General features: G+C 46.8%; 2 protein-coding genes across 4 annotated transcripts; both read left to right on the top strand.

The window, feature by feature from the left end:
• Positions 1–22,020: 22,020 nt before the first annotated feature.
• On the top strand, positions 22,021–80,600 carry UTP6 (UTP6 small subunit processome component). Of its 2 annotated transcripts, none has more exons than XM_029600708.1 (19): positions 22,021–22,239; positions 31,776–31,860; positions 38,347–38,388; positions 38,497–38,589; positions 40,396–40,443; positions 40,978–41,041; positions 42,193–42,311; positions 50,156–50,233; positions 52,978–53,059; positions 53,517–53,598; positions 68,713–68,894; positions 69,593–69,672; positions 71,406–71,483; positions 71,591–71,758; positions 75,458–75,538; positions 76,122–76,231; positions 76,816–76,882; positions 77,009–77,081; positions 80,195–80,600. In XM_029600708.1, the coding sequence occupies exons 1-19, from the start codon at positions 22,148–22,150 to the stop codon at positions 80,350–80,352; spliced, it is 1,782 nt and encodes a 593-aa protein (XP_029456568.1). In that variant the 5' UTR covers positions 22,021–22,147; the 3' UTR covers positions 80,353–80,600. The 2 variants fall into 2 exon arrangements, with proteins under 2 accessions (XP_029456568.1, XP_029456567.1); XM_029600707.1 differs by having other exon boundaries at positions 22,022–22,239; positions 71,591–71,770.
• Positions 80,601–99,147: 18,547 nt separating this feature from the next.
• On the top strand, positions 99,148–129,791 carry COPRS (coordinator of PRMT5 and differentiation stimulator). Of its 2 annotated transcripts, XM_029600705.1 has the most exons (5): positions 99,148–103,608; positions 104,700–104,790; positions 107,045–107,347; positions 119,223–119,285; positions 127,895–129,791. In XM_029600705.1, exons 1-5 carry the CDS (start codon positions 103,501–103,503, stop codon positions 128,059–128,061), a joined length of 732 nt encoding a protein of 243 aa, XP_029456565.1. In that variant the 5' UTR covers positions 99,148–103,500; the 3' UTR covers positions 128,062–129,791. The 2 variants fall into 2 exon arrangements, with proteins under 2 accessions (XP_029456565.1, XP_029456566.1); XM_029600706.1 differs by lacking the exon at positions 119,223–119,285 and having other exon boundaries at positions 99,154–103,608.
• Positions 129,792–139,663: the final 9,872 nt, after the last annotated feature.

Raw genomic sequence — 139,663 nt, 5'->3', positions numbered from 1 at the left:
TCCCTCAGGTAAGCCCATGATTCTGATATTATTCCTTCTGCTTTTGATCTCCATATCAAACTGTTTTTCCCCAAATTGCTTGGTTATTTTTTTCCGGCTGTCTAATCTCTGAATAGTGGAGGTAGCTGTCATTTCCATTTCTTACATGCGCTCTTGCAAATTTTCTATTGTCTGTTACTGTGGCTAGTAAGTTTGTGATCTGCTCCACCACTGATTCCAGTTTAGACTCGAGGCTGTTTGGCATTGGAGCCCCAGTCTTGTTCATAACTTCGGGGATCGTACTGACCATGTCCCCAGAATGGTCTACTTCCCTACTGAATCCTTATCTGATCCAGCCTCTACAGGCATCGTTGGTTTATATGTAGCTGGTTTTCTAGGAGTTTGTTTAGGTTGGGCTCTCTGGTCCCCCATAGCATTGGCAGCGAACACTTAGAGGTATCTTTAGCCATATTTTGATTGCAGAGAGCAGGATTTAGCAGATATTTTAGAACGAGAAGTCAGGAGCCTCTGCTGGTCTAGCTGCCACACTGCCATCTTGAGTCCTCCATCAGAAAAGATATAATTTTTGTGCATCATGAATTCCTTTCAGGTATTTGAAAGTTTAGTCTGTATCATGTCTCCCCTGACTCTTTGAGGGTATATACATTAAGATCATAAGTACATAAGAACATGAGATTTGCCATACTGGGTCAGACCAAAGGTCCATCAAACCCAGAATCCTGTTTCTAACAGTGGCCAGTCTATCTCACAAGTATCTGGGAGGATCCCAAGCAGTGGATTTCTGTAACTCCACCTTAATGGTTTATACACATTTCCTCCAGGAACTTATCCAAACCTTTTTTAAATGCAGCTACTCTAATAAGTTTTACCACATCCTCAAGCAACAAATTCTAGAAAGTAATTATGCATTGAGTACAAAAATATTTTCTCTTATTAATTTTAAATGTATCACCTAGTAACTTAATTTTGTGTCCCCTAGTCTTTGTACTTTTTGAAAGAGAAAACTAACATTTACTTGTTCCATTCCACTTATTATTTTGTAGCCTTCAAGTTAAAGAATCCTAACCTCTTTAGCCTTTCCTCATAGGGGAATTGTTCCATCCCCTTTAACTTTAAGATAGCTGGCTATATTCAATAGCGCCCCTGGGGCACTCCACTAGTTCCTTTCTCCACTGGGAAAATGTATTCTTTAGCCCTACTCTCTGAAATCTATATTCAGATACAGTCTGGATAGAACAAATCCGGCTAACTTTGGAGGCATATTCAACAGTGCAGTCACAATATTGAATTTAACCAGCTATCTTAATTAGTTAGCCTGCTAAATATAGCCGTCTTTTTAGGACAGCTCTTTGACTTGACCAGACTTAGCCAGCTAAATCATCCACCTAACGCTGAATATTGAAGTTAGCCAGTTAACTTAGCCGGCTAACTCAAGTCCTCCCAGTTATGACCCTGAACCGCCCCTAATTAATCTGGCTAAATTCTAGCCTCCTAATTTATTAGCTGGATAGAATTTAGCCAGATAAAGGCTGAATATAGCAGGGTAAGTCATTTAGATGGATAACTATTGAACATGGACCTCTCTGCTTTCTATCTTTTAATTAGTTTGCAATCTACAATAGGGCACTGTCTCCTTGCCCATGACTTATTAATTTCCTAAGACGTCTTTCATGGAGGACTTTGTCAAATGTTTTCTGGAAATCCAGATACAATATATAAACTGGCTCACCTTTATCCACGTGTTTATTTATGCCCTCAAAAAAATGTAGCAGAATGGGAGACAAATTTCCCTTGGCTAAATCCATGTTGGCTTTGTCCCATTAAACTATGCCTTTCTATATGTTCAGCAATTTTGTGTAGCCTTATCCTGGAGCAGTGGAGAATGGCTCCCTGGTAGGGACCAGGAAGCACATGCCCCCAGGGGCGGAGCACAGGAGGAGACAGAGGCTGGGATGAGCTTCACCTCTGGAAGCCCGAGGTCCCCCCTGGGGTGGAGCCCGTAGGGACCCAGGCTGCTTGGTCTTAGGTGGGCCTCGCAGGGTCTCCCGGAGAGGTAGTAGAGAAGCATGCCAACGATCAACAAGGGAGCTCGGTCGGACTTCATGCTGTTGGCCTGGAAAGGTAAGGAATGCCCAATAGCGTAGGCGATGACAAGGCAAGGGACAGAACCAGAATCAGGAGACATGGTCAATGGTAGCCGAGGTCAGAATCCGAGGATCAGTCCGAGGAGTAGTCAACAAGGCAGAGGTCAGGTTCCGGAGGTCAGACGAGGTCACAAGGCAGGCAGAGATCAGGATGCAGGCAGCAGACAGGATGGTCAAGGAACAGGCCAAGGTCAGTACCAGAGAGACAGTCCAAAGGTACTACCTGGGGAGACGTAGATAGACAGACGGACGTTGGAACAGAAGGACGCTGGAACATCAAGGGAACCTGAGGCAACAAGGAGAAAACCTGTTGCAAAGGCAAGCTCTGACAGTCAGAGCTTGCCTGTGGCCAGCCATCGCAACATTTTGTTCTTTATGATAGTTTCCACCATTTTGCCTGGCACAGACGTCAGACTCACTGGTCTGTAGTTTCCTGGCTGGATCATTCCTTAATCCCTTTTTAAAAATTGGTGCTACATTGGCAACCCTCCAGTCTTCAGGTACTATAGACAATTTTAATAATAGTTTACAAATTACTAATAGCAGGTCCGCAATTTCATTTTTCATTTCTTTCAGCACTCAGGGATGTATACCATCTGGTCCAGGTAAACAGATTTATTTCAGTAGTGCTGAATCATCACTTTAAATATAATTTCTGGGATGGGTGTTGAGCTGGAGGTGGACCCTTAGTCTGGTGCAGGATTGGTATGGCCCTCTGGTTGGACCCAGAGAACGCCTGTCACCAGGAGGTGGAGCACATGAGGAGACAAAGACTAGCTGGAGCTTTGCCAATAACAGTCCGGGGTTTCCGCAGGTTGAGCCCTTGGGTACCCGGACTACCTGGACTTAGGTGGGCCTCAGAGGGTCTCCCAGAGAGGTAGCGGAGAGGTGTGCCCACAACGAGCAAGGGTGTGCAGCTGACGCAGAGAGGATGGACCAGACCTGAACTGGAGACTCCGGAGACCTCAGGAAGGTAACAGTTCAGGAAGGCTTTCTGGGTGGAACAGGCAGTGCCTGTGGGTCTAATCAGAGGAAGGCTGCGGTCAGAGTCCAAGCAGATCGGTCTGGTGGTCACAGAAGGCAGGAAGAGGGTGTCCGAGTGCAGTGCAAGGGTCAGAGCCAGGGTATCCGTCCAGAAGTAGTCAGCCAAAGCAAGGGTCAAATTCAAGGTCTGTCCAAGCGTAGACAAGGCAAGCGAAGTCAACATGGCCAGGCAGGCAGAGATCAGTTCCAGGCAGCGTTCAGTTGTAGTCAGGCAAGCAGGGGTCAGTATCAAGAATCAGTCCGAAGGGTACTTCCAGGGAACATGGCGCAGAAACAAGACAGACGCTGAAGACATGGAGGACCACGGGAACACTGGGACATGGAGATGCTGGAACAAGGAGACCCTGGAACACAGGATCAAGGAACGGCAAACTAGAAACACAGAGGTGTTGACCCGATTGCCAAGGCAAGGTTCTGGGGACAGAGCCTCACCTTATATACTGAGGCTGTGTGATGTCATCGGGATGTGTCCGAGCCAGGTTTTCTGCGCTTGGCCCTTTAAAGTCAGCGACGTCAGCCACTCGCACACCTAGGGGTGGGGCCGAGGAGATGGAGGACGCGGAGCCCCTACGGGAGCTCCGCTGAGAGGCCTGTGGCGTGGAAGAGGCCAAGGACGCCTGGGGAGAGCGTCGGGAAATTGGGAGCTGGCGTCCGCGGCAGGGCCGGAACTTGTGGAGGGCAGGCCCGACTGCAGCACCAATGCGGCCGGGACGCGCAACAATGGGTATCTCTCCTACATTTTCCAAAGCAAAGAATTAATTTACTCTCTCTGCTATGGCTTTGTCATCCCTAAGTGCCCCTTTTACCCCTCAATTATTGAGTGGTCCAATTGACTCCCTCGTAGGCTTTTTACTTTGAATGTACCTGAAAATGTTTTATTATGAGTTTTTGCTTCCACAGCAAGCTTGTTAGGATTTGTGGGTTCGTGGGCCCTTGGCCCAAGGTGAGGGTTGGTACCACCAGTGGGGAGTAGCCCCACAGGTCCCCACCGTCGGGAGGTGAGGTCAGCTGTGGTAGGAGATTCAGTAGTGTAGAGGAATGGAGCGTCCTGCGTCACAGCCACGTGATCTTAGGTGCAGTAAATGGAGTACTGTGGGGTATCCCGAGGAGCGGGGTGAGAGACACAGTTCAGGGAGAACCCACAGTATACTCGCTGAACTGGAGAAGCACGTATCAGAGCAGGAACCTCCGAGAGAGAGAAGCGCTGGGCAGGCCCCGAGGAGCAGGGAGTGCGAGACAGGAACTTCTGGAGGTCCGCAACGGAGAGTAACCTGAGGGGCAAGGCTGCGCAGCAAGAGAGGCTCTGGCGTGGTGACATAGACCAACTGGTGGAGCGGGGAAGCCCGGTGAATCTCTGTAGTAGTGACGGAAGAACCCCGGGGAGCGGGGCTGCGCACGATGGAATCTCTGGCAGAGAAACAAGAGCACTACCCCGAGGAACGGAGGTGCTGAGTAGAGTCACTGAAACAGAACTGAAGTGCTGCCCCGAGGAGTGGGGAAGCGCAGGCACAGTCTCTGTGTAGATCACAGGCGCTAATCGAGGAGCAGGGAAGTTCAGGAACAGTCTCTGTTGTAGAATATAGGCACTGCCCCGAGGAGCGGGGAAGCGCGGGTCCACACTCCAAGCAGAAGGTGGTTCCAAGGGGCAACCCTGGGGAGCAGAGAGGCCAGTAGGCAGGAGCTCTGGGAGGTGCAGGGCTAGCCTGAGAAGCGGGGGAAGTCAGGAGACGGAGTCTCACACAAGAGCACAGCAGGGCCCCCGAGGAGCGGGTACCCGAGCAGAGTCCAGAGGCAGGTAGAACCGATACAGGAACCATGGGTTTGAGAAGCCAGGAGCAAGTATCAGTAGCGAAGGAACTCATTGCCAAGTTGCTAGCAAGGGGCGAAGGCGGTGCTTAAGAATCCTGGCCTGGTGATGTCATCAGCCAGGGAAGCCCCTGAGGTTCCCGCCATTGGGTCTTCAAAAGAGAGGCTGGTGGCGTGCACGTGCGCCTAGAAAGGTCTGGAGTCGGCGTGGGTGGTAGCGGCGTCCCAGACGCCATGAAGAGTCCAGGGGAACCCGGAGGAATGCGGTGGTAGCCCGCGAGTACGCCCAGAGACGAGAGCAGAGCAGTACATTAAGTGAGTTGCATCGGTCGCAGCCTCCACACGGCCGCTGTGCGGGGGGATCGCATGCCGGCCCTTCTGAGATAATGGTACAGGTTGGGTTTTTTTTTCGGGCTGGGGGGTGGGACAGGTAGGGGAAGGGAGGGGGAAGGTGGGGGGGAATGGGGAAAGCCAGCTGGTCTCCCCGAGGGCTCGGGGCGCACAAGGTACACTAGTGTGCACCCCCTTGCGCATGCCGACCCGATTTTATAACAAGCATGTGGCTGCTCGCGCATGTTATAAAATCGGGCGTACATTTGTGTGCGCCGGGTAGCGCGCACAAATGTACGCCGCGCGCGCACCTTTTAAAATCTGCCCCATAATATATAACCACTCAGCTTACTTTTCACATTTGGCGCTCACGTGCAGGATATTATATGTTACGTCAATGTTACATTTTATTGGGGATGGGATTAATGGCTGTTTAGTTTTCTAGTGTGTTAGATATATTCAGAAAGGGACAAAAAGAATATGTGGCAGATTTTAAAACATACGTGCGGGCGTGCATTTGTGCGCAAACCGGCATTAGGACAAAATTCTGAATTTCTGAGATTGTTACCTGTCTTTTCCAGCGAAGGTTGGCAAATATCAGGAACTGTTTGGAATTGGGTCTTGTGCTTTTGTCTGATTGCCATTATGGTTTTGATTATCATTGCAGTGAAGAACTGCTGTCTGCCCAATTCCCGGAGCAAGGATACAGCTCCAGATCCAGGAATCACAGCCCAGTCTCAATTTACACTTGTAGTATACTTGCACAATTGTGTAAGTATTCAGAATTGGTTCATGGGGGAACACCGGGGCTCCTCTATAGGGTATATTGATGATTTGATTGCTGTAGAAGCAATTACTAGTGATAAAGTTTTAGAACTTGAAAGAACACAAGGAGTTAAGGTGTTAACAGCAGAGAGAAAGGAGGTGAATGGGGGATGCAGGAAAGTGTTTTTCATTCACTAATACAAACAGGGGAAAACTCATTTAAATGAATTTATTTTTCAGTTTAAAAGTTATGAATAGACTGAGAGGGAATTAAAGATGTGGAGAAATGAGATTTTTGCAGAAAATGAATTTAATTTAGTAGATTGTTTAAGAAGGTTTAGTTTTGTTTGCAGTGAAGTGCGATTTGCAACTTGTCAAAGTGACTGTGTTAGGCGTGCCGGCCGCGCCTACACGCGGCAGTCTCCCCTCACCTCTTCCGCTGATGCCGAGCCCTCCGCCGGGACCCGCGCAGCTGCCACACACGCCAGGTTCCAGCTGTCTTTGCGGTTCCCGCCTCCAAACCCTCGCCGCCTCCCACGGCGGGGGAGACTGCTGTCGATCTCGTCCTTGCGGCACAGGGCCACAAGCCGACGCCTCCGACAGCCCTCTCCAGGCTGGGTCCTCCCTAGGCACACGGCCTCGCCTCCTGCAAACTTTTAAAGGGCCAGCCACACGATCTTCAGTCCAACCCCAAGGATGACGTCTGGAGCGCAAAACTATTTCAAGGGACCTCCTCTTCCTGTTCTTCGACTTGGCAATGAGTCTGCTTCACCTTGTGGAGTCTTCTGAGCTGCTTGGCTGTCTTGAGTCCTGTTCCTGCTCCCATCCTTGGTCCTGATGGACGGATCTTCTGGCTTCGACCTCGGACTGGCTATCGGTGACTCTCTGGCTTCTGACTCTGGACTGGCTATCGATGATCTTCTGGCTTCTGATCCTGGACTGACTTCGGATGACTCTCCCGACTGTGTATCCACCTAAGACCAGCCGGCCCTACGCACCTAAAGGCAACTCGCGGGGAACGGGGCTGGTATTGGTGAAGCTCCAGCCGGCCCCTGCGTCAGCTCGGCCTCGCTTCCAAACTGAGGGGACCTGCAAGGGTTTGCCCTCTCAGGTAGGACCAACTCCTCCTCGGGCAAAGGGTCCACATCCTCGTCCATCATCACAACAAATTGCCAAGTCCATGGGCCCGGTGGAGGTCTCGGCCCTCCAGACCATCCCTGGCCTGATGCAGCGCATCCTGGAACAACAGAAATTATTGGAAACCCTATCAGCAACTCTTGATAACCTGACTACCCGCTTGGATGCCACTTCGTTATCTGCCAAGTTTAAGTCCCTCTACCTCTGCTTCCGAGCACTGCCCTATAGTGCCATTGCCCGCACCTCCTCAGTTTTCTAGAGATCCCCTATGTGCAGGGGTTTTTTAAATTTGTGCAATATGCATTTTTTTTCTTCAACCTGCCTACTTCCCAGATGTGGTTACCAAGATCACTTACATCCTCTCTTTGTTAGATGGGAAAGCCTTGGCTTGGGCATCGCCCATATGGGAAAGGGCTGATCCCATCCTATGTGACTTGCCAGGGTTCTTAAACCTGTTCCGATCAGTCTTCAACGACCCGGGTCGAAGGGCCATATCTGGATCTTCTCTATTGCACCTCCAGCAGGGTTCAAGAACCTTGTTTGACTATGTCATCGAGTTCAAAACCGCCTCTGAGCTCCAATGGGACTTTAGGTGCTTCCGGGCCATCTTCCTAGAGGGTCTTAGCCCAAGAATCAAGGATGATCTCGCAGCCCAGGAATTACCCGAGTCCCTGAACTCTTTAATTGACCTCACAGGATGCATTGACTGTCATCTGCGAGAATGCTCTGTAGAGGTTAAAACAGCCCAGAGAACCACGCCCGGTCCAATTCAGACCCACCACACGTCTTCTCCAAAGCTTGCCAGCACCCCATGCTATGCCAATGTGTTCAGTCAGTCCGGGAAACTTCCAGGTCTAGGGTCTGCAGGAGGTCTCCTCCTAGGCCTGACCTCACCCGCTCCTCCAGTGACTCTGCCCGTCGCCATCAAGGTAAACAACCAAGAGTTTCATACCCTGGCCCTTGTGGGCTCCGGGGCCGGGGGAAATTTTATCCTGAGACAACTGGTAGAACACCTCTGAATACCCACTGTCTGTTCTCCAGTTCCTCTCCTCCTCTCCTCTATACAGGGAGAACCACTGCCTGGGAGAGTCGCGTTTTCCACGACCCCCTATTCAACTCAGCACTGGGTCGCTCCATGTCGAAACCCTACCCTTCTTGGTTCTGGACAAAGCCATTCACCCGGTGGTCCTAGGTCTGCCATGGCTTCAGCAGCACTCCCCACAATTCGATTGGGCCAAGCTACAACTTTCCTGCTGGGGTCTTTCCTGCCATCACAAGTGCCTGGAGTCCGTCACACCAATACACTGTTTTTCCGCTATGGTATCCTTGCCAGCCCTTCCTCTGCAATACTCCTCATTTGCAGACGTCTTCTTGAAGAAGGCTGCAGACGTTTTGCCTCCTCATCACTCATACGAGTGAGCGATCAATTTGTTACCCAATTCGGAACCTCCCCAGGGCCGGGTTTATCCATTGTCCGTCTCAGAAACCTGAGCCATGACAGACTACATCCAGGAGAACCTGGCTAAAGGCTTCATCCGGCCTTCTAAGTCACCCGCCGGTGCAGTTTTTTTTTTGTAGGCAAGAAAGACGGTTCTCTCCGGCCATGCATCGACTATCATGGTCTAAACGACATCACCATCAAAGATCGCTACCCGCTACCTCTAATTTCTGAACTTTTCGATAGACTCCAAGGGGCAAGGATATTTACTGTTGCATGGTATTGGAGAGCTTTCCATTAAGCATTTGCCATGACAATCTGGACCCCAACATGAAAGCTCCAAAGTGGTCCAGTTGCCGCCTTGCTCCTCCGTCCTAAGTGGCAGGACGCCGCCGCTTCAGCGTCGGGGCCTGCACGGCCCAGCTTCTGCCCTGGCTCCTCCTTAACGACGGCATCTGCAGGGCCGCTGTCCAGGGTCCTGCAGACTTCCTATTCCTGCCCTACTAGGGGCGGGCCTGCGTCTCTCCTCTGGAGTTAAAGGGCCAGGAGGGAGTGGTCCCTCTGGATCCACCTGCAAGCTCCTCCCTGGGTGTTTCCTGCTTCAGCCTACAAAAGGCTTCCTCCGTCATTCCAGCTTTGCCTTTGCAAGGAGTATGTCCTCCTTAGGACTCCACGTCTTCCAGCTTCTCTAAGGCGCTCTGTTCCATGTGGGATCCTGAGTCTTCGTCTAGATGTTCTTCGTTCCTTGGTCGCTCGTCTTCGTCCTTGTTCCAGATGTTCTCGATGTTTTGTCCAGTCCAGATGTCTTCTGTATCAAGTTTTGTTCCAGTCCAGAGGTTCCTGAGGTTCCATCTTCCCGTCCCTCGTGGTCCACGACCGGCCTGGCTGGACTGGTAGGGCACGTAGTAGCCCAGAGGTCTGCGAGCACCCCGGCTGGGGTGTGTAGGGCGCTGGTGGGATTCCTCCATCTCACGGACAGAAGATTCTCATCTTCCTCATCATCCATCTGTGGAGCTCCTTCTCTGTGGCAGTTCAAGCAGCTGGGAACCCCGGTTCCTATTCTCCCTGCACTGGGTCTCTACTCAGTGTTCCTACACCGGGTTTCGTCTCTGTGTCCCTGGCTCCGAGTTTCATCCTTCTTCTCATATCCTGCCTGGGTCTTCGGAGTACTTGTAACTACTTCTACCTCAATCCATCTGAGTTGTGCCTCAGATCTTCACCCTTGATCCATCTGAATTGTGCCTCGGATCTTCATCTTCAACCCATCTGAGTTTCGCCTCGGATCTTCATCCTCAACCCATCTGAGTGTCGCCTCGGATCTTCATCCTCAACCCATCTGAGTTTCATCTCGGATCTTCACCCTCACATCTTGAACTCTAATGTAATTGAGTCAATGTCAGCTTTGCTGCTTCGCCTCCAACGTGGTCTGCGACGTTCCCGACTGGGGTGTGTAGAATGCGTGGCGTCACAGCACTCCTTTCAAGTTTTCCTTCAAGCCTGAGTCTTCGTCTACCTCCAAGCCTGAGTCTTCGTCTTCCTATGTCTGAGTCTTGTCCTGTGTCAGATTTCTTCGTCTGCCCTTGTCCTCTGTCCAGCCTGCCGCCCTTGCTGTTATCTAGCGGCAGTCTGAAAGGGCTTGGAACGGTCGGAGGACTGTTCAAGAGACCATCATTGTGTTGATGGTCTCACCTGGGCATGCAGGTTCGGTAGAGGCCCTCCGTTCCCAGTTCCCAGACTTGGACCGTCTCGCCGCAGGGGTACACATCTTTTGTCCCGTGCTGAGGAGCGCCCCCTGGCGCTCCCTTCCATCCGCAGCGCAACAAAAAATATAGATATATTACATATAATTTAAGTACAAAGATTGTAAAGGCATGAAACTATCACTGGCTTTGTTTCTCCTTCATTCCTGAGACTCCCTGGCACCAATAAGCTGATAATGAGTTAAGATAACCTCAAAAGACATCTGGTGTCTCTTAACAACTGTTTTGATAAGAAATAAGGGTAGGGAAGATCAGCGATTAGTACTGAATATCTTCCTAATGAGCTGGTTGTAAATCTTTTGTTATAGTACAAACAGAAATATAGAAATGATGGCAGAAATGGTCCATCCAGTCTGCCCAGCAAGCTTATGGTAGCATCTGCCGTGTCATAGAGGTCACCCCCATACTTAGTTTCCCAGACTGTCAAAGTCATGGTCCTTGGTTGCTGTCTGAATCCAATTCCCGATTACCTCTTGCTGTTGAAACAGAGAGTAATGTTGGAGTTGCATCAAAAGATCAGGCTTATTGGCTAAGGGTAGTAACCACCGCATTAGTAAGTTATCCCCATGCTTATTTGTTTTCCTAGACCATAAAATTCAATGTCATTTTTGGGTGCTATCTGAATCTAATTCCACTTTTCCTTCTGCCATTAAAGCAGAGAGCAATAATGGAGTTGCATTAACAGTATAAAGGCTTATTGGTTAAGGGTAGTAACCACCACACCAGCAAGTTACCCCCTGCACTCTTTTCTTCATTTCCATTCTCTAGCCTTTATGGATCCACAGTGTTTATCCCATGCCATTTGAAATCTTTCACTGTTTTTGTCTTCACCACCTCCTCTGGAAGGGCATTCCAGGCATCCACCACCTCTCCATGAAGAAATATTTCCTGATGTTGGTTCTGAGTCATCCTTCCTGGAGTTTCATTACATGACCCCTTGTTCTACTGATTTCTTTCCAATGGAAAAGGTTTGTCAATTGTGCATCATTAAAACCTTTCAGGTATCTGAAGGTCTGTATCATATCTCCCCTGCACTTCCTCTCCTCCAGGGTATACATATTTAGGTCCTTTCAACCTCTCCTCATAAGTCATTTGACGGAGACCCCCCACCATTTTTGTTGCCTTTCTCTGGACCGCCTCCATCATGTCTCTGATCCCTTTTGAGATATGATCTCCAGAACTGAACACAGTACTCCAGGTGAGGCTTCACCAAGGACCTGTACAAGGGGATTATTGCCTTCTTTTTCTTACTGGTTATTCCTTTCTCTATGCAGCCCAGCATTCTTCTGGCTTTAGCTATCGCCTTGTCACATTGCTTCGCTGTCTTCAGATCACTAGACACTATCACCCCAAGGTCCCTCTCTTGCTCCGTACACAACAGCCCTTCACTCCACATTACATACAACTCTTTTGGATTACCGCACCCCAGATTTATGACTCTGCACTTCTTGGCATTGAATCCCAACATCTAACTTGCAGACACTGGACTAAAGTCAGAGAAAATAAGATTATATGCAACAGTGAGTCGAATGAGCCATGAACAAAAGAGCGAATAGCTTCTATATGTGGAGTTCACAGTGTCAGATAGTCCTTCATTTTGAGAATCACAATTTCATAGCAGGGAGGACCTATGAGGAGAGTATTCTTTGCATAATACCTTTTCTTTATTCTTATCTCTGTGATTGCAATCTTATTTACTCGATTAATCTACATAATGTCTACTATGATCTTGTGTGCTTGTACTGATATTCATTATGATATTGTTTCTCTTTACTGATTTCATGACATATTTACAACATTTAATAAACTAAGTTTTGCTTTACCAGATTGTGTAGAGTGTTATATGATGTAATATATAACCACTCAGCCTACTTTTCACAGGTCTAAAATAGTTTCCTCTCTTGTTAATTCTTATGCCAGCTGCTCCATGAAGCAGTCATTTACTTCATCTAGGAACTTTACCTCTTTAGCTTGTCCTGATGTGACATTCACCCTGTCAATACAAGGGTAATTGAAATCACCTATTATTACTGTGCTGCTGATTTTGTTAGCTTCCCTAATTTCTTTCAGCATTTCATTTGTCTGTTTGTTCATTTAAAGGAAACCCAGATTGTCAGAAGTGTCAGATCCTTTAGGCTCATCTCAGATGCCACACCATTTTGGTTGCCTTTCTCTGGACATAACTTATACATAACTATACTCTTAATTTTAGTTCAAGTTTATCAGAAAGTACCCAATTTTAATTTTTTTTATTATTATAGAAAGTATTAGATTGTCATAATAGAGATGGACAGGAAAGAAGAATTATATTCTAACAAAACTTTAGGATAGGAAAATAATTCTGTTTTTTTATGAATTATGCAACTGTCATAAAATTAGCAAGGCACTAGCATCAAATTAACCTTAACTTGCAATTTAGTAGGTGAATTGGTCTAATCTGGATTCCACTAGTAAGAGCTTTAAATGAAATAGCCCAAAGTAGGGCCATGGCAGAGTTATATTTTCTGCCAGAGAACGCCTTGGATCTTCTTAAGTAGCAAAGTTAGATGCTTGGTGTTATACTCTGGTGGTTTAGTGTGCCCAAGGGCCTCAGCCCGACCCAGACCTTCAGGGCCGAGCCAAGGGTTGACGGTGGCTCCGCATGGCTGACTGTCGTACCCTCTGCCAGGCCTGCAAGCTCCCAAGGCCAACATCCGAGGATGTTGGAAGTTGAATGGTCCTCCGACCATTCTGAGCCCTTTCGGACCTGCTGCCAGCAGCATGGAGCAGCAGGCCTGGCCTGAGGTTGAGGGCAGACGGATCTTGACACGAAGACGAGACTATGAAGATTGATGCAACGGCATCACATGGCATGAAGACTTGGGTTGATGCGACGGCATCACATGGCATGAAGACTTGGGATGAAGACATGACACCAGGATCGATGCAACGGCATCGCAGATGAAGACTTGACACCAAGACTGATGTGAAGACATCACAGACCAGTGGTCGATGCAACGACATCAGAGACATGACGCTAAAGTGCAGACATAACGAGGAACTTGGAATCCTAGACGAGACAAGAAGCAAGGAAGACGGACATTGGCACTGACTCTCAGGGCGCCCTACTCAGGCCACCCACGGGACTGAGTCGCGGACCACCCTGTCCCACTGCGCGCCCTACACAGCCCTTGCAGACTGGTCACGGACCACGAGGAGAATGGGACAGCGCAGGAAAGATCCAGGACATGACGGCTCAAGAGCACAGGACACCTGTCCACCTGCAGGCCACTCCAACCCGGGAAAGACGTCGTCCGAGGGAGTCCGGCCCACAGGACCAGAAGGCTCAGGAGCGTTGAAGACGAGACGTAGGAATGAACATCCAAGAAGGCAGGAACACCAGGACAAAGATCATGAAGACACCAGGACACCTGGACGAGGACCTCAGGCACGAAGACTTGACAAGATACAACGGACAAGATGAGGAGCTCCACGAAGAGTAGAAGACCTTACACAGACTCTGGCAGGCAGGAGCCTCCAGAGCGAAGCCACCACGATGCAAGGGAAAGAACGGATTCACAGAGCAGCCCTTTATAGGGCTGGTACAGGAAACAATCACAGAGGTGGGGCCAGGACACTTCCTGTGTCTGGCCCTTTAAATGTTGAAGAGAGGCGTGCGCCGGCGCCTAAGGAGAGAGCAGGAAGCTGTGCAGGACCACGGACAGCGGCCTGCACCGACACACATCAGAAGAGGCAGGGCTGGCCTGGGATGTAGGCCCGACGTGAGCGGCGGCTCCAGCTGCTGCAGGAGGCCCCGGGGGCGGCTCCAGCCGCTACTCCAGCCCCAGCCGCTACTCCAGCCCGGGGCTTTTGCGGCCTCCAGCCGCGAAGATGGAATCAGCGTCGGGGGTGGTCCCAGCCCCGAAGAAGACCGCGGCTCCGACCGCGGAGGACAGGGGAAGCACGGGCGGCCTCCGGGCCGCAAGAGGAACTTCAAGCCGCGGCTCCGGCCGCGTGGGAAGGCCGACAGCGGTGTCCTGCTGCGTCGGCGAAGAAAGCAGCATGGGGTGAGTGTGCCTGCTCGCGGGGAAACCCGCGGGCAGTGTTCATAACACTTGGTATGTGCTGTTAGCAGAAAAACCACTATTCCAGTGGAAGACTGCGTAGCACCTAAGTATGCTCAGAATCAGAAGAAGGAACTTCATCTCAAAATGATCTGTGAGGTTTCAGCACTCGTGTTTTAGGCTGCGGTGTGCAGTAGTTTCATGGCTAGAGCCTGCTTGCATGGGGTGCAGCACATTCCAGTGATAGTGCATCTTTAGAATCTTTCTCAAAAGGAGGAATAACATCTGGAAGCCAGTTTAGCTTTTATAGCTGATGCCCTGTATTATTTGATTCTTACATGGTGTCAGTGAGGAGGCTGCTTTGGTTGTGTAACTCGGAGAGGAAGGGACGTCATTCTAGCTGATGGCTGCACAGCTTCTGAGCTCCCTCCAACCCGACTTTATTTACGATAAAAACTAAGCTTCAACGGCTGAAATTTCTTCATTACTGCTGAGAGGCTGAGATTCACTTCCATTATGGCAGGAAAGAAAAAATCTATCAATTTTCAGCATTTCTCATACCATAAACAGGACCAGTCGGGCCTGCCAGGCAACGCGGGCATAGCCGACATGGACCAAGCCGCAGAGCAGGCTGAGCGCGATGAAACTGTTAATATTAATGCCGAGGAGGCTCCGACCAGATCGGAATTCCACAATTGGTTCTGCGATCTAAGACAGGATCTAAAGAATTACAAAAAAGAAATATATGCCATGATGGATGACTTCCGTGAAGAGATAACTACGGTCGGCCACAGAATAGATGAAATAGATACTCGGCTAGAAGGACAAGAAAAATTAACCAAACAAATGCAAAATATATGCAGTGACCTGCAGGAGGAAAATATGGCTATAAAAACTAAAATTGGCCGATTTGGAAAACAGAGCATGGAGGGGCAATCTTAGATTCCGGGGCCTACATGAGAATGCAGACAACGCTGACTGTGAGCAGGCTATATGCCGCTTCTGCACCTTCTTACTAAATAATGACAGAGCGGCTGAAACTGCTTTTAACAGTGAAATTAAAATAGATAGAGCACACAGAGCTTTGAGAGCATCTGGCCCCAATGCCCCAAGGGACATAATTGTGTGCTTTCACAATTTCTCACAAAAAGGCAAAATTGCTAATGCTGCCAGAAAACAAGATTGGTGGAAGTGGGAACAGCAAGAGATATCAATTTATGCTGACCTTTCGCAAGCGACGCTTCAAAACTGTATTGATCTCCGTGAGGTAACCCAATTCTTCCACAAAGAAAATGTGAAATATCTCTGGCTACACCCGTTCGGGCTCTCCTACACGTGGGAAGGAGTAACATCGCAGATAAGATCGGTGCACGAGGCGGCGGCCAATTTGCAAGCACATGGCTTCAAACCAACATTCTCAGCAGGACTGGGACTCAGGAAGCCTTTCTCCAGAGAGCAACATCCAAAGTGGCAGCGGGTCGGCGCGTGTAATAGCCGCCTGAAAAGAAACTCACGAGAGCTAAAGGAAATGCCATCTGACTTTTCAGCTCCTTTCTGAGTGAGCTAACAAACAGCATGCTTCTGCTGATATTTTATGCTTATTATATCTTGCATGTTATGTATAATATTGCCTTTGACAGCTTATATCAAAGTTAATTTGAGTATAAATTACCGAATGTATGTTAACATAGGATGAAGCTTTTAGAACCCTATTTCAGTCGGGTACAAGGGGGACACAATGAATGCTATAATCTTCCTCCTGATAATGGTTGTGTAACTCGGCTGCAGATGTATGGTCCAGGTTTCAGCTTAGTAATCTCCCTTTTTGAGGAGAGCTGTTCTATGGGGAAGATCTATAGAAGTTAGTCAAACACTTTGGAGAGTTGAAATCCCATAAATTGCCAGAGGGGACCCAAAAAACTTCCCCTGGTAGACAGACATTTAGGGAAGCCAAGTGTTGTCATCCTGGAAAAGGTTCCTTTTTGCAGCCACCAGTAAGCATCCAAATCACAGTATTTCCTGGGTAGCCCTAGAGGTCCATTAAAGAGTTTAGGTTCCACTTCAGGTGTGCTTAAAAGTTCACTTGGTCCATTCCCCATGCATAACCATAGGGGTTGGTTGGCCCACTTTCACAAGGAGAGGATCAAGATAACACATCAATAGGTTCTTTCAATTGTAAAAGATGGTTATACCTTAGAATGTTCTTGCCTAGTGGTAGAGGCCTTCACGGTTGCTTTGTGTGTTTCAAAGATGAAGAATTTGGTAGTGCAGTTCACACTACAGCGTCTTCCTTTAGAGGTGGTAGTTCCAGTTTCCAAAGAATCCAGTACCCAAGAATCCTTTGCTTCCGTGTTTACTAATGAGCACGTTGGGGAGATACTGGTTCCAGAGACAGTTTTCAAGGTTGATGATTCGGATGAACGAAAACAAATCACGATGAACCTGAAGATATAGAAGGGCAGATTGACAAACTAAAGAGAAGCAAATCACCTGGACCAGATGGTATACACCACAGGGTTCTGAAAGAAATAAAAAATGAAATTTCAGATCTAATAGTAAAAATTTGAAACCTATCATTAAAATCATCCATTGTACCGAAAGACTGGAGGATGGCCAATGAAACTCCGATATTTAAAAAGGGCCCCAGGGGTGATCTGGGAAACTATAGACTGTAAGCCTGACTTCAGTACTGGAAAAATAGTGGAAACTATTCTAAAATCACAGAACATATAGAAAGACATGGTTTAATGGAACACAGTCAACATAGATTTACCCAAGGGAAGTCTTGCTTCACAGATCTGCTATATTTATTTGAAGGGGTTAATAAATGTGGATAAAAGTGAACCAGTAGATGTACTGTATTTGGATTTTCAGAAGGTTTTGACAAAGCCCCTCTCAAAATAGATATAGTTGCATTGGAGAAGGTACAGAAAAGGGCAACCAAAATGATAAAGGGGATAGAACAATCCCCTATAATGGAAAGGCTAAAGAGGTTAGGGCTGTTCAGATTGGAGAATAGAAACTGAGAATAGATAAAGATCTATAAAATCATGAGAGGACTAGAATGAGTAAATATGAATCGGCTATTTACTCTTTCAGATTATAGAAGGAGTAGGGGGTATTCCATGAAGTTAACAAGGAGCACATTTAAAACAAATTGGAGAAAATTATTTTTCACTCAACACACAATTAAGCTCTGGAATTCATTGCCAGAGGATATGGTTAGGGCAGTGTAGCTGTGTTTAAAAAAAGTTTGAATAAGTTTTTGGAGGAGGAATCCATTAACTGCTATTAATCAAGTTGACTTAGGGAATAGCCACCGCTATTACTGGCATTAGTAGCATGGAATCTATTTAATGTTTGAGTATTTGCCAGGTACTTGTAACCTGGATTAGCCACTGTTGGAAACAGGATGCTGGGCTTGATGGACCCTCGGTCTGACCCAGTATGCCAACTTCTTGTGTTCTTATGCATGAATGATGTGAAGAATTTTGCCAGGCTATAGTTTCTGTGTAGGGATATATAGCAGTCTGGCTTGTTCTGTTTTTCCAATGGGAGGTATATTGGTGTTTTAGGACCTGTAGCAATTTTTGCAGTGCTGCCTTTTCATAATGTATTTATTTATATGAATTTATGAATCACTTTCTAATTTAGGGTTATTGCCATTTGAGTCCTGGGAGTTAATGCTCTTATAGTTTGCTACATAGGGTTTTGCTTTATATCACAAATTATTTGGCAGTGGAGGGGGGTTTGTGTTGCTTTTACTGAGATGATATCTGAATCTGATATTTTTTGTAGGCTGAGTTGTAAGGGGAAACAAACTTTGCACTGCACAAATTTTGGAGGAAATTTCTGTGGATGCAGAGTATGTGTTATAGAAGTGAAGATGCCCTTGTCTCTGCAAGGGACACCAAGCTTTGTGTCCATGGCAATATCAGCCCACTAGCTTTTGTGGGAGCTGAAATTAGCAAGGAGATGAATGGCAGCTGAACTGGATGTTGGAGCGAGATCTACCTGACTACCCTTGCTAGCAGTGTCTCTGGCCTTGGATGGGGGCAAGCACTATTTAGGTGGGCACTATACTAGCTTAAATAGAGCAGTGCTTACAAGGCTGTCTACTAGACCTACCTTAGTGAAACCCCCTATTTATTTATTTATTTATTTACTTACTTAATTACTATTTTTTCTATACCGGCTTTCATGACAGGTATCACATCAAACCGGTTTACATTTAACAGGGTGTGCAATATACAGAGAACTCGAGCAACTATAACAAGTGCATGGTTAACAGAAATGCAGTTACAATAAAACAGGAGAAGTACACAACTGGGAGCGGAGGAGGAAGAAGAAAAGAAAGATTAACTGACAGCAAATTATTTACAGAGATGCAAAATTAATTCCAATGTAGAAGAATTGATACCTAGACTCAGTTTGGATAGTTTTAGCCTCCCTGGAGCAGACTTTTTTTTCATTAATGACTTTAACCATGGATATTCATAAGCGGGTACAGTCTAATTAAGTCTCCTTGACAACTCAGGTAAAGAAGATGGAGCACTTTGCGCAATGTGTTACCCAGCTTTCTACTACCCAGCTCGATCTGGTTATAGGCAGACACGTTGAATGTTCATGTCTTGAATGTTCCTAAAATTATCATTAGTTCATCCCTTGAACTTTTTAGGGAGCACGTATTTGAGGTTTTAAGAGTGCCATCTATTGCCCTTCTGTTTACCAGTATGGTCTATTTTCTACCAGCTAGGAAGTGTGATAGGAGATGGGCAGTCTCAAAAGAAAGTCATTCATCTGTTGACACTATTAATCTCACAGGCCGCCTGGAAGTCAGGTGTAGAGGAAGACTTAGCTAGGGGGATACTGTTTGTCACCTTTGTGTTCCCTCAGGATCAGGCCTCCATCATGACTTTTTTTTTTTTTTTGCACCAGGCAATCTTTATTGTATGGCCAAAAAATGTGGTTGTTTCCAGATATTTCCAGATTTATGCAAAAACATAAGAAACTTTTTTTGTTATATATAGCACCAAGAAGCATTTGCTCTTGGAGCATGGTTTGTGGTTGATTTTCCTTGTAAATGTATCTTGATGTTATAAAATGTTTTGTTTTTTTTTAACTCTTCGAGGTTGATATTCAAAAGCCATTTAGACGATAACTCTGAGCCATGAGTCGAGTTTCTTAGTAATTTTGTCTACAAACTTTTCCATCAATTGATATTTGCTTTCTTACCAGGTTTTTTCCACTTCTTCCCATGGTCAGCCCACAGCGAAGGGATAGATCTTTTAATAGTTTCTCTGGCTTGAGACATTTTAGGCTTCAGAATAAAGCAAAATAAAATAGGCCTGGCAGAAGCTTAGATGAAGTGCTGCCTCTCTCCTCAGAGCATGCCCGGAAGTCCCCAAAATTTTAAGTATGTTTTTATTTAAGCCATTGCAACTCAATGTTTTCTTGGACTCTAAAAAAAGCTTGACTTTTCTTGAGTTTGGTGATATTGATTGTGGTGGAGGGGTTTGAGTTTAGTTTATAAATAAATCTGAAGTTTCCCCCTCATTATAGCTTTTTTTCAATTCCTTTTAATCTTCACGCTCAGGAGCTTCCTGCTCTTTATTTGTAGCCTATCAAAAGATTCAGTGAACTTTTACTTCTTCTCTCGAGATTTTTCCAGTTTTTTTTTTGTTTCTGGATATTTTGTTTACCAATGCAAGTTATTTTTTTTTAAATAAGTTTAAATTTGAATAAAGATAAATGAAAAAAAAAAAAGAATTGTTAAATAATGCTGTCAAATAGTTTTACTGGCTGGAAATTTCTTTATTGCATAGGAGGCCCTGGGACTTTTTCATATAGTGTTTTTTATACTTAGGTCTTCTGATTTTAGGTGTTTATAAATTGTAAATTTAGGTGTTTATTTTCTAGCTAATTAGGGGTTCTTTTGGGGGAACCAAAAACTGGTGTTTATTGGTACTTTCACAGCATAGATACTATTGTTGGGTACCTTGTCCAGCTACTTCAAATACATACATTTGTGCGAGGAGTCAGTGTGGAAAAAGCACAAAAACAAAGCCAAGGGTCCAGGGTAGGCAAAGGAGGGGTGAGAGAATACTAGGGAAAGTATTTTTCTAGTATTTATCTAATAAACACTTATTTTATTGGGGTTTATCAGTTTAAACTTACAATCAGAAGTTCTATTTATACACAATTTAAAGGCTGGGACTGTGCTGTTGGCTTGCTCCTTCTTACCTAGCTTTCCCGGTTGCTCCTCCTCCAAATACTTCTGGCTAGAAATCCCACTGCAGCCCTGTTCTTTCTCCTATCCTTGCTGTCTACAGATAGGCCTCAGGGGTAAAGAGAGAAGGGGCTGGAGTTAACACAGCGGAACAAAGAAGTCCTTTCTTTCTGGTCTAACCTCTCCCCTCCTGTGCTTTTTCCACACTAACGAGGACTAAACTTCATAATCTGGATAAACAAATAAGCATGGGGGTAGCTTGCTTATTACAGCGGTTACTACCCTAAACCAATTAAGCCTGATACATCACTTTGAATACATATACAGTGCTGCTCTTTGCTTCTACGGCAGGGGGGAAAAAGTAGAAAACAGGATTTACATTCAGGCAACAACCAACAAGACATCTATCTGTGCAGTCTGGGTAAACAAGCATTGGGCTAGCTTGCTTGATGCGGCGGTTACAACCCTTAAACATAAGCCTTATGCTCACCTCCAACATTACTCTCTGCATCAATGACAGGAGATGGCAGGAAATTTGAATCAGTTACCAACAAGAGCCCTGAAGTTGGTGGTTGGGGAAATAGATAAGCATGGGAAAATAAGAGTCGAAGCTTGCTGGGCAGACTGGATGGACCTATTGGTCTTTTTCTGCCGTCATTTCTATGTTTCTATTTCCCCTCCCCCAGGTGCTGCCTTTTACAGTAGGGGGGGTTAGGCTGGATTAAGTAGTAGAATGGCTTTTTGTATGTACTGGGATCACCTTCTCCCTGCATACTGCCTAAGGATCCAAGGGATGGAATAGGAAATATGTTTTCTGTTCCAGTTAGCCTGAGATTTGGATAAGGCTACCAACTGTTTGGATGCTTTTCCGAAATGTAAGGAAGCCTGGATTTTAGACCTCCATCTGCAGCTCTCCTATCCTATCCTCTATGGTGAATCCTTCCTGCCTGCTTCCTTCACAGTAGCCATAGACTGCAAGGCCCTTGTCTCTACGTTCCCCGCCGATAACTGCAAAGGTCACTCTTAACCCATTACTGTGAATGAAAAGAAACTTATACTGTCGTTTTTCCTTTAATTGGTTTTCCTGCAAGAACTACATAATATTTAATGCTAAAATGCTCCCTTTTGTTACAAACCGAGCAGTGTATAGAGTAAGTGGGAAGGGACAAACTAGTTCCTGTAATCCAGAGTAAAAAAAATAAAATAAATAAATAAAAAAAATATATATAATTATTATGTCCTTTCCCGACAGAGAGCAGCTTCTCTAGAGGTCCGGAGTTTTTTAATTAACTACAAATTACAGCGCAGGCGTCAGAGAATCAGGGAGAAAAAGTGCGACGGAACCAGCCAAGCAGGCGCTTTGTTGTGATGGCGCTGCTGGAACGGAAGTAGCTCTCCGGTTAATTCCTCCGTGCACAAACACCACTTCAGTCCCCGGGCTTTGGTCCACCATGGCAGAGATAGTCCAGCGGAGCATCGAGGACAGGATCCCGGAGCTCGAGCAACTTGAGAGGGTCGGGCTCTTTGCCAGACATGAAATCAAGTGAGTGCCGGAAACACGTGCGGGAGTGGCCTCTCCCCCCGCCCCGTTATAGTGCGGGAGGTAGGGTGGCGCTCAAGGTACGATAGCTGTCTCCCCATATAGTAGGGCTGAGCGTGGAAAGAAATCTAGATTTTCCAGAATATTTTAGGAGAACTGGGCACTCTGACCCCACATGTTCTAAACGTCCCTAATCCCCCCTCCCGGTAGTAAAATGACTGCTCTGTACCCTAAACGCATCCAATCTGCTGAGTGCCCCCATCCTATTCTCCCAGAATCTCCTATATTGGCTTTTCCCCCCGAATTTCCTGATAATTAAGGAAATATCAAAACCCACTCCTTAACACATCCTGAACTACACATTTTGCTAAGCGGTAAGCAAAATGTGAAATAATTTCATCGTCGTACTGCTGGTTGACTTCCAGCAAAAAGAACAAAGGCTGATAAATGAGGAACATTTTTTTTTTTTAATTATTACTGTCCTATTTTCAGAGGGGAAAGAAGGCTTTTGAGATCGCTGACCATGTATCCCTAATAACATTTGTATTGGCATCCTGTCTACACAAAATTTTCAGGTCATATCAGGAGGAATATGAGGATGCTGATGGGGTAGGGTGGGGGTTTCATGCTGTGTATATAGCTGACCTGAGATGTGCACTTTCCCCAGAACGTAGTATCCTTTAGTTCTGGGTGGAACTTCTTGTATTGGACTGACTTGATATATTTCTGTAGTGCTTTTTTCAAGAAAGAAGTGTGCTGGTACTCAGTTTCAGGGTGGGGGTGGGGGAAATCAGACCAACTGCATAGTGCCCTTCTCCCCAACAATAGCCCCACTCCCTATAACTGACTGCAGGGTTAAATCATAGCATGATTCTCTCTCCTTCTCATCCTTACCCCTGCTGGCAGGAGGCACAGAAAGCTGTGCTTTTATTTGCTGGTGTCCCCTCTGTCGCTGGCATGGCAGCGACAGAGGGGACACCAGCAAGTAACTGGGAACCTTTGAGTTGTGGTCACCCTGAGATTGCTGTTGATTAGCAAAGGGTGGGGGAGGAGGGGGAAGGAATGAAGCTTTCTCTCTTCCACCCCCCTCTCCACCCATCTAATCTACACTTCTTGCACCCATCACCAGTCCCCCCTCCAAAGATGACCCAGCATACTTCCCCTTTGTCTCTTCCTAACCCCAGCATGCTATTTCCTAGCGTGTAGCCAGATGGACTCAGAACAAGTGGGTATAGTGTGCTCGTGCTAGCAGTTGGAGACGGATCTGACGTCAGCACGGGTACATATACCCCCACAGGAAGTGAAGCAACTCAGTAATTTCCGTCTCCAAAGCAGTTTGGAGCTCCTGCACGCTCGCTGAGCGTTTTTTCCAAATCTACTTTCTATTTTCTACTTTCTACTTACAAATTTCTCAGAAGACGAGCCCTGCACTCCTGCGGTGATATCCTCGGGTCCCTCCCCCAGTTGAGTTTCCCGGGGTGATTTCCGTGATCCCCCGGAGGGCTACGCCTCGGTCCGGTGGCCGAATCGCGGCAGGGATCTAGTCCCCGAGCGAGAAGGGCTCAGGCCAGGCTGAGAGGCGCCTCGGTCCCGGCGTGGACTTAGCCCCGAGCGAGACGAGTTCAGCAGCTTAGAGGCAGCGGGTGCATTTCCTCAAGCGCGGCGGTGAAGGTATTTCCCCTCTCCCCCCGCAGCTGGAGACCGCCCGAGTTACAGCCGGGAAGCGCCGAGGATCAGGTAAGGCGTACATCTCTTACTTTTTGGTCTCCGAGGTACGAGGATCGGCGGCGTGGCCTGCATGTGGCACGCCGGGGAGGTCGCCATTTTGTCTGCCTTGTTCAGGTATTGAGCGCCCATGTTAGGCGCCTGTTGATGGGCGCATATTACTGACCGCATATTATTGAGCGCATATTGTATATTATTGAGCGCATATTGCTGACCGCATATTATTGGCCGTATATTGTATATTATTGAGCGCATATTGCTGCCCGCATATATTGAGCGCATATTGTATATTGAGCGCATATTATTGAGCGCTTATTATTGTTGAGCGCATATTGCTGATATTGGCAGCATAAGCACCGGCGCTCTGCATTCGCAAGCCGCAATGGAACATTTCAACGCCCCGGTGTCCTCAGAGGCGGCACCTCCTGATTCCGGTGTGAAAGCTCTCGGCCTCTGCTCAGTGTGCCAGCTTAGAGCCACGCAGAGCGAGGAGCCAGACTCCCTTTGTGCCCAATGTGAGGAGGCCGTGGGAGCCTCGGGCCAGGACCCGTCTCAACCGAGGTTTACCGATAGTTCCCCAGGGGCCACCCCGGATCTAGCGGGGCGTCCTGAACAGCCAGGAATTCCGGGGGACTTGGTACCCCGACGGCTAGAAACCGCTTCCATTTCCTGGGTGGACTTATTTAAGGGGATCCATGCCTTTGTTCAGATTTAGTCAGCTTCCCGTCCAGGCCCTGCTGTCGCTTCAGCTGACCCTGCCCCTGGACCTTCTCGCCCTTATCACAGGCACCCGCCTCCGGACAGTCCGGCTCATGCGGACCCGGATGTCTCGGAGGACGAGTCCGAACCCCCCGAGGAGGGGGAACTTCCCTCGGGGAAAGAGCCATACCGAACTATGAAGCGGTTCTTTCCCAAGGAAGATCTCTCCGACCTGGTTTCTCAATGCCTGACGGAGTTGGCGATTCCAGGCCCCAGTACTATGGAGGCATCCACGCAGAACGCCCTGCTGGAGGGTCTTCGTCCCACAGCCCGCCATTTCCCCTTCCTGCAAGCGGCGCAACAGCTGATCGATTTAGAGTGGAATGCATCGGAGGCCTCATTCAAAGGGGGTCGGGCCCTGTCCGGCATGTACCCCCTGGACCCGGCAATCAAGGATATGCTGGCGTGCCCTCAGGTGGACGCCTTGGTTAGCGCTGTGGTCAAGCGCACTACCATTCCAGTGGAGGGGGGGGGGCAGCCCTCAAGGAGGCTCATGACCGACGCCTGGACGCCATCCTGAAACAAACCTTTGAGGTGGCAGCTCTGTCTCTGCGAATCGCAACTTGCTGCACAGTGGTAACGCGTTCCTGTTTGTCACAGGTCAGGAACAATGCTCCGGCAGCTGACATGGAATCAGCTCTCTCGTTCCTTACGGATGCCGCTTCCGACCTAGTCCGTACGACAGCCAAGGGGGTCTCGTCCTCAGTGGCAGCCAGGAGGCAGCTCTGGATACGGAACTGGTCAGCCGACGCCCCTTCTAAGACACGTCTCACTAGAATGCCGTTCAAGGGGTCTCTTCTGTTCGGCAGCGACCTAGATAAACTGGCCAGCACATGGGGCGCCTCTCCAGTACCTCGACTGCCGGAAGACAGGTCCAAGAGGAACCAGCGCACCTTTCCGAGGCCCTCCAGAGGCAGAAGCTCCCAACGCTTCACTCCCTATAGGGGTCGCTACCAGGCACCTCGTCCTCAGGCCAGGAACCAGGCCTTTCGGACCAAGCAGCACAAGAGGGGAGCCGGCTCGGGTTCGGGTCCCGGCCGCACCCCACAATGAGAATCAGCCGATCCATCCGGGGGCCGAAGCCATAGGGGGCAGGTTAACCCTCTTCTACCCCAGATGGGTCGAGATTACGTCGGACCAGTGGGTCCTCGCCATCATCCGAGAGGGGCATTATCTGGACTTCCATCATATCCCTCCGGACAAGTTTGTGGAATCTCCGTGTCCAAGCCACAAGAAGGCAGCATTGGAAGCTACCCTGGCGAGGCTCCTGTCCTTGAAAGCCATAATCCCAGTACCTGTATGGGAAATGGATTCTGGGCACTATTCCATTTATTTCATGGTACCCAAGAAAGAGGGCACTTTCCGGCCCGTATTGGACCTCAAGTCAGTCAACCGATACTTAAGAGTCCCGCGGTTTCGCATGGAAACTCTGCACTCAGTCAAAACCGCAGTACAGCCAGGGGAATTCCTCACGGCCTTAGACTTGTCAGAAGCCTACCTGCATATCCCGATCCATCGGGATCATCAGTGCTACCTACGCTTCAAGGTTCTGGAACAACACTTCCAATTCCGGGCTTTGCCCTTCGGGTTAGCCACGGCGCCGTGGACCTTCACCAAGGTGATCGTAGCAGTAGCAGTGGCGCTCAGACGGGAAGGAATCCTTGTCCATCCCTACCTAGACGATTGGCTGATCAGAGCGAAATCACGAGAGGAGAGCCATCGGGCAACCAACAGAGTGATCGCCCTTCTGGAAAGCCTGGGATGGGTAGTCAACCTAAGCAAGAGTTGCCTACAGCCTTCCCAATCACTGGAATACCTGGGAGTCCGGTTCGACACCCAGGCAGACAAAGTCAGCCTAACCACCAAGAGAAGGTTAAAGCTCCAGACCCGTCTATGGTCCCTGATGGGAGCCAGCCGGCCCATAGCCTGGGATTACCTGCAGGTTCTCGGTCTCATGGCATCCACCCTGGAAGTGGTACTATGGGCAAGGGCCCATATGAGACTATTACAACACTCCCTCCTCTCTCGGTGGAGCCCACGTGTACAGAATTACACCGTGCTTCTACCTCTACTCGCCAGAGTGCGGACCCAGCTACGGTGGTGGTTACAGTCCGACCACACGAGCAGGGGGTCGAAGATGTCCTCCCCCACGTGGACCCTGCTCATCACAGATGCCAGCCTGAGCGGATGGGGAGCACACTGCGAAGAGCTCACCGCCCAAGGGCTGTGGAACAGAGAGGAGTCAGGGTGGAACATCAACCGCCTAGAGGCACGGGCAGTCCGATTAGCCTGCCAGCGATTTGCTCACAGATTGAAGAACAGAACAGTCAGAGTGATGTCCGACAACGCCACCACGGTGGCATACATCAACCGACAGGGTGGAACCAGAAGCCAACAAGTGTCCCTAGAGATAGCCCCGCTGATGGCTTGGGCAGAGGCGAATCTCCAGGACATCTCCGCCGTCCACATTGCCGGAAGGGACAACACCGCGGCAGACTTCCTCAGCAGGGAAAACCTAAATCCGGGAGAATGGCAGCTGTCCCCCACAGCCTTCCAGATGATTGTGGATCGGTGGGGGACTCCGGACATGGACTTACTAGCAGACAGGTCCAATGCTCAAGTACCCAGATACTTCAGCCGCAAGCGGGATCCGTTCTCTCACGGGATCGACGCCCTGGTTCAGCCATGGCCTCCAGGGACTCTGCTATACGCCTTTCCTCCGTGGCCCCTGCTGGGCGCCCTTATACACAAGATTCAGAGGCACAGAGGCCTAGTTCTTCTAGTGGCACCAGACTGGCCAAGAAGACCCTGGTATGCGGGCATGAGAAGACTTCTGACAGGGGAGCCTCTTCCCCTGCCTCCTCTCAGGGACCTGCTACGTCAAGGTCCCATCCTCCACGAGGATCCAGCTCAATTCTCTCTTACGGTCTGGCCATTGAAAGGGCTACACTGAAGAAAAGAGGTTACTCGGAGCCGGTGATAGATACACTTCTCCGAGCTCGCAAGTTTTCCACATCCCTCACCTACATAAGGATCTGGAGAGTATTTGAAGCCTGGTGCGACACTCATGGCACCAATCCACATGCGACCACAATTCCTAGTGTTCTGGATTTCCTGCAGGATGGGCTTCAGAAGGGTCTCTCCCTAAGCTCCATCAAGGTTCAGGTGGCTGCGCTGTCTTGCTATGGTCCCAGGAGGGAGGGCAAGACCATTGCCACGCACCCAGATGTTTCCCGCTTCCTGAAAGGAGTCAAGCACATTCGTCCGCCACTGAAGTGGCCAGTGCCCCTGTGGAACCTCAACCTAGTTTTGGATTTCCTCGCGGGATCCACCTTCAGACCCCTTCGGGGCCTGTCTCTCCGTTCGCTAACTTTGAAGATGGTTTTCTTGCTGGCGGTGTGTTCTGCACGCCGCATCTCAGAGCTACAAGCGCTGTCCTGCCGTGATCCCTTTCTCAGAATCACTCCAGAGGCTATCCATCTTCGCATGGTTCCTTCCTTCTTACCTAAAGTAGTCTCACAATTTCACCTCAACCAAACCATATCTTTGCCAACCACGGCAGGTTTGAAGAAATCAGAAGAAGGGCATTTGCTACGCCATCTTGACATCGGCAGATTGCTGCCCAGATACCTAGAAAAGACAGAAGCAGTACGTAAGACGGACCATCTGTTCGTCCTCCACAGCGGGAAGAAGCAAGGGGAAGCGGCCTCTCGGCCCACCATCGCCCGCTGGATCAAGGAAGTTGTCAGAGCGGCCTACGTAGAGGCCGGGAAGTCACCACCTCTGCAGGTCAAGGCTCACTCCACCAGAGCGCAGGCGGCCTCTTGGGCAGAATCTAGGATGCTGTCGCCCACAGAGATATGTAAGGCGGCGACATGGTCCTCCCTCCATACCTTTTCCAGATTTTACCGTCTGGATGTTCAGGCCAGGGAGGACACAGCATTTGCGAGGGCAGTCCTACGCGGTCCTCAGGCAGCCTCCCGCCCAGTCCGGGAGTAAAGCTTTTGTACATCCCACTTGTTCTGAGTCCATCTGGCTACACGCTAGGAAATGTTGAGATTACTTACCTGATAATCTCCTTTTCCTTAGTGTAGACAGATGGACTCAGCATCCCGCCCGGCTGCCGGTGTACATGGGTTTCACCGATTCAAGGTACGCCATGTCATTTTCTTACATAAGAGCGTCCACTCTACCAGGTGTCAACGCCTTCCGGTTGGAAGCGCTGGTGGTCTCCAGCTACTATCAATCGGTCAGGGGAATCCTGTTTCACTAATTCATTGATCGTCAGTACACATACATCCATAACAGCTTTTGCAAGGAAGATTACTGAGTTGCTTCACTTCCTGTGGGGGTATATGTACCCGTGCTGACGTCGGATCCGTCTCCAACTGCTAGCACGAGCACACTATACCCACTTGTTCTGAGTCCATCTGTCTACACTAAGGAAAAGGAGCTTATCAGGTAAGTAATCTCAACATTACTGACTCGTTTCATAAAGGGTTTAACACGCATTCGTCCTCCGGTATCCAAACCTCCAGTTCCATGGAACCTCAACATAGTTCTGGAACAGCTCATGCTTTATCCTTTTGAACCTATGGATTCGGCACACATTAAATACCTCACCTGGAAGGTGGTATTTCTGGTTGCAGTAACATCAGCACGAAGAGTTAGTGAGTTACAAGCTTTGGTCCATTATCCTCCATACTTGCAATTTCATCACCAGAAGGTAGTTCTACGAACTCACCCGTCCTTTCTACCGAAAGTAGTTACCCCATTCCATCTCAATCAGACAATGGAATTACCAACTTTTTTCCCTAAACCTCATTCGAACGATAGGGAAAAACTACTGCACACACTGGATTGTAAAAGAGCTTTAACACACTACAAAGAAAGAACGAACTCAGATTCCCGTGTTTCTCAACTCTTTGTCTCCTTTGACCCAAAGGCACCTGGACTACCAGTGGCTAAACGCACCATCTCCAGTTGGATAGCGCAGTGCATCAAATTCTGCTATGACAAACAGAGTTTACATTTACAGTCTACTCCTAAAGCTCACCAAGTTAGAGCAGTAGCAACCTCCTTAGCACACTTGAGTAATGTGCAACCCATAGACATTTGCAAGGCGGCGACATGGTCATCACTGCATACCTTCACATCTCATTACTGCCTTGACCAACAAACAGCCACTGATGCGAAGATAGGGCAAGCAATACTGCAATCTCTATCCTCCTGTCCACGGTGACTGCCACACTGTCAAAGATCACGTCCAAACACTAATATAACTACTGCCGTGATCGGGAGCTTGGGACTCCCATGACAGCATGGCTAATTTAGCCCTGCTATCGACGGGAAAAAGCAAGTTTGCTTACCGTAAACGATGTTTCCGTAGATAGCAGGATGAATTAGCCATGCTGACCCACCCTCCTCCCTGGCAGTCACCTAGTCTTCGACTACACTACAGCTTAATCACAGACTGAGGAGATTCTGTTACTGTCCTGAGCGGGAACACACACGCAGCCGCAGAGAGCAAAGCTCTGTTCTCTGCTTTGACAAGCTCCGCCTCCTGGGCCTGATTGACAGATCCCATGACAGCATGGCTAATTCATCCTGCTATCTTCGGAAACATCGTTTACGGTAAGCAAACTTGCTTTTTTACACTCATAATATGTGCATAAAACTGTGCATCCTGCTTAATGCCCTTGCGTGGAAATCCTATGCAAATGAAGGCATTAACCATTACCCCCTCCCCTGGATGCATAGGGGTGTGCTGGTTTTTCTTAGTGCTGGAAATTTTACTCCTGGTCAGAGATGGAGTAAAGTTTCCAGTGCTGCTATGCCCTTAACTAGCCAGTTGCTTCTGTGCTGGCTCTCATGCTCATTCGAGAATTGGAAAGGTTGTTTCAGATTATCATCTTTCCCACCCTCCACCTTGGTGTGACAGTGGAACATGCTATAGCTGAGTTAAATGTTCCTATGATGTGCATGCCGGAGTGTGATTTAAAAAACCCCAAAAAACGAGAGAAACCACTTTCAGCAAATAAGATAATCCTATAATTGTTCTCTCTCGAGTTAACACTGAAGGCGATGGGCGACCTATCATTTGAAGTTCAGTGAATTCCTCCCTCCTCCCCCCCAGTTTAAAATGTGCCTTCAACCTGGGTTGAGTGTACATTCGGGTTTATGCACACATTTTAACTCCTGAATCATTAGCATGACAGCTTACTGCATAGGCAGCTAAAACAAAGCTTGTGATTTAGGAAACTGTGTGCTGAATTTAAGTGCACAGTTTTAATGCTTACCTTTCTGCATCAGTCCCTCTTTTAGGAGTATTTTACAGGAAATAAGAAGGGAACAACCACAGATAAAAGTCTTATTACTTTTCCTTTACCATAGGAAGCCTTGTCTCCTAAATTTGTACCGTAACCACTAAGGCTAATGTGGTCCTTTTGCTGTTTTGTTTTCTTCACGTTTTCATGTGACCTGAAAACCTCCACCCCCCTCTTCAGATACTAGCAAGGTAGCAGCCTTTAATAACATGGAAATATTCCATCTCATTTTCCAAAACTCTGGGGAGACTCCTCATCAAAGTATTGTGTTTCCTAGCTCACAGATGAGTGCTCTGGGGAAGCAGAGCCCTGTGACCTTTCTCTGTTGTAAAACCACTCCTTTGTGCCAGGCCACAGCTAAGCAGGTCTGAAGCAAAGCATGATAAAGAGGGGGCGCTGGATTTCTCAAAAGTTTTCTCCTGTCCTTTGCTAATGTAGAACTTGAGTTCTGGAGATGTAATTTGATGCTGGGTAGAAAACAACCACTGTGTCCCTGGCACCTGATTGTAGATTACAATATGGCATTAGAGTGAAGTCAAGTTCAAAACATTTTTATTTATTTTTTTTTTTTTTTTAAAGAACAGCTGATGAGGCCCATTTTAACTAGTGTCTCTGAGTTGGCCTGCTGAGAATCCTTTGGCCTGTCTTGGACAAATTTAAAGGTGCAGTTTGGCAAGTGTATTTTGGAAGCAGAGGTGACAAGTTTTTATGCTAATTTTTGTTTTTCAGGGCAGTGATTAAGAAAGTGTCTGCTCTAGAATACAAAATACACAGGAGAGCCCTTAGCAAAGAAGATTTTATCAGTTATATTCAGGTGTGTATTATGTCTCGCCATAATCTCTAAGGCCAGGTTGTTGGGTATTTTGCTTTCCTAGGATAAATTATCCTTTTTGGTATGTATTGTACAATTTTAATGATCTGATGAGCAGATCTGAGCCCAAGAGACAGCTCTGCTAATTAAAATGTTTGCTTATAACTTCTGTTAAAACCAGATCCTCACGGGTTCAAATCTCAGCATGTGTCACGTGAGCTGATGGAATAGCTACAAGAAGGACCAATTTGCAGTCAGGGCATTACAGCACTATCACACATTAATAATACATTTATAGCAACTGTCCAAAAGAGGTGGTCTGGTGCTAATTATTACATATCTATTTTATAGATGCACAGGATGAGTGAGATACACTGGGGGTGTAGCATGGGGATTAGAGCATATAAGTGTGAGCCTGAACAGCCCACTCTCATTCCCCCACTGAGCCTAAGCTAATCACATAACCACGTGGACTGCAATCACTCTGGGGCTTGCTGCATCTAGTAATTGGAGATACCTAAACAATGAATATTACTTTCCCTGTACGTACCCGGATCAGTCAAGACTCCCGGGTTCATTCCCTCTAGCCAGCAGATGGAGACAGAGAAAAACTTTGCTAACACTGTATCATAAACCCCAGTGCACTCTGCAGTTCCTCAGTATTTCTCTGTCTCCAGCAGTTCTGCCCTTTTTTTTCAGCAATTTTTTTTTTCCTTTTGAGCCTTCCTCCCAGGGGGTTTCTTTTTGATTTTTGGAATCCTAGTGGTTCAACCCTGTCCGGTTGAAGTGCCCGAGCCTGGGGTTGGTGCCATTGTGTGTGCTTGGTCTGTGCGCCCATGGGGTGTAAATCTGTTTGTCCAGATCCCTCCCCTTCATGAGGCCGCTCAGGCGGCTGCAGGCTCCACTTACATTTTTAAGATCCCTGTTAGGAGGCTTGGTCCTTTTTTTCTTAGGGGCTGGATTGTCTCCTTGGGATAAAGTTTAAAAAAAAAAAAAAGAAAAGTTTTCAGGCAAGGCTGTTTACAGTGGAGCACAGCTCTACTGTGCGGGCGGCTTCCTCCCCTTAGGTTTGCGTCTTTTTCTGGTGTTCAGGAGTTTTGAGGGGCTGTTTTCAGCGCTTTTTTTGTGAGTTGAGTGTTTTTGGCTCGGGTTGCGCCTCCTTCCCTTGATGGCTTGCGGCTCGGTGTGCTGTGTGTGCTGCTCTGTTCGCTCGCGTTTAATGCGCAGGGTGTGCGGATGGTGGGGAGGGCTCCTCCGATGGGCCCCCCCCCCCATCAGCTAAGCAGCATCGTGTTTCAGGCGCGTTTGTGCTGGCTCTGGACAGGGGCTCGAGTTCTGTCGCGATCCCTCACCGGACCGGCGCAGGAATGGTGGCCATGTTGGATTTCTTGGCAGCAGTTCCCGTGCCGTTGGGGGGGGGGGGGGGGTGTTTCCCTCGTGTTTGTCTCCAGCCCGATCTGTTGTGGGGAACAGTCAGGGAGGGCTGGAAGGGGAGGAAAGCCTGTTACCGCCGTTTTTTCAGCCATGCCCTGCAGGAGTTGGTGCAGGGAGGCCATTTTCTGCCGAGTTTGTGCCTTTGCTCCATGATGCCTATTTGGCCAGGCAGCAGACGGCTTGGGAGGCTAGTCAGCCACAGTCACTACCAGTTCAGCCCACTGGGGGGCTAAGGGGGGTTCCAGTCTGGCAGCTGCACCCAGGAGGAGGTTTCCCTTGGTGCAGAGGTTGTTATGTCCCCCTCTGGGGGGGCTTCTCTGGGAGAGATGAGCCCAATGAGGTCCCCGGGGTGCAGGAGATGTGCCTGGGCCTGACCAAGGAGCACCGGTGGGTCCAGTTGATCCGGCAACCAGGGATGCGGGTCAGGGGGATGACCCAGTGGTTTCGATCCATGAGGCGGAGGACCCTAAGGTGGTGCACCTTTTTAAAAAGGAAGAGCTGGATGCTTTGCTCCCTTTGGCCTTTCAGGTCCTTGGGGTGAAAATGCCCCAAGAGGACCAGGATTTGGAGGGAGCGGACCCGGTTTTGAATGGGTTGCGGGGTCCCCCATCTTTTCCATACCACAAGTCTGTTAGGAAGCTGGTAGAAGCAGAATGGGGAACTCCTGATTCTGGCTTAAAAGTCAGCAGGTCCATGGGAAAGCTCTATCCCTTGCCGGAGCAGGATTTGGAGGGTTTTTTTCTCTCCCTAAGGTAGATATGGCGGTTACTAAGAGAACCACGATTTTGGTGATCGGTTCCGCCGCATTGAAGGATGTGCAGGACCGTAAGCTGGAGGTACACCTCAAAAGAATATTTGAGGTTGTGGCCTTGGGCTTGCATGCGGCCGGCTCTTCCAGTTTTTTGCAGCGTGCTTGTCTGCGCTGGGTGCAACAGCTCCAGGAAAACTTACCGCAGTCAGGTGAGGATGTGGACAGGGCCGAGAGAGTGGAAGCGGCGGTGGCTTACAGGGCGGATGTGCTCTTTGATCTGGTTTGTACCTCGTCGAGAGTTATGGCTTCTGCAGTGGTTGCCAGGAGATTGCTTTGGCTATGCAATTGGGCGGCGGACGTTTCCTCCAAAGGGCAGTTAGCTTTCCTGCCTTTTAAGGGTCGACTCTTGTTTGGGGAGGACCTCGAGCAGATGATGCAGTCGCTTGGGGACAATAAGGCCCTCAGATTGCCCAAAGATAAGCCTAAGGCTAAAAGGTTTTTTCAAGCAAGGTCTCATTTTTGGTTTGACAGGAGGACGTGTCTGACCAGGGGGGGGCGGCTGGTTCCCAGAGGCAATTTTTGGCTCGGGGGCAGTTCTTTTATGGTGCTTGAAGGCTTTTCCAAGACATTGCCGGGGGATCTGCAGCGGGAGCCAAGTCCTCACAATGAAACGAGACTGGTCCATTCCATTGTTTGTACTATAGGCGGACGGTTGAGGCAGTTTTACGACGAGTGGACCAAGATTACGCAGGGCCAGTGGGTCCTCAGCATGGTAAGGGACGGCAACTCTCTAGAATTTGCTCAGCCTGTGCGCGAGCTCTTCTTTATTTCCCTGTGCGGTTACCAGAACAAGAAGTTGGCAGTTCAAATGATGCTAGATCGCCTGCAATGCCTGGGGGCTGTGGTCCTGTTTCCCCGGATAGAGCTGTGCCAGGGAAGATATTCTATTTATTTCCTTGTTCCCCAGAAAGAAGGTGCTTTCCGGCTGATACTAGATTTGAAGAAGGTGAATGTAGCGCTCAAGTTGCCTCACTTCAGGATGGAGACCCTGAGGTTGGTAATAGCGGCGGTGCACAAAGGAGAGTGCCTGGCGTCTCTGGATCTCACAGAGGCTTATTTGCATATCTCCATTCATCGGAACTCACAACGTTTTCTTCATTTCATGATTCTCAGACAGCACTTTGTTTCAGGCCCTTCCGTTTGGTTTAGCCACAGCCCCGTGCACTTTCACCAAGGTGATGATTGTGGTGGCAGCGTCTCTCTGGAAGGAGGGGATTCTAGTGCACTCGTATCTGGATGACTGGCTGGTCAGGGCGAAGTTGGAGATTCTGTGCCGTAAATTGGTTCAGAGAGTTCTCGAAGTTCTCCAGTCCCTTGCTTGGGTGGTGAACATCTCCAAGATTCAATTGTCCCCGGCGCAGTCCTTGGAGTACTTGGGGGCCCGGTTCAACACTCTGGTGGGTAGGGTGTACCTTTCTCAAGACTGGATCCTGAAGCTTCAGAAGCAGATCAGGCGGTTTTTCTAGTTGCACGTACCCAAGGTCTGGGACTATTCGCAAGTTCTCAGCTCGAAGGCCTCCATGCTGGACTTAGTTCCATGGGCATTTTCCTATATGAGACCGCTGCAGAAGGCGTTGTTAGCACAGTGGAAGCCGTTACTTCTCGAGGATTTCGCAAAAGACAGTCTTTCACGGTGACTTCAGATAGCCAATCTTGTTCGAGGAGTGGCCCTCGAGGTTCCGGATTGGATGGTAGTCACTACCGATGCCAGTCTCTCTGGTTGGGGAGCAGTTTGTCAATGTCCCTCGGTTCCTGGTCCAGGAAAGAGTCTGCATGGTTTATCAGTTGGCTAGAGACCAGGGTTGTGCGCTTTAGCCTTGCAGGAGTTTCTCCTGCTGAGAAGGGAACGAGCAGTGTTAGTGCTGTCGGACAATGTGACAACAGTGGCTTATATCAATCGACAGGGTGGAACCAAGAGCCGGGCAGTAGTTCGGGAGGCGCAATTGTTAGTTCTCTGAGTGGAACAAAATCTAGAGCGAATAGCAGAGTCCCACATAACCGGGGTCAAAAATGTTCAGGCGGATTTCTTGAGTCAGACTCTGTTAGAGCCGGGCGAGTGAAGAAGGCAACACAGGGCCGAAGGAGTCTACACTCTAGTCCTACCGTGGCCTCAGGAGGTTCTACTTTGTTTTCCCCTCCTGGCCGCTGGTGGGCAAGGTTCTGTGTCGGACAGAGAAGCATTGCGGCAATGTGATTCTGGTAGCCCTGGAGTCCATGGTTCGCGGATCTAGTCAATCTGGCGGTTGACGGGCTGCTTTGTTTTTACCACCTGAACCGTCTCCTTCGTCAGGATCCTATATTTTCAGACCAGGCTGCTCACTTTTGTCTAGCGGCATGGCTTTTGAGAGGAGGTATCTGAGGCAGAAAGGTTATCTGGAGTCTGTTGTCACTACATTGTTACAAGCTAGAAGGAAGTCTACTAACCTGTCTTACATTAGATTAGGGAAGGTTTTTAAGACCTGGTGTTTCACTAAGAGAGTGCATCAACTCAGGGCTTTAATTCCTGACATTCTATCTTTCTTGCAAGAAGGCTTCACCAAGGGCTTGTCACTCAGTTCGCTTAAAGGGCAGGTGGCCTCGCTGGGCTCTCTTCGTGGTAAAATTGATGGTTCCCCTATTTTGGCTCATCTGGATGTCATTAGGTTTCTTAGGGGGACAATTAATTTATGGCTTCCAGTTCGGAGGTCTTGTCCGTCCTGGAATCTTAATCTTGTCCTTGTGTGAAGCTCCTTTTGAACCACTCCTGAGTTCAATGTTGAAGGATTTGACTCTTAAAGTGGTTTTTCTTGTGGCCATTTGTTCAGCTAGGAGGATTTCTGAATTGCAGGCCCTGTCTTGCCGCAATCCTTTCCTTCAGATTTCAAATTCGGGGGATTTCCTTAAGGACGGTACCTTCATTTTTGCCAAAGGTGGTCTCAGCGTTTCATGTCAATCAGTCGATGGAACTTCTGGCTTTTCCAGTCTTCGAGGCGTCCGATCCTCACGCGAGGATTCTCAGACGTTTGGATGCTTGGAGAGCTTTGTTACGTTACCTAGAGGCTACAAATTAATTTTGAAGGTCTGATCATCTCTTCGTATTGTGGAGTGGTGCAAACAAAGGTTACAAGGCTTTTAAAGCCTCTATTGTGTGTTGGTTAAAGGAGGTGATTGCTTCTACGTATATGACTCGGGGTCGCCCGTTTCCGGAAGGTTTGGATGCTCTTTCTACACGTTTGCAAGCAACCTTATGGGCAGAAGCTCAGCTTGTTTCTCCACAGGAGATTTGCAGAGCGGCGACTTGGAAGTCGCTGCATACTTTTGCTCGGCACTATTGTCTGGATTAGGGGATACGGGATCTCTTTCGTCTGGCAAGAGTGTTTTGCGAGCGGGACTCTCCAGGTCCCATCCTGGGTAAAGGCTTTGGTACATCCCAGGGGTCTGTACTGATCCGGGTACGTACAGGGAAAGGAAAATTGGTTCTTACCTGCTACTGAAGAGCTAATAGCAATAAGAACAAACATCCAGCCTTGCCTTGCAGCAATGTAATGTTCATCTTGCTTCAGTTACATGTACCAAGTTATTTCCTAAGTTTATTTCAGTTGTTTTAAATTAGATTGTACTTTATTATAGTTTATTCGATATGTTCCATGTATGTTCCATGTAAACCGCCTTCCCGGCGATAGTTTTCTCTGTTAATTGTGAACCGGAGTGATATGTATTGTATACAGGAACTTCCGGTATATAAAAACCTAAAAATAAATAAAATAAATAAATAATTTTCATTCCTGTAGTACCACGGATCAGTCCAGAACCCGCCCTATTAGGGGAAAGGGGAATGTAAGGGGAGAACCGTCTGCTCAGCTATAATATTGTTCTCTGATGTGTTTTTTGTTGGAATCAGTTTTTCTTGTTCAGAATTTTTGCTGTTTTTACTACTTTCTGCTTTGGTACAGTTATATACTGAGGAACTGCAGGGGGCACTGGGGTTTATGATATAGTGTCAGCGAAGTTTTTCTCTGTCTCCATCTGCTGGCTGGCGGGAATGAACCCAGGAGTCTGGACTGATCTGTGGTACTACAGGAACGAAAATTAGCAGGTAAGAACCAATTTTCCTTTCTCTGTGATGAAATTAACTGGTTTATAATTTGTAATGCCCTTTTGTTTTGGTGTGTGTGTGGGTTTTTTTTAAGGTTAAAATCCACTCATGGTGTACTTTTTTTTTCCTTTTCAGTAATAACACTTTTTAAATAATTTGTTTTCCCCAGTATGAAATTAATCTCTTAGAACTGATCAAGAAAAGAAGACTGGTGAGTTGACATGAAAATTCAAATAAAGCATCAATGTTCTGAAGGATTCATCATACTGGAAAATTTCATTCTTTCGTTTCCCCTTCCACCCCTATCCCTTTTTTCTAGCGTATTGGTTATTCTTTTAAGAAAGAAGAGATTGAGTTCTCAATTGTGCAGCGAATTCATAGCATTTTCAAACGTGCAACAGCAAAATGGAAAGTAAGTGTGTGTTCTTTAATTCCTTGTGATAGATTGGTAAATATTGGCTATTGTTATTTCAAGAACAAGTACATGGTCTGTAGTAATTTGTTGGAAAAGATTAAGGAGCTATTCCTGCTAGATCAGGTCAGGGTTGTCCTTGGGTTGGGAGCCAAGAATCGTGCTGACCACATCCGGGGCTCACCATGCCACTGTAGCCCTCCCCCCCTCCCCATGTCTAACATCACTTGGGAGTGCTGGCAAGCCAGGAGTTGCAGCAGCCCACATAGCGGAGATACCAGCACTGAAGGCCGATGCAGTGTCGTGCGCTCAGCCTAGTGCACAGCTTGACGTCTTTTGGATGTACTAGAATAACTCCTGATGCAGTAATGGGATATACATGTCCAAACACGCACACAGCTAATAGCGCTCATCACATGTAAATACCATGTAGATGAGGCTATTACCTTTTACCCCCAATGCAAGAAATCGCCGTGTGTCCAACACACACGTTTTAACACAGAAAATTTAATGCCAGCCCCAGAGCTGGCATTGTCTTGCCGCACGTCAAGGGCTCAACTAAAAAAACAAAAGTACTGCTTTTCTGTGGTTCTCCCTACATAGCAGCATCATGAAAAAGTAAAAAGGCTTGATGTAAAAAAAAAAATAAATTTCGGGGCGCACAATATACACATTCCAGGCCATGTATGTTGTGCCAGTAAATTAGCTGCCACTGGATAAAACGGATGCTCATATTGAGCGTCCGTTTTGGTAACCCGCACACAACACATGTCTCCTGGGTCCCCGATGCCAGGGATGCTCTAGGGACGTACAATTTATCCCTAGCGCATCCTTTTTAGCGCCATAGCTCATTTGATTATTGTTACCGCGTAGATTAGTGAATCCCTTCGTAGACGACTCGTGGTATCAACTGACAACTGGCAGAGAAAGTCCAAAGCCAATCCGAGGTCGTGACAGGCAGCAGGCAAGCAGAATCCAAATCCAAATCAGAGGTCAAGGCAGACAGCAAGCAGAAAGCAAACTACATTCCAATTCTGAGCAGGCAGCAAGCAACAAGGTCAAAATCCAATCCGTGGTCGGGGCAGGCAGCAGGCAGAGAAGGTCCAAGGCAGTCCGAGGTCATAAACAGCACAGAAACAAAGGAAATGCAGGGGGAGCACAAGCAAGCCTGTAGCTGAGGCAATGCTGTGCGGGGCTCAGGGGTTTAAATCTCAGAAGTTCCTGCGCAAACGCTGAGGAACTTCCAGTCTTGCCGGCGACACGTCAGGGGGGGGGGGGGGTGGAGCTAGGGCGCGCTGAAAGTCGGTGCGTGCTGCTGCCAACCGAGTCTGCCACGCCACGCTGCGGAGCGGAAGCCCGGACCTGCGCCGCTGACGGGTAACAATTATTACATTGGGCGCCCAGGAGAGGTGGATGTGCGCACGTTGAAAAAACGGGTGCCCAGTTTGGACGCACATTTTTTTCGCGCATGATACTGCATTGGCCCATGGGTCAGGAGGTCCAATTCCTGCCCCTTCCCCAACTCCTCAGTACCCTGGCTGACTTGCTCCAGTCCCAGCCTTGGATTAGATCCATTGGTGTATAACGGATCTCACAGTAACCACTGTTTTTTTCTCAGGTCGTGTGGCCCTTTGGTGGCTGAACACAGAGTTCTCTGCCTCCCCTGGGACTTCCACGTCTCAGATGGATAACCTTACTGTTGCATGTTTGTATCTCTTTTGAAGTGTAAAGGCAGGTCTAATGTAGGATTACTGCAGTTTTGCCTCATTCTGTTTCAATTATTCATATGGGAAATTTTCTCCCTAGAGTGACCTTCAGTTGTGGCTGTCTCATGTGGCTTTTTGCAAAAAGTGGGTAAGTATTTGTTACAAATATTTTAACCGGTTCTTTTCAAATTCCATTTTTGTAATGAATGGTATGTAAATTGGATTGAATAGCCATACTATTAACAGAATGTTGCCTTGACTGTTACTTAGACTGCTCCCAAAATTATTAGCAATTGTAAACAAAAAAACCCAAAAACCCTAGGATCTGAAAGATGGGTACTCAGGCCCTTACCAAAGGACCCAACTCGGGCACTGATTTTAGGATATTCTGAGTGTGTCCTCAATACACTGATTCATGGTTTACGCATGTTGAGTTTGGCTCTGAATATACAAATTTCTGCTGGACACATGTGAGAGATCATCTTCCTTGAATAAAGACCTTAATGGAGGAAACAAGTGGTTATTTAGTGAGCAACAGAAAATACTGTACCTTTTTGTCTACCACTGTTCTCATTTTACTGTAATCTTGCTTGCTTACAAGGAACCCATATTTTTGTAAGTCTCTATTTAGGTGGAAAAAATGCTAATTATACCAACTGAAACGGTTGTTTTTCTTTTACAGAACTGTAAAATGCAGCTTAGCAAAGTATTTTCGGCTATGCTAGCTATTCATCCCGACAAACCAGGTACAGTTTAGTGGAATTTATTTTCTGGACTTTAATGTCTCTCTCTCTCTTATTTTTGTGTGGACTGGAAGTTTCCTTTCTGCTCCTTTTGGGCTTTCAGCTTAAACAGGACTGGGCCTGGGATCCAGAGAGAACTCCACAGGGAGTTTAACCCTTCCCAGCTCATGTAGTCCCGTCATTGCAGCAACAGCCCTTGGCCAGGAAGCATGCGCTAAGGCACCTTCCGAAACCCTCCAGTCATGGGTCCTATATAAGGCCACTCGGTGCTGCCGTGGTGCGGTGATTGGGACTCCCCCCACACCATGGAATATAAGACCTGAACTGAACCCAGGGCTGCCCTCATGGCAGTGCCACTCAGCTGGCGTCTTTTTGTTTGTTTTTGGTTTTTTTGTTTCTTTTTATAAGTTGAATTATACTATTGTAAAGTAGTGTAGGCCATTTCAAATATCTTGTGTAATTAACCATGCTAGGGTGGTAGAATTTTTAGACTGTACAAATTAACTTTCTCCTTGTGTTTACTAGGTTTTCTGCATGCTATGATACCTTTTTATTTCTAATGGACCAGTAAAAAAAACTTATCCAAAGATGATGATATACATAAGCCCACAAGGGATTTCTGAAGAGGACATTCCAGGGTTGTTGGAAGTAAACTCCTGTGTGGCTGTGTCATTGGAGAAGGGAGGGGGGAACACCCCCTTCCTGACCAACTGTGCCATAGGTGGGAGACCTCTCCCCTCCCTGCCTAGGGCGCCATTTAGCCTAGCGCTGGTCCTGAAGAAACCTGTGTAGTCTCAAAAGCACATATGCCATGTTCTCTGGCACTCTTCTGGCTGCTACATCATGTGACTGCAGAGTTTTGTTTTTCATTCTAGTGACTGTATTGTAGAAAACTGGAATCTTTGTACCTCATGATACCTTTGCAAACATGATGCAGGAAACTAGGCTTTTGAGACCACAGAGGTCCCTTAGATGGACTCCCATCTAAGGGACCTCTTCATGTGTCAGACAGGTAACCTTTAAAGCTCATGCAGTCCAACGGCTTTTTTGCTTGGTTCAGTGAACAGCAGTTTTGATGTTCCTTTCGTGCTGCACCCTCTAGATCTAGAGGGTAAGAGCCATACCTGTTAGATTCATGTTGCTTCCTGTTGCAGCTTTGTGGATCATGGCAGCCAAGTGGGAGATGGAAGATCGCCTGTCTTCAGAGAGTGCCCGGCACCTGTTCCTTCGCGCCCTTCGCTTTCACCCAGAGTCACCGAAAATTTATCAAGAAGTGAGTTTCTTGATGGGACATACAGTAACTTCTTCTTTGATGATCATAATCCTAATCATTGCCTTCGTGGGTTAATCATTTTCTATAATAAATTTCCCGAAGCCTCTTATTTGTCTTTTCCATGTGTCTTAATGAAATTGTAAATGCCTTGGTACAAGTATGGTCTCGTTTGTACAGTACTATGTACATCTAGTGGCACTATAAAAATAAATAGTAATAAGGATTAACAAGGCTAATTGTTAACTAAACTGCGTGGGAATTGAAAGAAGGCTTTACTTTATAAAAAAAAAACAAAAAAAACAAACCAGAAGGAAATCGACTGGATAAATATATTTAGTGTCATTTTAGAGGGAATATCTTTTAAGATTTTGTATATAACTTGATTTCTGTACTCGTTCTGGAATCTGTTTTCATTTAGTTCAGAATAACTCTGGCTATCTGCAAACCGTGGTGCATCAACCAAACAAAGTAAAAATTACTTTGAAAATCCAAGAGAGACTTTTAATGTTCTGAAATAAAGAAACTGTCAAGTAGTTCAGAACAAGAGAAAAATTTATCATGAGTAAATACCTCATCCCTTCCTGAATGTTTTAGGGAATATTTAATGCACATTCCCTGTACGTACCCGGATCAGTCCAGACAGTGGGTTGAGCCTCCTTTCCAGAAGATGGAGACAGAAAAACTCAAAGGGTATCCTATATCAGGACAGTGCTCCCCCGTGTCCCTTCATTATTTCTCTGTCTCCAGCAGATGCAGATGGCAGAACCTGTGGTTCCTTTTCTTTGTAGCAGTTTCTGGTTTACGGAAGTTCTTCGTCCTTCTTTATCTGTTTATAGAGGATCAAGCAAGTAGTTGTTAATTTCAAGCATTTAAAAAGTAAAAAAAAAAAAAAAAAAAGTTTAGTCATCAGGAGCAGCTTGTTCTGCCTCCTTGCTCTTGCTTGGGCCTAGGGGGGGGCTCCTGTCCCCTTGATTTCTTCAGCCTAGGACCCTTGTTCCTGGTGACCTCTTGCCTGGCTCTGGGATGATACTGGTGGTCCAGTCCCTCCCCCATTGAGACCCCTGAGAAGTTTCATGCCTCGTGTCTCTTGCTCACAGAGAAGTAAATTTCCTCTGTCTCTTTAAGTTGTTTTGAAAAAAAAAAAAAAAAGGAAAGGTTTGAACATTTTATTAATCGGTACCTTGGACAAGGACCGGCAGCTTATGGGGGAAGGAGCGGAGAGCAGTTTTCTCTCTCTCCCGCTCGCAGCCAGGCATGGTAGGACTTTGCTGTTCCCGTGGCAGCTCCTCACCCCCCCCCCGATGCCGCGATCTCCATTTTGCATTGCATGCAGGGAGCCGGCCGCACGACTCTCCCGCGACGGGCTTTGTTCTAATTGTTTACTTGGCTGGGAGGGGCCCTCCTTGGTGCAGGGGAAATCGGCTGCCCACAGTCAAGCCGGCAAGCGCGCTGCTAGGCCGGTCCTGTTCCCGAAAACCATGGGAACAGAGGCCTTCTTGTCTGCAGATGTCGAGCCTGTTTCTTTGCCGGATGGGGGAAGGGATTCTGAATTTCATCAATCGCCCCCCGGATTTAAGCCCCGCGGACTCTCCGGATTTAATCTGGACCCTCAGGACGATATCCCCCTCCTCCAATGCCAGGGAAAGCCCCTTCTCATTTTTCCACTGACTTTGTGCTTTTATTACCAAAGCTTATGTAGCTAGCTTGCTGCAGCAGGAGGATCCCCCTACAGACCCCCCCCCCCCCACCTGTGAAGGTTCCTATAGGCCCTCCACCTGCAAAACTGCCTCTGGTATCTACAGACCAGGGACCCAAACTCCTGGATTCCCAGGGGATGAATCAGGTTCGGACCATTCCGGGGGCGCAAGACCCACCGGATCCTCCTACCCTACCTCCTCAGCTTCTGGACCCTGATCCAGTTGCAGATACTCTTAACTCAGAATCCACAAGTCGAAGGGGATGACCCGCGGGTCTTGCGCTTGTTTCAGCGGGAGGAGCTGGCCCTGCTCATACCTTTTGTTTTAGCTGAGCTGGGCATAGATGCCCCTCCAGAGGAAGCCGCAAGTACCTTGGTTTCCAGTAACGTGGACCCTGTCCTGGCAAGACTGAGAGCCCCTCCACGTACCTTCCCTTTTCATCCTATGCTAATGCAGTTACTTCTCCAGGAATGGGAAGCTCCGGAATCCGACTTATGAGTGGGTAGAGCAATGGACAAGCTCTATCCTCTCCCGGACCAATGCCTAGAAATGCTCAAGGTCCCTAAGGTGGATGCTTCGGTTTCAGCCGTCACAAACAGAACCACCATCCCGGTGGTTGGAGCGACGGCTTTGAAGGATCTTCAGGAACGGAAGTTGGAGGTACATCTCAAAAGGATCTTTGAAGTTTTAGAACTCGGTGTTTTGGGCGTGACAGCTGCAGCAGTCTCATGCAGCAGGCAAGTCTCAGGTGGGTTCAACAACCACTCAGCACCCAGGACCTCCCGTCTGTGGAGGCGGAGCGGCTGGAGGCTGCGGTTGCGTATGGGGCTGATGCCGTCTATGATCTTCTCAGGGTGCAGGTCAGAGCCACGGTTTCAGCGGTTTCGGCCAGACGCCTCCTCTGGCTGCGAAATTGAGCAGCAGACTCCTCTTTTAAATCGCAGTTGGCACTCTCCCATTCAAGGGTAAGTTGCTTTTTGGGGAGGACCTGGAACAGCTTATTAAATCTTTAGGCGACAAGAAGATTCATAAGCTGCCTGAGGACTGTCCTAAACAGTCAAGTCCTCTTTTCCTTCACACTCTCGTTTCAGGGGGAAGCGCAGATACTACAAGCCGTGGGGGGCTTCACAAAGAAATCTCTCCACTAGATCTCAATCATGGTCTCATTCCTTTCGTGGACGATGGCCATTCCGGGATGGTAACCCTCAAGGATCCGCCCCATTGTCCTCACAATGAGATGCGGCCGGCCCATTTGTCCCTATTTTACGAGGAATGGGTCAAAATTACTTCGGATTGGTGAGTCCTCGAAGTAATTGAACGAGGCTACACTTTAGAATTTCCTCGGGATCTCCTGGACCGCTTTTTAATCTCTCTGCGGGCTTTGGATGCGTCCAGCTGTGCACCAGACTCTCGACAGGCTTCAACAGCTTGGAGCCATAGTCCCAGTCCCCCTGGAAGAACAGGGGTCAGGCCAGTATTCCATGTACTTCGTGGTCCCCAAAAAAGACAGCTCCTTTCAACCAATCCTGGACCTGAGGAGAGTCAACAAGGTGCTCTAGGGCCCCTATTTTCAGATGGAGACCCTGAGGGCGGTCACCCTGGCGGTTCGCACAGGCGAATTCCTTGCCTCTTTCGACTTGACGGAGGCCTACCTTCATATCCCAGTCTGCCAGGAACATCAGAAGTATCTCAGTTTCAACATCCTGGGATGGCATTACCAGTTTCGAGCGCTTCCGTTAGGTCTCGCCACTGCTCCACGCTCATTTCCCAAGGTCATAGTGGTAGTGGCGGCCTTCCTTCGCCGGGAGGGCGCACTGGTCCATCCTTATCTGGACGACTGGCTCATTCGGTCAAAATCTGAGAAACTCTGTGCGATTGCAGTCAACAGAGTCTTGTCGTTTCTCACCTCCCTTGGTTGGATAGTCAATTTCTCCAAGAGCAACCTCAAGCCCTCTCAAGTCCTGGAATTCTTAGGGGCACACTTCGACACACGCGTGGGCAAAGTTTTGCTTCCCGAGGCCCGGGTGTTCAAGCTCATGGATCAAGTACGACATCTGTTATCTCTCTCTCTGTGCCGATGGCCTGGGTCTATATCCAGGTCCTGGGCTCTATGGCTTCCACTATAGATTTGGTTCCATGGGACTTTGCGCATATGCGTCTCTTACAGAAAGCTTTGCTGTCCCACTGGAAGCTGGTCTCTGAGGAGTTTCAAACACTGCTACCGCTTTCCGACTCTGCCATCGCCAGCATGCTGTGGTGGCTCTCACTCACTCATCTGTTGAAGGGGATGTGCCTGGAAACAACCCAGTGGATCATTGTTACGACAGACGCCAGCCTCTCCGGCAGGGGAGTGGTGTGCCAGAATCAGTCTACCTAGGGACAATGGTCCCCAGTCCAATCTCAATGGCACATCAATTGTCTGGAGGCCCGAGCAGTCCGCCTGGCACTCAAGACATTCCTGCCCTTGCTCTGTCGCAAAGCGGTACGAGTCCTCTCTGACAATGCCACCACAGTAGCTTACATCAATCACCAGGGTGGCACCAGAAGTCGTCTGGTAGCCCTGGAAGCCAGCAAGCTGTTCTCTTGGGCGGAGTACCATCTGGCTCGACTGGCAGCCTCCCACAATGTGGGGAAGGAGAATATTCAAGCTGACTTCCTAAGTCGTCAATACCTAGACCCCGGAGAGTGGGAGTTGTTCGAAGAGGCGATGGATCTTGCTGTCTGCAAGTGGGGAGCCCCCCACTTAGACCTGATGGCCACTCTGAGGAATGTGAAGGCTCCCAGATTCTTCAGCCACAGATGGGAGCACTGCTCGGAAGGGGGTGGATGCTCTGGTGCTACCCTGGCCTTGCGACATCTTTTTCTACATGTTCCCACCTTGGCCTCTGGTGAGGAAAGTACTCAGAAGAATAGAACTTTACAAGGGGCCAGTCATCCTTGTGGCGCCAGAATGGCCCCGAAGACCATGGTTCGCAGATCTGGTGAACCTCGCAACAGACAGTCCTCTTTGCCTCGGTCACCTCCCAAATCTACCACAGCAAGGTCCCATATTTTTCGATCAGGTGGATCGCTTTTGAGTGTCAGAGCCTGAGGAAGAAGGGTTATAAGGAGGAGGTTATTTCCACTCTGTTGCGTGCGCGTAAGACTTCAATCTTTCTTGCTTACATTCGGGTATGGAGAGTGTTTGAGACCGTGTGCTGAATCAGGAGTACCGGCGCGCAAGGCCCCGGTGTCCCAGGTTCTCTCCTTCCTACAGAATGGCCTCTCCAAAGGATTGTCTTTCAATTCTCTGCAGGTACAAGTTTTGGCTCTCTGTTCCCTCTTAGGGTGGGTCGATAGTTACGCGGTGGCGGCCCACCCAGATGTCGTTCGATTCCTCAAGGGGGCTAAGCATTTGAACCCGCCCGTCCAGGCTACTTGTCCATCATGGAACTTTAATCTGGTACTTCGAGTTCTCTGCGGGGCGCCCTTCGAACCCCTCCGGCGGGCCACGCTCAAGGACCTGACTCTCAAGACAGTATTTCTAGTCTCTATTTGCTCGGCCAGGAGAGTGTCCGAGCTCTAAGCCTTGTCTTGTAGGGCGCCATTTCTTCGCTTTTCTGATTCAGGTGTTTCCCGCAAGACAGTATCATCCTTTTTACCAAAGGTCGTGTCCTCTTTTCACTTAAATCTGTCAGTGGAGCTTCCTGTTTTTTTTCTCCAGAAGACATTGTGAGCATGCCTGGCGGAGACCTAAGGCGTCTTGTTGTAAAAAGAGTACTACTGTAATACTTAGAAGTCACAAATGAGTTTCGGGTCTCTGATCATCTCTTTGTCTTATGGAGTGGGCCCAATAAGGGGAACAAGGCTTCTAAGGCTACCATCGCTCGCTGGCTAAAGGAGGCGATTGCGTCGGTGTATATTTGTCGGGGCCGGCCGGTTCTGGAGGGCTTAAAGGCCCATTCTTTGCGTTCACAGGCTACCTCTTGGGCGGAGAGTCAGCTGGTCTCCTCACAAGAAATTTGCATAGCAGCTACTTGAAAATCTCTTCATACCTTTGCTCGTCATTATCACCTCGATGTACAAGCACCAGTGTTTGGTTCCTTCGGCAGACAGGTGCTTCGAGTGGGACAATCTCGATCCCACCCCACTTAGGGAAGCTTTGGGACATCCCACTGTCTGGACTGATCCGGGTATGTACAGGGAAAGGAAAATTTGGTTCTTACCTGCTAATTTTCGTTCCTGTAGTACCACGGATCAGTCCAGACGCCTGCCCTTATTACATTCTAACTTTTCTTGGAAACGACCGCTCGAAGTTTTTTCATTCATAGTTTTTGGGAGTACCTACTAAGCTTATCAGAGCTATAAGGCACCAGATGTATCTGACCTATATATGTAAGAGCGGTTCTTTACATTATTTTCAAATTTCCAGTTTCAATTTGGAGGTTACATGTTTACTTTCTTGATTTTTCTCTGGTTAAGATTATTCTGACATTTTTTGTCTGCTTTGATAATGTTTATACTGAAGGGATACAGGGGGGGCACTGTCCTGATATAGGATACCCTTTGAGTTTTTCTCTGTCTCCATCTGCTAGAAAGGAGGCTCAACCCACGGTCTGGACTGATCCGTGGTACTACAGGAATTAAAATAAGCAGGTAAGAAAAAATTTTCCTTTTTCTTGAATTCTGTCTGTTACAATCTTTCTCGGCAATTACTAAATCTGTTTAATTGTGGAAAAAGGAGGTGGCAGAGGCTCAAAAGAGGGGACAGGGCCTGATGTGCACATTTGAAAAATAAAAAACAATTGCCATTTTAGGGTCCTCCTTCTCTTAGTACCTCCAGATTTTTCTTTTCTTGGGAAAGGGAAGAAGGTGGACACAGGAGAGCAAAGAGACTGTATTTTGGTGGCAGGGTGAGCTGACATCTGAAATTTAACACCGCTCAAGTTTTATGTATATATCTTACCTCTGAAGCAGTTATGGGCCGATACAGTATAGTGCGCTCCAACCTAATACCGCCCTCAACATGGAAACGCATGTTGATGGCCCTATTAGGTATTCCCGCACGATTCACAAAGCAAAATGTGCAGCCAAGCCGCACATTTTACTTTCAGAAATTAGCGCCTACCCAAAGGTAGGCGCTAATTTCTTCAGGCACCGGGAAAGTGCACAGAAAAGCAGTAAAAACTGCTTTTGTGTGCATCCTCTGACTTAATATCATGGCGATATTAAGTCGGAGGTCCCGAAGGGTAAAAAAAAAATTTTGAAGTCGGCCGGCGGCTGTCGGGTTGAAAACTGGACGCTCAATTTTGCCGGCGTCCGGTTTCTGAGCCCATGGCTGTCAGCGGGCTCGAGAACCGACGCCGGCAAAATTGAGCGTCTGCTGTCAAACCCGCAGACAGCTGCCGCTCCAGGCCAAAAGGAGGCGCTAGGGACGCACTAGTGTCCCTAGCGCCTCCTTTTGCCCGTTTCTACTGCCAGACCTAATTTAAATACTGAATCGCACGCACAGGCAAGTGGCCTGTGTGCGCGCCAGGTTCGCCCGCACTCCCGCGGACTTTACTGAATCGGCCAGTTAGTGGTTAATGAAATGCCAGCTGACGGGTTATAGTGCTATTATTGGCTTTCAAAAACTATATGTTTAGAGATTTCAGTTTTTAATTGCATACAAAATCATCAAAAAAAAAAAGGTTAATTGGAGATGAACTGTGAATATGGAGCTAAGACTTTCTCTGGGTACATGATTGAGAAGACTAATGAAGACAGTTTTTCTAGTCTCGCGTGTCTGGCTTGCTGATACATATCCTTTGGTTTATAAGTCATATTGGGAATCTAAGGTTTGTTGGGGCGCTTTTTGATGATATGTTATTGGTTTGAGCTGCCAAGTTGCACTTCTTCGTTAAATGGCTTTACATGTAAGATAGGTGTTGAGAGCAAACTGGTAAATAGACTAGACTAGAAGTCATTCCCTGTTAGTGTATTGATTTCCACTTATATTTTATCTATTTTGTTTGACCCCGCAAATATGTAAAGTATTATTGGATTGTACAGAACACTGGCTGGTTCCACTTTCCTCTATGTTGATCATATTCACAGAATCAGGATATTTGAGTAGAATTCTGTTTAAACTAACTGGATCTCTCCCTGTCTTCTTGGTCTGTCCTGTAGTATTTCAGAATGGAACTGATGCATGCCGAAAAACAGAGGAAGGAAAAAAAGGAATTGGAGCAAGCAAAAATGAATGTGGTAGGAAATGCTAAATCTTTTATGTATTCCTTTCTCTTTAAGCTTTGTTGTCATCATGACATTCAATATTTTTTAAATATTTCTCCTTTTAATATCTATTTTTGCTTTTTTTTTTTTTTACCCACCAGCTTCTTCCCCTGCTCCTTTTGGGCTCCCAACTGCATCAGAACTGGGCTGGGATCCAGCATCATTCGCCATCATTTGCACCTACCCAGGGATTTTGCCCCCATTTTATGTCCCTTCCCAGCTTACTTAATGCAGTCATTAAAGTGACAGTCTTCAACCAAAGGCTGTGTACCAAGGCTGCTTTCAGATCCCTGCAATTATGGGTTCTAAATTCAGCCACTAGATGTTGCTGTTATCTGCTCGCTGACTCCTTTCCCAGAGAGCTCAGAATACCTGACCAAGGAATCCAATTCAGATCGTCCACAGGGCAGTGTGCAGCACTGACACTAGGCTGGCCCATGTGGTGCTTTTAAAAAAAAATATTATAGTAATGTTTTTCAAAAAGACAGGATTATAAACATTTTTTCATACAATGTTTTCTAGCTGTTTCATTTAGAAAACTATTTTAGGCTTCTTATATTTAGTTTAAGTACATTTTTTTTTTTAAATTATTTTTAAAAGGAAAACTAGTGCTCGTGAAGCCTTCCTGATTGATAGCAGTGAAAGACATTCATTTCTTTCTAGCACGTAGAGCATTTAGGAAGCAAATTAAAGCCTTACTTGCCTCGTTCTCCAAATACTTGGCTGAGCAGTATTTGGAGTGGGAGGAAAGGATAGTATAATTTCTGGCCCATTTAATCTTCACTCTCTGTAAAAGTTACAGCTGTGAAGTACTTAGTGATCTGGACATATATGCATTGTGAAAGAACACTGAGATTTCCAACATGTTTCACACACAACTAGAATTCTATCTGTGACCGGAAATGCTTTATCCTGGTGCTAATCTGCTAAGTGGGCTGAATATTTGGCTATGCAGATAAATGTGGAGCTAAGAAATAATTTGTCTTTTTTATTCTTCTTACAGTTAACAAGATTTCCAGTTATTGACATTTATATTTTATAAATCTATGTATCTATATCTCACAGGACAAGCAGGATGGTAGTCCTCACATATGGGTGACATCACAGGATGGAGCCCAATCACGGAACACTTTTGTCAAAGTTTTTAGAACTTTGACTGGCACCTACTGGGCATGCCCAGGATGGCACTAACTCTGCAACCAGCAGGGGTCCCCCTTCAGTCTTCTTTTTTCCGCGCAGCAGTAGCCACGCAGGTTAAGGAGCTCCACAGAGATTCCTGACAGGAATTTTCCTCACGGAAGTACTTCATAATTTACTACCCCACAGGGGTCCCCCTATTTAATTTTTGCTTCTGCAGTGGTCTGGTAAGTTTTTTTTTTTTTTTTACTCGATTCTGGTCGATTCCCGTCGAGTTCGGCCCTCGCGGCCTGCTGGCTGTCGACCGCACCGTGGCTAAATTTTTTCAGAGGCCATGGCGTCGGGGTTCCATAGATGCCCCGACTGCACTCGCGCAATGTCCATTACTGACCCTCACAAAGTCTGTGTAATGTGTCTCGGGAGCGAGCATGATGTCCTTACTTGCACCAAATGTGCCCTTATGACACCAAAAAGTCGCATGGCCAGAATGAAGAAAATGGAACTTCTCTTTCGGTCACAAACTCTGATGCCGTCCATAGCCTCGACATCGTCCGAACCGACTCAATCTACGTCGCGCCAGTATCGGGCACCGACCGGTGTCCGTCCAGCATCGACGACTTCACGGCCATCGACGCCCTCTGTTCCTCCTCAGGAAAAGGACCGGGGAGACCGTCGAGAAAAACATCGACACCGTAGGTCTCAGACCGTCGATGCAGGCAAGTCCTCGACTTCGCCATCATCTGAGCCGCCGCCGAAGAAAGCCCGTCCGGAAAAGGCACCGTCCCTATCTGGCGCCGGGTCACCGAGGCAACTTTCACCAGGACCGGTGATAGGAGCCGCGATTTCACCTCCAACGGTGGTCCCTCTGGCTGTGCCTCCTCCTCCGACATCGGGGCTTCACACTCCAGGTTTCCGAGAGGAGTTGGATCAAATGATTCAAGAGGCCATCGGCAGAGCGATGCAAAGCTTCAAGATTCCTCCGATACCGGTGCCGATTCCTGAACTGGCTGCGATCCAAATCCTGTAGCGCTGGCACCACTACTATCGAGGATGGAAGCACTGATCACCGCCTTTCCACCAATGGATCCAGGGGCACTGATGAACCCGGTGCCTTCCTCTCCAATCCCACTTTCATCAGCAGAAGAAGGAGAAACACCGTTACTCCCTACATCGGGAGTCCTACCGATGCCCCGGCCATCGATGTCACCGATTCCGTCTTTGCTGCTATCGGTGCCGCCGACCTGTCCATTGATGCCCTCGGTGCCGTGATTGGGCTCCATCCTGTGATGTCACCCATATGTGAGGACTAACATCCTGCTGTCCTGTGAGAACACCTGTTACAGGTAAGCAACTTCTGCTATATTAGCTAGCCAGTTCCTAGATAATTGTTTTGATTCCTTTTATTGGACTCTGTTCAGTTGTTTGTTTTTTTTTTCACAACTTAACATGACTTTGCACGCTCTGTTTACCATTTTTTAATATGCTTTAATAGTAATGAGCCACAAAGAAAACAGTAATAATGAAAGTGGAGTGCTAGAAAGGAAGAAATGAAGTTTGTAAAAGCAATCTGATTTTTGCAGGGTGAGTTGGAGTATTCAGAGGAAATTCTCAGTGGTCAGTTAGCGCGAGTGGTCTACAAAGATGCTGTGCAGAAGATCAAAGGTAAAGCATTCCTGCATGGGAAAATTTAACCACAGCTCTAAGGCTGTGGTTTTTCTCCCAGTCTATAGCTTTTAGGGGACATTTGAAAATGTTTGATTTTAATTTTCCCAGTTGTTTTTTGTTTTTTTTTTCCCCATTACTTTTGCTATTGCTGTGCTCAGCTTGATCCATTAAGGCAAAACCCCCTCACCTCACTGTAGCTATCTGATTCCTATAGTATTTCCAGTTCAGCTGGGGGTGTTACTAGCATACCTGGGAATTTTAAGGGTTGGGGCCCTTATGTAATGAAGCTCCTTTTTCTGATTCCTCTCGCTTTTTTTTTTTTTAGTACTTTTTACAATCTTCAGAGGCTGTAGACTGTTCTGTATGAAACTGTTTTAATACTACTTTGTTCTTTTTTTTAAGCTGTTTAAATGCTGATCTGACATGTTACCTTTTTTTTTTGTTTAACATTTAGGTGCTGAATTTCACTTATCTCTTCTCTCCATTGTAAAACTGTTTGACTTTCCAGAAGAGCTGCACAAAGAAATTATTGCGGAGTAAGTTTGTTTTGTACAAAGCGTGATGCTTGGCTGTCTGGTGTACTGAGAGATTGTGTCTTAGATTGCACATGGGTCATCTTGAGTCAGCTAAACACGTCAGCAAAGCCAACAAAATTGGTTAGGTGAGCAAAAAAGATCCTCCTGTGCTGAATAGACCATTACGCACACTCAAAAGATGCTGTTCTTTCTAGTGTTTAGACTGACAGGCTCTAGCAACAAGCTGTTTTCACCCAATCCAGCTTTTACTTTATAGTTTGGGAACAGTGCCCCGATAGGTCCCATTTAACAGCATCTGGCCAAAATTATAGAGCAACTCTGGTTTATAAAAGTTGTGTTCCTTTTTGATGGGCTGAGCTATTTGCTGTCTATCTTCAGGGTTGTCTTCCATCCTTGCTGACACTTTTGGCAGCTGTGTTGAGTTGTTATTTTGAGAGCTGTACGTAAGGACATGGTACCACATTTGTGATGTTTAGAAGGGCTGATGTGCTCATCTGCAGCAAGTTGATGTGATCCTTCACCTGTTGGAGTGGGTTTGGCATTGCTTGGAATTCTCACAGGTTATTGCATTTATGGCTCTTGCTATTTAACAGACACATGTAGATAATGGAGAAAGTACCACTTACCTGATAATTTCCTTTCCTCTAAGGAAGGCAGGCTAATCCACACCAGTGGCTAATGCACACCTACCAGCAGAGTAGGAGTCTGAGTAAAGCTGACTTGCTGATGTCCCTGACATATAGCCCTGCCCTGACATCAGCCCACCAGTATTTCTAGAAAAGCCAAACTGTGGACAAACTGATTATACTTGAACATGACTATTAACAGTCAACCACTCATGCTTCTAACCAACTGGGAAATATTGAGCTCAGCCAAAAAGTTAACATTCACTAAACTTAGGACTGGTTATGTGTTATTTCTGTTCAGAAATAACACTCTTCATTGTCCACATATAAAGGACAAACTAAAAGTAATTAGGCAGCCAAGGGTGGGTTGTGGATTGGCCTGCCTTCCTTAGAGGAAAGGAAATTATCAGGTATGTAGTAATTTCTCCTTCCTCTGCCCTCAGGCAGGCCAGTCCACACCAGTGGAATGTACCAAAGCTACTCACGAAAAGGGTGGGAGGCTGCCCACAGTCCTGTCAACACCACACACGTGAAAGCCATGTCATCCTGAGCACTAACGTCCAAGCAGTAATGCTTGGAGAAAGTGTGTAAGGAGGACCATGTTGCTGCTCAGCAAATCTCGATGGGAGACGACAACTGAAGCTCTGCCCACAAAACCACCTGAGTTCTAGTGGAATGCACCCTGTCCTGTCTAGGTAATGGGATATCTGCGTCCACATAGGAGGACATGATGACTTCCTTCACCCAACGGGCTAAAGTCGCCCGTGTGGCTGATTCTCCTTATTTACCTCCAGCATGGAGCGTAAACAGTCGATCAGATTTCCTGAAGGAGCGAGTAGTCTTCAAGTACCACACCAGATGCCGCTTGACATCCAAGGCATGCCAAAGACCATAATCCCGCTCATCTCTATCCCTGTCCAGAATGGGCAGGGAAACAGATTGCGTCAAATAAAACTCCAAAACCACTTTTCGCAAAAAAGGAGGTACAGTCCTAAGTTGTGCTGCCCCCAGAGTCATTTGCAGAAATGGCTCATGGCAAAAAAGAGCTTGCAGCTCAAAGACCCACCATGATGAACAGATTGAAAACAGTTTTTCTGGCAGCAATGTGAGCAGTCGCAAAGAGAGACCACATGTAGCTGAAACGTAGGACCTGCCAAAAAATGCAAGACCCAATTAAGGTCCCAAAGAGAGGCACCAGTAGCCACAAGGGAGAGCTCCCTTCACGAACCTGGACACATCTGAAGGGAAGACAAGGATCTACCATTGAGTCATCCCCTATAGCAAGTGACAGCTGCTAACTGCACCTTCAGAGAGTTTAAGGCCAAGCCTTTAACCAAACTTTCCTGCAAAAATTCCAGCATCAGTGGAATTTCAACTTTTTTTTTTTTTTTTTGAAACTTTCTTTATTAGGGAATTTCAACTTTAAGAGGGTGAGAATCTCACTTCTCACACCAGCTCTCGAACATTCTCCAAACCCTAACATAAGCTAGATATGTAGAAAACTTCCTGACCTGGAGCAAAGTGAAAATCACTGCAGAAGAATAACTATGCTTCAGCAACTGAGCCCTCTCAAGAGCCAAACCATAAAACAAAATCGACCCGGATCATCATGCAGTATTGGCCCCTGATGCAACAGATCCCTCCTGAGTGACAATCTGAGAGTACTGACCACTAGTAGCCACTGAAGATTGGCATACCATAGCCTCTGAGGCCAATCCAGAGCCACCAGAAGTATGGTTTCAGTCTGACTCACATTCTTCCGAATGACCCTGCCTATTATTGGCCATGGCAGGAAAGCATATAGCACCCCACTCCACGGCTGAGCCTGAAAGAGAATCCCAGCGCTCTTGGATCTCTTCTGTGACTGAAGAATTGTGGTACCTTCACATTGTTGGAACTCACCATCAAATCCAGGTACAGCTGGCCCCAACACATCAGTATGAGTTGAAAGACCTCATCTGCTAGCTCCCACTCTCCTGGGTCCAAGACCTGTCTGCTGAGGGAGTCTACCCATACATTTTCCTTCCCGGCAATGTGGGTGGCAGATGTGTCCTCAAGATGTTCTGCCCACATCTTGAGTGTGTCTACCTCAACCGACACCTGTTGCCTTCTGGTTCTGCCTTGATGATTGATGTAGGCCACTGTCATGGCATTATCTGACTTTATCCTTACTGCTTGAGCTTCTAGCTGCTCGGTGAACTGTAAGCATGTCAGTTGAATTTCAACACGCTTCTTATGGCAAGTGGAGTCTCACTGTGTACTCCTGTGACCGTGGATTTCACCAGGAGAGCAATGTGTGCTGAAGGGGCCGCTTCTACACCCTTGCCCAGGGAACTATGTCCAATGTGGCTACCATAGATCTCAGGACCTGCAGGTAAGACCACACCATCAGGCAAATAGTCCTTCTCAGGGCCTGAACTTGAGTAAGTAATTTCTGAATGCGACTTTGGCAAGAAATACCCTGCCCTGCTCCGTATTGAATTACACACCATGATAATCTAGTGTCTTAAGATGGTTGTAAACTTCTCCTGGCCAAGTTCACCACCCATCATGGAATGGGTTATAAATGATTATAAATGATCTGGAAAGAAATACGACAAGTGAGGTAATCAAATTTGCAGATGATACAAAATTGTTCAGAGTAGTTAAATCACAAGCAGATTGTGATAAATTGCAGGAAGACCTTGTGAGGCTGGAAAATTGGGCATCCAAATGGCAGACGAAATTTAATGTGGACAAATGCAAGGTGATACATATAGAGAAAAATAACCCATGCTATAGTTACACAATGTTAGGTTCCATATTAGGTGCTACTATCCAAGAAAGAGATCTAGGAGTCATAGTGGATAACACATTGAAATCTTCGGATCAGTGTGCTGCGGCAGTCAAAAAAGGAAACAGAATGTTGGGAATTATTAGAAAGGGAATGGTGAATAAAACGGAAAATGTCATAATGCCTCTGTATCGCTCCATGGTGAGACCGCACCTTGAATACTGTGTACAATTCTGGTCGCCGCATCTCAAAAAGGATATAATTGCGATGGAGAAGGTACAGAGAAGGGCTACCAAAATGATAAGGGGAATGGAACAGCTCCCCTATGAGTAAAGACGTTAGGACTTTTCAGCTTGGAGAAGAGACGGCTGAGGGGGGGGGGATATGATAGAGGTGTTTAAAATCATGAGAGGTCTAGAACGGGTAGATGTGAATTGGTTTTTTACTCTTTCGGATAATAGAAAGACTAGGGGGCACTCCATGAAGTTAGCATGTGGCACATTTAAAACTAATCGGAGAAAGTTCTTTTTCACTCAACGCACAATTAAACTCTGGAATTTGTTGCCAGAAGATGTGGTTAGTGCAGTTAGTATAGCTGTGTTTAAAAAAGGATTGGATAAGTTCTTGGAGGAGAAGTCCATTATCTGCTATTAATTAAGTTGACTTAGATAATAACCACCGCTATTACTAGCAACGGTAACATGGAATAGACCTAGTTTTTGAGTACTTGCCAGGTTCTTATGGCCTGGATTGGCCATTGTTGGAAACAGGATGCTGGGCTTGATGGACCCTTGGTCTGACCCAGTATGGCATGTTCTTATGTTCATCCTAGCTCCTGAAGCCAGGAGATCACCTTGTGAGATGCCAAGTGACTGTCTTCTACACTTTTTACCTGAATCAACCAGTCTACATAGTAACATAGTAATGACTGCAGAAAAAGACCAAAATGGTCCATTTAGTCTGCCCAGCAAGCTTCCCAAGGTAGTAACTGCCGTTCCGTGCAGGTTAAGCTTTTTTATTTATTTCCATCCTCTAGCCTTTTAGGGATCCACATTATCCCATGCCCCTTTGAAATCCTTCACAGTTTTAGTCTTCACCACTTACTCCGGAAGGGCATTCCAGGCATCCACCATCCTCTCAGTGAAGAAATATTTCCTGACATTGGTTCTAAGTCTTCCTCCCTGGAGTTTCAAATCAGACCCCTAGTTCTACTAAATTGTTTCCAATGGAAAAGGTTTGTTGATGACCATGGATCATTAAAACCTTTCAAGTATCTGAAGGTCTATATCATATCACCCCTATTCCTCCTCCTCCTCCAGGGTATACATATTCAGGTTCTTCAACCTCTCCTCGTAAGTCATTCAATGGAGACCACCCATCATTTTGGTCGCCCTTCTCTGGACCGCCTCCATTCTGTCTCCTTTGAGATACGGTCTCCAGAACTGAACACAATACTCCAGGTGAGGCTTCACCAAGGACCTGTACAAGGGGATTATCACTTCCCTTTTCTTACTTAGATATTCCTCTCTCTATGCAGCCCAGCATTCTTCTGGCTTTGGCTATCGCTGTGTCACACTGCTTCATCGACTTCAGGTCGTTAGACACTATCACCCTAAGGTCGCTCTCCTGCTCCTTGCACATCAGCCCTTCACCCCCCAATGCATATAGTTCTTTTGGATTACCACTCCCAGATGCATGACTCTGCATTTCTTGGCATTGAATCCCAGCTGCCATATCTTCGACCACTCTTCCAGCTTCCTTAAATCCTGTCTCATTCTCTGTACTCTTTCCAGTGTGTCCACTCTGTTACAGATCTTAGTATCATCCGCAAGTAGACAAACTTTACCTTCTATCCCTTTTGCAATGTCACTCACGAAGATGTTGAACAAAATCGGTCCCAACACTAATCCCTGTGGCACTCCACGTAACACCATTCTCTCTTCAGAGTAGGTTCCATTTACCATCACCCGTTGTCTTCTATCCGTCAGCCAGTTTGTATTCCACACCAACACCTTGGAGCTGTCTCCCAAGCTTCTCATTTTGTTGATGAGTCTTCTGTGTGGGACCGTATCAAAAGCTTTACTAAAATCCAAGTAAATTACTCTTCCTTGATCCAGTTCTCTAGTCACCTCATCAAAGAATCAGTTAGATTCATCTGACAGGACCTTCCCCTGGTGAATCCATGCTGCTTCTGATCGAGCAACCCACTGGATTGTAGATAGTTCACTATCCTTTCTTTCAGCAGAGCCTCCAGCCTCTTCTCTGCTCCCACTCTTGTGAAGCGGGTCCACCACCACTCTTCTCCAGTCACTAGGCACTACACCCTTTTCCAAAGATCTATTGAACAGGTCACACAGTGGATCATAAGTTCCCTCAGTATTCTGGGGTGAACCTCATCAGGCCCCATGGCTTTGTCTCTGGGCAAGGGTGTAGAAGCGGCCCCTTCAGCACACATTGCTCTCCTGGTGAATCCACGGTCGCAGGAGTACACCACGAGACTCCACTTGCCATAAGAAGCTTGTTGAAATTCAACTGACATGCTTACAGTTCACCGAGCAGCTAGAAGCTCGAGCGGTAAGGATAATGTCCGATAATGCCATGACAGTGGCCTACATCAATCATCAAGGCAGAACCAGAAGTCAACAGGTGTCGGTTGAGGTAGATACACTCAAGATGTGGGCAGAACATCTTGAGGACATACCTGCCACTTTCAGTTTTCCTAGCTCTTCCCATACAATATCTTCCATAAATGGAGTTTCGTCTATTCCACTGCCTTCTACAGTCTTGATAACAAGTGACGGTCCTTCTCCAGGGTCTTCTTTTGTGAACACTGAACTGAAGTATTTGTTTAATATTTCTGCTAATTCATCATCTCTCTCCACCCATTGATCCTTATCCCCTTTCAATTTCACTATACCACTATGTACCTGTCTCCTTTCTCCTATATATCTGAAAAATGTTTTGTCACCTTGCTTTAACTCCTTGGCAATCCTTTCCTCTGCCTGACTTTTTGCTTTCTTGATTACTTTTTTCTTCTCCCTCAGTTTCGCCAGATAATCTTCCCTATGTTCCACTTTTTGGGATTCTTTATATTTCTTAAAAGCTGCTTTTTTTGCTTTTATTACATCAGCCACCTCCTTTGTGAACCAGATTGGATTCTTATTTCTCTTACTTTTGTTTACTTTTCTAACATACAAATTTGTTGCTTTTGTAATTGCTCCTTTTAGTTTGGCCCACTGTTGTTTGACCTCTCCCATCTTCTCCCAGTCTTCAAGTTCTGCTTCCAGATATTTCCCCATTTCGACACAGTCTGTTTTTTTGAAGTTCAAAACTTGGGTTTTTGTGACACTTCTCTGGATCCTATTTGCAATATCAAACCATACTGTTTGATGATCACTGGTGCTGAGGTGGGCACCCACCCGGACGTTAGAGACATTATCCCCGTTAGTGAGCACTAGGTCAAGAATAACTCCCTCCCTCATGGGTTCCATTACCATTTGTTTGAACAGAGCCCCTTGCAGGGCATCTACTATCTCTCTACTTCTGTTAGATTCTGCAGAAAGGATTGTCCAGTCCACATCCAGCAGACTAAAGTCACCAGCAAACAACACTTCCCCCTTCTTTCCCACCTTTATAATAAACACTGGCTAAGGAGACTGATTGTTCTTTATTTTAATTTTAGCCCTAGAAAGCAGACAAAATGGCTCTCTTTCAGGTTTCAATTTCAATTCTGCCCCTTTCTAACAGACAAGGTACAATCTTTTGCAAATATAAAGCCCTATTACATTAAGCACAGGTAAATAACAAAATAGCTTCAGCAAGGCTCTGGCTCATGAAGATCCCAACTCCAAAGTCTAGATACGGATGAACCAGAATGCCCTCCTTTCGCAGTGATGCTGCTACCCCCACCATGACCTTGGAGAAGGTCCTGGGCACAATAGCCAGCCCGAAGGACAGGGCCTGAAATTGATAATGACGTTCCAGAACGGCGAAGTGTAAGAAACGTTGATGTTCCTGATGAATGGAATATATAAACAGGCCTCTGTCAGATCAAGAGACATGAGAAATTCCCCTTTTTGTACTGCCATAATTAGAGATTGTAGAGTTTCCATCCTGAAGCGAGTCACACACAAATGTTGATTGACTCCCTTCAGAGCCAGGATGGGCCAAAAGGACCCCTCTTCCTTCTTGGGAATGACAAAATGAATGGAATAGCACCATGTATTTGCTTGTGACTGGGAACAAGAATTATGGCCTTCAAATCCAACAGCGTTGGACCTGATGTTTATTAACTCTAGCTTCCAGACCATCAACACACCCACCTGTACCCCAGTGCCATGGTCCGACCACTGCCTCATTGAAAGTCGCCTCTCCGCGAAGAGACCACTTACAATTAACCATACTTCTCACACGGCCATCATATCGAGAAAAACTTGCCCCAGCGACGAACTGACAGACGCATTAGCCTCTTCCCTACCAAGACTAATCTGCTCAGACCCAGACACAGCCATAGCGTCCTGGAATAGCCTTACAGAAGACATCGCCAATAAGCTATGCCCACTCTCCGAACGAGTCATAAATACCTCCGCAAATCCCTCCAAGCCCTGGTACACCCAAGAGTTAAAAACCCTAAAAAACAATCTCAGACAAAAAGAGAGAAAATGGCGCAAGGACCCAACCCCGCATCATTCCTCCAGCTACAAAGCAGCCTTACACACATACAGACTGTCTACCCTCAAACACAAGCGAGACTTCTCTGCCAAAAAAATCCATGACTATAAATTCAACCCCAAAGTTCTTTTCTCCTATGTCGCCAGCCTCACCACCCCCATCCCACCGACCATACCAGACTCTGAGGCTGCAACCAAATGTGAAGAACTGGCCAACTACTTCCAAAGTAAAATCTCCAACCTGCTCTCCAGATTTCCCCTCACCAATCTCTGTTCCCCCACGAACCTACCCTCGGTCCCCTCTTCATCCCAACCCACAATGGCCACACTTGATCTTACTTCCTCCAAAGAGATCATAAGCCTCCTTCGAAAACTTAAGCCAGCCTCTCACACCAACGACACCATCCCCACCAAAGCTCTAATAGCCATCCCCAACAGCATAGCCAGAGCCATAGCAGATATTATCAACTGCTCCCTCACCCATGGGATGGTCCCAGATTCACTCAAGCACGCTGTTGTCAAACCCCTCCTCAAGAAACCCTCCCTGGACCCAAAAGACCCATCCAATTTCCGCCCCATCTCCAACCTCCCTTTTATTTCCAAGCTAATGGAAAAAGTGGTTAACTCACAACTCATGGACTACCTCGAAAATCATGATATCCTCCATGTGTCCCAATTTGGCTTCAGGAAGCACTTCAATACCGAATCCTTACTCCTCTCCCTATCCGACTATCTCCTCAGAGGTTTGGGCCAAGGCCACAGCTACCTCCTTGCCCTCCTCGATATTTCAGCGGCCTTTGATACTATCAGCCACCACCACCTCCTGACACGGCTAGAATCCATCGGCATCTCAGGAATAGCTCTCGCCTGGTTCAAATCCTATCTCTCTAACAGAAAGTTCTCTGTTAAAATTGGAAACAACCTATCTGCCTCACACCTCTTACAACAAGGAGTCCCGCAAGGCTCATCACTCTCCTCTACCCTCTTCAATGTTTACCTCACCCCTCTCTGCCAGCTCCTCTCCGACCTTAAACTCAAATTATATCTCTATGCAGATGATGTTCAGATCATCATTCCCATTCACAACTCCATATCCGACGCCCTGGAGCACTGGGAAAATTGCCTTGCAGCCATCAACTCCCTCCTTACCAATCTTCAGCTTGCCCTCAACACAAACAAAACTGAACTCCTCCACATCTCCTCACAGCCCCCTGACCTCCAGCCTAATGACCCTAAACTCAACCTCCTCACAGCTCAACCCTCCGTCAGGGACCTTGGAGTCCTCCTTGATCCCAATCTTAGCATGAAACCCCACATTAACGCTATCCTCAAAGCAGGCTTTTTCAAACTCAACGTTCTGAAGAAACTCCGACCCCTGCTATACACCCAAGATCTCCGCACAGTGATACAAGCCACCCTCACCTCCAAACTAGATTACTGTAATGCACTCCTCCTAGGGCTCCCCCTGTCTTCGATACGACCTCTTCAATTATTGCAAAACGCCACCGCAAGACTCATCACCAACACACGTAAACAAGAACATATTACTCCCATCCTCAAGGATCTACATTGGCTCCCCATCCTCTCCCGCATACACTACAAAACTCTGACCATAATACATAAGTCTATACACACCCACAACTCCAACTGGCTCGACCTCCCCTTCACTGCCCCCCTATCCACCCGAACCACCAGATCTGCCAGCAAAGGTACCCTACATGTACCTTCCTTGAAAACAGCTCATCTCTCCTCTACCCGCGACCGTGCCATCTCCATTGCCGGTCCGGCTCTCTGGAACTCCCTACCTGTCCACATGCGCCTAGAACCATGTGCGATCAAATTAAAAAAGAAACTAAAAACTTTTCTGTTCAACCATGACTACCTAGAATAAGCTCCTACCATCCTCACCTCAGTCCGCTCCCACACAGGAGACCGCCCTTTTCCTTACATTAAGGAGATAATTACCTTGTAAATTGTTATTCTCTTGTTATGACATCTTGTTTTGTTATTTAATCTATCCTCCACTCTGCCTCTGTTTATCCCCCCTCCCTGTTATATTTTCCCTGTTGATATGTGTTTTCCAAGCCTTCAGTTGATATGTAAACCGGTATGATGTCCCCACTAATACCGGTATATAAAAGTTTCTAAATAAAATAAATCATAGTCTCCACTGCCAGTCTCTTCTGTAGAGAGTCGCTTGGAGATAGCATAAATGCATCTGGAGGAATTCAGAAAATTCTAAAGCAAAGCCATCCATCTCACCTCCAGACTTCATGGTCCATCGTAATCTGGGCCCATCCTTGATTTAAAAAAAAAAAAAAGAGAGACGCTTGCTTATCTCCTGATTCAGTAGGTGAGCCTCCACACCTTCATTGTAAAGGTTTAATGGAACACAGTCAGCATGGATTTACCTAAATCAAGTCTTGCCTCACAATCTGCTTAATTTTTTTGAAGGGGTTAATAAACACGTAGATAAAGGTGACCCAGTAGATGTAGTATGTTTGGATTTTTAGAAGGCGTTTGACAAAGCCCCTCATGAGAAGCTTCTAAGGAAACTAAAAAGTCATGGGATAGGAGGCAGTGTCCTTTTGTGGATTGCAAACTGGTTACAAGACAGGAAACAGAGTAAAATTAAATGGCCAGTTTTCTCTGTGGGAAAAGGTTAAACAGTGGAGTGCCTCAGGGATCTGTACTTCAACCAGTGCTTTTCAATATATGTATAAATGATCTGGAAAGGGATATGATAAGTGAGGTGATCACATTTGCAAATGATATAAAATTATTCAGAGTAGTTAAATCACAAGTGGATTGTGATAAATTGCAGGAGGACCTTGCGAGACTGGAAAATAATCCATGCTGCAGTTACACGATGTAAGGTTCCATATTAGGAGCTACCACCCAGGAAAAAGATCTAGGCGTCATAGTAGATAGATAATATATTGAAATCATTGGCTCAGTGTGCTGTGGCAGTCAAAAAAGCAAACAGAATATTAGGAATTATTAGGAAGGGAATGGTGAATAAAATGGAAAATGTCAATGCCTCTGTATCGCTCCATGGTGAGACCACACCTTGAATACTGTGTACAATTCTGGTCGCCGCATCTCAAAAAAGATATAATTGCGATGGAGAAGGTACAGAAAATGATGACCAAAATGATGATAAAAGGGATGGAACAGCTTCCCTATGAGGAAAGGCTAAAAAGGTTAGGGGTGTTCAGCTTGGAGAAGAGACGGCTGAGGCGGGATACGATAGAAGTCTTTAAAATCATGAGAGGTCTAGAACGGGTAAATGTGAATCGGTTATTTACTCCTTCGGATAATAGAAGGACTAGGGGGCACTCCATGAAGTTAGCAAGTAGCACATTTAAAACTAATTGGAGAAAATTCTTTTTTACTCAGCACACAATTAAGCTCTGGAATTTGTTGCCAGAGGATGTGGTTAGTGCAGTTAGTGTAGTTGGGTTTAAAAAAGGTTTGGATAAGTTCTTGGAGGAGAAGGCCATTAATTGCTATTAATCAAGTTGTCTTTGAGAATAGCCACTGTTATTACTGGCATCAGTAGCATGGGATCTACTTAGTGTTTTGGTACTTGCCAGGAATTTGTAGCCTGGATTGGCCACTTTTGGAAACAGGATGATGGGATTGATGGACCCTTGATCTGACCCAGTATGGCAATTTCTTATGTTCTCAAGATTGAGATGCTCTGTTCCCGGATCCTTATGATGCTTCTTAGGCCGAAAGGACTGAGATCTTCTGAAGGGACGAGACTTTGGAGTAGTGTTCTTCTGTAAGGATGAAACCAATGGGAATCCCTGGAGCTGCTCTTGTCCCTTAAAGGAAACTCTGCTTTCTTGTCTTCCGACAATCGAGGTACCTTGTGAGATTGGACTTGAAAATAGTGTCTGTTGACCAGTTTCAAAGCCACAACTAACACCTAGCTGTTATCATGGAAGCCACCCCTCTACTGGCTGTCTGCATCAAGTTACAGCCCACATTGGCTAAGAATATGGCTCCCAGTTCCATTACTGATCTGCCATTGGACCCCGCTCCTTGGGTCTCCTGAGAGAGAGGCAAACCAGCCCAAGCCACCAGGCAGCAGTAAGAAGCAATTTGCAAATCCATTGCCATGGCCTCAAAGACCTGTTTGAGGATGGCCTCAATTCTCCTATCCTGAGCATCCTTTAGAGCTGCTCCTCCTTCAGCTGAGATGGTGGGTCACTTAGTAACAGTGCATACAAAGGCATCTACCTTCAGGAATCATAACTGTTCCTTTGCCTTCATATGCAAGGGATACAAACCCGCCAAGTGCATCTTCCTTTAAACCTTGCCTCCGGGGCATACCACTCAAGGTCAATTAACTCTTAAATTGGATCCAGGAGGGGAAAGAAACAGGATGCTTTGCGTCTTCAGGGTCTGAGTCAACAGACTCTGCAACTCATTTTTGTGAAAAAAAAAAGCTGGAGTAGAGTCTGCTTTGGCTCCAAGTTAGGTGGAATTTCTTAAGAGGTGAGAAAGACAAGTCCCCCTAGGAATCATCCAACATGTCATGATCTACAAACCCCTGAACATCTCCAGGGATAGCTTCCCTGTGGCGTTTGCCTGCAGTGAATAATAAGTGGGAGGCCAGAGAATGCAATTCCTTCTTAGGTGCTTTGCCTTCACTGGGCGCCCCTGTAGAAAAATCTGCAGGCCCTGGAGAAATTCCACCCAGGAGAAGGAAGACTGATCCATACCAGGTCACACAGGCCCAAACCTGGACCTCTCCAGTTGCTCTCCTAGGGATGCTCTTCCAAGTGCTTAACCAGGCCTAACCCTGCTTAGCTTCTGAGATCAGATGAAATTGGGCACACTCAGGGTAAGGGTGGCTGTAGGCCCTCTGCCATCGGAAACAAGGGGGGAGGGGAACTTTCTACTGTCTCCTCCCACCCCACTCCCCTCCAGAACCACCATAGGTCAAGGGGATGTCTCTCCTCATCCCCCTCATTAACACCCAATATATTAATCTTATTTTTGTCTTACCTCACACCATGTTCTAATCTTCCCTCTCTGTTATCTGAAGTTAAAATCTCATGGACTGAAGTTAAAATGTTATCTATTGAAGTTAATTTGTATTTGAATTATTTATCTCCCCTCCCCATCTTCCAACACATCCCCCCCCCCCCCTTTATGTTTTAAAGTTATAATGTTCCTTGTAAAGCTTTTATGCTGCATTTTCTGTTTTTTTATGTAAACCCTTATGATGTTTCACAACGAATGTCGGTCTAGAAAAACAATAAATAAATAAAATCTGTAGTTAAATCACCTTGATCATCTAAACAGCGCTGACATTGGCGTAGAGAGAGTGATGCTGGGATTGCCCTTATATGGCAAACCTCACAGATAGCAAGGTGCTTAGACTTTTTTGTTTTGTCCCTGGTGCCATAGTTTTCCTGAACTGCTGCAGGCAGCTTCCTGCATGCACATCAACGGTGCCTGGGTGTACCCACGCAAATACGCTTAAATCTAGGCCAGACGAGTACCCATGCACATGCGTGTACACGTCAGTTCACCACTGCGCGACGAGAATATGCTGACACCCCTAAGTGCACGGTAAAAAACCCCAAAAAACACTGCGATCTACCACACGGTTGACTGAATCGAGTCTGAGAAGCAGGGCCTAGCCAAAAGCTGTTCAACCCGCCAAGCCCGAGCCCCCTCTGCTCATCACTAACTCCCCAGAGAAGTGAGAGGGAAAAGGGGATAGGAGATGCAGAGGGAAAGAAGGAAAAAAGAGGAGGGTCTAAAATTTCCCCTCTAACTCATTTTTTTTTTGTTTACCTGAGTTCTGCCTCCTGGCTGAAAGCACAATCTGGTCACCAGCTACTGGGGAGAGGGCACAAGCCTTCACTGTCGAGCACTTCCTTGTCCTCTCTTCCACTTTTTTTTTTTTTTTAAGTCTGTGTCTGGTCAGGCTTCCAGACTTAAAGCACTTAGCTCAGGGAGGGACCAAACGGGTATCCCCTCAGTACAAGTGATGTGTTTGAATCTTCCCCTAATCTTCTGTCTTCTTTCTCTGTTGTGTGTGTTTTTTTTTCACTACAAGCATTCTCCACAAGAAAGCTGCATGTCCACCATCTGCTGGAGACAGAGAATACTGGCAGACTGATGTTGGGACAGGGCTATGTCAGTAGGTCAGCTTTACTCCATCTCCATCTGGTGGTAGGAGTGCATAACCCACTGGTGTGGATTGGCCTGCCTGAGTGCAGAGGAAAATGTTTTTTCTTTGATTTGTAGTACTCTGACAAACCAGGAAAGCTGATGCCAGACTGTTCCTTGTAGACTTTCAGTAAATCCGAAAGCTTCTATAACTGAACATTCCTAAATACATTGATAAGAGAGGGGCCATGAACAGGAAACTCTAGTTTGCAAGCAGCTTCACTGGGATTAGAGAAATCTCTAAGGCCTGTTCTTGTCAAAATTTCTGAGCTCCAGAAATGGGCAAAAATCTGGAGATTATTGGGCTTGTGGCAATATTTTCTCCTGCTGCAAAAAAGATATTGGAGCTGGCATGGGGGATATTTGACTCTGTCTGGGAGTATTGAGTGTCACAGGTCTGATTAAAATGAATTTCCAAGCGCACCTTGATTATGCTGCTTGTATATATTACATTCTTGGAGCTCCAGAAGAAAGCTTTGGCACAATGCAAATATTAAGAAAGTGCATTAGCTGTAAATTTGAGAGATCAAAATCATACCTACCATGCCTAGGCTTCTGAACAAGATTGATTCTTTTTATGGCATATGCAAAACAAACCCATTTGGAGATACTACCCCAAGATTTACCCTACTGAATGTTTGGCTTTTTTTTTTCACGTATTTCTGAATTTTGCAGATCACAGGCCTAAATACACTTGCTTTAACTAATTTTATTTCTGGTAGTTCAAGGCTTTAATGTGGGGGAACCTTATAAAAGATTACCAATATTATAATCTCATAGTAGTTTGATAAGGAGGTTGTTCTGCTAAAACATATTCTCCTGTTTACACATTGTGCTGTTTCCCTGTCAGCCTACAGGCTCTCCATGCAGATGATCCTCTTACTTGGGACTACATGGCACGCCAAGAGCTGGAGATTGAGTCTCTGCCTACTGCAGAATATTCTTCTAAGCTGACAAAGGCATCCGATCTGGCTAGGAAGGAGGATCGTTGCCGTGCCGTGTATGAGGCAGCAATTGACGCCGTTCCTACAGGTTGGAAGAACAATCTGCCATGCTCTGTGATCAATGCATGAGCTTCAGTGCTGGCCAGTTTATACATTTTTCAGAGCTATAAAGTAAGATCATACTAGACTCAGCCTGAAGGATGCAGAATTTTCAGCCTGTGAGCAATTAAGGCTTTAATTTCAAGGGCTCGTCTCATAGTTAATTTCATGTGTAAAGTATTGTGGATATACAGTATGCACTAACTTTCTGGGTCTCCTTTTTTAAAAGTTTTGTCTGCATGGACAAAATCTGCGAAACAATAAATGATTTGGCAGTTTTACAGTAACAGCCATAGCATTTGTGTTGAATCTCTTTGCATATTAATTTGCTTGTTAACTTGAATCCCATCTCCATGGTTTGCACTGCTTCTGATAAATTGCAATGCATTATAGAACTAAAAATAACCCTCTGTTATCTTTTATAGTTTGATTCAGGTGTGTGAGAAAGATATTTTGAATGTGACAGTACTAGATCTGAAATAGCTAGCGTTATGCATGCCAAAGAAACCCACTGCATGCGTGTGGGTTTGCATAAAGCTTGGTGTGGCACCATCTGGTTTGCCCCCTGGATGATAATCTCTGTTTCTTGCTTTATCCAAGAAGATATGTTTGATGTGATAAATAAAATGTTTAATGGTTGCTGTATCAAGTTAGACTTCTGAGGTTTTTTTGTACTTGGTTTTACAGAGGCCATGTGGAAGTGTTTTATCACTTTTTGCTTGGAGAGATTTAAAAGAAAAACAAACAGCGAATTGCTGAGAGAGAAGGTAAAATATCTATTGCACCAGGGTGGAAATATGTTTAGAAACCTTACGCCTAGATTCATCAAAATGCATTAATAACTCTATAACAGGGTACCATCAAGCTAGGCCGAGAGAACATAGTACAAAATGTCATCTTTGTGAGACTTTCCTCACTCCAAATGACGTCAAATCTTCACCAAGGTGTACTGTGCTGTTCGTACGTCTCATTCTACCTGAGAAACTGGCCCCTACACCCTAAACCAACACCTCACCTCGACCTATTAGGTGACCCTCCTATAGAGATATAAATAGTTGCACACTTTGAGGGCCTCTCCAGAGGCTCACTCGCTCTCTTTCTCTCTCTCCCTTCTCCCCTTCCAAGCCCAGAAACGGTCGAAATGCAATTCTAAAATTGATCGCAAATTACGTTACTACCACTTCGGGCATATCGCACAGCTTAACGCCAGAAAAAAAGGTGTTTGTTATTTCCGGCGTTAAAACCGTGTGATATCGCCCTTAATTTCCTAAATCCCACCCAAACTCCTCCCTGATCCCACCCCTTCCAGAAATTAGCATTCGCACCATGCGCTACTGTTATCCACATGCATTATGGCGTTAACGTATGGGTTGACGCCTTATTGCGGGCTGAAGCGCCACAACGCATTTTGATGACTGACCCTGTTAGATGGTACCTTTAAAACGGGTGTGCGGGTGCCCGTTACATATATGTATATAGGTGCATGACCAGTTAAGCTGAAATTTGAGATTGTGTGCACAAGTACTTGAGCATGTTATGTAATAGGCCTGGTGCGTGTATGTGTGGTGTTAATTTTAAGCATGTACATGCACAGCAGGAAAATGTCGGCTTTTAGGCACACAAGTGAGGGAATTTTATAACAGGCGTGTGTCCAGGCCATGACCAATTTCACCAGTTCGTTCACCACTTTGCCCAGTCTTCAGCTAGGTCCTCAAGACCCCCCCCTGATTCTTTAGCCTGCACTCCCCCCAGTTAGCTCAGACCCCTCAAGTACATCATAGATGCCTGGAAATAGTTTTATTCACATACACCTCATCTATAGCAGAAGTAATTTTGCACTGAAATTTAACTGGACACTCACCCAAGCACATAGCTACATGTGTGCATATCTCTTGGCCCTGCCCTGGAATGCCCGTTCCCTGCCCACATTCTGCCTTTTTTTTTTTTTTTCCAATGCAAGATATTCGTGCATTGGTACTTTTGCATGTATGTGGGCGAGTTACAAAATCGGGTGGACACGCGCATGTGCTAGTTGTCTGCCCATCTCTCAGTTTTGGTGTGTATCTGGCTTTTAAAATTCACCTTTTAGGTGCCAACCAAAAATTTTTAGGAGCCAGGGAAAATTGTCTTCTTAATTTTTGTCCTCACTTTCTCTTTTTGATTGTTGCTAGTTTGCTTGTTTTTGGTTGGCTTTATTTCTTATTTTGCATTGTATATTTTGTTGCTGATTTTCCTTTTATTTTTATTTTTTGCTTTTATAAATTTTAAGACGCAGATGACCTGGTTTGGGAATTTTCCGCTAGATAGGACATTAAAAAAAACTTTCTAAAATGAACACAATAAAAGATAAAAATACATATATACTTATATTTGGAGGAAAGAAATACAGGAAATGCTCTTTATGGATGAGAGAAGTCCTTTTAACTTTTTTTGATGGCGCTGCTTACCAGTTGGAAGTTTTGAGTTGGAGAAGAATGCAGTAACTGTACTTCTGTCTCAGAGGCAGGAAAAGCTGCTGGCTGCCTTCTACAAAGCACATGAATCTACCTTGCTGGAAGAGACCCTTTATACGCAGTGGGTGAGCACAATCTTTGCACAGGAAGTTGATGGATTTTTTTTCTGTCCATGCAAGTGCCTTCCTCCTTTAACTAACACAAACCTCTTTCTGCTCCTGGCTTTCTCTAGGTTCATTTGTTGCTGGAGCTGAACAAGCCTGAGACTGCAGCGGAGATCACAATGGCTGCAACAAAACGTTTCAGCCATTCAGCGGATATGTGGCAAATGAGGCTTCAGGTGTTAATAAAATTGAAGCAAGAGGATGTTGCTCAGCACTTTGAGGAGGCCTTTGGCCAGGTGAAAACAAAGGTCCGTTAAATATAGTAACATAGTAATGACGGCAGAAAAAGACCAAAATGGTTCATCTAGTCTGCCCTGCAAGCTTCCCAAGGTAGTAACTGCCGCTCCGTGCAGATTACTCCCATGTTTCTCTTAAGGGTAGTAACTGCCGCTCCGACCAGGTTACCCCCATGTTTCCCTTAAGGGTAGTAACTGCCCTTCCGTGCCGGTTTAGCTTTTTTATTTATTCCCATCCTCTAGCCTTTTAGGGATCCACCCTATTTATCCCTTTGAAATCCTTCACAGTTTTAGTCTTCACCACTTCCTCCGGAAGGGCATTCCAGGCATCCACCACCCTCTCAGTGAAGAAATATTTCCTGACATTGGTTTTAAGTCTTCCTCCCTGGAGTTTCAAATCGTGACCCCCTAGTTCTACTAAATTGTTTGCAATGGAAAAGGTTTTTGACGACCATGGATCATTAAAACCTTTCAAGTATCTGAAGGTCTGTATTATATCACCCCTGCTCCTCCTTTCCTCCAGGGTTATATATTCAGGTTCCTCAACCTCTCCTCATAAGTCATTCGATGGAGACCACCCACCATTTTGGTTGCCCTTCTCTGAACCGCCTCCATCCTGTCTCTGTCTCTAGCATAGTAATCAATTTACAGAGCTGCCTTGCTAATCATTAGGTATTTGCCTTGTACTAATTTCTCTGCCAAGTTAATTTCCTTTTTCTGCCAAACAAAGTTCCTCTTGAATCTGCTCTCTCTCAATTTTTCAGCAGGGTCAGGCAAATATAAGGACATTTATTTTTATTTAAAAACTTTTATATACCACTTTTCTGGGCGTATGACTGTCCAAAGCAGTGCACAATTTTAAGGAATCAAGTCTGGGATTATTAATTAAGGCAGTGTTTTTCAACTTGGATTCTGCAGCCATACTGGAAGGTTTCCACATTTGCTGCTAGGCCTGCTTCTCTCTCCTAGAACAGCTGCTTCCTTCCATACAGCTAAAATTTGCTGAGGGGCCCTGCTTTGCAGGAGAGAAAGAACCATGTACTAAGCTATGTTAAGAGCTGATTTTTATTGCAAGTGTTTTCTGCTGATATAACATCCACTGTACTAATAGGCATAAAGTCTTTAATACGCTGGATATTAAATTGGTTATTTTTCACAGGATAACGCCAATATGTTGCCACTTGATAGCCCGTGGGTTAAAGCAAATTGCATCGCTTCATGTGATTTATTATAACATTTTAATATTGATGAACCCATTTTTAACATTCCACTAACATGCGAAAGTTAAAGCAATACTCTACCACGTTGAATCTTGTTACATCTATTAAATTGCTCCTCTTTCAGTGCTAGTTTAAATTATTTTTCCCTGTACGTACCTGGATCAGTCCAGACTCCTGGGTTTTGCCCCCCCCTCTAGTAGATGGAGACAGAGAAGTTTTCAAAACAAAACCGCCTTATATAGGATGGTGCCACCTACAGTCCGGCAGTATTTCTCTGTCTCCAGCAGATGGTGGAGGTGCAAGGCCTACAGTCTGTGCTGATTGCGAACTGGTCAATCTGGCAGTGGCGGGTCCCCTGTGGTTGCCACTGCTCCCGGACCTTCTATATCAAGAGCCCCATGTGTTTGGGAGAGGCTTTTGCCTAGCGGCATGGCTTTTGAGAGGCGCCGCCTGAGGAGCAAAGGGTATTCGAACACTGTGGTGGCAGCACTTCTCCGGTTGCGCAAGACATCCACCAACCTCGCGTATGAGCGTGTGGAGAATCTTTAAATCTTGGTGCGTGGACCAGGCGATTGTTCCTACTTGGTCTTCGGTGTCGGATATTTTAGGTTTATTACAATCCGGACTCGCCAAGGGCTTATCGTTCAGTTCCCTGAGGGTTCAGGTGGCAGCTCTTGGTTGTTTGCGCGGTTCCATTCAAGGCATGGCGTTGGCTGCTCACCCTGATGTGGCTCATTTCCTAAAGGGGCCAAAGCATTTATGTCCCCTGATCAGGCACCCTTGGAATCTGAACTTGGTTCTCTCAGCTCTGTGTACGGCGCCCTTTGAGCCTCTGAAAACGGCTACAATAAAGGATCTCTCGTTAAAGGTGATTTTCCTTATCGCTATCACATCTGCTCACAGGGTATCGGAGCTCCAGGCTCTATCCTGTAGGGAGCTGTTTCTGAGAATTTCGGATTCTGGTGTGTCCTTGCGGATGGTTCCTTTCTTCCGAAGGTGGTGTCTGCTTTTCACGTGAATCAGTCAGTGGAGCTTCCGTCGTTTCCCGTTTTGACCGGTCAGACCCTATGTCTAAAGACTTAGGAAGCTGGATGTTCATCGGGCATTGTTGCGTTATCTGGAAGTTACTGACGCGTTTCGTGTGACGGACCATTTTTTTGTGCTGTGGGCTGGTCTGAAACGAGGAAATATGGCATCTAAAACTATGATTTTGTGCTGGTTGAAAGAGGCTATAGGCTCAGCATACGTGCTGCGTGGTAAGCCTGTACTGTTTGGTCTTCGGGCTCATTCTACCAGTTTGCAGGCGGCTTCTTGGGCGGAGTGTGAAATGGTCTCACCGCAGGAGATCTGCAGGGCGGCGACTTGAAAGTCTTTGCATACCTTTGCCAGACACTACAGACTGGATGTTCAGGCACTGGGTGAAGGAGGTTTTGGAGAAGCAGTGCTTAGAGCGGGCCTCTCCAGATCCCATCCCAGGTAAGAAAGCTCTGATACATCCCAGGAGTCTGGACTGATCTGGGTACGTACAGGGAAAGGAAAATTAGTTTCTTACCTGATAATTTTCGTTCCTGTAGTACCACGGATCAGTCCAGAGTCCCGCCCGGGGAACGCATGGAAGTAAGGGAAAGTCCGCTCAGTCATTGATTTGTTTTCAGATCTGCAGAAATTGGATTGACCGTCCTCAAGTGGTTCTACAGGTTCAGTTCCTAGGAGGGTTAAATGAACTGGTTATTTCTTTTTCTTGTTGAAGGATTATTGTACATATTTATGGTAGTTTTTTGAGAGCCATTCTGCTTTGACATTGAGTAATACTGCCGGACTCTAGGTGGCACCATCCTATATAAGGCAGAGTTTTGTTTTGAAAACTTCTGTCTCCATCTGCTGGGGGGGGGGGCAAAACCCAGGAGTCTGGACTGATCCGTGGTACTACAGGAATGAAAATTATCAGGAAAGAAACTAATTTTCCTTTAACCATGTATTTGGCACAACATGACCATAATTGCTGTTGTGCACAAATCTTCAAGCTACTATTATCATCAGTGCCTATAAGTAATAAGGGGCCAATATGTTTTTTCTCAGCTCTTCGGAGTTGGCTGATCATTTCCCTTATCCGGAATTTAAGTGAGCTGAGCACACAGGCCAAGGGATGTGATAAACTGAGTGTGAAGGAAGCAGATTAGGAGCACATGATCAAGAACAATATGTCACTAAGTTGCAGTTCCTGAACTCATAGGAAATGATGGCAACTGGCCCCGCCAGTGCACCCAGTTGTCTTCCTTTCTGGTTTGCGACTGCTTCAGCTAGAGGAGCTGTAAATGTCAGCTCCCCCACCCAGGTCTTTTTTTTTTTTTAATTTCAAAGTAATGCCTAATCTGCTTGTGCCCCTTGCATTTAAGGTCAGTTTGCTTTCATGAATGCCTGCTGACTTCTGCCAGTTGCACTGAGCAGTGGCCTTTCTCTTTCACACACATTTGTGCAGGACACGCTCCCTTTGTGGACGTTGTGGGTGGAATGGAGCGAAGGAGCAAACAGCATGGAAACTACAGAAGATCTTTTTCAGGTATTTGACTTGACACTATCTGATGATTGTGATATTCTTGGAGAGTATTACCCACAGAGCAGCAGCCTGCTGTGCAGCACCCATCAAGGCATAGCCTGTGGCCAGAATACACTGCTGCCAAAGCTCTCAATTACTTGCATTATGTAAAGCAGCAAAATTAACTAGGCTTGCCTTTTTCTGGTTAGCAGAATATATCCCATTATATGTAGTTTCTGTAAGAATATTTCCAGCGCCTTCTACTAACAATACATAGCTTTTCCTTAACTCTGTGCTGGCAGGCACTGCCTTCTTATTCAGCTCATCCTAATTCCTGTCCCCTACTTTTATGCAGTCCTCTTCCGTTCTCCTGTTTACTGGATCTTCTTTCCTGTACTTTGTCCCTGATTTATCCTTTTTACCTAATTCTTTTAGCTCTCTTCTTGTGACGTTTGATGCCTCCAGTATCTTTGCTTGTGTGAGAAGGCCTCTAGGAAATGAAGATACAGCTTTGGAAAATGCAGAGTTTACAGTTCATCAGTGGGCTATATTATTTCACTGGTTTTGTGTTCTTATTCTAACATTATTTTTTGTTGTTAACTTGCAGAAATCTATCCTCGTTCCAAATCCAGCTGTCTCGGTCACCATGAAGGAAAAATACCTAGATTGGGCCTACAGAATCGGTGGTTACAAAAAAGCAAAGAGAGTTTTTACAAGGTTATCTTTTTCATCGATTTTCCCCCCACTTTAAAACCTCCCCCTCCCCTCTAGGCTTGTTCTGACGATTTGAGTTCTCTTGCTGGGTGAAGGGCTGGAGGGGGAAGTTATCTTGGAAATCCTTCAGTGCTGCTTTTAGGCCAACAGAGGGTCGCCACAGTAGCAGTAGTAATCTTCCCTTCCTTCTTCTTTCCCTTTTCCTTCCTAGACTTTGAGCCCGAGTCTCACTGACCCTGTCAAAAACCGGATTTTTGAATTTGGATGCCCTCCATCGCACTGTCACCATTGACCTTAAAATAAGAACATAAGAAATTGCCATGCTGGGTCAGACCAAGGGTCCATCAAGCCCAGCATCCTGTTTCCAGCAGAGGCCGAACCTGGCAATTACCCAAACACTAAGAAGATCCCATGCTACTGATGCCAGTAATAGCAGAGGCCATTCCCTAAGTAAACTTGATTAATAGCAGTTAATGGACTTCTCCACCAAGAACCTATCCAAACCTTTTTTGAACCCAGCTACACTAACTGCAACTTTTTTTTCTGTTTGCTGGAATTATGGTTAATTCGTTTTTTTTTCTTTCTAGTCTGCGTGAAAGTCGCCCATTTTCGCTTGAGTTTTTTAAGAAGATGATCCATATTGAAAAGGAGCAAGTGAGTGTTGTGTTGCCTTGCTGTGGGTTAATACCTTGTGATTGTGTTGCTAGTTGATGACATTTGATGAATCCAGATGCTTGATGTTTCTTAGCTGCATGTCATGATGCCCCTTTCTTTTGCCAGGAAGCCAACAAAATGCTAAATCTGAGGGAATTCTATGAACGTGCCTTGAGAGAATTTGGCTCTACAGAACCTGGTATGAAATATGTCTTGATCTCATTCATGCTATACAGAATACTGCTGCATTGCTTTTGGAACTTCTTAGTTGTTATAAAGGGAAATAGTTATGTTCTCAATTAATGAAACATACAGAGATATAGGAAAAAGTTAACCAGTGTTGGGGATTACAATTCTGAAAATGCCTTGCTTGTTCTTATAATTATTTTTATAGTGCACAGAGTGCTGTACAAAATTCATGTGATTAATGTCCCTGTTTTTGATTAATTTGTGCACAGGGAGGTGAAGTGACTTGTTAAAGGTCACACAGTGAGTGGTAGAATAGGGCAGAGCTTCTCAACTTTTTTCATAACTGGGCACACTTTCAAGTTTGCATGATCCTTGTGGCGCACCAAACCAAATTTTACAGTATCATACATTCATTACCTTCTGGTTGTGTGATTGTGTAAATACCAGGCAATGTACTTTTAACTAAACTGAACTGTCTAAAAACCTAAAATATAATTAGCCAAGTTTAGAAATATAGAATAGAGATCACAACTGACTCAAGAGCAATGTATGCACTTATATTATTTTTGTGATTTTTAGCTTCATTCCCCAAGCCAGCTTCCACATTCCCCGCAGGCCTCCACTCTCCACTGATATTTAAATTTCCTAAAGTGGTCTTTAGAAACTGCAGGCCAGTATTTTTGATCCAAACATATGGGCCGATTCAGTAAAGTCCGCGGGAGAGCAGACGAACGCCTGCTCTCCCGGCGCGCGCCGGGAGAGCAGGCGCGTCCCTAGCGCCTCCTTTTGACCCAGAGCGGTGGCTGTCAGCGGTTTGACAGCCGACGCTCAATTTTGCCGGCGTCGGTTCTCGAGCCCGCTGACAGCCACGGGCTCGGAAACCGGACGTCTGCAAAATCGAGAATCCAGTTTTTGGCCCGACAGCCGCCGGCCCATTTAAAATATATATATATTTTTAAACTTTTTTTACTCTTCGGGACCTCCGACTTAATGTCGCCATGATATTAAGTCGGAGGGTGCACAGAAAAACAGTTTTTACTGCTTTTCTGTGCATGTTCCCGGTGCCGGGAGAAACTAGCGCCTACCTTTGGGTAGGCGCTAATTTCTTAAAGTAAAATGTGCGGCTTGGCTGCACATTTTACTTACTGTTTCGCGCGGGCATACCTAATAGGGCCATCAACATGCATTTGCATGTTGAGGGCGCTATTAGGTGCCTCGGGTTGGACGCGCGTTTTCCTCCCCTTACTGAATTAAGGGGTAAGGGAAAACACGCGTCCAAGGGCGGGTTAACAGTGCGCTCCGTCGCAGCGCACTGTACAGTATCGGCCTGCTAGTGAGGAGAATGAATGTAAGATTTAGTTTTATTTTACATCTTTTTAAAGTATGAAAGGTAACTGAATTAGGCGTGTTTATGAAAGATGTAGCCAGGGTTGAAGCTCTGATGACTGGAGCTACTGCACACAAGTTTCAGACTTGTGCTAATTCAGCAACTTTGGTTGTCCACTCACTGACTGGCCAATGAATAAGAAATAAAATCCTCCTTTTCTCACATGGATACAAAATGTGTTGCTAATTTAGCAGTTCCCTGTACGTACCCGGATCAGTCCAGACTGTGGGTTGAGCCTCCGTTCCAGCAGGTGGAGACAGACTAAAACTGAAAGGATATCCTATATGAGGGCAGAGCATATCCTGTAACCCTTCAGTATTTGTGCAGCACGTCTCCCTTCGGTCTCCTGATCTAGGCTAGTTAGCCTTCTTTCTCTTCCTTCCTTCTGGGATCAAGCAAATACTTATTCCTTAGGGATTTTGTTGTAGTTTTCTTCCTGTTAAAATAAAAAAAGTTTAGTCAGGAAATTGTGGATTTTTTCTTCAGAGACGGTTCCGTCTCCTGGCTCTTGCGAGTATTGTAATACTGGAAAATATGCCACAAGACCATCTGGATATAGACATTTTGGAATTATCTGCCTTTCTGAGAATTCCCAGGAAGAAGTGATATCTAGAGCTGCCCTGATAAAAACTCTATAATGCATTTTTTTTTTTTTTAGGAATAAAGATTGTTTATGGTACAAAAATTTTTTTTTTCCTGATGTATAATTTTGAGATCCAGATGAGATGTAAGCAGTTTTTGTAGATGCGGCAAGATGAGCTTACTATTGGTGGTGAATTTTTTCATTGTTTTCCATATAAATATATATTGAAATTCGAAAATATGCTTTATATTTTTGTGGATCCTAAACAACTCAGAGCTTTACTTGATGCAAAAATTGCTTTACATAATGCAAATGCCACTAGTTAATGATTCAGTATTTGCTGCTCTGTGATGTAGTGTCTACCTCTGGACTTGTATTCTTTAAAATGGTCTCTTTTCTCTGTTAAGATCAACTTCCTGGGTTTCTGGATTCCCCTGATATTGGGGACTGCATGAAGGTTTATATGGCATTATATTTTTTTATTTTGATGATAGTTTATTTTTCTGTTGTTTTTGTGTGTAATGCATTTTCTATACAAATGATTTTGTAAAACCTAATTAAAAAAAAAATGCCATGCTAGGTTGCAGGTCAAAACAAGGGCCATCAAGCCCAGCATCCTGTCTCTGACAGTGGGCAGTCTGAGTTACAAGTTTCAGGCTGATCTCTTTAATTAGTCCTATTTCCTGTTACTCACTTCCAGTAATAGCAATAGCTTTCCTTAGTTTATGTGCCTAATAATGTGTTCTGGACTTTTCTTCCAGGAGCTTGTCCTAACCTTTTTAAAATCCCACCATACTAGTCACCATGACCATGTCCTCTAGTAACAGATTCCATAGTTTGTGTTATTCATCTCTCTGTGATTCAGGTTACGCAGTAGTATTTTGGTGGCAATTTTATTCTCTTTCTGTTTTGGAAGTTTATATGCAATTCAGGTGCCAAAAATGTTTTCTGGACCATCCACCCTAGAGGTGGCTACTATGTGTTTTGTGAAATACAAACATTTTTGAAGTATGTTTTGAGAAAAGGCATCCTATAATCTTAATTAAATAATAATATACTGGTATTTTGCATTAAACTGGCCTGTATGTGTACCATTCTTATTTTGATGAGTTAAGCCAGATCAAAATGAAATGTTTTTCATCTTTCTGCACAGATCTTTGGCTGGAGTATATTAAAGAAGAGCTTGGCCATCATCAAGGCAAACCAGAAAATTGCGGTCAGATTCACTGGAGAGCATTAAAGATGCTGCAGGGAGAACAAGTGGAGGATTTTGTGTCTAAATACACTTTGCTGCAAACAGGACATTTGTAGGAAAAAGTAACTCTCAGAATTGTGTACATTTTCTGAACACTTATTTTTCACAAATTTCTTTGGAGTCTGTCTTTTGCCCTTTTATATGTTATTTGATGACTCACAGAAGGATACAGTTTCTCATTCTCTGACCCGAAGTGCCTTCCGTGCACCACATATGGTATGAGTGATAACCCAACCTCTCACAAGGCACATCGTGGCAGAATCCTTGACTGGGAAAGTTTCTGCAAATAAAGAACTGTAATCAAGTAAAATTGTCAAGTCGCTTTCCTAGGAAGTTTACGAAGGGCAGTTTTCAAAAGCATTTCTGCGGGTAATACCGTGCTTTAGCCATGGAAATGGGCTTTTAGAAATTTGCCTGCCCTATATATGCACAAACATGTGGGCGTAGGCCCCTCTGGGTGCTTACCTGCAGTGTGAAGAGGAGTTCGAACTTAGACTCAGACTTTAGAAAATTCAAAAGCATACCCCTAAGTTTTCTTAGAAAAACTACCCACTCAACTTAGTAGGTGTAAATGCATAAGGGGAGTTTTCCTGGAATAACTTTCAGAGGGAAATACTTGCATACTTTCCCTTTGAAAATTGGTGTAAAGTCTGTGGGTAACTGAATCAGTACAGAGAGTTACAAAATTACCCCCTTAATGTGCACTGATTCGAGATGAGATAAAACATTTTCTCACAGATTTTATTGGACTTCATACACTGATAGAATGGCAGTTATTTACTGGTTTACAAGCAAGAAAATGGTACATAATCAGTGTGCAGCTGTTTTATGCTGCTGATCAAAAGTAGACAATAACAAATGGGGTTAGCTCAAGTTTAGAGAAACTTTGTATGGTTAAGCCGGGGAAACCTCATATAGTGCCAAAGATGGGCTAATTGGAATGCCTATATGGCTACACAGTTAGAAACTCTAACTCCAACAATGTGGTTGTTAGATAGCTCGTATAATCATTGGAAACCCCGGAGAGACAAGATGAGAAAACAGTTACTTTGTTCAACTATCTTGACGATCCAGTGTGAGTCCGTTTATTACGGAAGTGTATGATGGTATACAGTGCAAACTCAATGTTATACCAATCACCACTCACGGTTATGACGCCAAGGTACTTGTATATAAAACTTCATGCGATAAGTGTGATGATCCCGACACTGCAATGTTTCGAATTGACTTTCTTCCTCAGGGTGTCACTCTTAAGCATGGATGTACTTGTATATCTCGGCTGTACAAATACACCTGGAATTATATTGAAAACCATATAATCTTGACAATGATGAATAATACATCTAAAGAATGGCAGCATTAAGATAACTCAGACTTACTCGATACTCTTGGGCAAATCGTGCTCCTTGTTTCGAGTGCTGTACGTTAGCTAATGGCAAAATCCAGCCTTTCTGTGGTCAGAGTGCTTCTTGTTTTCTTAAAAACATTTTTGCAAAAATGAATGAAATAAATACCGTTGAAAACACATTCAAACTGGATATCTGAAATGTGGCAAATAAAACACTGAGAAGTCCAATAGGATAAACTTACTTGCGCGTTTGCGATCTCTTTAATCATGATCCGGTTCTTGCGCTGTTGTGACACTGACAGTCGGCGGCCCGAAAACGCTGAACTTTTAAGTGTAAAAATCCCGCCGATTTTGTGGTAAGGAAGTGACGTGTGAGTCCATAAATGGGCATCTACGTAGTCAAACGCCATTTTGAATATCGGGGGAACTCTCTACCTATCCAAAAAAGGGCATCTATGTCATTTGGCGGCCATATTGGATCTAAATTGAATGATGGTGCCATTTTGATTGTTGGGGAAAACCTTTATCTAACCAAAAATGGGCATCTACGTCATCAGGCGGCCATATTAGATCTGAATAAAGACGCCTCACTGTTACCTTCAAAACTAAACACTATGGTTTCTGGACCAAAAAACAAATAAACTTGAGATGAATGATGAAATGACCATAAGCAATCAGATGAGTGTGTACCATTCGATTTTCTCATTGAGGCCGTTAGGTTCAACTGTATGAAGACGGAAAATCCATTGATTTTCTTTATAATTCAGGGTAGATATCCTATCTCCTCCTCTCCACGATGCTGGAATGTGTTCGATGATCAACCATTTTAGATCATCAAATGTGTGGTGTTTGTCTAAACAATGTGAGACAATGGGGGCTTTAATATCTTTGTTCTTGAGACGACTTTTGTGTTCTGTAAGTCTGATTTTAATCTTACGTTTTGTGCGTCCCACATATAGCAGTTGACATGGACATATAATGCCGTACACTACAAAATCTGTGTTGCAATCTATTTGTTGTTTCCTACTCACAACAATGCCGGTAGTGGGGTCCGTCCAATTACAACCTGTTATTGCTTGTGTACAAAAACTGCATTTTGGGGTAGATTTTCAAATAGCGCGATTTGGCGTACTTTTGTTGGCTCATCAGGCGCAAACAAAAGTACGCTGGATTTTAGTAGATACGCGCGTAGCCGCGCAAATCCGGGATCGGCGCGTGCAAGGCTATCGATTCCGTATAGCCGGCGTGCGCCGAGCCGCGCAGCCTACCTCCGTTCCCTCCGAGGCCGCTCCGAAATCGGAGCGGCCTCGGAGGGAACTTTCTTTTGCCCTCCCCTCACCTTCCCCTACCTAACCCACCCGCCCGGCCCTGTCTAAACCCCCCCTTCCCTGTAAGTACCTGGATCAGTCCAGACAGTGGGTTATGTCCCCAATCCAGCAGATGGAGTCAGCACAAGCTTTGAGGGGGCGTATCCATATATACTACTACCCCCTCTGCAGGAGTTCAGTATCTTCTGACTCCAGCAGATGCGAGTAGGGGAACCAGGCTTCCCCTCCTTTTCCTTCACTTTCTTGCTTGATTATGGCTTGTTGTCTTTTTCTGTGGATCAAGTTTGTATCAAGTTTGTATTAAGTTTAAAAAAAAAAAAAAAAAAAAAAAAAAGGCAGAGTTCTTTCAACTTCTGGGGAGTGGCTTCTCTTCCTTGTCTCTTCTCTGCGGCCTTGCTGTTTATTTCTCGTTGCAGCCAGGGGTAAGTTTGTTTTTCCTTTGTAGTTTTTTCCTTTACAGCTCAGCCCCCGGTGCCCGCGAAAGCCGGTGGAGCCGGCCTCTTCGCTCTTTACTCCCTCACCCGCGGCCATTTTACAGCTCCTCATGGGCTGCTGAGCCATTTAGGGAAAGATGTCTGGGGCGGGTCGTGTGGCCAGGAAGGCCCCCCCCGCGGCACCCTCCTCTATTTTCAGACAGCGGGCAGTGCGGGCCGACCGGGCCCCCCCGCAGCGGCGCCTTTGTGCGCGTGGCCCCCCCCGTGGCTTTTTCTTTTCTCCTGCAGCGATCCCGATGCCGCGGCCGTCCCGCTGTGCGGCCTGCGGAGACCCGGGGTCCCGGATTTCCCGGGAGGGCATCTGTGCACGATACCTTCCCGGGGGGAAGGTACCTCACAGTCCCTGACTGATTTCTCTTTTTTGCCCGGGCGGTGCGGGCCGGCCACTCCGCCATTTTTGGCGGGAACGGCGGCCATTTTACATTCTGAGCGCCCTGAGGCGCAGGCCACGAGGGGGAACGGATCCCTGGAGGCCACGAGGGAGAACGGATCCCTGGAGGACTCTACCAGCGGGGGTGTTCCCCCGATTTTGGTGCAGGAACCAAGCACCCAGAGCCAGGGAGCAGGAACCACGTCGCCCCCGAAGCGCACCCGAGCAGGCCGGGGTTCTCTCCGGAGTTTATCCTGCTCATGCATACCGCTTATCTGCAGGGGCTGGAAGCACCTGTGGGACCCCCCCCCCTAAGATCCCTCGGATGTCGCCCTCGACGCCGGCCCCCCCCAACCCTCCGGGAGTGGGGGCCTCCCGCCTTCCTACCCGGGTCCGATCCACGCCCGCGGCAGTGGGGGCGGTGCCAGACCCAGCGGGACATGGACTTGACCTCCCAGACGGGGGACAAGGGGACGGCACACAGGAGGGGGATGATCCGCGTACCCTACGCCTCTTCCAGAGGGAAGAGCTGGACGACCTCATCCCGCAGATCATCCAAGAATTAGATTTGGATCCGCCACCAGACCCGCCTGCCCCAGTAGCTCCCGCTGTCATCACTTCTTCAAGGAAGGGAGATCCTGTCCTGGCGGCACTCCGGCCGAGGGCTCGGGCTTTTCCCATTCATGACTCGTTTTTACAACTTCTCACCAGGGAATGGGACACCCCGGAGGCCTCCCTGAAGAGCAGCCGGGCTATGGAAAAGCTGTACCCGCTCCCCGAAGATTTTCTGGACCTCATCAAGGTCCCAAAGGTGGACTCCGCAGTGTCGGCGGTCACGAAGAGGACGACTATCCCAGTGACGGGAGGTGCGGCGTTGCGGGACACACAGGATCGTAAGTTGGAAGTTTTCCTTAAGCGGGTTTTCGAGGTCTCCGCTCTGGGTATGCGGGCGGTGATGTGCAGTTCGCTTGCCCAGCGGGCTAGTCTCCTTTGGGTGCAACAACTCCTCACGTCTCAGAACCTGCCGTCCGATGAGGCTGCCCAGGCAGATCGGCTAGAAGCCGCAGTGGCGTATGGGGCGGACGCCTCGTACGACCTTTTCGGGTCCTCGCAAGATCCATGGTTTCGGTAGTGGCAGCACGACGACTACTGTGGCTACGCAATTGGGCGTCTGATACGTCCTCTAAGTCCAGTCTGGGCTCTCTTCCCTTCAGGGGCAAGTTCCTCTTCGGGGAGGATTTGGACCAGATCATCAAGTCCCTGGGGGAGAACGCTGTTCATCGGCTGCCGGAGGATAGGTTTCGACCATCCAGAGCGTTTTCTTCTTCTCGGACCAGAGCCAGAGCGCAACGGCGCTACAGGGGCTACAGACAGACGGGCTCCCGGCCATCCGCCCCCAGGTCTCAGCCCTGGTTGCGCGCCTTCCGCGGGCATCGGCCCGCACGCACTACTCCCGGAACCGGGAACCCCTATACCAAGTCTTCACAATGATGCCAGTCTCGCCCACTCCCCTGTCCCCAGGATTGGGGACCGACTAACGTATTTCTAAGCGGAGTGGGCACGGATCACCTCGGACCAGTGGGTCCTGGATACCATAAAACACGGCTACGCATTGGAATTTGTCCGCCCCCCCCGCAGGGAAGGTTCATCTTTTCCCCCTGTGGCTCGGACCTCAAGAGAGGAGCGGTGCAGCTGACTCTGGACAGACTCCGGGAGATAGGCGCTACTGCGCCCGTGCCCTTCGGAGAGGTGGGCTCGGGCCACTATTCCATCTATTTCGTTGTACCAAAGAAGGACGGTTCCTTCCGGCCTATCCTAGTCCTCAAGGAAGTCAACAAATCCCTTTGAGTCGTTCGGTTCCGCATGGAAACGCTCCGGTCAGTGATTGCGGCGGTGCATCGGGGGGAGTTCCTCGCCTCCCTGGACTTAACGGAGGCCTACCTGCACATTCCCATCCGCCCGGACCACCACAGTTTCCTTCGTTTCAAAATTCTGGACCAGCATTTTCAGTTCACGGCTCTCGCGTTTGGATTGGCGCCGGCGCTGCACACCTTCACCAAGATCATGGTAGTTGTGGCGGCAGCTCTCCGGAAGGAGGGCATCCTGGTTCATCCTTATCTGGACGATTGGCTCCTCCGGGCGAAGTCATTCGATCATGGACGCTCAGCGGTGACTCGAGTAGTACGGTTTCTACATTCCCTGGGATGGGTAGTGAACTTCTCCAAGAGCTCCCTCATGCCCTCGCAACGCTTGGGTTTTTTTTGGGGGCAACTTTCGACACCCTACTGGGCAAAGTTTTTCTGCGCCAGGACAAAGCTCAATCCTTGCGGGATCACACACGACGGTTCTCTGCGTTACCAGAGCCCACCTCCTGGGACTACCTGCAACTCCTGGGAGTGATGGGGTCCACCATCGACCTTGTACCTTGGGCTTTCACGCACCTCAGGACCTTACAGTGGGCGCTCTTCTCCCGTTGGAAACCAGTATTGCAGGACTATCAGATGATTCTCCCGCTCCCACAGAATGCCAGGGACAGTCTGGGCTGGTGGTTGGATCCGCCGAACCTGGCCCGTGGCATGTCCCTCGATCTGCCAAATTGGGTGGTGGTGACCACCTATGCCAGTCTAGCAGGCTGGGGTGCAGTCTGCGATCGAAGCGCCACGCAGGGGACGTGGTCCACGGTGGAGGCGAAATGGTCAATCAACCGTCTGGAAACCAGAGCGGTCCGGCTAGCTCTGCGACATTTCCTCCCGCTTCTTCGGAACCGAGAAGTCAGAATCCTATCGGACAACGCTACCACCGTGGTCTACATCAACCAACAAGGAGGCACACGCAGCCCGCAGGTCGCGCTCGAGGCGGCGCTGCTGATGCAATGGGCGGAGCGTCATCTCGTCCGGCTAGCGGCCTCGCACGTCGCCGGTGTGGACAACGTCCAGGCGGACTTCCTCAGTCGTCAACTGCTGGACCCGGAGAGTGGTCTCTCTCCGACAAAGCAATGCAACTTCTCGTCCATCAGTGGGGGGCCCCCCACTTGGATCTGATGGCGTCCGCTCTCAACGCCAAGGCTCCACGCTTCTTCAGTCGCCGGAGAGAGCGTGGAGGGAGTGGATGCCCTGGTCCTCCCGTGGCCGCCATATCTTTCTTTTCCACCATGGCCCCTGGTGGGCAGGATGCTCCGCAGAATAGAAAGCCATCAGGGGACCGTGGTTTTCGTCACCCCAGAATGGCCCAGGCGACCCTGGTTTGCGGACCTGCTACAGCTGGTGATCGACGGGCCAATCAGGCTGGGGCACCTCCCCCAGCTCCTACATCAGGGCCCGGTATTTTTCGAGCAGGCAGAACTCTTCTGTCTTGCGGCCTGGCTTTTGAGAGGCGCCACCTCCAGCGTCGGGGCTACCCGGAGGCGGTAGTATCCACACTATTGCGGGCACGAAAGACATCGACGTCGGCGGCCTATGTTCGAGTCTGGAAGGTGTTCGAGCTGTGGTGTACCAGCCAGGCCACGAGACCCGCTAAGGCTTCTGTACCTCAGATCCTTCAGTTTCTACAGGCGGGGGTGGAAAAAGGGCTCGCCTATAATTCACTACGGGTTCAGGTGGCCGCCCTTGGTTCGCTGTTGAGCGATTGGGGCTCTCTTCTACAGCATCCTGACATTGCTCGTTTTCTCAAGGGTGTCAAGCATATGCGTCCTCCGTTACGGGACCCTTGTCCCTCCTGGAGTCTTAACCTTGTGCTTTGCTCCCTGTCGGGACCACCGTTCGAGCCGCTGCGCAGCGCAACGATAAAGGATCTCACTCTCAAGACTGTATTTCTTGTGACCATCTGTTCCGCTCGACGCATCTCGGAGATGCAGGCTCTGTTGTGTAGAGAGCCCTATCTCCGTTTCTCCGACTCTGGAGTTTCGCTTCGCACCGTTCCCTCCTTCCTTCCGAAGGTGGTTTCTGCATTCCATGTGAACCAGACGGTGGAGTTGCTGTCCTTCTCTTCCTCAGAGCCGAAGTCTCTCCGTCTCTTGAATGTCAAGCGCACTCTGCGCCTCTATCTGGAGGCTACAAATGAGTTCCGAACCTCTGACCATCTCTTTGTACTCTGGGCCGGTCCTAAGAAGGGGTCTCAGGCCTCGAAGACTACCATTGCCAGATGGCTGAAGGCCGGCATTGCTGCTTCTTACATTGGGGCGGGTCGGACTCCCCCACCCGGAATCGTAGCGCATTCTACACGTTCTCAGGCGGCTTCCTGGGCGGAGGTTCGCTCGGTATCCTCGCAGGAAATTTGTAGGGCAGCCACCTGGAAATCGTTACACACGTTCTCGAGGCACTATCGTCTGCACCTCGCCTCTTCGGTCTCTGGACACTTTGGCGAGCAGGTTCTCCGAGCAGGCCTCGCAGGACCCCACCCGATTTAGGGAAGCTTGGGTACATCCCACTGTCTGGACTGATCCAGGTACGTACAGGGAAAAGAAAATTATTATTTACCTGCTAATTTTCGTTCCTGTAGTACCATGGATCAGTCCAGACGCCCACCGCGTTTGGGTTCTTGATCCTGCTCAGCTCTGCGCTGCTTCTTGCTCGCAGTGTTCTGTGTCTTCACAGTTGTTTCTTTTCGCTGTTTTTCACAGCTCCTTACAAGTTGGTAGGATGTTTGCAGTTACTTGTTGCAGTTACAATTGTTTTCATTATCTGTTTCCACAAACTTGATCCTTCGGGGGTTTCTACTCGGGCTTTGATATACTCGATACTGAACTCCTGCAGAGGGGGTAGTAGTATATATGGATACGCCCCCTCAAAGCTTGTGCTGACTCCATCTGCTGGATTGGGGACATAACCCACTGTCTGGACTGATCCATGGTACTACAGGAACGAAAATTAGCAGGTAAATAATAATTTTCTTTTACCTTTGTCGGGGGATTTACGCCTCCTGGAGGGAGACGTAAATCCCCGTGCGCCAGCGGGCCGCTAGCGCGCCGGGACGCAACCTGGGGGCGGGTCCGGAGGGCGTGGCCACGCCCACGGATCGCCCTGGGCCGTAACCACGCCCCCGGGCCCGCCCCGAAATGCTACGTCCCGCCCCGAAAACGCCGCGCGGATCGGGCCCGCCCCCGACACACCCCCCTCGGAAAACCCTGGGACTTACGCGAGTCCCGGGGTCTGCGCGCGCCAGTAGGCCTATTGAACATAGGCGCACCGGCGCGCAGGGCCCTGCTCGCCTAAATCCGGGCGGATTTAGGCGAGCAGGGCTCTGAAAATCCGCCCCTTATTGCATAGGACTTGTCCCAACAGATCAAAATCCGGTCGAACTGTCGGAGCAGCACGAACAACATGTTGTTTAACATTAGTCCCTCTGGAATATGCAAACATCGGTGTGGTCTGAAAAATTTGATGAGGACTAAGCACATGCCAATTTCGCAATATGGCTTGTTTCACTTGTGTCGTGAGAATAGTGTGTTGTAATACACATATAAGAGTACTTTCTGATGATTTACTTCTGTATTGTAATAACTGATCACGTTCTGAATATTTAGCCCGCTTATATGCTCTTTTTATGCTATAATTTGGATATCCTCTATCTAAAAAACGTTGTTGTAGGAGTGCAGCTTGTGTTTGAAAATCTTGTTTGTTTGAACATAGTCTACGTATACGAAAAAATTGTCCAACAGGTAGCCCTTCTTTAAACCTGCGCGGGTGGTGACTTTCAAATCGTAAAAGATTATTTTTATCCGTGGGTTTACGGTACAAAGTGGTTGTGACTCCTATTGATGATTTCTTGATGAGGATGTCCAAAAAGGCTATCTGCTCATGATGATACGTTATAGCAAACTTTTAAGCACGGATGTGCTTGATTAAGCCAGGTGTGAAATTGAAGTAAATGTTCCTCTGTGCTTGTCCATATGAAAAACATATCGTCAATATATCTTGCCCATGAGTGGATGTTTGCAAAAAAAGTTGACTGATAGACTGTGGTTTCTTCAAATTTGGAAACAAATAAATTTGCTATATCTGGGGCTATGGGAGAGCCCATAGCTACCCCATGAACTTGTAAAAAGTATTCTTGTTGAAATGCAAAAAAATTGTTAAAAAGAACCAGTTGTGTTAAAGATAACAGAAATTCTGTGGGAATACGTTGAGGTCGTGGCCTATTGGACAGTATTTCTTTTACCAATTCCAGTGCATCATCTTGTGGAACATTGGTGTATAAGGATTCCACATCCAAACTGACTAAAATGGTATTTGTGGACAATGGACCTAATCTTGATAGTTTCTGAAGCATATCAGACGTGTCTTTTATGTATGATGTAGCTTGGATGACCGTTGGTTGTAGAAAAATATCTAGTAATTTGGCCAATGGTTCTAATATCGATCCGTTGGCTGACACAATACGTCTACACGGCGGATGTTCAAGATTCTTATGTATTTTAGGAATGCCATAAATGACTGGTGTGCGTGGATGTTGTACGTTCAAAAAGTTGTGTTCTTTAGTGGTTAAAAAAACTAACGTAGTAGCGACTTGTAACAGTTGCTGAATTTGGAAACGTAACTCTGGGGTAGGATCCACTAATAAGTGTCGATAATATTTTGTATCCTGGAGTTGACGTTTAATTTCCATATTATAATAAGTTTGATCCATAATCACCACTGCACCGCCCTTGTCTGCGGGCTTGATGACAATCCCAGCATTCTTGGACAAAGTCTGTAATGCTTGATTTTCTCTGGTAGTTAAATTGTGAAATACTTTAGGACGGCGTGTTTCCATATTAGTGATCTCATTAAGAACCAAGGTCTGAAAAGCTTTGATCTGAGGGTCAATTGGACCTGGAGGCATCCAGCGAGATTGTGGTTTAACTATAGATATATCTGTAAATGTGCCTAATTGAGTCTGAAAAAACAACTTCACCATCAATGTGCGAAAAAACTTGTGCAGTGCAATTCTGCATTTAAAAGGATCATGTTGATTGGTGGGAACATAGGATAAACCTTTATTTAATACAGATTTTTCTTCCATAGTTAGACTGTGTTGTGATAAGTTGACTATCGATGACTGGTTTGTCTCTGGGAGCATGTGAATGGTTTGTCCCATGCTGTGTCCTCTTCTGATGTCCTTGATTGATTGGTCTTTTTGGCGCGAGCTCGAGCTGGTTTGGGTTGTTTTTTGCGCTTGTCTAAAAAATGTTTCTTATGGCGGGTGTCCACATGTTCTTCTGATCCTTCTGAGGAGTCATCAGATGTTGCAAAGGCGACTTGTCTTGGTTTGGACTGCGCTTCTTCTGAGGGATTCAACCATGTGTATACATTGTCATCAGCATAATCTTTCTTATCTCTATTGAATTTGGAAATTTTACCACGTTTGATATCTGAGTTAAATTTATCAATTGATTGCTGAAGGTCATCTAACGAGGATTGAATATCATCTATAGACTTATTTTGCTTAAATTCATCCTCTAGCACAACGATCTCCGCTTGAATTTCTTCTGATGCTGATTTGGTATATTCAATGATGAGAACCATCAGGTCTAATGAGCACTTGTTCAGAATGGCCGCCCACTTAGCTAAAAAATCTGGGCGGTCTATATCTTAAGTGTTTAGCATTCACTGGACCATTTTTTGAGTATTTATACACATTATTCCAGTTTCAAATGGCAGCCACAGATTGGAAAGACATTTTTAGCTATTCTGCTGACCACGTAGCTCTAGTGGCACAAGAGTCTTCTTTGTTTTCTAATCAAGAGGTTCCACCACCATCCACAGATCTCCTAGGAGATCTCATGAAATTACATAAAAGAAAAGTTAGAGCAGAATTGCATGGAGTCACACTCATTGAGTATGTCAAACAGCAACTCATCCCAAGAGGTTTACGGATGAATAAAGCACCTTTAATGTTTACGGACCGTCCAGATTTTTTAGCTAAGTGGGCGGTCATTCTGAACAAGTGCTCATAAGCAGATCTTATTTATTTATGAGTGTCCTGGACAGATATTTGCTTGCAACATCGGTACCAGTTTAAAAGATGGTTCTCCTTTCTGCGAAGACAACTTCTGCGAGAGAGAAAGACTTGATAGTCTCTCTTGATACTTTAGCGGGCATGGAGAAGGGTCAGGTGAGCAGCAATGCCCACATATGCTCAAAGTTCTAGATGTTTCTAAGCTACGAAAAGGAGAGCATGCCTGTTTTCGATTCCAGAGGCTTACATCACCAATTTGTGTGAAAGCATTGTATACTTATCCATGGAGAAACCGCAGTTGCTTATCTGTAAAAGGTGTTTTCCTAGGACAGCAGGATGTTAGTCCTCACACGTGGGTGACATCATCCGATAGAGCCCGGCACGGAAAACTTTTGTCAAAGTTTCTAGAAGCTTTGCCCAACAGACTGAACATGCCCAGCCTGCTACTGTTGGATTTGTGGACCCCTGAGCTGGCTGGGACAGATGATGACATACTGTGGAAAGACCCACAGTGGGAGGCGGCACAGGGCAGGAGACCAGAGGGATCTTCACCACTGGAAGCCCAAGGTCCCCCCAGGAGGAGCCCGTGAGGACTCGAGCCGCTTGGACATACGTGCGGTCTCCTGTGGGTCAGTGTCTGAAGAGGAGTTCCAAGGGATAGAGAAGAGTAGAGCTGAAGCCAACTGGAACTTCACCACTGGAAGCCCGCGGTCCCCCCCCGAGAGGAGCTCGTGAGGACCCTAGACGCTTGGACTTAGGAGAGGCCTCCTGAATGAAAGCCGGAGTCAGGAACCAGTGGACAAAAGCCGGAATCAGAAGCCAGTGGACGAGCCGAAGTCAGAAGCCGAGTCAGGAGCCAGTAATCGGAAGCAGCAACTAGTAACTCTCTACAAGAGCGAACCTCGTTGCAAGGCCAGGAGTGGAGTTGGTGCAGGGTTTAAATACCGTGGGAGCGTCTGACGTCACTCCTGGGAGGTGCTGAGTATTTCCCGCGCTGGCCCTTTTAAGAGTCGGGTCCGCGCGCGCCTAGGGGCAGGGCCAGTCCAGACGTCTGCAGCATCTCCCTCGCAGAGGGAACGCCACGAAGAAACTTTACCGGCCTGACTAGGCTGCAGGAACTCCACGGCAGCCACCAGACATCCTGGGGTAGGTGAAGGGCTGGCCCCTGGACCTCCGCGGGTGGGGCCCGTAACAGTACCCTCCCTTCTACACCCTCTTCCTGGGGACTTGGGCTTAGCAGGGTGGCGTAGATGAAACTGTTGAAGAAGGGATTTATCCAAAATGTTGGAGGCAGGCTCCCATGAATTCTCCTCCGGGCCATAGCCCTCCCAGGAGAGGAGATATTCCCATCGTCTGAGGTGGAAGCGCACATCTAATACCTCTTTTACTTGGTAGACCGTGTCCTCCTGAGCTGCAGGGGCAGCAGGTTCCGGGGCCTTGTTGTGGAAGATGGACAAGACCAACGGCTTGAGCAATGAGACGTGAAAAACGTTATGAACCCTGAGCGTAGAGGGAAGACAGAGACGGTAGGACACAGCACCCACTCGTTCTGTGACTGGGAACGGGCCAATGTACCTTGGAGCCAAGCGCATCGAAGGAACCCGCAGGCGAAGGTGTTTGATACTTAGCCATACCTTGTCCCCGGGAAGGAATGTTGGGGCTAGACGTCGCAGACGGTCCGCATACCTCTTTGATGTGACTGCTGTGCGTTGAAGTTTCTCCCGAGTAGAGCCCCAGAGGCTGAGTATCTGTTGGGCTGTGAGTTGCACGGCTGGTGATGGGACAGCCAATTGCCAAGGCAAAGGAGGGCGGAGACATCTCCCATAGACTACCTGGAATGGAGGCCTACCGGTGGCCGAATGTCTATGGTGGTTGTAGGAGAATTCTTCCCATGGGAGTAAAGCCACTCAATCATCTTTTAGATCTCCCACAAAGGCTCGGAGGAAGGCTTTCAAGGTGCAGTTTGTGCGCTCCACTTGGCCATTGCCTTGGGGATGAAAGGTGGTCGTGAAGTCCAACTGGACCCCACATTTCTTGCAGAGTGCTCTCCAATATTTAGCCGTGAACTGTGAGCCCCAGTCGGAGGCAATATGGAGAGGAAGTCCGTGTAGGCGAAAGATGTGCTGGGTGAACAGACTAGTGAGCTCAGGAGCTGTTGGTAACTTAGTGAGGGGGACGAAGTGGGCTATCTTCGAAAAACGGTCGACCGTGACCCATATCACTGTCCGAAGGTGGCAAGTCCACGATGAAGTCGGTCGACAAATGAGTCCATGGCTCGGTGGGGATAGGCAATAGTTGAAGGAGCCCCCACGGGCCAGTCAGCGTCTTTAGTCGAGCACAGGTCAGGCAGGAGCTGACGTAAAGACGAACATCTCTCCTGACCTGAGGCCACCAGTAATATTTGGTCAGCAGATCCAAGGTCCAAGCGACTCCCGAATGCCCTGCGGTCGAGTCATGAGCCCATGACAATACCTTCTTGTGCAGGCGAACGGGTATGACCGTCTTACCCATAGGAACCACCTCTGAAGCTGCAAGAAGGACTTTGGCTGGATCGAGAATATAGCGGGGCGGATCCGGGGTATCCTCTGTTTCAGCTGTGCATGAGAGGGTGTCTGCTCTAATGTTCTTGGAGGCTGGCCTGTACCAGAGGAGGAAACTGAACCGGCTAAAGAAGAGCAACCATCGGGCTTGTCGAGAATTAAGGCGCTGAGCTCGGCACAAGGATTCCAGGTTCTTGTGATCCGTATAGATGATCACGAGGTATTGGGCCCCCTCCAGCCACTGCCGCCACTCCTCCAGCGCGAGCTTGATGGCCAGAAGCTCCTTATCGCCGATACTGTAATTTCTCTCCACTGGAGAGAATTTGCGAGAATAATAGGAACATGGTAACGGTTTGCCTTTACTGGATAACTGGCTTAGGACAGCCCCTACCGCAAAATCAGATGCATCTACCTCCACGAATAACTGACACTGCAGATTTGGATGGTGGAGACAGACATCAAGGAGAAAGGCTTCCTTCAGCCTCTGGAAAGCACTTATTGCCATCTGGGACCAATTCTTCACATTGGCACCCTTCCTGGTAAGGACCGTAAGCGGTGCCACCATCCAGGAGTAATGGGGTATGAACTGGTGATAGAAATTAGCAAAGCCCAGGAAGCATTGTAGGGCCTTGACCCCTACTGGCTGTGGCCAGTCCTGAATGGCCGCCACTTTATCAGGGTCCATATGGAAGCCCGTGGATGAGACTATATATCCGAGGAACGGCAAGGATTCCTGCTCGAACTGGCAATTCTCTAACTTGGCAAAGAGGCGATTGTCCCGAAGTTTCTGTAGTACTTGTTGCACTTGTACACAGTGTGTGGACAAATCCTTAGAATAAACCAACACATCATCGAGGTACACTATGACCAAGGTATGCAACAAATCCCTCAAGACCTCATTCATGAGGTTTTGAAAGACCGCAGGGGAGTTGCATAAGCCAAAGGGCATGACAAAATATTCGTAGTGCCCATCTCTAGTATTGAAGGCGGTCTTCCATTCGTCGCTGGGTCGTATCCGTACCAAATTGCAGGCACCCCGGAGGTCCAGCTTGGTAAAGAACTTCGCTCCTTGCATCCGGTCTAGTAACTCTGGAATCAGAGGAAAAGGGTACCTGTCCCGTCGCGTGATGGTGTTGAGGCCGCGCTAATCGATGCACGATCGGAGTGACCCATCCTTCTTGGCCACAAAGAAGAACCCGGCCCTGGTGGGGGAGTTAGAGGGCTCGAGTTTCAGGAAGTGACAAGGGGTAAACCCATCCCTTGGGAGGCATAGTGCCAGGGACCAGGTTAATGGCACAGTCAAAGGGCCGGTGTTCCGGGAGAAGTTCAGCTTTCTCCTTAGAGAAGACATCTTCAAAGTCTTGATACTGTGGCTGGAGTGCCATGGGTGTGGTCAAGAGAGGCACACTGGGACGAGGAATATTCGTCAGGCAGGAGTCAAAACAAGACGGACCCCAAGATGCGATCTGAAAAGTATACCATTGTATGACTGGGGAATGTTGCTGTAGCTAGGGTAAACCCAAGATGATGGGATGCATGGATTTCTCCAGTATAAGGAAAGAGATCTCTTCCACGTGCAGGAGGCCGATGTGAAGGACCAAGGGCTTGGTGCAGGTAGTAATGCTCCCCGGAAGGAGAGTACCGTGAAGCGAAGATACCCGGATAGGAGGAATTTGGGGTTGGACCCCAATCTGCAACTGCTGGACGAGGTCTGCGAGGATGAAATTCCCTCCAGCTCCGGAGTCGACCAAAGCCAGCGTATCAAATGTACCCCCGGGGTAGACGAGGGTAACCGGTACAGTACATGAGGAGGAGGCGGAACATGTATTAGCTAGGGTCAGCTCTCCAATGATCCCTAGGTTCTGGCGTTTCCCGGCCACTCACCACATCGGGCTAGGAAGTGCCCCTTGCCACCACAATATAGGCACAGACCTTGAGCGCGGCGTCGTCTTCTCTCTTCCTGCAAGATTGGACCTTGACCCAACTGCATAGGCTCTACATCTTGGTCTCTGGGAGAGGCAAAGGAGGAGGGTACCGGTCAGGGAAATGTAGACCCAGAGTTACTGGGCTTAAGACCGGACCTCCCTTCCCGAAAATGGCATTGGATTTGGCGGTCCACCCGTCCAGCCAGATCAATCAGGCTGTTCAGTTCATCTGGGAGGTCCCTTGGTGCTAGCTTGTCTTGGAGTCTTGAAGAGATACCTTCCAAGAATATGCCGTGGAGGCTGTCATCCCTCCAGTCTAGCTCGGCTGCCAGGGTACAGAATTCCACCGCATACTCGGCAAGGGACCGACTGCCTTGGCGTAGCTGAAGTAACTCAGAGGCGGCAGTGCGTCTGCGAGAAGGCTCGTCAAAGATATGTCAAAAGGCCGAGACAAACAGTTCCAGATTCCCTAGAAGGGGATCTTTACACTCCCATAGCAGAGAGGCCCAGGCCAGGGGCTTCCTGTCCAACAAAGAAATAACATAACTGGTCTTAATCTGATCCGTAGAAAACTGGGAAGGCAGCAGATTGAATCGGATGAAACACTGATTGAGGAATCCACGGCAGTACTTCGCTTCCCCCGAGTACCATGAGGGTGCCGGCAGCTGCGTGGGCGTTGCTGGTCCAGGATCAGCTGCGGCAACTGGCACAGGAGGTACAAGTGCAGGTGTTCCATTAATACGATTGGCCAGTCTGTCTACAGTCACCATCAGAGCATCAAGACAGACTTGCTGTTGTTGCAAACGTTGGGCGATTCCGGGGATGGCCTTTAAGCCCACCATGTCCGCCGGGTCCATGGCCTTGCAAACTGTTGGATTCATGGACCCTTGAGCCGGCTGGGACAGATGATGACACACCGTGGAAAGACCCGAAGTGGAAGTCGAAGCCGGGAGGCGGCACAGGGCAGGAGACCGGAGGGATCTTCACCACTAGAAGCCCGAGGTCCCCCCAGGAGGAGCCCGTGAGGACCCGAGCTGCTTGGACTTACGTGCGGTCTCCTGTGGGTCGGTGTCTGAAGAGGAGTTCCAAGGGATAGAGAAGAGTGGAGCTGAAGCCAGGAGGCCAACTGCAACTTCACCACTGGAAGCCCGCAGTCCCCCTGAGAGGAGCTCATGAGGACCTGAGCCGCTTGGACTTAGGAGAGGCCTCCTGGATGAAAGCCGGAGTCAGAAGTCAGTGGACGGGCCAAAGTCAGAAGCCAGTAGTCGGAAGCCAAGGTCAGGAACCAGTAATCGGAAGCAGCAACTAGTAACTCTCTACAAGAGCGAACCTCGTTGCAAGGCCAGGAGTGGAGTTGGTGCAGGGTTTAAATACCCTGGGAGCGTCTTGACGTCACTCCTGGGAGGTGCTGAGTATTTCCCACCCTGGCCCTTTTAAGAGTTGGGTCACCGCGCGCACACGCACCTAGGGGCAGGGCCAGCCCAGAGGGAACGCCGCAAAGAAACTTTACCAGCCTGACTAGGCTACAGGAACGCTGCGGCAGCCACCAGCCAGCCCGCGGACCTCTGCGGGTCGGGCCCGTAACAGCTACTATCCGCATGTCCACAAGAGGTCACCCTTCAGTCTCGTAACAGAAAAAAATGAGCGAAAAAATAAAACAAACCGAAAGGATAACCCAACTCCATGGGGAGGCAGGCAGGATTCCTGAGGACTAACATCCTGCTGTCGTAGGAGAACACCTGTTACAGGTAAGCACCTTGCTTTCTCCTAGGACAACCAGGATGGTAGACATCACATGTGGGTGAATGCCAAGCTCCAGACCGCCCCTGCTAACAGGACAGACCATCAGCGACCAAAGTGCCAATGGGCACAACACAACTGTGACGCTGTGGAACAGCAGGGGACTGTCTGATTCCCACAAAGGCATGAAGAGTTGGGTTCAGCCTGGAATAGGTTTGTGCAGGATGGACTAAGCAAAGGTACTGTCTTGATGCTGGTCTTTATCCAAGCAATAATGAGCAGCAAACATACAGAGAACTCCAGGTTGCGGCCCAGCAGATCTCGATGCAGACTGCATGCAAATGCGCCACAGACGTTGCCATAACCCGCACAGAGTGAGCCTTTACTCTTCCGGCTAGCGGAAGGCCTGCCTGCGCATAGCAGAAGGCAATGCAATCCACCAGCCAGTTCGACAAGGTCTGTTTACTAGAGATGTGAATCGTGTGATCGATCGTCTTAACGATCGATTTTGGCTGGGGGGGTAGGGAATCGGATCGTCGCAGTTTTGTTTTTTTTAAAATCGTGTAAATCGTAAATCGGGGGAGGGCGGGAAAACCGGCACACTAAAACAACCCTAAAACCCACCCCGACCCTTTAAAATACATCCCCCACCCTCCCGAACCCCCCCAAAATGTCTTAAATTACCTGGGGTCCTGTGGGGGGGGTCCCGGTGTGATCTTCCACTCTCGGGCCACGGGTATGTTAATAGAAATGGCGCCGGTGCCGGCGCCATTTTGGTTCCTGTCCCCCGACGTCACGAGCGCAGGAGATCGCTCCGGGACCCCCAGGGACTTTTGGCCAGCTTGGGGGGGCCTCCTGACCCCCACAAGACTTGCCAAAAGTCCAGCGGGGGTTCGGGAGCGACCTCCTGCACTCAAATCGTATTGCAAAATGGCCATACGGCCGGCGCCAATATGGCCATACGGCCGGCGCCATTTTGCAATACAAAATGGCGCCGGCCGTATGGCCATATTGCCGTATTGCAAAATGGTGCCGGCCGTATGGCCAATGGCGCCGGCCGTATTGCCCATACGGCAATATGGCCATACGGCCGGCGCCATTTTGCAATATGGCAATACGATTCGAGTGCAGGAGGTCGCTTCTGGACCCCCGCTGGACTTTTGGCAAGTCTTGTGGGGGTCAGGAGGCCCACATCCACATCCAGTGTACCCCACTAGCGAAACAGCTCGGCTGCTACTTCTGGGTGGAGAGACCACTCGTGTGGCTGGAGAAGGAACGGCTTAAACGGTCCACTTGCACATTGAGATGGCCTGGCAGGTAGGTTGCTCGCAGAGATATTCCCTACGAAAGGGGCCAGGTCCACACTTGTATCGCCTTGTGGCAGAAGAGGAATGTACCTGTGCTGCCCTGCTTGTTGATATACCACATCGCAATTTGGTTGTCCGTACAAACCAGGACTTCCTTGGACGACAACTGGTCCCTGAACGCCCACAAGGCGTACCGGATTGCCCGAAGCTCCACGAAGTTTATCTGAGAGCAGGCTTTGGAGGCAGTCCAGAGACCTTGCGTGCGGATACTGTTCACATGGGCTCCCCAGCCTTGAGGGGAAGCATCTGTGGTAAGAATCATCTGAGATGGAGAGGGCTGGAAGGAAAGTCCTTTTTCTAGGTTCGAAAGATCTTCCCACCAGGACAGAGACACTCTTAGAGGGTCTGTAACTGAGACGGGCGCCTCAAGATCTTGTGAAGCCTGCTGCCACTGGGACCATAGGGTCCATTGGACTCTCATCATGCAAAGGCAAGCCAGAGGGGCCACATGGCACTCTCCGGCTGCTCCGGATGAGGGTAGCCAGTGAGGCAAGGGCGATCGCCCAGTCCCGGGGCAAAAAGGTTTCGCCTGCACAGTGTCCAGCCTGGCGCCTATGAAGTCCAACTGCGGAGATGGGCAAAGATGAGACTTGGGGACGTTTATGACAAACCCCACTGTCTGCAGTGTCTGCACCATCAAAGCCAGAGCATGCAAGGCTCTGGAACAGGAGTCGCTCTTGACCAACCAGTCGTCCAGGTAGGGGAACACGTGCACTGAGCGACGCCTGAGGTAGGTGGCCACCACCGCTAGGCATTTGGTAAAGACGCGGGGGGCCAATGACAGCCCGGAGGGCAGCACTTTGTACTGGTACTGTGCTTTCCTCACCACGCAGCGGAGGTACTTCCAGTGGCTGGGGCCAATTGCAATGTGTGCGTAAGCCTCCTTGAGAACGAGGGACCAAAGCTAGTCTCCTCTTTGGAGGAGCCGGATTAGTGTGCCGAGAGACCATCTTGAACTTTTCTCTTAGGAGAAACTTGTTCAATGCCTGGAGGTCGAGAATGGGGTGCAAGCTGCCATTCCTCTTCGGAATGAGGAAATACCTCGAATAGAACCCTCAACCTTGGTGATGGCGAGGGACCGGTTCCATCGTGCCCACCCCGAGGAGGGCAGCGAGTTCCGTCTGAAGTATGACCTGGTGGGTGGATGAACCCCTCGATGGACATGGGGGAGAGGTCTATGGGAGCCGACTGAAGTTTAGACGTACTCCTGACGGATGATAGTGAGGAACCATCGGTCCGACGTGATCCCCAGCGGTGGGCGAAGCTCAGGAGCCTGCCACTGACTGGGAGATGTGGTGTCAGGGGTACGGTCAACTGACTTTCACTCCCTCACAGTCAATCAAAAACCCGTGGCCAGGGCACCGGTTGGGATCTGGGTGCTCGCTGCTGGCAAGAATGGCCCCTGGAACCGGTGCACGGCATACGAGCCTGGAAGGCTGGAGAATATTTCCTCTGCTGGGAAAATGGCTTCCAGGAACCCGGCCTGGAGGATTTCCTGGCCAAAGATGGGCCTTCAGAGGCACTAGCGGAGAGCTGAAGGGTATCATGATGGTCCTTCAACTGCGCTTATGCATCCCGGACCTTATCCCAAAGAGGTTTTCATGTGTGCAGGAGAGGTCGGCCAGCCTATCCTAACCCTCCGGCCGGCGGTCAGAGGCCCGGAATCATGCCATTCTCGTGGCACCGATGCCCACTGCCGCCATTCGGGCCGCTGTCTTGAAAACATCGTAGGTGGAACGCACCTCATGTTTTCCTGCTTTGAGACCCAGCAGGGTAATGGCCGAGAAAGCCTCTTGCTGCTGTTGAGGCAGGCCCTCACCAAAATCCTGGACCCGGTTATACTGAGACATATAAAGCTGGTAGGCAGCAATGCGAGCTACCAGCATGACATCTGGAAGACTTTCCTGCCCTGGGCTCACAACCCAGAGGGGCGGAGGCATGGGTGCGGGGGTACTGGATCTTTTTCAAGGCGGACTCCACGACCACCGACTGGTGCAGGAGATGCCGTTTTTCAAACCCCATGGCCTGCTGCACCAAGTAGGTGGCATTGATCTTTCTATTGATGGGGGAGATAGAAATGAGGTGATTCCATATGCGGAGGAGGAGGTCCTTAAAAATATCATGAATAGGAACTTCCACAATCTCCTTAGGAGTGTCGACGAACTGGAGGACTTCCACCATCGTGTGTTGCGCATACTCCTCCGTAAGGAGTTGAAAGGGAATGGCTTCAGCTATGGCCCTGAAACTCCATAAAGGACAGGTCCTCGGGGAGGGGGAGGGGGGGGGGTGTATCGTAATGCCCCTCCTCCTCTTCCTCACTGGGACTACTATGCCGTGAGAGAGGCCCATGAGGGGTATCAACCCTGGGATCCAATGGCTTCGGAGGTCTAGAGGACACCGCAGGCAGCAACGGTTTCCCTGGCATCGAGGGGATCAGAGGCCGCAGTAGGCTGGAGGGGCGGGGAACCATGGTCTGGGAAACATGGTACCTGCTGTATCTTCCTCCTTGGTGGACCTGAAAATCGGAATTGCTCCGATGGGGGACATCAGTAGCTGCTGGGGAACTGAGGTTCTCTCGGGCACCAGTTGCATCAGCAGGGTGCCCAGGAGGACCTCCAGACACTCCAGCAAGAGTGCTAGCATCGAAAGGCGGAGGCTTGGGCACCGGTGGAGGCCGGTGGCACTGGCAGCTCAACACTCTGGAGAGCCTTAAGCACTGCGGACTGCACCCTGTGGTCCAGCTCCTCCTGAAAGTCCTGAGTGGTGAGGCCTGAAGGAGGGGGCAGAAGCCTCACCGGCTCTTCCTCTGATCTCTGAGGTGGCATGGTGCCTGGCACCAGTGTCAGGGAGGGAACGCCTAGGACTACCAGGGGCATCGAAGGATGGGGCCTTTGATGACTGGTGCCACTTCGATGGCGGTCCAGCAGCCATTGGTGGCGACCAGTGACGATTGTTTGGGGGATCTCTTTTGGTGCTCAGCCCAGTCTTTCCCCGGTGCTGAACAAGCGGACGATCCCGATATCCGGGAGATCAGTGAGACCATCGAGCATCTATCACCGTCCCCTCAATCCGTGGAGATACTGGCGAGAGGAACAGCCAGAGGCAGTGTGTCAGAGGGCTCCCCACAACCCCTCAGCATCGACAGGACCGGTGCAGGAGCAGACAGGGCAAACTCTGGGGCCCTGAAAAGTTTCTACATTTTATTAAGGTGTGCCAGACGCCCTGTCATCTGATCACACAGATGGCACCTACGGACATTGTGCGAGGCCTCCAGGCAGAGGATGCAAACCTCATGCAGATCTGTGATAGATATGGTCCGCGGGTGCTGGGGGCACCCACGACAACCAGTGGAAGTCATGAAAAATACCTGGCGTGCGATGACCAGCGGTCACCTTGGCGCGAGAGTCGGGAATCATCTGTAAAGGTGGGAAAAATTGTAAAAGAGACCTACCACACCGAGGAAGCATCAACTGCGAAGGGGACCTGACGAGGACATTAGCAAGAGCCCAAATTTTATGGAGAACAAGAAAAATGTGGAGTTCCATGATCACGTGCCAAAGAAGACTGAAGGGGGACCTCATATGCACGTGTGGATAGTAGCAGGCTAGGCATGTTCAGTCTGCTGGTCAAAGCTTCTAGAAACTTTCAAAAGTTTTCCGGCCGGGTTCCATTGGATGATGTCATCCACATGCGAGGACTACCATCCTGCTTGTTCTAGGAGACAATCATATAGCTAGTTACAAAAGAATGGGGTGGGTGGAAACAACTACCCCGCCCTCTCCACTTCCAAATTGGTATCTTAAATTTTAATGTCCAAGTAAAGTAATGGCGCAGAAAGGAGCCTCGCTTTACTCTGCCCTTTCCCGTAAAGAAACGGGAGCAAACTCGAAAACGTCTTTTTTTTTTTTAACCCTAGAATTCACGTTAACAGACATTATCCGCGTATAAAGGTGGCCCGAGATACCCTTATCACGACTCTTCGAGGTGCCTACAGCATCCCATCGCAAAACAGGGGAAGGGAAGCGAGTAGAGCGTGGCCGGAGCCGCCCCGCCTCGCTGTAGCTTCTGCTCAGCTGATTGGTCTGCTGGATCTGCGACAGCGCGTGTGCGTTGCTGGGCGGGGTGCAGGCTGCTGACACTCTGGCGGGAATCAGTGGATGAGCTTGATGGCTGCTACTGTTGCTTCCGCTTCCTCCTCAGCAGTTGCCGCTGCACCCACGACTCCGATGGATGTGCATGTGCAGCAGCGGCTCCTGGCCTCGGGGGTGAGTGCTAGAGGGAGGGCTGCTTCTGTCTGTATAATTCTGCTAGCGGTAATCCTGATCGGCTGAGAGATGCCCTTTTTTTTACTTCCTCCTGCAGAATTTCATTTCAGATCTGTTGCGTTTGATCACATGAAAAAAAAAATATGTGTATGACTTAATTGGGTTTCTTCTATCCCCACCATCCTGTAGCTAATGATGTGCTATCCTTGTGTTTTTGGAAAAAGCGCATCTTTAAAACGTGCGGCGTGAAAATGGGTAAAAAATTGTAAGCCACCACATTTATCAGTTAGACTGTCAGCCTCCTAGTGCTTGTAGCTTTTATTTGATGTGACATCCATAAAACAAGAGTATAAAGCCAGTACACCCTCACTGTATGGTGACCAAAGTTGCTTTAGAGTATTTGTCTTTTCCATATGATTATAAATCATAATTGAATTTAACGGAACGTTAACATTAAGAAAATGGAAAGTTTCAGCCAGCCAGATTTTGTGCATATTACTGAAAGAAGTTCTCGGTCTTTTAGCTGATGTAATAGTATCATAAAAATATAATACTAAAAAAATCTCCCTTTTTTTTAACATTGTGTTGTATCAGTGTTATTGCCTTCATCAGTAGTTTTTTTTTCTCGCATCATTGCTCTTTAGTATGGTTCGGATATCATTTGCTCAGAACACCTCACTTTCTGATCTGATTTGATGATGAAGCATGCTGTTATGGATACTGTTGTAGAAATGTTTTAAAGCTAATTTTAAGAGAAGAAACGTGTTGCAGAGATAAGAAGGAATCGAACATATTTGTAACAAAGTGAGATGCAAAAAGGAAAAAAATTGATAAATCCTTTTTTTTTTTAAAGGGATCGTAAAGCCTTTGGGGATAGTGAAATGCCTGCAGTACCTAAATGTAATCTGCTTTGAAGTATCAAACAATAAAAAAAAAAAAAAGCCTTTTTCTTTCAAAAACCTCAGTAAGAAAATCAATAAGAACAAGGGGGTGTTTTCAGTACCCTGTCTCTGTGCTTCCCTGCCACCCCCCCAAAAAAATATTTCCAGAGCTAGAGTGCTAATGCTTAAAATTATTTATCTGCATTGTAGGGGCTAGCTGTTGCAACTGAATGCAAGGGTCAGAGTGAGCAAAAAGCTTCCTTTAGTGGAAATAATGCCATGAAGTGGAGACCCCAAAGAGGTAGGATAATGCAGAAATCTGTGATAGTCAGTCAGACCAAGGGAGGCATGTGTGCATGCAGTTTCTCATTGCATTGAGAGCTAATCTGAGAACCAGAGTACGGGATATGGTAAACAGGCTCAGCCATTTCATACAGATATAAGGGGTGGGTTGAGAGAGTCTGGTTTACACTCCGTCTTTTCTGTAAACACATTGCAATAACTAATCCTGATCCAAGTTGTTTATTATTGGTCTGAGTCATCTGTTTAGTTTTTATCTTGTACTTCTAATGCAGCCCTAAGCATTATCCCTTTTGCATTATTTACCAGTACCTTAACAAGCAGTTGCTACCATTTGACAGCAACAGGCTTTACCTAAAAGTGAACAGGGATGTTTTAAAGAGAAGTTGAACCCAAAAGTTCAAAAGGTGGCTCCACAAGAGCATTTAATATGGTTAGTAAGAGACTCCAAGTACAGCTTGATGTACAGATTGTTATGATATATTGTCTGTGCTGATGTACTTGTTTTGATCTTGTGTATGTTTAACTGTAAACTACTTAGAATGTAGGATAATGGGGCATACAATGTTTTTAAATGAATAATGCACCAATTAAAGGTCAATACTTTTATCAAGTCTACCAACTACATGTCTGGAATTTGACTAATCTTAGGTACTAAAAGTTACAGGTTCATCTTTTTGGCAAATTAATTTTGCAAGGGGCACTTTCTCAAAAACTGTTTTATTTTTAAGATAGTACATTTCAGCCTAGCCAGCTAAGATGTTTGTTGTGTTGAAATGCATCTCTTTAGGCTTCTAGTGCCAGTTTTAAGGTGTCAACAGAAAACCATCTCTAAAAAGTTGGGAGTGATTGTGAATTGTAACTCTTATGTTCATGCCTTACTTGCACAAAAAAATTAAAACACAGATGCCAAAAAATTGCCTCATTGTTAAAATGAAGCACTGCTAGGTTTTGATAGGAAAAAAGGCCAGCTTTCAGGATATGTCATCCTTTCCTTGTATACATACACAACAAGCGCCGAAAAATTTCCAGTATTAATACAGCCTGGAACACCGATTGGTGTCATTAAAAATTGTCCCTCCCGACGCAGCCTGCTTGGCGAAACACGGGGTCCGTTTCGGGGGACCCGTTAAAAAGTATCATTCTATATACAGTGGAGTTGCCATATATGAATTACTTGATGTATATTAAAAACTGACCATCTGGAAACTTTTCTGCGCTTGTTGTGTATGTGCTGATATTGTTGAGTGCAGTACCTGCTCCAGCAGTTTGCATCCTTTCTTTGTGTGCCATGGGCTGTTTTACCTTCTGGGATGCTTTTGCAATGAAAACTGGCAATTGATAAAGGGTGCAAATCTAGTGTCTCATTTCTTTTTTTTTCCCCCGTTATTTAATTTTTCCTCACCAGATTTTTGCCCCATCTTTCACTTCTGCTTGAACTGCAACAAATAGGATTGTCTTATAACTGCTGTTCTCTCACATGTGCTGTAGATATTACTGTCTTATGTATTTTATTTATTTATTTTTTCTATACTGGTGTTCGATTTTACATATCACATCGGTTTACATTCAACCAAAAACTGCAGGAAATCAGGCGTTTCCTTTGTCTAATACATTGAACAATTGTAACATGGAAGTGGTTAACAAGGGATATGAATGGAACATGGAAATGGTTAATGAGGGAGAGGAACATTAATGGAGGTCAAAGTGAAAGGAACTCTTATCATGTTGTAGTCAGGCGTAGGATTTACGTCTTATAGTTAGGACAAGGTGGAAGAGCTTCTATTTTACAGTGGTCATGCCCAGAAATATCATCTTACATTGGAGTCTCAGTGGTCAGTGAGAGGTTAATAGAATAGTAAGGGTGTATGTTGGTTGATAGGGGGCTGGCTGTTGACTGGGCTGTAGGGGTTTGTTCTGGTGTTGTTTCAGTCATGTTATTGCAGCAAAGGCTTTAAGAAATAGCCAGGTTTTAAGCTTTTTCTTGAAGGATTGGGGTAATGGGTCTGTTCTGAGATCTGTGGGGAGGGAGCTTGTTCCACAGGGTGGGTCCGGCAAGTGATAGCGTTCGTTCTCTTGTTGATAATTTGTGTGTTTCTTTTGGTGATGGTGTTTGGTAATGATAGTTGTTTGCCTTGCCAACTAGAAAACATATTAAATTATTATAATAGCGCAAACAGAAAAATTATGTTGGAAGCTTAAGGGAAAAGTGTATTTTCCAATAGTTCTGGGTGTTGGTTTTTTTTCCACCGCAGAATATGTGCAAAACAAAGTGCAAGGTGACACTGAGTGCAGTTTTTACCAGCCTGAAAACACCGGTAGTCTGAGCTGTGAGACTGGAAGCGCCGAGGACAAGTCAGATTGTGATACCTGCTTGAATACTTCATCTGACGGTGACTGGGAGGAAGATTTTGATGAGCATCCTGATGCTGACGATGATTTGGATGTGGAGTTTGGAGCCTTTGGTAATGCCTGTGGATTTGTTGCCAATATGAGAATCAACACAGAGTATGAAAAAGAGGATTGGGATAAAGAGCTAGATGCAGATGACCCTTATGGTGAGAATAACTTTCTTCTTACCTTCTGCAAAATAATTCAGAAATAAAACTGACAAAATGCCCTTTTTTTTTTTTTTTTTTTAAATAACGCCTACAATTTGTAAGGAGCATGTCATGTTAGATGAGTTGAAATGTTTGCCATTAGGTATACAGCACTATATTTTATATATGGTTTGTAGCACTGTAACATTGTGCTGTACATCTCAGGCGGGCCGATACAGTAAAGTCCGCGGGAGAGCGAACGAATGCCCGCTCTCCTGGCACGCGCACCGGCCCTTCACCGGTGCGCGCGATTCTGTATTTAAGTTAGGTGACGCGGTAAAAACGGGGAAAAGGAGGCGCTAGGGACACTAGCGCGTCCCTAGCACCTCCTTTTTGACAGGAGCGGCGGCTGTCAGCGGGTTTAACAGCTGACGCTCAATTTTGCCGGCGTCTGTTCTCGAGCCTGCTGACAGCCACGGGCTCGTAAACCGGACGCCAGCAAAATTGAGCGTCCGGTTTTCGGCCCGACAGCTGCGGGCCGAATTCAAATTTTTTTTTTTTTTTTTTTTACTTTTTTTACTTTTCGGGACCTCCGACTTAATATCGCTATGATATTAAGTCGGAGGGTGCACAGAAAAGCAGTTTTTACTGCTTTTCTGTGCACTTTCCCGGCGCCGGAAGAAATTAGCACCGACCTTTGGGTCGGCGCTAATTTCTGAAAGTAAAATGTGCGGCTTGGCTGCACATTTTACTTTCAGTTTTTTTGTAGTGCAGATGTACCCCCTCTAATTCTAGAAATTTTAAGTGGCACAATTAATACATGTTTTTTTGACCTGCCTGTTTCCTCCTGCTGCTTTGTACTTCCAGCTCAGTCAGAGCTAGGGCTGGGATCTGGTGCCATGCACCTTCATTCGCAACTGTCCAGGAATTCTTTTCCTTCCTTCACACCCTACAAACCAGTCCATACATGTGGGATGTGGCCTCTAGCCAGCAGATGGAGGCAGAGACACAAATTCAGTAACTGGCTTTACTCTCTATAAAAGGTCTGGTGCTACTTCAGCAACTCAGTATGTCTCTGCCTCAGCAGATGTGCACATGTGTTGGCTGGTGCTGCAACAGATATATGGATACGTAGTAACTTGTTCCTGTGGTGTCTTCAGTCTGGACTTCCAGGAAAACAGGAAAGGAGCCCTGAAGAATCCTGGTAGAAGCAGAAGTCCAGGAAAGCAGGCAAAGTGCACTGAAGATCCTGGTTGGAAGCAGGCTCCCAGAGTAACATTGACAGTAGGCTCTTTGTTAAATCCAGATCTATTCAGGTTGGTGCAAAGTCCCTTTATTCCCGCAGAGTGCTGGGGCAGAAAAAAATGCAGTAGCGTTATCAGGGAGATGCTGAGGAGAAATGGGACCCGAGGCTCTAAGAGTGCATCGACATGTAAAAATAGACTCCACAGGGTATCAGTTAGTGTGCTGATTTCCTTGGTTGAGTGAGCTCCCAGGACAGCAGTCACAGAGCCTGATTTGGCCCTGGAAGGAGCAGGAATTTAAGAAGACACTACAGGTAAAGCTGAGGAAATCAACACATAGGCTAATGTATGAGAAAATGTTGGAATGTTTTTTGCCTAGGCTATCATACCCTTTTAACCTTGTGAGCCACCTTCAGGGAAAGGAAGAGATGCTCAGTGATTGGAGGAACAAGTTCTCTGAGGACAAGCAGGATGGTAGTCCTCACACATGTTTCTAGAACTTTGACTAGACACACTGAGCATGATCTATACCATGCGTTCACGCGGGGGTCCCTCTTCAGTCGCTTCTTTTGCGTGAAGCTGTAAGCCTCGCAGTGTGATTGAGCTTACTTGGCTGTTTTTTGCCTTGTGGAAAACTTTTTGCTCTCGCATTTTTCCATGATATTTTCCTTTAATCCATCGCTTGGTCTCTCTCTCTGTGGCTTCCCATAGTGTCCATAGGGTTTTCAGTGTTTCTGGAAAGTTTCTTTTTGCGGTTGTGTGTCCCCTCCCCCCACCATGGTGGTGGTGCCTTGGTGCCTGCTGGCCATCGATGCCCAGTCACTTTGAATTTTGCGGTGCTTATGTTTCGCCCCATCATGGCCATGTCATGTTTTTACTAATGTCCCCAATACCCGAGGACCATGGGGTGTGTATCTTCTGTCTAGAAGCATTGCATGATGTCAGAGATTGCCACTTGTGTGCCCAGATGACCCTGAAGGGACATCGGCTTCAACTTTACAAGATGGACCAGCTCTTCAAGTCGAGGAAGTCCGAGCCATCAGCATTGGACCATGGAGCCGCACCGATAGATACCATGCCATTGACATTGGTGGGACTGTTGGTTCTATCGTTGTTGCCGATGGATAGGGATGCCGGAGACCAGCCGTTGTCTATCTTCTCCAGGCCAAGGATGCCGGGTTGGTCGTCTTCGATCTCAGCACCGGGGAAAGACTGGGCCGAGTATCAAGGGAATTTAAGCATCAGCACCGGTCCCTATCACTACACAGTGCCGGATTCAGGGATGTACCAGCTTTTGCTGCAGTGCCCCAAAGCGGCTCCGTTGCGAGGTGAGCCCATCCTTTATTGATGCCTGGGGTCCGCGACAGTCTCAACCGATCCAGGTGCCAGTTGTTGAGCCCCCTCGTGGAGCATAGAGTCCAGCTGGCAGTGGAGTGGGCGCTGCGAAGCTTCAGTCCTGCAGTACCAGCTGCACCGGAGCCAGTGCTGCCTGTCGTCGCACTGCTTCTGGAGAAGCTCAGTGTGCTCATGAGTGCGTTACCAACCCAGCTGGTGTCTATTCCCGGGACAGCATCTGCCCGGCAGGGCACCAAGGCTACCCCCTACCAATATGGTGGTTGTTGCCAGTTCTTCTGAGGAGGAAGTTCCACCAAGGTTGGCAGAGACCCCAAGGCCTATAGCCCCCAGTCCAATTCTACTGCTGTCTGCATGTTTGGATGTAGGCCAAGCACCTAGGGCCCCATCCCTTGAGGCATATAGTGAGGATGAGAGTCCATATGATCCAACAGAGTCCTCCTCTGCAGACTCTGATCTCCATCAGACCCTTCTTCTTCAGATGAACGAAGGAAGTCTTAGCCTGAGGACTTAACCTTCTCAGGATTTGTGAGGGTGATGGCGGAGGCCATCCCTTTCCAGCTTTTAGCAAGGGAGGATTCCAGGCACAAAATACTTGAGATCCTCCAATTCATGGAGCCTCCTAAGGAGATCGTGGTGGTCCTGGTATACGAGATCCTTAAGGAGTTGCTGCTGAGGATATGGGAACACACCCCTCGCAGTGCCTCCCGTTAACAGGAAGGCGGATGAGGTCTACCTTGTCCAGAAGTCTGCCGGATTCAATAAGTATAGGCTGCCTCACCAATCGGTGGTGGTCAAATCTGCTCTCGAGGGCAAAGCACTCTCGCACCCATTCCTCAGCGCCCCAGGGAAGGACCACAGAGTGATGGACACTCTTGGAAGGAAGGCATTCCAAGGCACCATGTTTATTGCCCGTGTCACTGCCTACCAGCTCTACATGAGCCAGTACTTGCGGGACAGCCTCAACAGGAGCAAGACACTCATGTTGCTGGTGCACAAGAGTCTGGAGTGCAGAAAACGAGGTCTGTGCGACCTACAATGTTTTGGAAAGGGCATAAAGAGTCTCTGCCGCAGGAATCTACTCTCGCAGAATGCCATGCACAACACATCAGGAAAGATTCACTGATGATGTGTTGTGCACTGGAGAGAATCTCTTTGGAGATAGGGTGAGGGATGCTTTGGCCCAACTTCGGGACCACCATGAAACTCTCCGCTAATACTCCAGACCAGACATCCTCATCCAGGAGACAGTCGAGACCGGGGCCAAAGAAGTCTTTCTTTCACCAGAGGAAGTTCTATCCTCTGCCTCCTCGATACCGTCAAGACCATCAAAGCACCCGCAGCTGTACCAGGCAGCAGAGAGCCCCAAAACCCTAGCCAGCTTCTCAGTAAACTCTGGGGACATGGTTTTGACTGTGCCATAGAGAGCCAGTTGCCCATACCTGGGATAATGGATCCTCCGGTCAGGGACAGGCTGTGGTTCTTTGCAATCCAGTGGCCAGTGTAACCTCAGACCAGTGGGTTCTGTCCATCTGTCAGAGGTACCAATTAAATCAATTGGGTGTCCCGCCAAATTGCCCCGCCCTCCCCATGCCCGCATTTGGGGGCCAGTAGTGCATCAGAGTTACTACAAGTGGAGCTCTCCTCCCTCTTAATGGCTAGGGCGGTCGAGCCCTTACCACCAGGGCAAAGAGGATGGGGATTCTACTCCAGGTACTTCTGATTCCAAAGAGACCAGAAGGACTCCGTTCTATCCTAGACCTGAGGGCCTTGAACAAGTTTCTAAAAAGAAAAGTTCAAGATGGTTTCCCTGGGCACCTTGATTCCCCTTCTGCAAAAAGGGGGACTGGCTGTGCTCCCTTGACCTAAAGGACATTTACACTCACTTCCTGTGACTGGGGAAGATCTTGATGTATCTTCGATTTGTGATGAGAAGGCAGCACTTCCAGTACCAGATGTTGCACTGTTTGGGCTCGCATCCACCCCACAGATCTTCCAAAAATGCATGGCCGTGGTGGCGGCACACCTCTGCAGACTGGGAGTGCATGCCTTCCCATATCTGGACGATTGGCTGGTCGAGAGCACGTCTCAGGCAGGGGTCATCAGGTCCATGCATTTGTCCATTTGTTTGTTGGAGTTACTAGGGTTCATTCTCAACTACCCAAAGACCCACCTCAGCCCATCACTTCAATTGGACTTCAGAAGAGCCTTGCTAGACAGGGCACAGGCCAAGGCCTTTCTGCCCCACTAGAGGGCCGTCGCAATGGCGACCATTGCAGCAGAAATTCAACAGAGCCAGCAGGTATTGGCCTGGCACATGTTAAGGCTTTGGACCATATGGCCTCAACCGGCCATGTTGCTCTCTTGGCACGTTTACACATGTGCAGAGCCTAATGACCCTGAGGTCATAGTGGCGCCAGGCCACTCGGAGCCTCCAGGATTGCATCAGAGTCACCCTGTCTCTTCAGGACTCATTGTCCTGGTGGCAGGTACTTTCCAATCTGGAACAGGAGATCCCGTTTCAGAGTCTCCCCGCCCAAATTGTTCTAATCAAGGATGCATCTACCCTGGGTTGGGGAGCTCATATAGATGGGCTTGGTACCCAGTGTCTTTGGTCCACTTAGGAAAGTTCCTGTCAAATCAGCTTCCTGGAGATTTGGGTGATTTAGGTATATGCTATGGGCTTTCAGAGATCTGTTGTCCTGAACTAGACCAACAACCAGGTAGCCATGTGGTATGTCAGCAAGCAGGGAGGCATGGGGTTGTACCTTCTGTATCAGGAAGCGGTCCAGATCTGGTTGTGGGCCCTGTCCCATGGGATGGTGCTCAGGGCCATGTATCTGGCTGGGACGGAGAACATGGAAATGGATGGACTGATTTGAGCCTTCAGACCTCCGCGAGCAGTCCCTAGACCAGGGGGGGTAGCAAACTGTATATTCCATGTTTGAGGTAGCCCAGACGTAGATCTGTTCATGTCCCCCTGCAACAGTTTTGCTCCCTCTACAGACTGCAAACCAGCCTCGGTTACCCTTGCCCATCATTGGGGCAAGGACCTTCTGTATGCATATCCTCCAATTCCCTTAGTGACGAAGACTCTCTTGAAGCTTTGCGAGGACAGAGGGACTATGATCCTCATTGGCTGAGATAGGTCTGGTTTCCACTCCTCTGGGAGTTGTCCATCCGGAAACCGATCGGTTTGGGGACTTCCACAGATCTCTTCACGCAAGATCAGGGTGGGCTGCGGCACCCCAGCCTTCAGGCCCTGGTGCTTACAGCCTGCATGTTGAGAGGTTAATCCTGCAGCCGCTTGATCTTTTAGAAGATGTGTCTCAAGTCCTGGTGGCTTCTAGAAAGCCTTCCGCTAGACAGTCTTATAGACTGAAGTGGAGGAGGTGTTCTGTGTGGAGCAAGCAGAAGGCCCTAGATCCGTTCTTCTGCCCCACACAAATAGTGCTTGATTACCTTCTACGCTTATTGGAGGCTGACTTGAAAAGCAACTCTATTAGAGTTCATCTGAGTGCAATTGCCACATACCACCATGGTGTAGATGGTATGCCCATCTCTGTACAGCCTATAGTTGTACGTTTTATGCGGGGTCTGCTTTAGTTGAAGCCTCACCTAAGGCGGCCTCCTACTGTGTCTTGGGACCTCATTGTGGTTCTAGCTCAGCTAATGAAAGTTCCTTTTGAGCCACTGCGCACCAGTCACCTGAAGTACCTGACCTGGAAGGTCATATTTTTGGTGGCGCTCGCGAGCTCCAGGCCTTAGGGACTTATTCACCTTTTATACAAAATTTTATCATGACAGGGTTGTCTTGCGTACGCACCTTAAGTTCCTGTCTAAGGTGGTGATGGATTTCCCTCTTAACACCAAGGCGAACGAGCACTGCACAGTTTGGACTGCAAGCAAGCCTTAGCCTTCTATCTGGAGTAGATAGAATCCCATAGAAAGTCCACCAAACGTTTTTGTTTCTTTTGATAGGAATAGATTTGATGTTGCCGTTGCTAAATAGATTATATCTAATTGGCTAGCAGATTGCATCTCCTCCTTTTATGCCCAGGCGGGACTCATCTTGGGGGTCATGTCAAGGCTCATTCTATCAGAGCCATGGCAGCATCGGTGGCAGATCTGCAAGGCTGCAACATGGAGTTCTCTCCACACATTCACATCATATTACCGTCCGGATAAGGATGGCCAACACGACAGTAGATTTGGCCAGTCTGTCCTTCGGAACCTATTTGAGGTGTAGAACCCAACTTTGGGTTCAGGCTGTCTCCTCCTCTGTTACCAACAGCATCGGTGTTGTGCCCTTTGGCACCTGGTTAGGTGTCTGTTGTAACCCTTTTGTGTTGAGGAACAGCCTGTAGCTAGGGATTCACCCATGTATGAGGACTTCCATTCTGCTTGTCCTAGGAGAAAGCAGAGTTGATAACCTGTAACGGGTGTTTTCCAAGGACAGCAGGAAGTTAGTCCTCACGAAACCCGCCTGCCACCCCACAGAGTTGGGCTTATCCTATTTTTTAATTTTAATCCTAATTCTATGTTACGAGAATGAAGGGGGACCCCGCGTGGACGTGTGGTATAGGGCATGCTCAGTGTGCCTAGTCAGAGTTCTAGAAACTTTGACATAAGTTTTCCGCATTGGGGCTCCATCTGATGATGACACCCATGTGTGAGAACTAATATCCTGCTGTCCTCGGGGAAAACACCTGTTACAGGTAAGCAACTCTGCTTTCTCAGTTGGGAGAAATTTGAGGGTGTGTCTCCAAGAGGCAGGGAAGGTCAGTTAGAAGATGCAGAAGCTCTAATGAGCAGGCTGTGCAGCTGATTGATTATTTCCCTTGTTACCCATCTTGGCTGGACTTAAATGCAGGTTATAATCCTGTAACCTGGTTGTGAATTACAGGTTCTAGTGCCCGTCAGCTCCTTGCCAGGTTTTGTAGTTAGAAGGTTCAGTACCTTGTCTCAAAAAAAAGAAAAAGTGTGTGTGTGTGGGGGGGGGGGGGATTTCATATAGAGATATGTACTTATGTGTAGATAGAGCCTGTAGTATATCTTGGTGTTTGTGTTCTTGCCAGGTTCTTGTGGCCTGGTTTGGCCTCTGTTGGAAACAGGATCCTGGGCTTGATGGACCCTTGGTCTGACCCAGCATGGCAATTTCTTATGTTCTAATATCTGAAACATTTTCTAAACATATAAACAGCTTCCAATAAAACATGCACATATAGTGATATATTAGGAAGAAATATGTATATTAAAGCAAGTAAGCTAGATATTCCTCTCCTTTTTTTTTTTTTTTTTTTCTTCTGCAGGAAGGAGGCTACCTAGAGAGGTTGGTAAAGCAAATTAAGCTGAAAGAATTGGCAGACCGTTACAAAAGCTGCCAAAAAAAAGAGTTTTAAAACTACCAGGTCAGGAGGAGGAAGTCTTGGCCCAAGCAGTCCTCCCTAGCAGGCCACTACAATAAAACCGTGCGGAAAACGGGTGCTCGGTGTTGAACACCTGCTTTCCTAACATGCACCCAGCCATCTCTCCTGGGTGCGTGATCGAATATTTAAACGAGGGGGTCACGCTGGCAAGGAGGCGCTAGGGACAAATGTGCGCCACTAATGGATGCTTGTTAATTTGAGAGTCCCTTTTCCTAACCTGACTGCCGGCACACCTTTCCCCCCCCCCCCCAACCTTTTTGTTCCTCACTCAATAGCGCCATGATATTAAGTCGGAGGATGTACAGAAAAGAGGTATTTTTTTGCTTGTCAATACACTTTTTTTGGGTTGCTCAGAAATTGGCGCCTACTCTGGGCAGGCATTCATTTCTGAGTATAAATGTGTGGGTCGAGCGCCTTTTTTTTTTTTTATCTGGGGAGAATAGCTAATAGCCTCATCAACATGCATTTGTATGTGATGAGCACTATTAGTTTCACAGGGGGTTGGATGTGTATTTTGGACACGCTAATCTCCTTATGTTGTAAGGGATTATGGACGCGTGATCAAAACCCGTGTCCAACCGCGGGTTAATCAGTGTGGTCAGTTGAGTGCGCTGTATTCTATCGGCCTGTAGGTTGCTAAGTGTGATCACTGGTGTTTCAAGACCTCCTGTGGACAGGCTAGCATTCCTCAGTGGAGGCTATGCTGACAGTTTCTCACAGGTAAGGATCTGAGAGAAAACGCGGTCTGGATAGAGGAATCTGGGCAGATCCTCGGTTGGTGAGGCTAGAAAAAGTGAAGGTAAGCAATGGGGAGTTTCGTTTGGCAGGTGTATCCATTTTGTGCTGGTGTTTGCAAGATCTAGAAGGACCACGGGGCATACACGGGGGCCCTTGTGTACTCCTGCACAGGGGGATCAGTAGAATCTAGGTTATGTGAGAGTTTTCCTTGTTTTTTCCCCACTATGAGAACTGTGGTACAGAGCGGTCCCCCTAGAGGGGAGCTTAGCAGAAACCCCTCCCCATTCAGGACCAGTAGAATCCCTGAAGCTCCATGGCAAAATCCCCTGATTGAACATCCAGGGTCATAAGTTTGAACCCTGCTACCGCTGGTGGCAGGTAGGTCTGGCACACCATATAAATAGAATTCTGCATAATCAAAGTACAGTGAAAAAAAGTAAAACTTTTATAAGACTGATGTTCAAAACATTTGTAGTCTGCCTAGCAAAAGATTTGTTTAGCAAGGACATTCGTCATTCAGTTTGAAATCCCAGGTTTGAGTGTGCTCTTTCAGAGAGGCTCAGAGGCTCCTCTCTGGTTGTTAGAGCACCAATAAGGTGAAATCCCTTCCCTCCCCGTAGGTCTCAGGGGTAAAAGGACTAAATAGGGTAATTATTCACAGGTTCTGTGGCCTTTTCATTGAAATTGAGGAATTCTCTTATCCTCCAAGTTCTATGACCAGATATTGGTCAAACACTTGTTCATGGCTCCCTTGAGGACAGCAAAGAGGCTCCTCCCTTGGTTTATGTGGGACTCTGGATACTGATGGAGCAAGGGGTAGTAACCATCCCCTATACAGGCAGGGAAATTGGCCCCTCCTTTAAGCTGACATTAGCCTAGTGATAGAATCTAATCCTTTTTTGTTCCCGGTCTTTTGTATGAGGAGGCCCTCATACTCTGTGCCAAGATGAAACAGATCTTGACTGTCCCTCAGGTAGGTGGTATGTCTACATAAACCATGCAGGTTGAGAGAAGTGAAGTCGATCCAGCGTAAGCTGGATAGGAGCCCTGGTTGAGTACCAAAGGGGATGAGGTCCAGATAGAATTCCAAATTGTTTGGCTACAAATTAGGCAATTGAGGGATTGGGAGCTAGTGGGAGCTAGCAAGGTGAAGTTAGAGAACCAGTAGTGCTCGGGCACCCTGGTAAATCAGTTCAGATCCACTCTAGGATGATGTTCCCTTACAGGATTAAACAGCTCAATGCAGGGATTCTCCCTCACCTTAGGCAAATAATTCTTACCAAATAGAGCATCCTAATCTCTTGCCAACCATGGTGCAGTAAGGACTAAGCTACACAGAGAAGATAGGTAGTGACATGGATTAGAGCTGTTGTAAATGCGGAAGCTGTCCATTGTTAGGAGAGGTAGGTACGATGTTTCAGGGAAGAGTTCAGGCTCTCGGTCGGTCCTTCCACCAATGCAGTACAATGCCCAGAAAAGGGTAAGGTCAACTTGAGTTCAGGCTCCATATGGGGCACGTGAGATTTGGATTAATTTCAGTTGAGCTTTTCAACTACATTTCTTTCTCAGAAGTTTAGTGATATGCTGGATGATTGAATGTGTGAACTCTTAAGAGCAATACAAGGACCAATATTTCCTATAGATCACAGGCTTGAACAGAGGAGGGAGACCTTCCTCATCATCCTGTTCACACATTAGATACAATTCTTCTGAGGAGGCAAGATCACAAGTCTTCCACTAAGGGAGGTCTTCTGGACTTGGTAGGGAGGTTACTTAAGGAGAGATCTACCATCGCTTCCTTTCAAGCATTATAGAGGAGCATTTCAGGGACTTTTCAGAAAGTCTGTCTCCTGGGTGTCCTTGGAATCCTTTATATATATATATATATATATATATATATATATATATATATATAAAAAAAAAAAAAAAGGATCACTGTGTCCAATATGCCACCCTGTTGTTTTGAAAGTAATGGAACACATCAAGGATTTTCACTGCATGGCTTATAAATGCAAAAGGTTAATATCAGAAGCAGGAGCTCAAATCACTCGATAAACTTGAGGTTCCTTTTGAGATATCTGGAAATTCACAACTGAGTTCAGGAACTCAAACTGGCGGTTGTATTTGGCTGCAGAGGCCTACAAGAGGGAAGTGACCTCAGAGGCAGCAAGGATGCAATGGAGTAAGGAAGCAATTTTGGCAGCATGTGTATTAAAAGCAAGGCCAAGGTTTGTGAGCCTAAAAGTACACTGGGAGAAGGCTCAGATATTGTCTTATGCACCAGGCAGACCAGTGACCCTAGGGGAAATCTGTAGGGTAGCTACAAGGGCATCTCAATATACTTTTACAGAATACTAGGAGTTAATCCGGTTAAGAAAAAACAGATGCAGCATTTATTATGAGAATCCTCGATGCAAGTCTAAGTAATTCCCACCTGGAATAGGGACCTCTCTGTAGGATGTGAAGGAAGGTGAAATTTATACTTGCCCATTTAATTTCCTTTCCTTCAGTCCTAACAGACCAGTCAAGGACCCACCCTGAGAAGAAAATGGCAGTCAAAAAAATTGGGGGAGTGGGGGAGGTGGTGAGTGGACTTATAGATAGGAATATATACCAGTATATAGATATGTATGCAACTATAATGATCTACCTGCCTATAGATATAGGTAGACATATGAATAGACTTAGCAAAAAGAGAGAGCTTGTTGTCAAACAGAGAAACAGCCCAAGAAGAAGGGGTCAGATGGCATCCTCAATCCCTGACCTTTGTGGTTTGATTACAAAATTATTCTTGTGTCCTAATGACCTTTTTTTCCCCCCCTAATAGTTCCAGGGGAACTTTACATTCAGGAGAATCAATGACAAGTGCGAGGTTGTCCATGATGAATGTGGCAGCCCTGAGTGCAAACTTGGGATTGGTATTTGGGTCCCAAGCCTAGTACCCAAGAAAGAGATGCTGGCAATGGTGGTAGGTTCTTGTTATAATAGTAACTGGGGAACCAGAACTAACAATAGTTCCTGGTTATTTTCTAACTTTGGCATAGCATACTGAGGAGCTGAAGCAGCACCGGACCTGTTAGAGAGAGTGAAGTCAGCTCTTGTATTTTTGTCTTTGCCTCCATCTTCTAGCCAGAGGACATATCCCACATGTATGGACTGGTCTATTAGGACTAAAGGAAAAGAAATTAATGGGTAAGTCTAAATTTCACCTTATCACCCCCCCCCCCCCCCAAATTCCCTCTAAGACAGCAGTGGCCCACTCCGGTCCTCAAGAGCCATAAACATGCCTGATTTTCAGGATATCCGCATGAATGCATATGAGAGAGATTTGTATGTACTGCCTCCATTGTATGGAAATCTATCTCATGCATAGTCATTGTGGATATTCTGAAAACTTGGCCTGTTTGTGGCTCTCAGGGGCTGGAGTTGGCCACTTCTGCTCTAAGCTGTGCACAAGAAATCCTGATATTTGCATTATACTGGCTCATGGCATACAAATTTTAACTTGGCATATAAAAAGTTGCACGAGAGCATTTTTGCATATGAAGCCTTGCAAAAATTAGAAGGAACATTGCCTGTCTCCTTCCCTTCCCATTCCTATTCTGCTATTGCTTTGACAGTCTTGGACCATGGCTGTGTGCCATGGCTGTTTTTAGAAGCCTGAAATCATGGGCCCTGGATTTGGCCAGCAGGTGTCTCCCTTGAGCAATGACAAATATTTTCTCCTCCTCACCCCTTGGCTGTGAATGCTGCCTCTGCAGCATCCCCAGCTAGCCTGGAGATTGAACCAGGGACCTTGGTACAGCAATACAAAGCACTGCTACTGAGTCCCTGGGTTGGCCAAGTATATTTTAATAAGGCTGGCAATGTGGTGATTCGACTACTGTCATGTTCTTGTTGTGTGTCGTCCCCCCCCTTGACTCTGGTAGACTGAGTGCTAGGGCAAACAGGAAAAGTACATGCCACCACAGCATGGCTTTCTTAAAATGACCTTTATGGATTTTGTTGTTGCTGTTGGGGGGGGGGGGGGTTTCTGGTGCCCTCCTGGTTAGAGTTAGTGTGTGTATGTCTGTAGTACAAAATCTAAGAAAGGGGGTTGGAATGTATTCCAAACCCGCAATGTCTCTAACTGCGCCATTTTGGTGTACTCTCTTAGGTCACACCGGTTAGAGTGCAAAGCCAAGAGGCTTTAGAGGTAAAACGTGGGCAGGAGCCTTGGTGTTAGATTAAAGATTGGACTTGTAAGAACCAGAGAGGAAGATAAGGCCTGAAATGATCTACCTATGTAAAAGGCAGGTTGCCAGAATCTATAATTTTTATTATAGGATATCCTTCCAGTGTTTCTCCAACCCCAGATATCATTTAACCAGTGCCCTGTAAACTGAGCTCCTCATAATGCAACTTCATTGGGTTGTAGCTGTTGGGGACTTAAAGTGCCATTGCTGCTGCTGCTGCTCCTCCATCTGTCTTAGTGCTTGCAGGAGAATTTCACCCTTAATGGCTGAGCTGGTTGATAGGCTGCTCAAGATTTCCACCTTCCTCCATGATGGATGCAAGTTTCTTTCCCTCTGCCCTCACACACACTTCCTCTTTTTTCCCGTCGATAGCAGGGCTGAAGTAGCCATGCTGTCATGGGATCTGTCAATCAGGTCCGGGAGGCGGAGCTTGTCAAAGCAGAGATCAGAGCTTTGATCTCTGCGGCTGCGAGTATGTTCCCACGCAGGAAAGTAACGGAATCTCCTCAGTCTGTTCTTTACGCTTGTGGGATCGCACGCAGAGCTGTTCTTCTCCTCAGCGTTATTAAATAAAAATGTCAAAATCTGGTTTTAAACCCTGTAATTGTGGCAAGGTAATGTCAGTCACGGATGGACATGATCAATGTTACCGATGCCTAGGGCCAGATCACAATTGTGAAGATTGTGAATTTTGTTCGAGGATGTCTCCGAGAGCCCTGAAACAACAGGCTTCAGCAACGTTTTGCCTCACCGGAGCCATCGGAGGCTCATTCGTCGCCTGGCCCTGCAATTTTACCGGCTCCCTCAAAAAAGAGGGCATCTTCGTGGGATCCTCAATCCTCCAATCTTGGAGGTAAGGATGTGGCAAGCCGGCAAAGGCCATCGGATTTCAAACAATCCATAGAGCCAGAAGTGCCGGCACAAGAGACACTGGCACCAAAAATCACGGCACCTAAGACTTCTGCGCCTAAGATGCCTTATGTGCATAAAACTATGACGGCGCATAACACTTCTGCGCCTGAAGAACTATCGACGCACAACACTTCTGCGCGCAGGGCGCCGAAGACACCTGTTCGCGCGATGAAGGGAAAATCTGCGTGCACGGCGCTGACAACACTTGCGTGCCCGGCACCAGACATGGCTGTGCGCGTGGTGCCGGAGACATCGGCGCCGATAACTTTGGCGCGCACAGAAATAGAAAGATATACGCACAAGTCTAGATCTGCGCACAAATCCAAATCTGTGCACAAGACACAGGAACACACGTCTCATGTACTACACCATGAGTTGAAGAGATGACGTGGACCCTCACAAATGTCTCATTCCACTTCTCCATCGATAACCCCACCTCGTTCGGGTACTTCCCTCTCTTCGAGAGCTACTTCGACAGAGTTTACAATAAAACGCAGAAAACGATCACAGTCTTCATGTAGAAGTCATACAGACTCGTCGTCACACTATTATCATAAGCACTCACATCACTACCACCACAAAAGGTCGGCAAAGAGGAGTGCAACATGGGAAGTAAGCCCTTCGACTTCTAAATCATCTCACATACCAGCTTCAAATACCTTCTCCCATACAGAGGTAATACAAGTTGCTTCCTCTAACGCTTCTACAGCTTCAGAGGATTCGATGGACATGATATGCGACAAAAAAACAGAAAGACCATAAAGTATCTAATACGTTACCTCACAATACTCCAATGCAACCTAAAGCATGTGAGTCACAAGAACCAGATGGTCGTACAATAATGCCCCCTCATACAAAAGAGGCATTTTATCAATTGTCCCAATCCTTAGCAGGATTTTATGAATCTCTGCAGTCATCATTCAAAATGACTAATCTTGCTTCTGGCAGTTCTCCGGAACATAAGACACAGACTAATAGAGAGCAGTTGGTGGAGCCTCCAACATCTCCCATAGCAAACCGACCAGCGTCACCAAATTATAACCAGGATATATCTCTTGATTCTTCTTCACCGCAAACATCCCCATCATCATCTACGGGATTCCCATTGGATCCGCAGGAACAACCTCAGGAACCGTATTCCCCTCCGGAAGACCTTACATACCCAAAATTTCTGGAAAAATTAGATTCAATACTGCATCTAGAGGTTCAAAAAGAAACAGACCCTAGATCAGAAACTCTTGGCCTCCTAAAGATTTTCGATACTCAGGAGAACCAACATTTCTTCCACCACAAGAACTCCTGCTTTCAGTCTTACAGAAATCCTGGGAAACACCTTACGCAATCTCAGCGGTTTCCAGGAAGACTGACATAAAATTTCGTATGAGGAAAACATCACCGTACTCTATACCACAATTACCTCACGCTTCAATTGTAGTAGAGTCGGTGATGCAAAGATTTAAGAAAACTAAGTCGCATTCCTCATACCCACGAGGGAAAGACAACAAATATTTAGATGAGTTTGGCAGGAAAATGTACCATAACTCAGTGTTGAATGTCCGAATTATGCACCATCAGTTCTACATGGTACATTACCTATATGAGTGCATACAAGATATAAAAGGTATGCTCTCCTCGACTGCGGATCAGATACCTCCGCCTCTTCATGACATGGAAGAGTGTTCTTGACACCTTTTGAGGTCAATCTATGAAGCATATGAAACATAGTCTAGGGCATCTGCAGCAGCCATTGCAGCCCGCAGACTAGCATGGTTACGCTCAAGTTCGATACATGAAGATTTGCACGAGAAGCTAACAAACCTCCCATATACAGGAGATAATCTGTTCGGAGAACGATTTCAGGACACAGTGGGTAAACGGAAGGAAGGAGCTCTAGCAGTACAATCATTAACATCACATCCTCACTATTCAAACACATGTCGTTATATGGGATCCACTCGTCAGCAATCATATGCCAGGAGGCCCTACAGATCTTACCATTCCTTTCATACACAACTTTACCCTGCTTACCAGCGTCCTGCTCCACAACAGAATACCTCAAGCCAACGTAGAGGTAAATCACATAGCCAGAGACAACAGGCACAATAGCCGGCTACTGCAGTAAAAGCGAATTCATCTTTTTAGTTACCCAGCCACCATCACAATATCAAGCACCACCCGGCAGGATTCACTCCTGCCTGGCAGCCTGGGAGAGAATAACATCCGATCAATGGGTTTTGGAGATAGTACGTCATGGCTACCAACTCCAATTTGTCACAAAACCCTTATTACCTCATCTTTCCACTTTCAAGATTCACAACTTCCAACCACAACTGGGGGAGGAAATTGCTTTGCTTCTCAAACAACAAACAATTCGACAAATTTACCCGGGGACCAAATCAGTAGCATTTTATTCCCCATACTTCCTCATACCCAAGAAGTCCGGTGGCCTTCGCCCCATCCTAGACCTAAAGGAATTGAACAAATTTCTCACCAAAGAGAAATTCAAAATGGTATCCTTGAAATCAATCCTTCCTCTGATTGAAACCAACGATTGGATGTGTTCCATCGACCTGACGGATGCTTACACACACATTCCAATCCATCCATCCTCGTGGCGTTACCTATGCTTTCGCTATGGACATCAACACTACCAGTACAAAGTTCTTCCCTTTGGACTATCGGCTGCACCCAGGGTTTTCACCAAATGCATGGTAGTGGTGGTGGCTCATCTCAGACAACAAGGTATAACCATCTTTCCATATCTGGACGATTGGAGTTGGGGCGATTATGAGCCAGACATCTTACTCGATCACCCCCATCGGGTGATACAATGCTTGCAAGAATTAGGATTGGTGATCAATTTTCAGAAATCACACCTACAACCAACACAACAGTTATAGTTCATAGGAGCATGCCTGGATACTACATGCAACAGGGCATACCTACCAAGCGACAGAATATCACAATTCCGTCCTTGAACCATACTCAGAGACCTTCAGCAAGATAGGTTCTAGTAGTCCTGGGCCACATGGCAGTGGCGATTTTCATGGTTCCCAACACCAGGCTACACATGAGACGCCTGCAATGGGGCTTGAAACGTCAATGGAAACAGCACTCGCAACCATTGACACTCAAGATATCGTTGACCGCCGAAATGAGAAAAGATATAACATGGTGGCTCCTAGACTCCACCCTATCCAAGGGAGCATTGTTCAGTTCCCCTCCTCACAATGCAGTATTAACCACAGCTGCGTCTCGCAAGGGCTGGGGTGCACATCTCGAGATTTACCAAACACAAGGGTTATGGACAATCTTGGAACAAAACTTGCAAATAAATTTAATGGAACTCAGAGCGATTCAGAATGCATTACAAGTGTTCCAAGACCACCTGAAAGGACGCAGGGTAATGATCTACACGGACAATCAAGTGGCGATGTTTTACATCAACAAACAAGGAGGGTCCGGTTCATGGGCCCTTTGCAAGGAGACCCTGACAATCTTCGAACATGCTCATTGAAACTGCATACATCTCCAAGCAACTTACCTACCAGGAGTTGCAAACACAAGAGCGGACAGGCTAAGCCGCATATTTCCTCCTCACGAATGGGCACTCAATACAGAAATAGCCCAAGACACATTCATGCAGTGGGGGATGCCTTCGATAGATCTCTTTGCAACGGAGATCAATGCTCAAGTTCCCAAATTCTACTCGATAAGACCAAGCCAATTCAGGATCGCTCAAGATGCCTTCCTCATCCCTTGGACGACAGGCCTGTACGCCTTTCCTCCCATACCACTCATAACGAGGACAATTCAAAAGTGCATAGCAGACAAAGCTCAACTGATACTCATCGCCCCTGAGGCAACCATGGTACAGTTTCCTTCTCTGACTATCCATCATGGATCCAATTCGGTTACCGAATCGCCACGATCTTCTCTGCCAAGATCAAGGGACGCTTCTACACCCACTACACTCATCTCTCCACTTGACAGCATGGAGATTGAGAGGCTCCTTCTAACAGAACAGGGAGTTTCCACTTCGGCAGAATTCATCTTGTTAGAATCCAGGAAACTCTCAACGAGGAAATTTATAGCTATAAATGGAAATGTTACTCTACTCTACCTGGTGCATTTCCAAAGGTGTCGTTGGACTGCTCACCTGAGCTACTTATTGACTATCTTCATACACTATACGCAGCTGGTCTAGCAACATCATCCATCAGAGTTCATCTCAGTGCCATAGGGGCATATCATAGACCAGTTAACAATATTCCTGTATCCAATCACCCCTTACTCTCTCGTTTCATTAAGGGGTTAACTCACCTTCGGCCTCCCATCTCTAAGCCTCCAGTTCCATGGAACCTCAACATAGTTCTGGAACAGCTCATACTTTTCCCGTTTGAACCCATGGACTCGGCACATATTAAATACCTCACATGGAAAGTTGTATTCCTGGTTGCAGTAACATCGGCATGAAGAGTCAGTGAATTACAGGCCTTGGTCCATTATTCTCCATATTTGCAGTTTCATCACCAAAAGGTAGTTCTCCGAACTCACCCATCTTTCCTACCAAAAGTGGTTTCTCAATTCCACCTCAATCAGACCATGAAATTACCCACCTTTTTCCCTAAGCCTCATACAAATGATAGGGAAAAACTACTGCACACACTAGATTGTAAAAGAGCTTTAGCATACTACAAAGAAAGGACAAACTCGGACTCCCGTGTTTCTCAGCTCTTTGTCTCCTTTGACCCAAAGGCACCTGGATTACCAGTGGCTAAATGCACAATCTCCAGCTGGATAACGCAGTGCATCAAATTCTGTTACGATAAACAGAAACTACAACTACATTCAGAGCCTAAAGCTCACCAAGTCAGAGCAGTGGCAGCCTCATTGGCATAGCTAAAGAATGTGCAACCCATAGACATTTGTAAGGCAGCTACCTGGTCATCGCTGCATACCTTCACATCTCATTACTGCCTTGATCAACAAGCAGCCACTGATGCGAAGATAGGGCAAGCAATACTGCAATCTCTATCCTCCTGTCCATGGTGACTGCCACACTGTTAATGATCACGTACGAGCATATATATCAAAAACAACGTGATCGGGAGCTTGGGACTCCCATGACAGCATGGCTAATTTAGTCCTGCTGTCGACGGGAAAAAGCAAGTTTGCTTACCGTAAACGGTGTTTCCGTAGATAGCAGGATGAATTAGCCATGCTGACCCACCTTCCTCCCTGGAAGTCACTAAGTCTTCGACTACACTACAGCTTAATCACAGACTGAGGAGATTCCGTTACTTTCCTGCGCAGGAACACATGCGCAGCCGTAGAGAGCAAAGCTCTGATCTCTGCTTTGTCAAGCTCCGCCTCCCAGACCTGATTGACAGATCCCATGCAGCATAGCTAATTCATCTGCTATCTACGGAAACATCGTTTACGGTAAGCAAACTTGCTTTCCCCACCCCAAGGCTGAGATTTCCGTTTGCTGGGGGTCACGCTGTAGTCAAGTCTTTCTGCATGGAAGTTTATTGTGTTAAGTTCTGGTCTGTGGGGCCCAGCCATAATTTTAATACCTGACTCGTAAAATCCGATCCAATTTAATCCATCCATGCTTATAAACAGCTTTTATCTGGGTCACAAGATGTTCTGAGAAATCCAGAAGTTGTTATGCACATTCGGGCCGATGCAATATCATCACGGGGAAAAGGGGCGCTCATGATTGATCGCCTGCTCTCCCATCGTGCACCGAACGACCTCTCCAGGGCACCTGATTTAATATTTAAATCGGCTGCCAGGGTAAAAAGGAGGCAGTAGGCTAAATTGTGCACCCCCTAGTGCCTCCTTGGCAGCGGGCGCCCAGGAGATGTGGCTGTCAGTGGTTTAGGAAAACGGACTCTCAATCTTACGTTAATTGAGCGTCCCTTTAACTAACCTGACCGCCAGCACAGTTTTTGGGTTTTTTTTACATTTTTTTTTTAATCGTTCTCCTTTTGTTCCTTGACTTAATATTGCCACGGAGGAAGTATTTTCTGCTTTTCTGTACACTTGTTTTTTTTGGACTACTCAAAAATTAACGCATGCCCTGGGCAGACGGTAATTTCTGAGCGTAAAAATGTGTGCATCAGAAGAGGATAGCCTCCTCAACATGAATTTACATGTGATGAGCGCTATTAGCTTTGCGGGGGGTTGAACGCACATCCAAAAGGCAAGTCCAACCACGGATTAACCAGCTGAGCGCACTATATTGCATTGGCCTGACTGTTCGTTTGGTTATCAGGTAGATGATGAAATCTGATAGGAATCAGGTAGGACTCAGCCAGGTTTGCTTACTTCTACAGTAGCTCTTTCCCATGGGATATCGGGAAGGGGCATTAAAGAAAAAGGCCCTTAAGACCATTATTTATTTATTTATTTTGCAGCTTGCCTACAACGACCTGATGTAAAGCTGCATGTTTCTTGATGTTTATTATTTTAAATGTTTTATCTTTTTATGAGTGGCCTTTTTTTTTTTTTTTTTTTTTTGTAGCCCGCCCTGAATTATGGAGAGATGAGTAACAGATTTTTAAAATAAGTAATAAATTATAATCGATGCAAAGGTTGTCTTGTTTCGACCTGGTGACTAGCCCTTTCATGTTTTGCTTCCCGTAGACTCCGAAGACATCGACATTACTTTTCAGCAGGAAGGGTTGGTGGCATCCAGTGCTGAGGCAGAAAACTCCATGTATATTCCTAGTTGGCACCATGCAGCACCATTGACGACAACGTCGCCTGTCCTCGCTTTTGAGACTGGACAGTTTGAAGATGTGGATACCTGAGGCTGACTCTGAGCATGATATATACATGAGATATATATATATATTTTTTTCCATCTGAGTTCCTCACATTTGCAAATGCATTCCCTCTTAAGACTTTGGGTCTCGTTTTTGCTAAACATTTTTCCCATAAACACAGAAAGAGAGGAAAGCCTTAGCAAGACTTTTTTATTTTATTTATATTTTGGCATTTCAAAGCGGATTACATTCAGATCCAGTCAGGCCCTTTGAAAAATTACCAGTTTTGACTGGCAGACTAAATTCTTTTGTTTTAAATCAGAGCACTGTCTCTTCCATTCCCAGATCACACAGTGACAGCACAGTAATTTTTGTTTTGTTTGTTTTTCTTTATCAAAGAGCAGCTTTTACACTCAGGATTCAAGGTGACTTCTTGTCCCGGTAGGTAGAAGTGCCAACCCTTGAAAGGCGAGAAATTTTATTTTCTGATAATAGGTGTGGTAGCCTGGAATTCTGCAAACCAGTGGAGCAGCAATGTCTGTCTGCATGTCCCACCCATGCGGGGACAGTGGAGAAATAGGTTAGGGGTGGCCAGGTCTGGTCCTCAAGAGCCCCAAACGAGCCTGGTTTTTAAGATATCCACCATGAGTGTGCAGGAGGGATCGGCATGCATTGCCTCCACTGCATCTTGTCTATCTGGTACGTATTGCATTGTGGATATCTTGAAAACCGGGCGGAGGGACGGGGTACTCCAGGTCTAGAATGAGAAACAATGCACTTGCTCGCGCTTCTCTTGCCATACAACTTAAGTTCCATTCCGGGAAGGCACATTCATCTTGTTGGATAACAAGCGGCCTTGAATTTTCAACATGAAAGTTCTTCAGTTAAAAAGGAGTGCGATCCTTGATGCGTATTTCTTACTTTGGTGTTTCTTTGGTTTTTTTTTTAATGTTTTTAAATATCTAAACTTTCAAGATCAAAGAAGCTACTGTGCAGTCATCACCTGGCGCTGACTTCTCCCTGATATTCTGCACCACTTCTAATTTATTTATGTAAGGTTTGTGCTTGTGTGTGATTTTTTTTTTTAATTTATTTATTTTTGTTAAATCTTGAGTTGTGGGACTCTAGGCCAGAAGCCGAAGTGGAAGGTCTCTGAAATAAATGATCTGGCTTAGAAGAACGCCACCAGCGGACGTGTATATCTTGTTATCAATCTTGGTGCAACTGCTAGAAAGGGCTAGGGTGAAATTAATGGACTTGTAGCATAAATACAGCATTATTGCCCCCCCCCCCACCCGAGTGGTGGCTGAAGCCTTTGAAAAATGGTTTTGTTTGGTAATGACTTTGTGTGTGTGTCTGTATCCCATTGAGCCATATCCTATTTTTTTACCCCTCTCCACCAATGTACAGACATGCCCTCCATTTGCTTGTGAAACAAACCGGCACAGACTTTGAGCATGAACCCATATTAAACATAACACCCTGGTGTGGTTTCTTTTGGCAAACAGATACTGCAAGGCTTCTCCTTGTCCACGTTTCTGGGTTTTATAGATGGGTGATCTACTAATTGTTTGTCCATTAGGTCCTCTTTGCTGAGAATTGGTCCTTTAGTTACAAGTTTTAATGGAGTGCATAAAAAGCTTACAGCACCAGGGTAAAGTTTCTGATCTTTGTGGGTGAGCACTTATATGTGAAAACTTGGCACTGACACAGCTGCTAATATTAATTTGTTTGATTCACAGTAAGAGAGTATTAATTAAAAAAAAAAAAAAAAAGTTGGGAGCATGGTCAATGTGGACATTGTTCCCATCATTTGTTTTAAATTCTGCCATAGGGGATAAGGGGGGTTCTGCAGTCGTGATATTTACTCTGATTTTAAGAACCTCTTTTGGTTTTGACTATGAGTTGGCTACCAGTAGATTAAAATTTATGAACTGTTTCACAATCCAAAGGACGATTCACAATATCCCATTCTATATTCAAGTCATGAAAGCCACTTGACGGGATGGGGAAGGGCTACTTGTGAGCAAGAAGGGGAAGCTGCTGGAATAGTCTCTTGGCTCGTTACTGTAGCATCGCAGCTTAGCAGGTAATGGATTTCTCCAAAAACTTATCCAATCCTTTTTTAAACACAGCTGCACTAACCACATCTTCTGGCAACAAATTCCAGAGTTTAATTGTGCATTGAGTGAAAAATAACGTTCTCTGATTAGTTTTAAATGTGCCACATGCTAACTTCATGGAGTGCCCCCTAGTTTTTCTATTATCCGAAAGAGTAAATAACTGATTCACATCTACCTGTTCTAGACCTCATAATTTTAAACATCTCTATCATATCCCCCCTCAGCCGTCTCTTCTCCAAGCTGAAAAGTCCTAACCTCTTCTGTCTTTCCTCATAGGGGAGCTGTTCCATTCCCTTTATCATTTTGGTCACCCTTCTCTGTACCTTCTCCATCACAATTATATCTTTTTTGAGATGCGGCGACCAGAATTGTACACAGTATTCAAGGTGCGGTCTCACCATGGAACGATACAGAGGCATTATGACATTTTCCGTTTTATTCACCATTCCCTTTCTAATAATTCCCAACATTGTTTGCTTTTTTGACTGCCGCAGCACACTGAACCGACGATTTCAATGTGTTATCCACTATGAAGCCTAGATCTCTTTCTTGGGTAGTAGCACCTAATATGGAACCTAACATTCAGGCCAATCCAGTACCGAGCGGTAGGAAGAGCTGCGTTAGTGCCTACGGCACCCACGGTTACCGCCCGCACAGTGCAGCTCACCTACCGCTCGATCCTGAACCCTAATTATATGTAAATGTAAGCCGCGTCCGAAAAGCCTTAGGCCCACGCAACCCAGGATACTGGATAGAGCGCCTATACAGTATCCTGGGTGCGCGGGCCTAAGGCTTCACGGCACGCTGGTATCTGTCATTTCAAATGTCATTTGAAATGACAGATACCAGGAAGCGAAAAAACCAAAAGCAAAAAGTAAGTCGCTTCCCCGCTTCACTCTTCCCTCTTCCCGGAGCAAGGCTGCTTTTCGCGCCCTGCTCCGGGTGGAGGGAAGAGTGAAGCGGGGAAGCGACTTACTTCTTGCTTTTGGTTTTTTTCCTTCGCCGCTGTCAGTGTGCCCCCTCCTCTTGGAGCATGGCGCGAAAAGCAGCCTTGCTCCGGGAGGAGGGGGAGCACACAGACAGCTGCGAAGCAACACGAAGACAGCTGCGAAGCAACACGAAGACAGCTGCGAAGCAACACGAAGACAGCGGCAAAGCAACGGCAAAAAAAAACAAAAGCAATTTTGGTTTTTTTTTTTTTCTCAAAGCGACAATTTTTTTTTTTTCCAAAAGCGACTTACTTTTGGGATCTTTTTTTTTTTGCCGTTGCTTCGCCGCTGTCTTCGCCGTTGCTTCGACGCTGTCAGTGTGCTCCCCCTCCTCCCGGAGCAAGGCTGCTTTTCGCGCCCTGCTCCGAGAGGAGGGGGAGCACACTGACAGCGGCGAAGCAAAAAAAAAAACCAAAAGTTGCTTTGCCGTTGTAGTCTCCGTGGCAGCCCCAGTCCGGACATCGGAGGGGGGCTGCAACGATTTTTACGCTTTTTTTTTTGGCTTCGGGAGCAGGGGAGAGGACTGGGGCTGCCACGGAGACCGGCACCCATGATCGCGGCCGGGGCAGGCGAGCGGGGGCTGGGGGAAAGCTTTCCACCTACCCTTACCCATGCCTCTACCGCCTGGGTCAGGGTAGGCGGTAAGTTTGCAGGTTAAACGCGCGACAAAACGGCAGGGAAAACTAGCGATAGTCGGGGCACGGGTTACGGGATTGCAGGTGAATAGCTAATTCGCTCGTTTGCATGCAATATCGCGCTAATTCGCTCGTTTGCATGCAATATGCATGCCGCGGGCGGAAGGGGTTGCCCGGGGAATTTAGAATGCGGTAGGAGTAGGTTAAAGGGGATTCGGGATCGCAGGAAGGGCTAACGCGGCCGAAAACGAAGTTAAAAACGGCTTAGGAGCAGGGTAAACGCGGCCGCACTTTACAGGATAGGCCTGATTGTGTAACTATAGCATGGGTTATTTTTCCCTATATGCATCACCTTGCACTTGTCCACATTAAATTTCATCTGCCATTTTGATGCCCAATTTTCCAGCCTCACAAGGTCTTCCTCTAATTCATCACAATCTGCTTGTGATTTAACTACTCTGAACAATTTTGTATCATCTGCAAATTTGATTACCTCACTTGTATTTCTTTCCAGATCATTTATAAATATATTGAAAAGTAAGGGTCCCAATACAGATCCCTGAGGCACTCCACTGCCCACTCCCTTCCACTGAGAAATTTGTCCATTTAATCCTACTCTCTGTTTCCTGTCTTTTAGCCAGTTTGTAATCCATGAAAGGACATCGCCACCTATCCCATGACTTTTTATTTTTCCTAGAAGCCTCTCATGAGGAACTTTGTCAAATGCCTTCTGAAAATCCAAGTACACTACATCTACAGGTTCACCTTTATCTACATGTTTGTTAACTCCTTCAAAAAAGTGAAGTAGATTTGTGAAGCAAGACTTGCCTTGGGTAAAGCCATGCTGACTTTGTTCCATTAAACCAGGTCTTTCTATATGTTCTGTGATTTTGATGTTTAGAATTCTTTCCACTATTTTCCCTGGCACTGAAGTCAGGCTAACCGGTCTGTAGTTTCCCGGATCGCCCCTGGAGCCCTTTTTAAATATGGGGGTTACATTAGCTATCCTCCAGTCTTCAGGTACAATGGATGATTTTAATGATGGGTTACAAATTTTTACTAATAGGTCTGAAATTTCATTTTTGAGTTCCTTCAAAACTCTGGGGTGTATACCATCCGGTCCAGGTGATTTACTACTCTTCAGTTTGTCAATCAGGTCTACCACATCTTCTAGGTTCACAGTGATTTGGTTCAGTCCATCTGAATCATTACCCATGAAAACTTTCTCCAGTAAGGGTACCTCCCCAACATCCTCTTCAGTAAACACTGAAGAAAAGAAATCATTCAGTCTTTCCGCGATAGCCTTATCTTCTCTAAGTGCCCCTTTAATCCCTCAATCATCTAACAGTCCAACTGACTCCCCCACAGGCTTTCTGCTTCGGATATATTTAAGCTTTTACTGTGAGTTTTTGCCTCTATGGCCAACTTCTTTTCAAATTCTCTCTTAGCCTGTCTTATCAATGTCTTACATTTAACTTGCCAACGTTTATGCATTATCCTATTTTCTTCTGTTGGATCCTTCTTCCAATTTTTGAATGAAGATCTCTTGGCTAAAATAGCTTCTTTCACCTCCCCTTTTAACCATGCCAATAATCGTTTTGCCTTCTTTCCACCTTTCTTAATGTGTGGAATACATCTGGATTGTGCTTCTAGGATGGTATTTTTTAACAATGACCACGCCTCTTGCACACTTTTTACTTTTGTAGCTGCTCCTTTCAATTTTTTTCTAACTATTTTTCTCATTTTATCAAAGTTTCCCTTTTGAAAGTTTAGCACGAGAGCCGTGGATTTGCTTACTGTCCCCCTTCCAGTCATTAAATCAAATTTGATCATATTATGATCACTATTGCCAACCGGCCCCACCATCGTTACCTCTCTCACCAAATCCTGTTCTCCACTGAGAATTAGATCTAAAATTACTCCCTCTCTCGTCAGTTCCTGAACCAATTGCTCCATAAAGCTATCATTTATTCCATTCAGGAACTTTATCTCTCTAGCATGTCCCGATGATTTACCCAGTCAATATTGGGGTAATTGAAGTCTCCCATTATTACCGCACTACCAATTTTGTTAGCATCCCTAATTTCTCTTAGCGTTTCACTGTCAGTCTCACCATCTTTCCCAGGTGGACGGTAGCATTCTCCTATCACTATAGTCTTCCCCGACACACAAGGGATTTCTACCCATAAAGATTCAATTGTGCATTTAGTCTCGTGCAGGATGTAAAGCCTTTGTCGCTGGCTGGTTTAAAAAAAAAAAAAAAATCTCTATCTCGGACTCCTGTTCCGCATGTGGTGCTGTATTTGTGCCTTGCATGCTGTGTGATTAGGGTGTGGGTTTCCGATGATGGCTACCAACACCTTCCTTCCTTCCCTTGCCTGCCGCTTTAAATTAGTGGCGACGTGAAGCACATACCGAGGAGGAGCCTTCAAAAACTTAAAGCCACTCTGCTCACCTTCAGCATGAAATAGAAATCAGAGTTTAATAAAAGGGGATATGAATAATTTAAAATGCAAACTGAATTGTGTAAAAAAATTTTTTTTTTGGGTTAGTACTGCTGCTTTGATTGTAGTAGGATGTGAAAATATTGCCAACTGGTGGTGCTTTCTGTAAGTGTCTTAGAGGGTTGTTACCAGAAATATTATACTCAGTGGATTTGTGACTTCCATTTCTAGCGAAGGAAACTTTTGTGTATTTAGATTTTGGGGTTTATGAAAACACCTTGTCGTAAGTTTGATAAATAGATAATCAGAAGAAAAGAAATACAGTGGAATACACCCATTTCTGTCCCATCAGCTGAAATGAAAAAGTGCTGAGACAGTAATATGACAAGGCCAGATTTAAACAGGGAGCAAAGGGGTTTGGTTTTATTTATTTATTTATTTATTTATTTATTTATTTATTATTATTATTATTTTGCATTGTCAATTTTGTATTTGCAGCAAATTTCCAGTCCAGGATAAATGTTCTGTGTTTTCTATCCCTATGAATGAAAAAATTCTCCAAACAAATTTTGCAAATTTTAGCAAAAATGTTGCAAAGCATTAATTTTGCAAAGGCGCCAGTTTTCTCTGAGCCATGAATTTGTGGCAAGGAGCAACCTTATGTGTGCATACAGACAGTTGTGCCTGCTAATAACAAGGCACAATGGGACTTTTTTTTCCCAATTAACATATAACATTTTTTTGCCTTTGAATGACTTTTACAACTCTGAGAAAAGCGAAGAACCGCAAGTGAAGCCTGTCAAAATTCAAATTGGTATTTTTATTTTATTTTTTTTAACATTTAATTCCAGAGGTAGGGGGAAATCCTGCTGTTTACTCCTGGTTTCCATATTTGTATTGTGCTTCGGCTACACCACATCCTTTCCGATCTTCAGGGACTCGGACCCAGAGTTTGTTGTATCTGTATTCATTGGAGGGAGGTTTAGTGGGAACTTGAGGAAATATAATTTAAAATTAAGCAGTTAAAACCCTTCCCTGTTTTACTGCCCTCACAAATAATATCGTTAAATCCATAAAATCCAGATAGCACTTTAAATACAACAAGAGAAGATTTTGGCAGAAAAAGACCACTTTGTCTACATAATCTATCCATTCATCATTCTCTGTTGTATTGCCACAGGTGGTCTTGTGGTCTTTTCCCTCCATTACTCTGCCCCTACTGTCCCTTTCTGTGTGTGTCTAGCCTGCTTGAATCATGTCACTGCTTTGACTCCTACCACCTCCCTATAGGGAGTCTGTTCTAGGTAACCGCCACCCTGCCAGCGAAGAAGTGTATGTGAGCGTAGCAAGACGCCCTAACTTGTTAGTCCCTGTGGTGCGATTGCATGGTTCAAAGAGCAGATCTGAGAATCTGAACCATGCAGGAGAGAGAAGTGCCAGGCAGCTGGAGAAGCCAGGTAGGATGGTGTGGATTGAAGAAGGAGGTCCTGGCAAAGGAGGAACTCCTATTATTCAGAAATGGCCTTGATCCCAACTATTCGGATAAAAAGTACTTCACTCTGTTATAATGCTTGTACTGTAGTATAGTGTTTATAGAACAGCATAACTATGTAGTAATTTTTGATCTCCACACCATTAAAGTTTAGCTTCATTGATCTTTGCTGTTTCTAGCTGAATGCTGATTAACTACTATTTAGCCTGGCAGCAGCTTAGATTGCGATCCCCTTCCTAACTAGAATCTCTGATGGCGATATCTTTTATTAGTTGTGATGGGATGCATGCGTTAAGTCCCTTTGGCAGGTGTCTGATCCCTGCCTGAGTGGAATTTAGGGTAAGGCTGCTGCCCAAACTTTTACTCTCTGTGAGGAAGATGTAATGTATGGCAGTCTTCATATCATGTTTTCACCCATTCTGTGCCTAGAGGAATAATGTTAATTAGCCTCCTAATTGAGTAATAACTGCCTTCTGTCCGCCAATCCTTTGACAGAGGCCCTATATACCAATATAAATCTAAGTAGTGTACATTAGTGGTATGGCTAAATGTGAATATTCTCACTAAAAATAAAATCTTTTATCTGTTTACCGCCTACACTAGCCGAAGCACATACTCTGTCCCCATGGGGCTTATGCATTAAGTATTTTTCCCATAAACACAACAGGGGAAAAACACATTAGTACATCTGGTCCAATGAAGGATGAATTTTAGACTTCTGTTCCACATGGCTGCAATTGGAGCTCAAGCCTGCTAGTCTGCTCTCCTGCTGTTGCAGAGGTGCATCTAGCATCTCTCTCGTTTGCAAAATGCTGTTTGTTTATTTATAAACATTTGGTATTCTGCCTATTTTTGCCTATTTTGTAAAGTTGGTCTCAAGCTAGGTTACAACAGATGTAAATGAATAGAGGCATTATCTTATAATCAATATCAGAAATTACAGTTAGAGCAGCATTGGGATCCAGTGTAGGGAACTCATTTCTATACACATTGGAATTCCTCTTTGTATAACGGTCACTGATCAGGAGTTTAGGTAGTGAGGGCGGCAGGTTGAGGGTCTCTTGACGGCTCTTGGTCATTATGAATATTTGCCGGCGAAGTTCTCTCACCACCTGAGCAAATACAGCTTTTGGCTCTCGTGGATGTCAGCTCCCCTTTTTTTTTTGTTGCATTTGGTAATGTTCCAGTTACCAACCCTGCCCCCTCCCTTTTCTGTTTCTTTTTTTTTTTGGCAAAGCTTGATTTAATTAATTCAATTCTGTCTCCTTGTTGTGCAATCGAATGCTATAATGTAACATGTTCACCGGGGTCGCTGTATGAAGTGTGGGCTCCACATTCAAATCGGAGGATTTGCATTCAATCACAGACAGACATAAAAGCCAAAAGCAACATTCTTCCTCAGGACAAGATTCTTCCATTTGTGAATTATTATTAGTTCCTTCTTAGTACTAAAGGATTTTTCTGTGGGATTTCTCATACTTTAAAAAAAAAAAAAAAAAAAGTAAAGATAATGTACATCTAGTGTTCATGAGTTTCTGAGTAAGAAAAATAATCTTGGAAATGGAAACTTTTTTAGTTTGATTGCAGTTATCTTCCCCTTCCCTTCCCCAGCTTACATGATTACAGTCTACACTGATGGTAGTTCTTCTGTAAATGAGTCTCTCTCGTTGCATATAATTTCTGCCATTCATTTCAGTGAAGTCTTGGTTAATGATGCTGGAATAATAACATAATTTCATATTCTGGCTAAGTAACCGATGTAAGCTGTCAGCTGTGTCTGGAGAATAAAATGGCCCTTGTCGAGCCAGTGGGTAGGAGCGAGTAGATAAGATTATCTTGTGAAAACTGGCATCATGTAAGCATGCGGTGTTGCTCCATAATCTAAAGGTGAAATGCAGTGTCCGCTACAACCACACTTAAATTTGGTTTAAAAGCTGCAATGAGGAGACAGCTGTGGAAAAACAAATGCAGTCAGGAGGTTATCAGCCTTTGTAGCTGAATTTACTGGCAAAATGCATGGTGGTGGTGGAGGAGGAGGAGGTCCAGTGTGGCTGCTGCTTCAGCTTGAAACAAAATATCAATTACTTCCTTTCTTAGATGGCCATAAATACGTTTGAAAATGCTGCCCTTACTGTTCTCTCACAGCTGTCCTGAAGGGGGTGGGGAAAAAAAACCTGAAATGGGCCCTTTTGCTCTTCTAGCGGTGGCCTCCTGGAACATGCAATACCATCCTTCAGCAAGAAGACGACTGTCCAACAAAATGAAACAGGCTTTATGATGTGCCATATTTTTCCTTGGGCTGTGTGGGGCCCAGACAGGCTCGGCACTACCGGGTGTGCATACCGTGTAATTGCACAGGGCAGCACACCTGGCGGAAAAAGCCAGAAAGGCTGCTGGTGGACCTTGCCCCACAGGCAGCCGAGAAGAGGAAAAGGCCCATGAAGCCACCGGTAGACCACATCCCACCGATGGCCTGGAAGAGGAGGAGGCCCGCGACACTGCCGGTGGACTCCTAGCCTACTAGAGGCCTGGAAGAAGAATAGACCAGTGGACCCCATCCCACTGGCGGCTGCAGAAAGAAGAAGGAGCCCATGCGTCTACTCCTTGGTGCTGGTGTACGCAGTTCAAAACTCGTCAGCTGGCATGTGTTCTATACTGATCTCACAATGCACGAGATCAGCTTAGAGGAAATGCTAGCCTTGCATAATTTGATTAGCGCAGGGGCTTGCACACAAGGAGGAGCAGCAGAATGGCTCCTGCTGGGGGTGTGTGTGTATATATGAGAGCCTTACTGGGGTGTGGGGTTGTGAATGGGAACCTGTCTGGGTGTGTGTGTGTGTGCGTGAATGGGAACCTGTCTGGGTGTGTGTGTGTGTGCGTGAATGGGAACCTGTCTGGGTGGGTGTGTGTGAGTGAGTGATAATCTGGGTGTGTGTGTTTGAGTGAATGGGAACATGTCTGTGGGGGTGGGGGTGTGAGTGAATGGGAACATGTCTGTGGGTGGGTGTGTGAAGAAAATCTGTGCTGCCTCACTAATCCATGCTTTACCCAGGATGACTGGAAAGAGCAGTGAATTTTCCATCCTTTATTAACTTTACTTATTGAATGTCTGTTTCTGCCATTTTGAAATAATTTGTTTGGTAAATGTTTTTAAATTTTGTATGAGCCCTTAATTAGTGGATGTTATTCTATTCCTTAGATCATTGGAAATATTCTTTTTATAAGTAGGGTTTTACTAATATGATTTATATATTCCTTGATTTTATTGTTTGATGAATGATTGATTTATGAGGACTGGTGATGTTTCTGTTTCTCCATTGCTGCACTGCATGCAGAGTCTGGCTTGTTGCATTTTCCAGTTCAGTTTCTGTTTATAGTCTCTCTTATTCTGAATGTGGTGAGGGTGAGTCTGTGTTCTGCATGTTTAACTGAGGTGGGGTATTCTGTGTTTAAAAAAAAAAAGAGAGGAGAGGGACAGCAAAAATGCAAGCACCGACCCTGGGCCCAGATTCCACCAGCTGGCAAGTTGAAGCTTTCAAAGGCAGGCCAGATATTTGCCTTTCAGGCAGCACTGGACAACATGCCCACATCTTCCTGGTCTAATCTAGCAGAAATAATATTGCAAATAGTGGATGGCAGGAAACTGCAGGATAAAATCCAGATAATTGGATGCAAAATTATTCATATGATTGATTCATGTGATGTTTTAGGGCTTGGCTGGAGTAATTTTGTTTACTTTTTAAATCTACAACTGTTGTGCAGTACAGCAAAGGGATTTTTTTTTTTTTGTCTTCATGCACAGTTTTCGTTTAATGCTTCAGTTGGAGCCTGCTTGTTGCATAAAGCAACACTGGCCTTTTATTCTAATAAGAAGTATCATGCTGAGTTAGAGCGAGGCCCACAAGTACCCAGCAGATCCCCAGTAGTTGATCTATTTCATATATTTCACTCCCAGAGATAAGTG

Source organism: Rhinatrema bivittatum, chromosome 4 (assembly GCF_901001135.1).
Source record: "Rhinatrema bivittatum chromosome 4, aRhiBiv1.1, whole genome shotgun sequence".
NCBI classification, from domain to species: domain Eukaryota; kingdom Metazoa; phylum Chordata; class Amphibia; order Gymnophiona; family Rhinatrematidae; genus Rhinatrema; species Rhinatrema bivittatum.
This window is presented reverse-complemented; position numbering and strand designations above follow the sequence as displayed.

Excerpts from the sequence above, each read along its gene's own strand:
- COPRS (XM_029600705.1), top strand. The coding sequence starts at position 103,501 with ATGAGCTTGATGGCTGCTACTGTTGCTTCCGCTTCCTCCTCAGCAGTT. Across the intron at positions 104,791-107,044 it reads GAAGTGGAGACCCCAAAGAG|AATATGTGCAAAACAAAGTG; the intron begins GTAGGATAATGC and ends TTTCCACCGCAG. Across the intron at positions 107,348-119,222 it reads AGATGCAGATGACCCTTATG|CCAGAGGACATATCCCACAT; the intron begins GTGAGAATAACT and ends TCCATCTTCTAG.
- UTP6 (XM_029600707.1), top strand. The coding sequence starts at position 22,148 with ATGGCAGAGATAGTCCAGCGGAGCATCGAGGACAGGATCCCGGAGCTC. Across the intron at positions 42,312-50,155 it reads CACCGAAAATTTATCAAGAA|TATTTCAGAATGGAACTGAT; the intron begins GTGAGTTTCTTG and ends TCTGTCCTGTAG. Across the intron at positions 76,232-76,815 it reads GCAAAGAGAGTTTTTACAAG|TCTGCGTGAAAGTCGCCCAT; the intron begins GTTATCTTTTTC and ends TTTTCTTTCTAG.